Consider the following 144,179-nt stretch of genomic DNA (forward strand, 5'->3'; position numbering starts at 1 on the left):
TTAACAGGGATGTAAACAAACATTTTTTGAGAAATAAGCTTTTTGTGCGTAAGGAAAAGCTCATGAAACACAGGACCAACATTTTACATGTTGCCTTTTATATTTGTGTTCAGTGTAGTTTAATCAACTGTGTTTGCTTGGGATGGGGGGGGGGGGGGGTTAGGGTTAGGCCCACGAGGATCTCTGAGCTAGTTCTGCTCTTTTTTTTACCTTCAAGTTTTAAAGTGAACTGAAGTCCCAATACTGATAAAGCCTTTTGCACAGCTGCAGCTCAACTGAAGTGTTGTTTTGTAACTGATTTGATAATAACTGTTTGTCTTCATAGTGTTTAAACTGACGAAGATGAAGTTCATCTGTCGAGGACCTTACATCCAGACCAACAGCATAGCCCGTCAGCAAAGACCCATTCCCCACGTAAAAGAGTGGTTGCCTCACCCTCTCTCAAGTCCAAAGTACCACGGCTCTCAACCCCAAGCGAAACCGCTCGCTTACCACACAGAACAACCGAGTCAGATCAGCCACCCCAGCCATGGAAAACCGAGGAAGAACCTGACGAGGGTCCTCAATCTATGAGATTTTGTCCAAGCAGACCTCCTGGACCTCAAGTAGATCCCTCAGCCATGTACTCACCGCTAGACCTATTCCACTTGGTTTTCACCAAAGCCACAGTCAGAACCCTCTGCGACAATACAAATAGAAAAGTGGCTAGAAACATTTGTAGAGGAAAAAAGTTTAAGTGGATAACTGTGAATGAATGAATGAGTTTTACAAATTCATTGGATTGGTCCTGTTTACTGCGCTGGTTAAGACCAGAGCCATCAGTGATTACTGGAAAACAAACTCCATCTTCTCGATTCCATTTCCAGCTACTGTGATGAACAGGGATAGATACAGAATCATAGCATGGAACATTCACATGAGGGATCCTGATGAGGACGCTATCAATGACAGTAAAAAGGGCACACCTGAATATGACAGGCTATTCCGACTCAAAGCATTAATGAATGACATCCGTCATGCTTGCCTGTCCTGTTTCCACCCACATAGAAACCTGGCTGTAGATGAACGGATGGTGGCATCAAAACTAAGAAATGGGTTGATTGAATATATCATGTCAAAGCTGACTAAATATGGCTTCAAGATTTTTGTGTTAGCTGACGCCAGCAATGGCTATACAGTGGACTATGCTGTGTATATTGGCAAGAACACATTCCCCGTTGGCTTTGGAATGTCTTACGATGCAGTGATGTCACTCGTAAGGCCCTCTATCCTTGGCTCAGGTCACCATGTGTACCTTGACAACTACTTCTCCAGCCCAAAACGATTCAAGGACTTATTTGACATGGAAATGGGAGCGTGTGGTACCTTGAGGAAAGGCAGATTGGGCTTCCCAAGATCAGAAGAAAATGCACTGACCAAGAAATCCCCAGGAGGATCTCTACGGTGGATAAGGGATGGCTCCCTGCTCTTTGTGAAGTGGAAGGATGCCCGGGAAGTATCGATGGGCTCCACCATTCATCAAGCGTATGGAGGGGAGACAATAAAAAGGAAACACAAGGGTAAGTCTCATGAGTCAATTCCAGTACCCACCCCGATTCTAGAATATAATAAAAACATTGTTGACTTATCTGACCAACTGATTACGTACTTCTCTGCCCAACGCAAAACAATTAAGTGGTACCGCACTTTGTTCTACCATTTTGTGGACATAGCGACTACTAACAGCTACATCATTCACAAGGATCTGTGCAAAGTGAACAAGATGCAGCCCATGACCCACAAAGAATTCACGCAAGTGCTCGTGGCCCAGCTTTGCCAGGTTTCCATTGAGTCTCGGTCCAAGCCGAAGAACATGAGACACACACCTGTCCCGATCAAGCGTGTGGCAGACAAAAGCAAGAGAAGCTCCGCAGGATGAAGGCGCTGCGAATTCGGCAAGAAATCAGGTCGGAGTGACAAGGACACTCCCTGGAAGTGCAATGAGTGTCGAGTGGCGCTCTCTGTCATTCCAGACAGAAATTGCTTTCATGATTGGCACAACCTTGAGGGAATGGCCCCAGTTGAGTATCAGTCTTCTGACTCTGAGTAAAGTTGCAAGGCTTGTGCAGCTACCCCTGGACTTATTCTGCAATTCAAAATGGATTCAATATATTTCTTCTCGCCCATCTAGAAACAATACCCCATAATGACAAAGTAAAAACATATTTTTGCTAATGTTTTGAAATGCAGTGTTCACACCCTTGAGTCTAAGAGCTTTGCACACCTGGATGTAAAATGTCCATTATTCTTTGCAAAATTCTTCAAGTTCTTCCAAAGTGGTTGTTGATCATTGCTAGACAACCATTTTCAAGTCTTGCCATAGTTTGTCAAGCAGATTTAAGTCAAACTGCAACTCGGCCACTCAGGAACATTCCCTGTCTTGGTAAGCAACTCTAGTGTATATTTGATTGTTGTCCTGCTGAAAGGTGAATTCATCTCCTAGTGTCTGGTGGAAAGTAGACTGAACCAGGTTTTCCTCTAGGATTTTACCTGTGCTTAGCTCCATTTCTTTTCTCTCTTATCCTTAACTCCACTGTCTTTATTGACTACATGACGCAGCCACAACTATGCATGACAATATGGGGAGTGGTACTCTGGATTTGTCCCAAACATAACTATATGTCCTGAATACAAAGTGTTAATTGGTTTGCCACATTTTTTGCAGTATTACTTTAGTGCCTTGTTGCAAACAGAATGCATGTTTTGGAATGTCTTTTCCCTACATGCTTCCTTCTTTTCACTCTGTCAATTAGGTTAATATTGTGGAGTAAGTACAATGTTGTTGATTTATTCTCCAATTTTCTCCTATCACAGCCATTAAACTCTGTAATTGTTTTAAAGTCACCATTGGTCTCAAAGTGAAATCCCTGTGCGGTTTCCTTCCTCTCCGGCAACTGTGTTCGGAAGGACGCCTGTATCTTTTTAGTTCCTGGGTGTATTGATACACCATCCAAAGTGTAATTAAGGGATATTCAATGTCTCCTTTTTAAAAAATGTACTCATCTACCAATAGGTGCCCTTTTTTGCGAGGCATTGTAAAACCTCCCTGGTCTTTGTGGCTGAATCTGTATTTGAAATTCACTGCTTGACTGAGGGACCTTACAGATAATTGTATGTGTGGGGTACAGAGATGAGGTAGTGTAGTTATTGTCCGTGCAATTTATTATGCACATCTTTACTCCTGAACATATTAAGGCTTGCCCTAACAAAGGGATTGAATACTTATTGACTCTGGTAATTTCAGCTTTTCATTTTTTAAAATTAATTTAGAAGAATGTCTACAAACATAATTCCACTTTGACATTAGGGGATATTGTGTGTAGGCCAGTGAGACAAAATCTCAATTGAATCCATTTTAAATTCAGGCTGTAACACAACAAAATGTGGAAGGGGTGTGAATACTTTCTGAAGGTACTGTATTGCCTATCTGTCACAGATCAGAAGTGCCGTTAGGCCTGTGCTTCATTGCAATATTTGTCTATTTCAAAGCTTTTTTGTAAGCGATTGTCAACATTTTTCTCATCTTCCACTTTGACATGATGAATAATCATTGTGTTTTTCCAAGATGGTGGTATCCGAGCAGAAGTTAGTCTGTACCTCTGCAATTTGAAATTGACACGGCAGCGGGTGTGAAGTCTGAACGAGTAGGAAAAAAGTTACAGATATATGGTTTTTGGAATGTGATATTTGTAAATAACTTGTTATTAAATCATGTGCTGCTTTTCTTCAACAATGTTGTGTTCTGGTATTCTAGTATGTTGTAAAATCCTGCGTGACTGTATGCCCTCACCTTCACACTATTGCCTTCTGTTAGATCACAATTGATCTGTGTCAGATTACATAGTCTGCCCTTTTTTCCCACTGATGTAATAACTACATTTACTGGTCAATGATGTGGAGTTGAAACATACTGTATATTGCAACCCTGTGGCTCATAATGTGGGGACGCTACTATGACCAACAATCTATTTTCAGCTGTGTCAAAGAATCGACCTCGAAAGAACCCAGGTTCTCACTTCATTTTACTGGGTCATTCTCGAAAAAAGAAGAGTAGTTACTACAAGAGCCAAAATGTACCTCTAAGATGAACCAACCGTGTATATTATTTGTCGAGTCTCTCTTTTCTACTGTGTAAAAATGTGTTTTTGTTTTCTTAAGGACAAACAGGAAAAATGCCAACTGCATTGGGTAAAATAAACCTAACAGACTGTCCCCACTTTGTTGTGTACCCCATGGCTGCTGCAAAGTTAGTAATGTAAAGTAACTTTGAAGTCAATTTATGTTTGGAATGAATACATTTATGACATCAAATACAACTGTTATGTAATATTCATAAAATCAACTAGGTTTAGAATTGATAAGGAAAGCGATCGTGTAATGCCCTCCTGTAGAGCCTATGTAATGGCAGGTCATTTAAGGGCTAGATCACAAAGGGAATCTTGTATATTCTTTCGCAAACACTGTTGTGATGTCAGGTAACCCCTTTTTTCAATAGCTTGAGGCAACTGCTGTATTGTGTCACATGTACAGACCGTTCAGTCAAAGCACATGGGGGGGACTAGGGGTGCAGGTGTGAGTCACTTTCAGACAGGTAATGAGGGAGATTGATTAGGCTGAACCGGGGTGCACAGGGCTATGGCCCGTTATGTGACCAGGTAAAATTGGGCGTCAGGGTAGTCGAGTGGTTAGAGCATTGGACGAGTAACCGGAAGGTTGCAAGTTCAAACCCCCGAGCTGACAAGGTACAAATCTGTCGTTCTGCCCCTGAACAATGCAGTTATCCCACTGTTCCTAGACCGTCATTGAAAATAGGAATTTGTTCTTAACTGACTTGCCTAAAGGTAAATAAAATACCCTTCTCAAATCGAAAAGTAATCTTTCCATAAAACGTTTTCCAAAGCAAACGCATGTGAAAATATATTTAGGTGAAAACTCAGAATCATTATTCACTACTCCATGTGCCACTTTGTTTTGAAATGACAGGGAGCCCTGTTATGAAACAAACGCCACATATTATCTAAAGCCAGAGACCCAACATCGCCAGACTTCTGGGAACACGGGCGAGGCAGACTAACTAGAGCAGACTGGGGTTTGGGGTTTAAGAAGTCTTTGGGCTTGTTTGACAGTGCAGGCGACTGCTGACTGACTGATCTACAATGAACCTTGTATCATAAATAACTACTCATTATTATACTAGGGGCGGCAGGTAGCCTAGTGGTTAGAGCGTTGGACTAGTAACCGAAGGTTGCAGGGTTGAATCCCAGAGCTGACAAGGTAAAAAAAATAGAAATCTGTTCCGCCCCTGAACAAGGCAGTTAACGCACTGTTCCTAGGCCGTCATTGCAAATAAGAAGTTGTTCTTAACTGACTTGCCTAGTTAAATTAAAAATAAAATACTGAACAAAAATATAAACACAACACTCAAAGATTTTGTTGAGTTACAGTTCATGTAAGGAAATCAGTCAATTGAAATCAATTAAATTAGGCCCTAATCTATGGATTTCACATGACTGGGCAGTGGAGCAAACATGGGAGGGCAGAAGCGATGTGTGAATGAGTTAATGAATTAATGAGCTTTTCCCCACAAAGGGCTTTATTACAGACAGAAATACACCTCAGGGGCCAGTTACCCCCTAGTAATTAGATAAACTTACCACAAAATCTATTTTGTTGAAATATCTCAAAAAGAGGAAAAGTTTTGTTGAGCAAGAGCAGTGGCAGCCAGGGAAAGTGTTGGGACAATAATTTGGTGACATCTTGTGGTGTTAATGTGAATTACAGGGGGGGGCAGTTACCCCCTAGTACCCGAAAGAACAAAGGTTTCATAATTAAGGCAATGTTAACTGACTGATATTAGAACCAAAACGTATAAGATCTCCTAAGCCTGTATTAACCTCAGACTTTATTTTTGGTGCCATTTATCCCTAAACTTTATTTTTTCCCCATTCATTTTTGGTTATGGCTAGAAGGGATCCAGCTTTTGTCAGAATATACGTTTCGTAGCAAGTTGAGGAGAACGTATGCAGCAGGTTAAGAGAATTAATGTGGCAGGTGAGGATAATTATGTTAGGGTCAACTAAAATGCTAAACAAAAAAATCTACTTTATATAAATATGACAAAAGCTGGGTCCTACCTAGACTTGACCTTCATTTTCCAATAAGAATGGCTAAATGAACCAGAGAGAACAAATTTCATGGTTTTCATACTACAAACTGGCAAGCTGGAAATTACCACCTTCCCACTTGGTTATGAATGCAGCATTACACTAGGATTCCTTTATTTTCTGCTAACCCTACCACCCCTCCCCTAATTGGTGTAAACTAATGGACAACAGCACTTAGGCTATGACCTGGACTTTGGTGCATATGAAGGATGTATGTCCTTCCTTCTGTAGAAAGTAGAGTACTACAGAATATGGAATTCAGCGCCCCCTATGAAACTACTTTATTCGGAGCAAATAATTGTACCTCAGCCACGATAAATTGTCAACCACAAGCAGAGCAGGCTATGCCCAAACAAAGCTTAATGTGTGGGTTTTAACAGGTTTACTTACTGATGTAACAAAATGTTTGGTTAAGCATCGGAGCGATTTTGTTGTGTAAAATACCTTGTGTTAGCCGAGTATTTTAAATATGAGGAAGCCAGGGGGAAGTAAGTAACCCTTGAACAATATAGACCTGTCCGAGCCAGAATGGCCCTGTAGCGTGAGGCAGCTTTATGTAGGCCTACAAGTACACCCCCTCCACAGGATGCTAGTCTGTCGCAGGACCTTACACTTTAATGCTGAGTGCCAAGCAGAGAGGCTTTAACCTATCGCGTGTGTCTTATACTTGTCTGAATGAAAAATGGATCCAGTACTACCTGGTGTTTGATCAGTCGGTTCTTAGTCAATGGGGCCTGGCTTTTTTTTTGTGTGTTCTTGTTTTGGATTTACTTACAAAAGAACCAGAGAGTGTTCATGTTGCTCGTCAACACACCTGTGAGCAGTACATCACCAACGGTTGTAGTACGATTTGAGGCTATTATAACTGTTCTAATCATTGGATAGATGTTGTTACATTTTATTATGTTACTTCCTTTCACTATTCATTGATGACTAATTGTTTGGTCTTTTTTACCTGTTTAAAATGTTATTTGGGTCCCATGCAGCCACTTATGAGAGATTCCCTTGTCTATTGATTGAACATGTTCTCTTCTCTATGATCAATAAATGAATCATTGAATTCAAGTTTCCTCTTTGGTCAATTTACTACACAAAAGTGTCTGCATAAAAACACTGGGCCCGGGATTCAATTTGAGAGCAGGTTATCGGCATTGCGATTTCTCAAGGCAATGTTCCTGCTTTCGTGGAGTTCCCATTCACCATGAATGCTGCATATGTCGGCTCTTATCGGGAATTTCCTTTAAAAGATGCAATGCCTGTAACCCGCCGTGGGCTTGAATCCCGGCTCTACACTTACTCATCAATAAACAACGCAGAAGCTGCCATCTCCTTCTGCGCTGCACAGTGCGCAATAGACCCCATGAGGGTGCCAAAGATCTGAGTTTTAGATGGGCATGTGGCTGCAACCTGAACCGTTTCTTCTTTTTAATCCACCCCCCAAAATATGGTTTATTCATCTCCAAGTATATCATAAAATCACATTCTTGACCTTTTGCAAGCTGTTCTTGTTCCAATTTTATGTTACATTAAAGATAAATGACCCAGATGTGCATTTGAAGTGATATGAATACCACATTTCTTGGCAGGAAATGTCATAGGACAGACTTCACATTTTATTATTTGATTTTTAAAACATGTTTTCGAAACTTTACATTAACATGCTCGGAACATCAGAATCTGACAGGCAAGGAATGGTTATAATCTAAATTAACTATGTAAATGAGTGATTTCGATTCTTATAATAGAAAGCAATCTTAATGTCTGATCAGACCAAGTAAAAAGCGCAATTGACTGGACATGCAGAGGACATGGTCCACTTGGAGCAGTGTGATTTATTCATAACCTTACTCTTCACCCAGGGGCCGATTCCGATTTAGGAAATTAGGCCTTTCTTACACATCTTTCAAACACATTCTCAGTAGTTGGTATTCAGACTTCCCTTATGAAGTTGTATAACAGGCTTTGCAGGCGTGGTTCCCTTGCTCGCACTGAATACATGTATTTCAACCGCTGAAAACCCTCCCACTTGCTGGCCAACAGATTTTCTCCTGGAGTTTTCATTCAATAGGGGTTTCAGCACGTTTATCTTAAGCCATCCCTTTAAATACGGTGTGCCTTTTTTAAATTTGAATTTTGCTGACAGACTCAATAGAATATATTGAGAGAACGGGTTCAGAATCTAAGAAATCCATCTAAATATATGCATATTCATATCTGTTTCAGCAGCAATTTGTAGATTTAAAAATACTCCGATCGTGTAGATTATTTAGGGCTAGGGAAGTATTTATTAATCATTAAACTGGTTTTGAGAGCCTTTGCACATGAAAAAAAAAAAGCGGTGGTTTGATGAATTCAGACAATTACCACGCGGTAATGTTGGAAGATTAGTGTACATCGACTTATAATAGGGAGAATCGTGTACAATAGTAGGCTGGCTACCTTCATTTATTGCCTGCACTAACTATGGAACTGTGTGAAGACACAGCCAAGTATTGCGCCATGCGTCCAGTTCAAACGGTTAGGGCTTGGTCTGCGTGCTGCGTGCCATAACGTTTTAATTATCCTACACTGCCTTCAAAAAGTATTAATACCCCTTGACTTATTCCACAATTTGTTGTTAGAGCCTGAATTCAAATTAAATAGATTTATTTTACACATGTTTTTAGAAATGTTTGCACACAGCAATAGAGAAATGTGTTCAGTTATCTACTTTGTGTTCCCTTATCTACTTTGTAGAAGCACCTTTGGCCGCGATTACAGCTGAGAGTCTTCCTGGCTAAGTCTCTAAGAGCTTTGCACACCTGGATTGTACAATATTTGCACATTCTTTTTAAAATACTTCAAAGCTCTGTCAAGTTGGTTGTTGATCGTTGTTAGACAACCATTTTCAGGTCTTTAAGTCAAAACTGTAACTCGGCCACTGTATATTTGGCCTTGGGAAATGTTTTGTCCTGCTGAAAGGGGAATGTCTCCCAGTGTCTGGTGGAAAGCCGACTGAACCAGGTTTTCCTCTAGGATTTTGCCTGTTCTTAGCTCCATTCCGTTTCTTTTTTTATCTTGGAGTCCTTAATGATTACAAGTAAATCAATATCAAATTACAGTCCCATTCTCATTTGCTTCTAACAGTACCAAACAATAGAACAGGTCATGGTAAAAAATAGTTTTAGTTACTTAGCTCCGTGGTCCTGGAATTCTCTCCTGAACATTTAAAAATTTGATGATCTAGTTTCGTTGGTGGAGTTTAAACACTTGATCGGTGTATATATCATAGAAGAGTATAATGGTCTTTAGGAAAGCTGTTTTTTTGTCAAGACTTTCGTGTTTTTTTGTAAAATGTTTTTGTTGTACTGTGTGTTTATAGTTTTGTTTAATGTTGTGTTAGTGTATGTAAGTTGTTTTGTCTGAAACATTGTTCCCCCTGCTGCTATTGGACCAGGTCTCTCTTGGAAAAGATATGTTATCTCAATGAGAAAAACTTGTATAAATAAAGGGAAAATAAAATAAAAAACAAGCATACCCATAACATGACACAGCTGCCACTATGCTTGAAAATATGGAGAGTGGTTCTCGATAATGTGTTCAATTGGATTTCCCCCAAACATAACACTTTGTATTCAGGACAAAGTTAATTGCTTTGCCACATTTTTTTTGCATTAATACTTAGGTGCCTTGGGGCAAACAGGATACATGTTTTGGAATATTTATATTCTGCGCAGGCTTCCTTCTTTTCACTGTCAATTAGGTTAGTATTGTGGAGTAACTACAATGTTGATCCATCCTCAGTGTTCTCCTATCACAGCCATTAAACTCTAACCGGTAACTGCTTTAAAGTCACCATTGGCCTCATGGTGAAATCCCTGAATGGTTTTCTTCCTCTCCGGCAACTGTGTTAGGAAGGATGTCTGTGTCTATGTAGCGATAGGGTGGTGTATTGATTCACCCTAAGTGTAATAAATAACTTCACCATGTTCAAAGCGATATTCAATGTCATTTTTTACATTTTATTTTTACTCATCTACCAGTAGGTAGATTTCTTCGTGAGGCATTGGAAAACCTCCCTGATCTTTGTGGTTGAATCCGTGTTCGAAATCCACTGCTTGACTGAGGGACTTTACAGATAATTGTATGTGTGGGGTACAGAGATGTGGTAGTCATTCAAAAAGCATTTTAAACACTTATTGCACACGAGTGAATCCATGCAACTCGTGACTTGTTAAGCACATTAGGCCTACCGATGGTCGATACTGATAGTGACTAATATTTGACATCATAGGAAACAGTCTGTAGCCCATAATTAAGACATTTGAGTGCCCATCCCTGCACCTTAACAGGCCATACATTTTAAATTCTGCATAATGGCACAGCATTTCTGAAACGTTACTGTGGTTAAGGTGATGTTATACTTGTTTGCTGCCATATGACTGGTTTCACATTTGTTTCCAGTTGATAAGGGAAAATATTTAAAAACTGTCATATATTTACAATTCCCTTTTCCAAACGGATTACTCATTTACCTAGCTCTTATCAATAGCTCGTACGAAGATGTACATTACAGTGCGTGGAAAATAGTGAGAGAAAAAATGAAGTAGATGCTTTTCCCACTTGGAACCAGTAGGTTTGCTCGATCATATTCATGGATTCCTCGTGTGTAAAAGTTGTGGAATTAATTCAAAAGGTCCGAATAAGGACACACCTCAATTGTTTCGATCTCCACCTGAAAAAAATAGCAGGTGAATAGCACTCTATTCTCATGCTTAAGTTCAAGGTCAGAATGTGCAGAGAGAGAGATCAGTGGGAATTAAAAATGGAATTACTTTCCATTCACATTCACTTAACTCTGGTCAGAACTGGGCCCTTATTGGTTCAGCTTAGACGGGTGCTGCTCAGTTGTATGAACTATTTGACACATGTACAACATGCATTTGAAGAGCATTTTATTAGATATCTTTTCAAATTGGGACATACAGCTGTGTTTAATAGAACTCAGGAGCATCTGGGCCATAGTTCGCCTGTGAAAAGAACTCACCACAGAGATGCAGGTGACCGCTGGTTTGCTATATTTACAACAACAAAAAAGCAAAACCTCAAGTGAGTGGTATGGTATGATACATAAGATGTCAAATGAAATACATTTTAGATGCATGTCAGAGCATTCTTCTGAAGCGATATTTATAGCAAATTAAAAAGGTATACATGGCAGAAAGCACTCCAATGGAACCAGCTCACATTCATCTGACTTGGAAAATCTCTTCTAGCATCCGACTCAAAGTGGCCAGAGGAGCGGGGCTATAGATAACGTGGTTTTAGTGTTGTCATGAAATGCCTATGTGTCTTGAAATTGACATTAGCATTGAATTATGATATTCATTCTGTATTTCTGCTTAACTTGAGGCAGAGAAGGTGCCAGAGCTGAGCACACACTCAATCAACTCACTTGTTAAAGTCTTGGTTCCTTGCACGCACGCACACAAGATGCTATTACTGTATTTAATTAAGGAAAGTTACACCCCAAAACTACCTTTCGGTATTTGTTTCATTAGTCCATTGTTGATATAGTACCAACATGAAACAAATACCAATATAGGTTGGGTGGAGTTTTACAATTTTTACACAGTAATAGCAAATAAATATCTACCCAATGGGCACTTATCTCACTGTAGGCATCGCTTCATGCATCTCCAGACACACCTAATTCATGTCCTATAATGCTGAACTTCATTTGAATAGCATATTTGTTGGACCAGGCCGTCATCAACCATCCAGCCTTTCAGTGCCTCTCGCAGCATTTTCATTTACAACCCCGTCAGCTGGCTTCTTTCGCCACACACCTGGGGCTCTATTCTATAGCATGACCGAAAAGTAAACGGCAATGTCCCTGCTTTAGCGGAGATTGAGCCGACGTGCGCAGCGCGAATGCAAATCGGAAATGACCTTTGCATTTCTATTGGGGAATCTACGGATTGAATGGAGCCCTTAAATACAGACATACAGTCTTTTAAAAGCAGAGTTAGGCATCACCCTATGTCCATACCTTGTTAAACATATGAGAACTTTCAAAAACACGACACAGATGCACAGACCTAACATTGCAGATACACTTTCGGGTCTATTCCAATCTTATCCATCTAGCCCCCCCCCCCCCCCCCCCCCGTAAAAATATATACAGTACCAGTCAAAAGTTTGGACACCTACTCGTTCCTGGGTTTTTCTTTATTTTTTACTATTTTCTACATTGTAGAATAATAGAGAAGACATCAAAACTATGAAATAACACATGGAATCATGTAGTAACCAAAATTGTTAAACAAATCAAATAAATATATTTTATTTGAGATTCTTCAAAGTAGCCACCATTAGCCTTGACGACAGCTTTGCACCCTCTTGGCATTCCGTCAACCAGCTTCACCTGGAAATGCCAAATCTTTCGACTGGTACGGAGTATATATATAAAGAAGCTTGAAGAGCATGAACAAAAAAAAAGACAATGCCATTTTTTCTTTTACATCTGTCAAGCTACAATGTAGACAGACTTCCACTGCCAGTCAAAACAGAACCTGTATGGAGTCCGTGCAGGAGGCAAGACTGAATATTAATTTGTAATAACAGGCTGAGAATGCAGACAAATACTTTTTACCTCTTTTTTTTTGTTGAACACACCACGCTATTAAAGAAGGCACACATTAACACATACAAATCAAAGTTTGGCTAGTATTCTTCCACAGTTGCCTTTATTTACACCAATATCCACAATGTTAATAGCAATATGGTAAACATAAGTACTGACTATTACAGTTATTAAGGGCTTGTCCATAAGGGGGCGCTATGTGCCCGTGAGTGATTTCTCGGGACCCTGCTTTAAGACACTTGAATAGCCTGAATGATTACGCCTCACCGTGGAACCAATTCTCACCAAGTGTTAAGGATGAAACAAACTCGTTTTTGAGGTTGCAATGCACTGCGCCCCTATACTCTTCTTCAACGACAGTCATATTGGGGGCAAATTCAATTCCTCTGGAGTTATCATAGCACTACCAGGTCAATGATTCTCCTAACTCATCAGGCCCCGAGGCAGCCACCTGTCACGGTGCAGCAGAGCCCCCCCCCCTCTCATTGTATTAGGTATCATGACAATGAAACCCCCCCCACCAGTGACAAACATAATGGCAAATCTGTGATGCATGTTGGGTCGATACTGACGCTCATGTCTCGTTCTGTAGCATCATTCCATTAACACAGAATGAATCACTTGAAGCATTATCAAAGGAGTAATTTCACAAGGTATGCTGTATGAAGTAAAGTACCTACCCTTACCTCAAGGGGTCCAGTTGACACTTAGCTGCACAACGGTAAGTTATTGCTAAATCCCACGCGCCGAGGGATGTAATACCGAACGTGTGTACTGAGTGGGGCCTCCATGTCGTAGAGGGTTAAGAAACGGCTAGGAGTTGAGTCTCACCACAGTTCGTGTAGCTGCTTCCTGGCGACGCCATGTGTGTATCTTCACGTGCAGTGCATATGCCTGTATACACACACATACAGTATACACATATTACAGGCAGGGTGTTCGTTCGTGTCGTGAGGTGCTCTCTTAGGTTGAGGGCTTGGGTCCAAGCTAGAACAGGCATTGTCCATAGCGTCGGTGGTCGACTTGCGATCTGTCCTTTACATTGAGTTCTGGGGCTCCTGTTAATGTATTCTTTGGCCTCACTGAAGGATATAGAACCGCCCCCCCCCCCCCCCCCCCCCCCTCAAAATAATACCACCACATTTTCTATATTCTGTGAATTCATCACCCTTCTGTGATCAAGGAGCATTGCAATAATACCAATATGGTACAAAGACATTCATCAGGTGTGGAGGCTATTCTCGGGCATCTCGCCAAAAGGTGTGTCAGTCCCAGTAGTTGCCCCCTTTGAGCTCCACTTTCCCTAACTCAGAGGAGCGCGGTTACATCGCCTGTCGTTTCGGAGCCTCTTAGGTCCGACTCCTTAGCGCTCAGTAGTTGTACTTGCCTTGCTCATTTACGGGCGAAGTGGCAGGCAGGAAGAGGGGCTTGGGGGGCACTTGGGGCTTGAGGGAGGCCGTGCGGCGTACGATGGCTGCGCGGTGAAGGTGGGGTGGTTCGCTGTAGCTGTGCTGCCGTGTCAGGCAGGCACTGGGGATGAGCGGCTGGTGGACCTCACAGCCGACCCCTCCCCCACCACCACCTGACGAGTTCATCCGGGTGAGCAGTTGGTGGGGAGGTGGCCCACCCCCGTCCTGTCTGAAGCTGTGTTGGCGCGGGACGGCCCCTCCGTTGCCCATCTTGATCATTAAGTGCCTCTGGGAGTGGTGACGAGTCACTGCGCTTCGCTCGGGGATGGACTGCTGCTGCAGTGGGGTGGCGCCGGCCGAGGAGGCGGCGGTGTCCGGGGGCACGTCCAGGCGGCGGGTCAGACTGTCCCTGGGCAGGGTGGAGGAGCTGTAGTACGTGGCTGACTCCGTCTCAGGGATCTGGGGCTGGGATCTGAAGCTGCTGTGGTTATGGCTGGAACTGGAGCTACCCGGTAGGGGGGCACACGGTGAGGTCAGCACAGTGATGCTGCGGCTGCCCGAGGCGCTGACCTCGTAGATGTGCTTGAGGAGCTCGTCCAGGGCCGCCACGTCCACCACCGTCTGCGGGCAGCAGGAGTGGGAGGCCGAAGCCCCCTGCGCACGCTCATCGTTGGGGATCTTCCTCTCCTCAGGCAGGTGCCCCAGGGCTTGGCCGTTGGTCAGGCTGTGAGAGAAGGGGAACACCTGCTGGGTGACGGACCTTGACGAACCCAGGCTGAAGCCAGTGCCAGGGGATGCCTTGGACTCCTTGGCGTTGTTGCAGTTCTGGTTTCTCTCCCACTGGTTCCGGAAGGCCTTCATGTTCTTGATGGGCAGCTCCGGGGTGGAGTCTGGGGTGGGCAGGCCCGAGAGGTTCTCCCCTTGGGAGAGGTTAAGGTCCGGGTCTCCCAGGGACATCCCGTGCCTCTCTGGAGTGTGCTCCTTCCCACTGGGAATGAAGGAGCTGTACATCTTGGGCGTGGACACGTCCAGCTTCTCCTCTTTGGGCTGGCCGTCCAGCAGGCCGTTTAGCTTGGCCAGGCTGCGCAACGAGAGGGCGGGGTGGATGGACGCCTCGGGGTCCTTGCCAAGCCGGTGGGCACGGCGGGCGTTGTGACTGCAGTAGCATGACACCAGGAAGCCGGAGAGGATGGCGCCGAGGAAGAAGGCCACCAGAACGCAGGCGATCAGGAGGGTGTAGTGGACGCTGGGGCTGGACTTCTCCATGTCAGGGAGCCTTCGGACACCTAAAGGAGAAAAAGCAAGAACAAAAGAAAGAAAAATACGTCATGACTTAGCCCGTACGAAAATAAAACCGTCCTTGTCAGGTCCTGTCATGACATCAAAAGGCTTTCACAGTCTCTCTCTCCCCCCCGCCACAGTGTGGCTGTAACAGCATGACTCATCCTAAATCAAGGGCTGGATTCAAATCCGTATCGCGGAAGATCTGCGTTAAAATGTGAAGGCAATTTCTATTGAGACGACACAGCATTACCGTGAATGCAGTGTCTGCAAAAACGGAAACATTGCTTTTAAAATTTAAAATCGAGCTACAACGCGCATCTTAGGCTATACTTCCGCAATACGGATTGAATCAAGCCCCCCAAGTCATTCATTCTTCCCTCCATCAAACACAGAGAGCTATCCTGCCAAGCACTCTGCTGCCACTGTCTCAGGAGGCCACAACAGAGAAGCCTCCAGACAGTCTACTCGTTCATCATAACAAACACCCAAATCAGACCAGACTCTAAACACAGAGCACACAAAGCTTAGGAGGACCCTGGGAGGAAAGCCATGTTTTTTCTCCCCCTCTGCAGAGTTGATTTGAGTTCATACTTCACTGCAGGTGCACCTGGCTCCTCGCACTGGCCAAGATCAACACTCCCAATATCCAGAAGCTTATCGGGGCTCGAACAGGCAGGCTGCAGCCACGGATTTGCAGCTCGGTTATGGGGAGGCTAAATGAGAATGGTGCCCGAGCCTATCCAGCAGAGCAGCAGCTGGGGTGGGGTTTAGCCCAGGAAAGATAATGGTGTCTGTGTCCTCTGGGGAGCTCCATTAAAATGTCATGAAGGTCTAACAGAGGGATCAGGAAGAGTGGATGAGCATGCTGGACCGGGGTAACTCGTGAAGGTCTAACAGAGGGATTAGGAAGAGTGGATGAGCATGCTGGACCGGGGTAACTCATGAAGGTCTAACAGAGGGATCAGGAAGAGTGGATGAGCATGCTGGTCCGGGGTAACTAAAAGAAAGCGTCGCTTGTCACTTCCTGGGATTTTTTAAAATATATATCACATTTTTCATTACAAAGACTACCATGTATATAGTTTCATAAGATGTGGATATCTTGGGAGTAATGGTTAAAGTGTGAAGTATGAAACAGCGCTTGGCCCCGTGGTCTTGCAATCAGAACAGATTTCTAGAACTAAAAGTTGGAGGTAGAAGAATACACAATAAGGACATCCTTTATGCAAAAGAATACCGAAACAGAACACACACATCCCGCCCACCACTAATAGCATCTCCCCCTGGTGAGTACCAACACTCTGACTTTCATCTCATCGTTGTCTCTTTTTTTCCCCTCCAAAAGTTAAAAATAGGACAGGGCGAGAGAGAGACAGATATGGTAATTAGACTCAACCAAAACGAATGTCTTTCTCTCGAAAGCCCTGTCGAGCAAAGCCCTTCCCGTGTGGTTCTCATATAGACTCTTATGTAGGTCACATATTTCCAGAAAGAGTGATGTTCTCAGAGGATTCCTCGCCTCTAATGGGAACCAAATGCATGATAAGCCTCGGATTTTAGCACCGGTTTGAGATCCCGTGCACAGGGCGATATGCTGGCACGGCCTGCCAACCAACTTTAGAGTAGCATTCAAGGGTTAAAACGTAGGGATCTGCTTAGAGAGTCATGGCTTCTGTTGTTGTCAAAACAGTTGTTGAATGTGTGAGGTATCTACCAACTCCAGTAAACAGTTATGACACGGAAAATTGATTGGCTTGGATATGCTCCAGCTATCATTTGACAACAAAGAAAAGTCAATATACTGTATAACAAACATCTTCCGTTTGTCATAAGAGTACAAATGACTTCAATTAGAAACCAAGCTATCGCACAATCAGACATTTTATGACAGGGGCAAGAACAGAGAAAGGAATATTCAGGGTCTGAGTACGCCGGTAGGTACAGGGACTCCAGCACTGGCATTAGATTCTACTCACAGGCCGATGCAGTGGCATTCGCGCGGCGTGAGACAAGGTTTGTTGATGTTGCCTTTGTTGCAGCACACACTGTCCATTGATAGTGTTGCTTAAAAGGTCACAAACTGCTGACCAACATTAGAAACCCTGTTACCTTTGGCCTAAGAGAGTGTGGCGCTCGCACACGCACACACACACAAACTGTTGTCTCTCGTTTCATTCAGCGACCAAATGGTCTTGGCCATTAGTCAAGTCTGATAGATACACAGTCCCAAGTAACCTGCACTTTATTGTGCCTTTCTACACCTGCACTGCTTGCTGTTTGGGGTTTTAGTCTGGGTTTCTGAATAGCACTTAGTGACATCTGCTGAGGGCTTTATAAATACATTTGATAACTTTCCATGACACTTCTGGCAATGTCAAGCACAGACCGGTTAATATATCAACCAATCAAAATGGGACTGTTTGATACTTCACAGCAGTGCTACTTCTGTTGGCAGGACAGCAATGCTACTGTACGTGAAGACAGATAATGAGATGTTGACGAAGCATTCATCTTGGCGTCATTTTGACACGATACGGCGCAGTGTAAGCATTATGGCCCGTGCTAATAAAAGGGTGTGATCGTGCCTCTTTATTTGGCTTCAATGAACAGGACATATGGATATCTGCTGGGAGTGTGAGGTATCCAGATTTCTCTGCTTAGTGCCAATGGAGGCTAGACCAGGCCTCAGGACTTGGCAGGATGTGCCTTTTGAAGGATTACGGAACTGCCGGTGAGCAAAACAAGCATCAGAAACTCTACCCTGCCTTGAGGTGATATTCTGAACAAACGTCCTCTGGTAGATATAGGCAACTGCCAAAATAATGGGTAAGAGGGATACAAAGTATATTGAAAGCAGGTGCTTCTACAAAAGTGTGATTTGTGAGTTAGTTAAGCAATCGACATCCCATCACGCTTAGGGTCATGTATAAAAATGCTGGGCAGTCCATTATTTTGTCTGTCATGGCTATGCCCCCATTGCATGACAATGCCCCCTCCATCTACAGGGTACGAGTGATCACTGAATGGTTTGATGAGCATAAAGACAAATGTAAACCATATGCCATGGCAGTCTCAGTCACCAGATCTCAACCCAATTGAACGCTTATAGGAGATTCTGGAGCGGCGCCCGAGACGACAACACACCAAATGATGGAATTTCTTGTGGAAGAAGGGGGTCGCATCCCTCCAATAGAGTTCCAGACACTGTAGAATCTATGTCAAGGTGCATTGAAGCAGATCTGGCTTCATGGTGGCCCAAAATTATATTCAGACACTTTGTTGGTGTCCCTTTCATTTTGGCAGTTACCTGCATATACATATTTTTGTAGGCCATTTTGTATAAATCCCAATCAAAAAAAAAAAAATGAACTGTGTGCATTTTGTTCTCGGTCATAAATGGTAATTTAACAGTAGAACAGATAAGAGATAATTCTGACAGATGAATATAACATTTAGCACTTAGTGGTGGAATTGGAGTGCCCAGTGAACGCTCCGGTAACTGAAATCCAGATAACACTCAGAATAGTACTATTTATGAGTGTGTATATGCACGTTACCTTAACACATGTAAGGCTTTTTGGGATTCGTGGTTGAGGGGAAAGGCATTATGACTAGAGCCCGCCAGGGAACAGAATCGGAGCTGTCAAACAGTTTGCATAATATAATATGTTTCCTAGTTGTACAACTAGAAAATGGTGCATTTTCACGTATCCAACTGAATGGGGGAGCATCTGGTATTTTCAGCAGATCTTTAAGTTCAGCAGAGCTCCACTTCAGGTTGCGGGGTAATGTATTTCTGCTTGAGTTTATAGTCACACATGTATGTTCTGAACCTGAGCACTCTTGAGCCAGGACAATGGGAATGTTAGGTTTAAGTAATAGGTGAAATGATGTATGCTGGAGAGGCTTGTGATTGGTTAAAATAATCCAACCGGCTTCGAAACCGGCTTATATATGGTAAAAAACGGCTTCGCTCAATTTCTGGTTGGTCACTGTGTGAGAGGTCTAACAGTTAATAAATCTTCTACGAACACTGATCAGTAAAGCCTTTTACTCAGAATTCTGAAAAGCTTTAGTCATTCATTGCCAATAAAACAAAATGTATTTATTACCATAACAACATAGTACAGGCTCCCGAGTGGCACAGCGGTCTACGGCACTGCATCTCAGTGCAAGAGACATCACTACAGTCCCCGGTTCGAATCCAGGCTGTATCACATCCGGCTGTGATTGGGAGTCCTATAGGGAGGCGCACAATTGGCCCAGCGTCGTCCTGGTTTGACCGTGGTAGGCCGTCATTGTAAATAAGAACTTGTTCTTAACTGACTTGCCTAGTTAAATAAAAGGTGAAAGGTCAGGCACACCTTTTCACCAGCCAAAGAAAGGAAAATATTTTCAGGTAAAATCTTCCCCACCCCATCATTAAAGTGAATTCACCACCAGTCCGGAGGTTCAAACTCTCTCTGCTTCCGACCATTAAATGTACAATACAAGTATGACACATTGCTGTTAGGCCTGTACAACGCCTTGCCTCTAGGATAGATGCCACTGGAATCATTGGCTTTCCCATATGCACACGTCGCTCGACGGGCAGTAAATTCATTATCTTGTTTTGCTCGTTTCAGGCGGAGCACCCTCGTCACCGCTGTAATGGATGCTGCCAAGCCTAACATGACAGCGCTTCCCTTCAGGATTGATGTTTCCTGCATGAATGTGCCTGGGAAATCACTGCGTCAACAAGTAAAGCCACTAGGCACCCCCAAGAGAAGCTGAATACATGAAAACCTGAGCATGATAACCGGCTCCAGTGACTCACTCTCAGGGTATAATAGAGGTTGGCGGTGTTCTCACTGGTGAGAGAAATGATATTCAGCCCGGTCTCAAAAGACCAATCTTCCCTTTGTCGGACTCAATCTGAACGTCAATACCAACTGACAATTCAATCGTTTCCCCAGCCTCTTCATTTATTTACACATAGGCGTTTCAATACGGCGTTACACCTACCACAGTATATGACTCTCTTTATGCCAAGGATTTCCACTAGGTGAAGACGTGCGTGTCGTGTACATTTGTTAATGATACGGCCCGGGCCGCGGCTCCGCGTGGTGCATACTGTTACAAGGTGATAAACCGCGGACGGCTATAGGAAATACGTTAAGCTGCCGTAAAAGTAATTAGGAGGTCGGCATACCAGGCGGACGTCCACATAACGCATGCAAATGAGACAATCTGATGTGATTTCTGCTCCGTCTCGGCCCCATAATTGCATACCTCCACCCGAGCTGACGACCCACCGCCGAGTTCCTAAAGTGTTTTTTAATGAGTTGAGGCACTTACAAATGGAGTGTCTCTGTGTTATCTTCCTTGTATTAAAAGGGAAGGTCTATAGCATCAGTTACTGCCAAATAAGTCATAAATTGCCGGTAATTATGATCATTTGCACAGCGTTCGCCCGCAAGACCTTTTTTCAAAAGGGGCTCTTGTTCCTTTTAAAAGACCTTGTAGAGCTTTCGGAACAAACCAAGGCCAATTTTTGGACCGGATTGTTCGAGCCAGCTGGCACAACACAGGTCTGTCCAATGTTCTACAGCCGCAGGACCAATCTCTTAGAACACTGCGGACCACTTAGGCTTTGTGGAGTAATCATAGATGGGCACAAGGCCACTGTCATTTACTATAGGAGCTGCAGTTCAATAACCAACTGCATTCCCTATGTCCTATTGATGCATCTCTAAATTATGTACAACGTATCCACTTTAGAACTAAAGTTAATATGTCAGATTTGGGCAGGATTTATGGACAAAGTTCATCCTAACTGGCTTACGGGTATATCAATAATCGTTGTATGTAAAGCCACGATAAAGATAATATATTCCAAGTGCAGTGGTAAGCTCTCATGTCATATTTCCATCCTCTGGTTTTAACCAGGATCAGTAAAGCACTGCCTTCATTAAATTGATTTGTTTCATAGGCATTCAGAAGTCACTCTGACCATTACCTGGCTAAACTTTGGCATGCTCCCTACGCCTAGTCCATCATTGGAGTCAGGACGTTTTCTGCATAGCCATCAAGACCGTTTCAAGGACTTTGGCATTGCCAGTGTTTCTGGAGGGTTTCAGTGATTGAAAACCACCTTCGCTGTGTTCCCGGTGCTCGTGGAGGGCCACCTTGAACCCTGTGTGCTGCTGCATGATGGGATTGACTGCTAATGAGGCGATACCGCCATGATTTTATACACAGATTGCACCTGGGGGCCAGTCAAAGTTCACTCAAAATAGCATTATTTTTTAAAAACAGACTCCAGTCAGAATTGGACTTCCCCAAATCGAGAAATCACTTCTCTGACAGACATTCACGCTTGGCTGAGCTACGCCAGGGCCAGGAGGTTAAAGCCCAACGTGCCTGTTGGCAGCCGAGGCTAGTCTCTCCATTAGCCTCTAATAGCGTCGTTCACTCCTTGGGTTAATCACAGTGAATGGCAAAGGCTGGGCTTCTATTACATCACAAGGGTCTTCTCTGGTGTGAGGCTCGCTCTGTGAATTACAATTACCATGCTCAAGTAATATTAGGCCTACCAGAGGGGTTTATTGACTTGAGCCATGCCGAGTTATGAATTGCGAGATTGAAAGTACATTATCTATCGGCTGCCCATGGAGATCCTCTTGGTTTAAAAAGTGTATCTGATCTTACTCCTCAGCCTCCAATTTCTAGAAGCAGCAACACGTGTTTAATCTTCTCTACAAGATGTGGAACTAGAGCAATGTTTGTAGCCCTGTGAAGGAGCGAACTGAACCTGTTCAAATCAAACAATACTTTGAATTTCAAGTCAAATAAAAAGCTATAATGGTCTCTAAGTCAAAAGGTTTAACAGACACGGAAAAGCTTGGGGTACTCTTTCATTTTCAAGTTGTCTAGTGAGAAGCCTTAAAGGGAAAATACACTTAAACTGTTTAAAAAAGGTTTGTTTCATTAGTCCCACTGTTGATACAGTCCCAAAAGGTTTTGCATGTCAGCAGTCAAGTTTTCAAGATTAGACATACAAGAAGCAAAGGGTCAAGCGTTCACATCGTCATGGTGTGAAACTACTAATTGCCAATAGTTATAGCAAACTCATTGCATGTAACTTAATTCAAAGTGTTTATGCTCAGTCATACTACAATAAAACGAATTGGAAAGCAACACAGGGAGAAAGAAAGGGCGAGAGACTGGGAGAAATGGAAACTGACCGTAGGCCGAGTCTGCCGCGGAGTTCTGGTTTCGTGTGGTCGCCAGCACATCTGCTGATGGGAGCAAAACAAAGCATTAACATGGAGAGAGAAAAGAGTGAATGACATACCGCTCACAAAGACATAAGAAAATAAACGGGGTTCTCCCGGCGGCGTGACGTGAAATACAAGTAGTAGGTTCCAAATTGTGACCCAGTTGTGGATTCAAGTGTCATAAAATCATTTTTAGATGTGCCATTTTCTCCCCTACCGTACTTTTCTCTTCATATTCTTGTACTTTTAGTCTGCCTTGTATAAACATGCAGTGTAGCATGTAGCATGTGTCTGCAGTATGTAGCCTTGTTGATAGAACTTCCGTGTGTATCTAAGAACATACTTCAAAAAAGATATATATTTGTAGGTATTTTCTTAAAACTGCATTGTTGGTTAAGGGCTTGTAAGTAAGCATTTCACTATAAGGTCTACTACACCTGTTGAATTCGGCGCATGTGACAAATACAATTTGATTTGATACTGTACCACTTCAATGTTAGCTGGCAGATTGACAGGTAGCAAATTCAATTGCCACATCATCAATTAAATCCATAACAAAAGGGGAGGAGGTATTTGATATAACACCATGGAAGCCTGTGAAACCCATTCTTCCATGAAGGAATAGACCCTCTTCTTACAGGGCTAATGTTTAGGTGATTGGCCTGTTGCCATGGGGACGTTGATGATAGCTCACCGTGGCAGTTTTCAGGGTACAGTGAGTGGTCTCCCTCGATGTCCTGGTCAAAGCCAGCCCTGGGGAGAGAGAGAGAGAGAGAAAGAGAGAGAGAGAGAGAGAGAGAGTAAAAATGGAGGCTCAGCACCTGTTTTCCTGTTTGCTGCCACCTATCCAACTGTAATTGGGACCCGTGTCATTCACTCCAGGCTGGAAGCCCATTTAGCGCCATCCTGACACAGAGAACTTGCCCGACCTGCCAGTCGTGGAGGAGAGAAGAATTTCTGTAGCCCGTACACTGTGTCAGAGAGACATCCTGCATATGCCTATGACTTCACCATCCACAGACAAGGTGGGTGAATCAGGAGAATGGCACGAACGGAGAGAACATCCATTTTTGCTGTCCAATTAGAAGCCAGCGCCACGACTGATAAAGGTCAGATGACAATAACTCTTCCTATCAGGTGACAGGGGGAGCAGATGTCGCCGGGCCTCATTTGGCAAGGACAGCCTGCATCAGTCAGGAGAAAAAAGGCAGCTATGACTAAAGCCAAGGTCATAATCCAGACCCTATTCAAACAAAATATGTAGCCAGACACAGTGTCTTGCCTGTGCATATTCCAGCACACTTTTGAGGGATGTGAAACACACGAGTGCGGGTTTGAACTATTAAGCGCTGTATTTGGGGCCACTCTCTCCCCTCCTGCCCACGGAGTGTTCATTCTCATTAGGATTTTTCAATCAGTGCATGCCGCTTGCACTGATAGCCATCGATAGATTTAGCGTGCTTGTGAATGAGAGAAAAGGTCCACACACAACCAGATACATTTAGAGTGGCTGGAAGCTAATGGAATGTGCGGTTTGAAGGCAGCACACAAGTGTCCATTATGGGAAGGGGAATGAATAGGATTAGGTTGGATCCTACTTCTGACACCAACGGGCGCACATTCTCATTCACCCTCCAGCCCTTTCCATCTCGGAGCTGCGGAGTCCTTGCATTGTGTTCATTTGTTTGTTTTTGCTTTTCCCCCTCCTCTCTCGCTCTCGTTCACTCGCTCTCTATGTATCCATTCTCAAAAGAAGTGTGGGATGCGTGAGCGAGAGAGCGCTATTCATTTCCCTCGCTGACACTTTAAAGCTCTATTTGCTTGTAATGAAGGAGGGCAAAGGACTAGGAGACATACATATGAATAGATGCAAATTCTCAGAAAAAAGACTGACAACGCATACATGCAAAAAACGACCTACCAGAGATGCATACAGACACAGTGATAAGTAGATATAAGTAGATATTTACAGTGGTGTAAAGTACTTAAGTAAAAATACTTTCAAGTACGACTTAAGTAGTTTTTTTGGTATCTGTACTTGATTATTTTTATTTTTTTTATTTTACTTCACTACATTCCTAAAGAAAATAATGTACTTTTTACTCCATACATTTTCCCTGACAGCCAAAAGCACTCGCTCAATTTTGAATGCTTAGCAGGACAGGAAAATGGTCCAATTCATGCGCTCATCAACAGAACATCCCTGGTCATCCATACTTTGGTCAATTACATTTACTTTTGATACTTAAGTACATTTAAAACCAAATACTTTTACTCAAGTACTGTTTTACTGGTTGACTTTCACTTTTACTCAAGTTATTTTCTATCAACGCATATCTTTACTTTTACTCAAGTATGACAATTGGGTACTTTTTCCACCACTGGATATTAATAGAAATGTTTGCCAATAAAACATAGAAAACCGTCACAGGTAGGGACACCCACTCACAACCAAATACAGAGGATTCAGTGTTGGAGTTGGCCTCAATAGAAGTTTAAGTTTAGGAGAACAAGCAACATATTTTAAACCGTGGCGGGCCAGGCTGCAGAGTTCCTTCAGGCCCGACTTCCACTCCATTTAGTTTTTCCCCGGGTTGCCTCACTTGGGAGCTCTTTGGAGCGTTTTGCAAAGACGGCCTGGTCTGCCAAAGCAGCTGTCACATTCACCTCTGGATCAACCCAATTAGTCTCCAGGGAAACCACTGACTCGCTGCCACGACAACAAGGCCCATCTGCTGCTCATCTTAGGGAAGTGGCGGAACCACAGTGTCCTGGATGAGGTGTTTCCAGAACCCTGAAAACTTTCCTCGTCCCACTGAACTCCAACTCTCTATCCAAAATTGTGACCGATACTTTTGAGTGGAACTTCATGGAACTTGCAATAGTCTCAAGTTTGATGAAACCTCATCTTAAACCGCCAATTCCTGTGCTGCTGGAATGAGGAATGTCACGAAACGTTTTCCCACAAATCCCAATATTAGATTACAGTGTGTGGTATTGAATTCATGTTGGTGCACTACGACATTTAAGAAGCTAAATGACCTTTTTTCAGCATCTAAAAGGTTCAATCTAGGCTTTTACTGCGGACTCAACATGACAAAATGCGCTAAACCGCCAACCCTGGAAGTGCCATGTCGAAACTCAATTCTTCAGCAGTCAAACCAGGCAGAGTGCTTTCCGCTCTTCTACTCGGTCCCACACATCTAAAATCTTCACTTTTTACTGACCAAGTAACAAACAAAAAAAAAAAGAAAAATCTACACTGGGATATTTAAGGGGATCGTCTCATATCAGCGAAACAAAGTGTTTGCAATTTGTTTGATTTAGTTGAAATCGGGTGCGATGGCACTAGGTCAGGACAGAAACCAGGATCACTGCTAGGGAATGGGTGGTGTTGTGGAACAAGGTTAACTGGTGGCATGGCCAAGTGAATCACCATAATCGCCCTTTTACACAGCAGCTTTTCCGATGGCACTGGAGATCAACGATTATGAGTCACAGTGTCAAATGACCCCTCTTCGGTTCATGAGAACTGATCGATGGCAACCCATCAGTTGTTCAGTCATTTCTTATGTTCCAGATAATTAGAGAGACTATTTTCATTTTCAGGAGGTCCGGGGTGAAAACATGTTTTATTCCTGACGATTGCAGTATCTGTCAGCTCATAAATAAATCAATGAACTCAAGCCATTGTGGCTCAAGCGGTTGAGCGTTCCTTTCACTTAAAGTGCATTGCACAAGTGGAAACTGGCCCAAGGCCAGCAGATATAATGAAACAAATGAATGCATATTAGCATACGGTGCACCAGAGTGTATAACTTGCTGGTATAAAGAAACTGACTAGCGCAAGAAAATGCATCTTTGAAGAGCGGCCCTTATCTGCAGTACAATGATGTCACTCACTCAATACATTCTTCTTTAATATGACTTCCACAGGGTTTGAGATTTATTTCCCTCATATCTTCTACTCTCTAATCTCCTCTCCTTTTATGGGGCCCAATACCGATGATAGATATACGATCACACTCTCAAACCTTTATTACCTTTCAGATTGACGGCTTTCAGCCCGACAGGAAGGAAAGTGACACTTACTTGAACCCTGGCGCCATGTTGGCACAGCTCCCAGTCCGGAGCCAGATGCAGTACGGGTCGCGGGACGACAGACAACTCCTAGAAAAATGACGAGGCAAGAGGCGGTTAAAATCCCTGTATGATATCGCTCCTTGGCGTGCAGGCGATGGGCGCCCGACTGTGTCTACTTTGACACAGTGACACGCCACACACACACACACATTTGAGCCAAGGATACTGCTGCGGTCTAGTGGAGCATATTCGGTTGGGGCTATTCCCCAGCTGGTGCTCTGCAGAGCGAGACTGGCTGGCCTGCGTGTGAACTCGGGAGAGGTGATTGTGTCTGACAGTGTCAGTGTGTGTTTTAGCTCTTTCTCCAAGATGACAAGTATGCCCGTGACAGACCTTAGAGGACAGGTGTGTGCATCGGTTTCTAAATATTTGTGTGTGCGTGTCATTACGGGCCGCCTGGAGGGTTGAAGCCAGTCATCTTAGTGACAGGTGTCCTCAGTCTCTCTCCCCCAGCCGTGGTGACACACTGACAGCCAGGGCCACGGGGACTGAGGGGGAGCTCTCGGGGAGGAAGAAGGGAGAGGGGAGGGTCTGTCATTCACTTGCCTATGGGAGGAGGAGAGAGGGTTGTCTTCTTTGGGTCTCTCACTTGTCACTCAGTTCTCTGTTTCCATGAACCCCTGCCTCCCTCACATCCCGCCAGTAGGAGATGATGCACACGGCATCATTGTGGGCTGACCTACTGTGTTTGTGTGCATGCACGTGCAAGTGTGTGTGTGTGACAGACTACAAAGGAGGAAATTTGTTTTTTTTGTTGGGTGTTTAAATGTTGAATTATTCCAATGGGAGGATCAGTCAACTATACTGATATTCTTAATGTGGTATTCTGTGCTAATGATATCGCAAACATTTCCCCCAACATTTACAGGCTGTTCAAATATTGATTATGTGGGCAATTAAGCCGCACTTTTCAATGTTTTGGTTGTTTGCCAAAATATGCTCTCTGTGCCAAACACATTTGGGGAATTTGGTCATTTCCTCATGCTTTCCCTGTACTCTTCTTGCCCATTAATTGGCAAAATGACTAGGACAAATATAAATATTTGTTTATACTGAAATCACTTGACCACAAATTGACATCTAACGAGCTTGGTATCCAGAGACTAAGTATTTGTTATAACACAGAGCACACCATTTTGAGCAGTGTAAAAGCAGTACTAAATCCTAGCAATACTGCATATCCTCCCCCTTTGCACTCTTGCACAATCATCTCTGCCTTGTTGTAACTCACTTTTTGCAGGCGCCGTGCTCGGTGCAGCGGCTGAGTGGTACTCTGATGACACAGCTGGTGAAGGCCACGAACAAGGCATGATGCTCCTTATCCAGCTCCATTCCCAGAATCCTCCTGTCCTCCTGCCCCTGAACGTTGCACCTGTGGCAAAATATGGTCACGTGACACGTGAGAACCCTTACAGCACAGCCATACTAATGGATTAGAGTTAGAACCACAGACACGTGACTCACAGTACTATTCATTAGTCACAGGTCGCTTTTAGCCTCCGGGGCTCCCATTTCTATCTCTGTAATAAATGTTCATTTAGTAAGTTTATATACCATTTGAACACCCAATATAGTGTGGAAAATGTGATTACTCTGCCTGTGAAGTACCTTAGTTAATATTTTGATCATTTGGTAGGGGTAATACCATTTTAATGTAGGTTACAAGCTTCAAAGGAATACTCCGCTCAAAAACAATTTTTGGTATTTGTTTCATTAGTCCACTGGTATAGTCCCAAAAACTGTTGCATGTCAGAAATCAAGTTTTCAAGAAATAGGACTTTCACCGTTTTGCATCCTATTATGCTTTTTACGTCATTATGATGCCGTGGTCAGTATTTATACCGTATTCCTTTAAATCAGGTATAGACTAATTCATTTGGAGACGTTCCCGGCTGAAATTAGACACGGGTGCTTATATAACAGTCAGGTTTTCATTCCATTACCGAGTTTTGCTTTTACTAAACCCGTTATAGACTGACTTATATAGGTTCTGTACTGACTTAGAGGGGTTATAGACATCAATGTCCTCCAAGAGTTGGGAGCCAAAGGAGGCGTTAGGATGAGTGCTGGACAACACCTTCAGGACCCTGCCATCCTCAGAGCCCAGAAAGACTACAGTGCGGTCCTTAGACGGCCCGGCAGAGGTGTCCACCGCAATCTGAGTCAGCTTGTACCTGGAGAAGGGAAAAACACAGTTAGCGCTGATTGTACAAGTTACCGGCAACGGTAACTAGTCAGCCATAATGTGTCAGTCATTCAGAACAAGTGCACCGCCATGACTGGCATGGAGATACGGATCAACATAGGGTTATAAATTATTTTGAATTTTTATTTATTTAACTTGGCAAGTCAGTTAAGAACAAATTCTTATGTACAATGTCGGCCTACCCGGGCCAAAACCAGCCAACGCTGGGCCAATTGTGCGCCGCTCTATGGGACTCCCAATCACGGCCGGTTGTGATAGAGGCTGGATTCGACCCAGGGCGTCTGTAGTGACGCCTCCAGCACTGAGATGCAGTGCTTTAGACCGCTGGGCCACTCGGGAGACTTTCAGTTGGATATGGTTTTTCAACCCTTTGTGCTTTCCTGATTTTAACCCACGTGATTCTGTCATTTTCTGTGCACCAAAAGATGGAGTGGAGAGCACACTCAAATGGGGTAGACAGAAGTGCTAGACTGCAGCTGCGTTGAAATTTCACTTCTGCTTTAGGCTACTTTCTGGGTGAAATTTGGCACTTTCCCGAATGGTTACTGTTGGTTGCCTAGCAGGATAACAGCTGTCAAGGAAGGTTTTGTAAATGAACCATGATTGCTTCCAGAATGTGCAGGTTCTTATCTTTGTGTGTTTGCACGTGCATATCTAACGCCAGTCATCTCAACTGGCTGCTGAAGACTGCATAGGCTCTGTATGTCATTTTCAGTTTATTAACATCAACTATGCTATAAAATATGTTATTTCCTCGGGTTCATGAACGCAACACACTCGATGAGAATATCTTATGATTTAAACCCCATTTTATCTCCAATATTTCCATGACTTCACTAGGACTTCGGGACATTTCACCAGGATGTTTCGTCTCTAGATTTGGGAGCAGTGTGAGATAACACGTTCCCCATGCACCCCTGACTTTTGTTGTCATTTACCAGAGTATCACATCAGCTTCCTGCAGTGAGAAGCAGCAGGCGGGTCACCCAGGGGGTACGGCAGGCAGACACAAACAGCTCATATCACCTCTGCACCGCCAGTAAATGTCAAACTTTGTGGATGAAGCCACAGTCTCCGGTCAAATACACTAGCAGTAGGCTGAGGCAATTTCTGGGTTTTGTTCCTGAGCGAGAACTTCAATTATCTGGTTTGAGTAAAGTGTCATTCATTGACTAATTAGATTTATGGTTGCACTGAAATACTGATATATGTTCAATTTGATCAAATGTTATATTACATTGCATTATTGTATATTTGTCTATGTTTCCATCTGTCCACACAAAGAGAAGTGGTTATATTGCTTGGTACTGCCCTACTGTACCTGCTGGTGGTGCGGGTGAAGCAGGGCCGGTCGTTGACGGAGGGCACCGCCTCGTCCATCAGCGGGTAAGACTTGATGAATGTCAGCGTGTCGTCGGGGAAGTTGATGGATGACTTGTAGGCCGAGGCCGGGCCATCCCCGGCACAGGAACCAGGCCTAAAGCAGAGAATAGAGAAATTACATTTGGCAAGTCTTATTTAAACAAAATCACAGGTGTGTACTGTGCTAGCTGGTCCCAGATCTGTTGGTGCTGTATAGCCAACTCATAGGTTTGTTGTCATGCCTGGTCATATGTATTCTAGTGCCCCTTTAGGACAGTTTCATACCTGGGCTTAGGCACCTGTTCCTCCGGTACCGGGGTCCAGGCTGAGTCACTGGTCTTCTGCTCCTTAAACTTCCCATTGAAGGCCTTCTCTATGTCGTCCATGTAGAAGGCACACACTGCTGAGCCAGGGATACTGACGAGGGAGACAGACGCAAAGAGTGTGTTCAAAAAAATAAATAAAAAAGAGCCTTGCGGGATTGAGCTGTGGAAAAGGTTCGTTGAAACATGGTTGGCTGGTCAAACAAGGTGAAAAAAAAGCGACATGATTCGTATCTGGTGAGTACAGCTCTGTGTATAATTAAAAATCAATATCAAGATGTTTCTGTGGTAAAACTAAAATGGTCCTGGGCTGCGAGGAAGGAGGTCCAGTGTGAGTGAATTTATCACGCTGTTTTTCCAGTTTTAGTGGTGTTGCATATTTTTGCAGTGGAATACCCATTTCAGATAGAAGATGTGGTATTTTCTCTAAAATATACTGTATAAGGCAATGTTTATATGGCCCCCTTTCGAACAGCCCCTTATTTACTACTTTCTTGCATGTATCTCTTTTATACATAGTGGGTAACTGGCAAATTGTGAAGGGTGGCGGGGTGTAGTTAAACCATGGGGGTAGGGCTGGGCTATACATTAAGAGGCAGAGAGGCAAAGTTCAAGTCACGCGTCCTCCCGAAACATGACTCGCCAAGCCACGCTGCATCTTAACGCCTGGAAGCTTGCCGCACCAATGTGCCGGAGGAAACACTGTTCAACTGAAGTCAGCTTGCAGGCACGATGAGCCAAGGAAAGCGCCCCTGCCAAACCCTTGCTGGGCCAAAGGTGCGCCACCATACGGGACTCCCGGTCACGGCCTGCTGTGACACAGCTTGGGATCGAACCCCAGGCTTGTAGTGACGCCTCAACACTGCGATGCAGTGCCTCAGGCCGCTGCGCCACTCTGGGAGAACTTAACCTTTTTAGCTCTCAGCTCCCAACATGTGAAACAGAGTAGACCCTACGAAAACGAGAGTATCAATGAACATGATTGTGGAAAACGTATGAGCCGTTTGTCGTGTGCGGCATAGCAGCATTTTAGCCACATACTGTCATGTGCTAGCTTTCTAGTCTGCGTTTTATAAATGTGCAAATTTATAAATGTGCAATGAGCATAAAGAGACACGTTTATATAAGGAATTGGAAACTCGTTCTCCTTCTGTGAAATAATAAGCCTCTTCTTATCCAGGTAGGCCACTTGATTTCAAGTCTTACAGTGAACAGGCTACGTCATTCAAACAGCTGGACAGGAGGGTGCGTTCAATTGTTCAATTGTTCTACCTTGTTAGCAAGCAAATAGATCCAAGTTGGCTAGATTTGAAATGTAAAGATTAGCTGGCTACTCGCTAGCATGTGGGCTTGTGCTTGAGAGATTGTTTACGAGACCTGTGTTCATTTTCTATAATGCCTGCTACAAGAAGTTCGTCACTATGAGTGGACGTGCATATTTCTGGTAAAATTTGTAACAAAAAAAGGTATTTTCTAGGACTAATTGCAAGCCAGATCAGTGATTATTGCAAAGAAAAGCAAAATAATTCAATTGTTAATGGGTCTCATGCTTGTGGAAGGATTTTATTTAGCTTAGGTATACTTTCATAAGCCCTGAATTCATTAGATTATTCCTGACTGTTTGAAATGCTCTTTATTGACCTTTAATTGTGCAAGCCTATTTAGAGAAAACATTTTGTATATTGTGAATCGCCGTTAGGTTTGAAAAAAAGATAAACAATTATTTTTAGGCCATTTCGCCCAGCCGTACACGGGGGCTGTTTTTGCATTTCAAATTAGGGAGGTGTTGAACAATGGAAGTGTTAACGAATTTACCTTTAATAAAGCAGAGAACAAATCACACAGACCCGATACCTGTATGTTGGTTACATTACTTGATCTTTAGGTGGGTTTTATTTGTCCGTGTTTTTTTTTTTACCCCCCGACCCCTTTCAGATATACAAAATAGCAGGTAAAAGGGAGAATCCATAGTAAAATAGTAGGAATTATGTCTGTATGAAAGGGGTATAGGAAACGTATGGATATTGGCTTTGATGGACTAGTGCCCAGTCCTTTAGCATTCATTCACCACTACTTTCTTGATCGCTAGGCTAACCTGTTAGCTTGCGTAGTGAACACTCCCACCACTGCGGGGCGCTGGTTGATCTGCAGCACGTTGGTGAGTGACTGCAGCACGTCGAAGTAGAAGAAGGAGTCGCCGGGCACCGAGCAGTTGAGCCGCGCCTTCAGGAAGGAGGTCCAGTAGCGCTCCAGCACCCGAGGAGAGCCGCCGTTGTCGTTCTTACACACCCGCGCCACACGAGAGAACACCACCTTGGAGCCGAACCAGAAAATAATTAAATATCACAGAATAGTGCTTTATTATCCTTGGCGCTCTTCTCCTGACCCCCTGAGACATGGGACTTGAGAGGCTTGAAGCAGCCACAGTTCTAGCTGTCTGGGGTTAACAAGTGCCTTGCTGAAGGGCACACCGGTAGTAGCGGGTACTTGAGATTCTGTCACCAGCAGTTACCATTTCATTTTCAACTTGCCCTCACCTGGGAGCAACCCGCTGGTTACACCAGACTAACTCCCACAGATGGATGTCACATTTCCCATTCATGATAGCTCAGTGGATCTGGTCCAGAAGGCTACAGACCTGTCATTATAGTTAATCTCCTATGTCCGACCATAATGGTGGCTTTAATTTTTCACAATGAATCGATCACCCATCTCAGCTTGTCTTGATACATCTGATAAGGGAACATAGTACATTCTCACGTCTTGCTCTAATGGACAGAGCTGAAGAACACAGTCCATACATTAGAGTCGTGGCCAAAAGTTTTGAGAATGACACAAATATAAATTTTCAAAGTTTGCTGCTTCAGTGTCTTTAGATATTTTTGTCAGATGTTACTATGGAATACTGAAGTATAATTACAAGCATTTCATATGTGTCAAAGGCTTTTATTGACAATTACATGAAGTTGATGCAAAGAGTCAATATCTGCAGTGTTGACCCTTCTATTTCAAGACTTCTGCAATCCACCCTGGAATGCTGTCAATTAACTTCTGGGCCACATCCTGACTGTCAGCCCATTCTTGCATAATCCATGCTTGGAGTTTGTCAGAATGTGTGGGTTTATGTTTGTCCACCCGCCTCTTGAGGATTGACCACAAGTTCTCAATGGGATTAAGGTCTGGGGAGTTTCCTGGCCATGGACCCAAAATATCGATGTTTTGTTCCCTGAGCCACTTAGTTATCACTTTTGCCTTATGCTGGAAAAGGCATTGTTCGTCACCAAACTGTTCCTGGATGGTTGGGAAAAGTTGCTCTCGGAGGATGTGTTGGTACCATTCTTTATTCATGGCTGTGTTCTTAGGCAAAATTGTGAGTGAGCTCACTCCCTTGGTTGATAAGCAACCCCACACATGAATGGTCTCAGGATGCTTTACTGTTGGCATGACACAGGACTGATGGTAGCGCTCACCTTGTCTTCTCCGGACAAGCTTTTTTCCGGATGCCCCAAACAATCGTAATGGGGATTCAGAGACAATTACTTTACCCCAGTCCTCAGCAGTCCAATCCCTGTACCTTTTGCAGAATATCAGTCTGTCCCTGATGTTTTTCCTGGAGAGAAGTGGCTCCTTTGCTGCCCTTCTTGACACCAGGCCATCCTCCAAAAGTCTTCGCCTCACTGTGCGTGCAGATGCACTCACACCTGCCTGCTGCCATTCCTGAGGAAGCTCTGTACTGGTGGTGGCCCGATCCCGCAGCTGAATCAACTTTAGGAGACAGTCCTGGCGCTTGATGAACTTTCTTGGGCACCCTGAAGCCTTCTTCACAACAATTGAACCGCTCTCCCTGAAGTTCTTGATGATCCGATAAAAGGTTGATTTAGATGCAATCTTACTGGCAGCAATATCCTTGCCTGTGAAGCCCTTTTTGTGCAAAGCAATGATGACGGCACGTGTTTCCTTGCGGTAACCATGGCTGAGAGGAAGAACAAAGATTCCATGCACCGCCCTCCTTTTGAAGCTTCCAGTCTGTTATTCGAACTCAATCAGCATGACAGAGTGATCTCCAGCCTTGTCGTCGTCAACACTTACACCTGTGTTAATGAGAGAATCACTGACATGATGTCAGCTGGTCCTTGTGTGGCAGGGCTGAAATGCGCTGCAAATGTTTTTGCGGGGATTCAGTTAATTTGCATGGCAAAGAGGGACTTTGCAATTAATTGTAATTCATCTGATCACTCTTCATAACGTTCTGGAGTATATGCAAATTGCCATCATACAAACTGAGACAGCAGGCTTTGTGAAAATTAATATTTGCGTCATTCTCAGAACTTTTGGCCACGACTGTACATACATTTGTGGTTCTATCACTGACACCCTTTTACCTTGCCCAGGGTGGTGTACTCCACTGCAATCTCACTGAGGAAGAAGTAGACATAATTCCCATACTCGATCGCATGGTGGAAATGGGGCTCTGGGGAGGCAAGCAGACACAACAAGAGGGGAGAAGTGAGAGGTGAGATCGAATGAAAGTCATTATGGGGAGTCATCATTTTCTGGGGATTATCTGTATCTGCCGGAGATGGAGTCCTTGCTGTTCAGGCATTTGCGCCAACCCTGTACTAACACCAGATCCAACTAATTACATACCCAGCCATCACCTTCGTCTTGAGACGTCTTAAGAAACTCTCAATGCCATCTCTCCAGACATGTTATGGGTGTCAAGACATATCTCAAGACACTAATGTAAAATATTTAGTCTTTATATAGTCTTTATTTTGGAATGTTTAACATTTCAAATTCATGGAACATTCTACTGACAGTTGATATAAGACTCAAATGGTAGTTTTTTTTCAACTTGAGGAAAGCAAGCAAAGCATTTTAATATGTAATGTACGTTAGCCAAAATAATATTTACTCAATATGAAGAAATATGTTAGACATCTTGTTTTGGCACTACCAAATGTGATATTGTGCAGACTCTGGTTAGCGAGCTAACAACTGTCATTAGCTAGCAAGTATAGTTAAATCTCTAAATTCATGCATATCTCTTTTTTTCAGTTGCCCAATGGAGTCCATGGGGGAGCACAAAGAGGGGACGGGATCACGTCAAAGGTCTCAACCTCGATGATCATCACCACCGATCACCTTAAGATGTCTCAAGACAAAACTGACCTACTCTCCTTAACAGGGCGACTAATTCTGGTCTTTCCTGTGCAGTTTTATTAAACAGAGACTACATCAAAATGTTACATTAAATAACATCTCCCAAATAAATAGATTTTTCTTGTTTTATTGATCAGCCCTGCCAACCTCACGTGCTGCAGAGTAGACTGGACTTATAGTGACCTTCATGCATGGTTAGGCTGACGAGGTACGTTATGACGGATGCTTGCATCTGCTTTCTTGTTTTCACATGTGCTTTGGTAGTCATTGTGTAATGGACACGGCCCATGTCTCTTTTGTGAGGATACGAGGATGGAAGACATGTCAGCCACCCAACTAAATGAAGGTAAGCGGTCACCCAGCAAATACAAGTGAGAACACCGCATTGCAAAAAAAAAAGGACCAGGACACACGCAACGGTCACTTCTTCCCATGGGAACAGGAGTGCTTAACTGATTAATTCTATTTTCAGACTGGACATAGAAAAAGCTGGCGTCCTATCTGGTGTCAAACGGTAAGACCTCCTGGACGATGGGGCTTTACGCTTCAGGTGAGCTGTTCATAAATAAGGTACAAGAAAATAGCGGGGTACCTAATGATACCTAATTACATTTGATTTTCTTACAGATTAAGGAAGAGCATCTCTGAGATCCCCAAACAAGAGAAGACTATCTCTGGCTGTAAAGGCTTGAAGACAGGTGTTGTTTGGAGCTCTATGCCACCTTCAGCTACAGTTATTTTGTTGCTTCTAAAATTTTTATTTTTGGTCAATAAATCTTGATTACTTTGATTTGGTGTCCATCACAATTGGGGCTATGGATGTGCACGAAAGTCGTAGAGTGAGGGATTAGTATTTATAATGGAATTTAAAAAAATGAAAACAACAAATTATAAAAAATGTCTTGGTATTTCCAATACGTGTTTATAGAGACGTGTCGTCATTTGCTAAGACAGGTCTCAAGACATTGTGATGGCTGGGTATGTAAGGACTTGATGATGCAGTGGTGAGTTAAAATGGGTGTTCTGGTACTGGGCTGAAAAATCGACACACCCCCAACCAGGACAATGACAGACACGACATTCACGTGACCGACCTCGGAGCCACTTGGAGTCGTACTTGACGGTCCGCAGGACGGGGCTGTCGTCGCCAAGACTACGGTAGATGACAGCGTCGCTGGCCAGGAAGTCGGTCATGGTGGCAGAGTAGAAATCACCACCTAGAAAATAAAGTGAGTATAGTAAATATAGCAATTAATAAGATAGTATAAAAAAAAGCAAGTCATAGTAAGACAATACAATTAAAATGATTAAGCTTTATATAAAAGACAAGTCCATGTCATATCTATTTACCAATTCATATATGAAACACTTACATTTATGCTATAAGAATGCTCAGATTTTTTATGACTAATCGATTTAGCCATAAAACTAGGCTTCCGTCTTGACCTACCTAAAAGGCCTAACACTTAGGCTTTGGACAACATTTTATTGCTAATGGACTATGGGCAAAACATTGACATTTCAAACTCTAAATGTATCAATTCAGCCACTCACCAGCAAAGAGGCCAAGGTTGGATTGGCCCGACTCGAAGGGACAGCGCGCCTGACCCAACACCTCTTCGCCAACCTGCTCCAGGGTGGTCATCTGTGTGAGCGAGAAGAAACTTAGTTCTCTGTCGCCGTTATGGCCTAGGGCCTGGACTGAAACTAGCACTACACAAACCCCTTAACCCCAATACTTCCTTTGCAACATTAGTGGAATTGCTAGCACGGCTGTGGTTGCTCAGCCCCTTGCTGGCACGGCTGTGGTTGCTCAGCCCCTTGCTGGCACGGCTGTGGTTGCTCAGCCCCTTGCTGGCACGGCTGTGGTTGCTCAGCCCCTTGCTGGCACGGCTGTGGTTGCTCAGCCCCTTGCTGGCACGGCTGTTGTTGCTCAGCCCCTTGCTGGCACGGCTGTGGTTGCTCAGCCCCTTGCTGGCACGGCTGTGGTTGCTCAGCCCCTTGCTGGCACGGCTGTGGTTGCTCAGCCCCTTGCTGGCACGGCTGTGTTTGCTCAGCCCCTTGCTGGCACGGCTGTGTTTGCTCAGCCCCTTGCTGGCACGGCTGTGGTTGCTCAGCCCCTTGCTGGCACGGCTGTGGTTGCTCAGCCCCTTGCTGGCACGGCTGTGGTTGCTCAGCCCCTTGCTGGCACGGCTGTGGTTGCTCAGCCCCTTGCTGGCACGGCTGTGGTTGCTCAGCCCCTTGCTGGCACGGCTGTGGTTGCTCAGCCCCTTGCTAGCACGGCTGTGGTTGATCAGCCCCTTGCTAGCACGGCTGTGGTTGCTCAGCCCCTTGCTAGCACGGCTGTGGTTGCTCAGCCCCTTGCTAGCACGGCTGTGGTTGCTCAGCCCCTTGCTAGCACGGCTGTGGTTGCTCAGCCCCTTGCTAGCAAGGCTGTGGTTGCTCAGCCCCTTGCTAGCACGGCTGTGGTTGCTCAGCCCCTTGCTAGCACGACTGTGGTTGCTCAGCCCCTTGCTAGCACGACTGTGGTTGCTCAGCCCCTTGCTGGCACGACTGTGGTTGCTCAGCCCCTTGCTGGCACTCATAAATGATCTGGCTGCCCCTCCAGTCCCTCTGGGGACAGTCTCCTATTTGTGGCAAAGCAGGAGCAGGAGTGCGCGCACACACACACACACACACACACACACACACAGACACACACACAGTGCTAGGGAAAACAAAACAACATCTGTCTGATTGGCTTCACCTCACTGCCTTCAATGAGCTGTAATTACCTCTAGTTTCTAATGCTAAATGACAAGACAAGTCATCTTTCTTGGCTTTTCAACAATCTCACTATGTTATGTATGCCAGTTGTATTTTATAAAAATAAACAGATGAATTCTTACGGCCATATTGTAAAAAGTAGTGAAAAATTAAGCATGGCGCTGACTATTATTTTTTTAAAGTAATGAGTGATGAAAACTAAGTCAGTCTACATTGACATCATTTCGAAGTGCAAACCGACTGCCCAGGTAGCAATTATACCTTGTCAATGCAAGAGGACTGAACACACAAAAGGCTTAGCAAAAAAAAAAGGGGGTGAACGAAGACTCAAATTGTGGCATTGTGATAATGACTAGCTTCGTTGTCTCTGCATGCCCGCAAATCAGCAATCACAGCCTTCTAATTGGAGTGACATTAACAAACGTCAATCATGGCTCTCTAGAATCTAAAGGTTTGATGAAAGAAAGAAATGAACAGCACACATCCCCACCTAGACTCTCACTCACACACACCTTGTAGTTGCGGCAGGTGGGGTTGAAGGCATTGGTGCCGCAAGCAAACAGGGTCTCATCGTTCCGCGGTACCAGCACTTTGACATAGTTGTAGCACTCATCCTGGAAAAGAAAAACACAGGATAGATAGTTAAAATAGCACTCAGGCATTACTAGGTATCACAACAATTCACAAATACAATTATGGAGCCTTGAAACCATCCAATTATGTTATAGGGTGCACTTATGTTGCTAGGGAGAGTTTCTCTCCTGACCTCAAAGTAGACACACAAGGAACATGGTGATCGATACTCACACTGTTTCTACCCCTCACGGTACACTTGGCCACATCCTTGGACCTCCATGTGAGCTTCTGCAATACATGAAAGGGGTGGGGACTTAATATGACACCACACCCAGAGTTAAATAAAAGAGACCGGACGCAATCACAGAATGTGCTCGTGTGGCCATAGCCTGTCAGAGGCCTCTCTGTGACCTTTGGGGTCTGCCCGCCGAGAGCGTCGCTCGACTTCGCCGCCCCGTCAACAGCGGGGGATTCTGGAAAGCTGATATGAAAAGGGGCTTCTGGGTATAACTACTGGACCTCTGCCATATTGGGGTTACGCTCGAGGGTTCTCCACTGTGGTCTTTCATGTCAAACAGAGGGGGAGGTAGCTGGGGGAGCAGCCAAGCTGAGGGCCATTGTTTGCAGGCAAGTCCATTAGTGAGGGAAACTCACTAGGGGCCAGGCTGTGGTACTTCTACAAACAAATATTATTGATGTTGCAAATAAATTATGGGTACTTTGTGGTTAGAAGAGAAAAAGCAGATCAAACGTGTGCCGTAATAAACCACATGGCCATGTTATTTCCCCTTTAGTTTTTTACGTTGTATTCCATCTTGCATAGCCATGTGAGGTTTGATTGACTGTTTGATTCACGTAACTTACCAGCTGGGGGACGAAGTCGTCACCAGCTGTGGTCAGGTTAACTGCAAAGACATGGTCCCTGCGGGGTAAAGACTAAGATTTAGTGTCAGGGTGTGCTGTTACAGTCTCATAAATATAAGGCCAAACCAAGGGTCGGTTTCCCGGATTCTCCATTGAAAATGCTACAGTGTCCGGGAAACAGACCCGGGACTGGTTAGTCTGGTGACGTTTAATTGGTTGCGATTGTTAACATGTGGACCAGAACGGAGGCAGTGGATTGGCTGACTGACCTGGCAGCAATGTAGAGTATGTGATTGATCCTCAGCATCCTCTGGAAGTCCAGGCCTAGTCTGGCTGTGTCATTGTCCGACACCAGCCCCTGGAACCCTGGGCATAGGTAGGAGTCTACAAAGAGAGAAAATGATAATATAAAGAATGGCTGAATTATCCCATACATAAAGATTTTTCCAATTCATGACCCCAACTGCTATGGTATTTAAATCTTTAATAATGTAGTATTTGTTGGATTTTTCAGTTGCTAGTGGCAATAAACGGATATGACGTAGCTAAACTAAACCAGTCACTCTCTGGTCAGACTCTTTCCATTCTAGTCATGTCCTATTCTTTCTGTGGACTGGATCCAGGTTCAGGAGCCCTGCTTGTTTCTAAAGGTCAGACTGGAGGGAAGGTAATGAACAGAAACCTCTGCTAGTCCCCGCTCTCGCCATTTGTGTCCAGTCCAGTCCAGTCCTGAGTCTTGTTCATTAAGGCACGGAACATAACATTTTTTGAAAACATGAGCATTTCTTATTGGACAAATCCCTGTTTTTATTGTCCGTTTTCTTCCGTTTGGTGCCTAATGAACACAACCCTGCTGAAGGGTAGATGAAGGTTTGATAGATCCATAGTTTATTTGGCTCGGGATGAGTGAGCCAAGATAAAGTGTCTGCTACTCTAGTTCTGGCGCAAGTCATTTGCATAAATGGCAATTATTAAAGCACATACTGTAGCCGTAAGATTAAACTTCTGTCGAAAGGCTTTGTTTGGACAACACAACAGCAAATATGATGACGAGGCAGAAGTGTTCATTAAATGATAAGACTGTTGGCATTTCGTCGATGGCAAAGACGACGCCAACCCGCAACACGCGGGGTGAAGAGTCGAATATGCTCTAACACTAAACAAAATGCCCTTGAGAAGTCCACTCTCACTCCCAGTTTGTGTAGATAGGTCTGATGCTGTCATTTACACTGTCCAATATGTCAGGAGATATATCCGTAGTCAAATCGGTTTCAAGGTGCGTCAGGCTACTACATCCGGCAAATAAGAGCTGATCTCGGTCGGAAATGTTCAGCATTTCTCCTCAACGTTGATTTGTGCATACTGGAAGCGCACTACACTCCCTCTCGTTCTTTTTGCCCTCTCTCTTTCCGCGATTTGAAGCTGTTGACCGCGCAAACCAACTCCTTTCTAATGCCACTCTCCCAATGACAGCCCCTCAGCGACACTTTCTCCTTCGCCTCTCTTTATCCACCTTTCTCACACCAATAATGTATAGAACCTGTCCTGCTCATTAACTCCCATGTAAACCACACCTCCTGGAGCCGATAGACCCCACGTATAGTTAGAGAACTGTGGGAAAACTGTGCCCAACACCCACTCAAAATCCAATGATGGCCATTTTGAGTGCACATCTTTGGTTAATCTAATCTTGTGTTTAATTTGCACAAGACCATCCCTCCACACTCATCTCTCGTGCAGAACAACTCCACAGCCTGACTTCGGCTCATCAATGTATTAACAAGGTAGCATTAGGGCTCTGAGCCAGCCTTAGGCCATGCAAATAGGGTATCGGTTCCTTGCGTGCTGCTGGTGACAAATATCACAGCAATCTTCCTCCCCTAACTCTGGGGTAGATTTATATGTCACATCATATTAGTGCACTAACCACCAGTCCCGTGCTACTAAATTAATCCCCTTATATCACAGAGGAAAAATATGCAACATGGCACCACTTGCCCTTTTAAATCACTCTAAGCCAATCAGGGAGCTGGTGGGGCTACTCACGCTCCCATCCGACAACGTTGATTGGCTCCAGGTCCTTGGGGAAGGGCGTGGCCATGGCGGACAGTAGACAGGAAGTGAGTGCGAGGGCTGCCAGCAGGAGACGCCTCCTCATCCGTTTCGGAGGGACCATCTTGAATGAGGAGAAGGGGGTTGGGTAGCAGCAAAGACGGCTTCAGCAAGTCATGGTGTGGGGCTCCGATCCAAGGGAGCCCTGTCTGCGGAGGGAAATATGGACAGAGAAGAGAGGAATTAAGTTCAGTCAGACGAAAAGGGGCCATAGAACGCACACACACGATTTCACAGATCATGCAGCAGAGACGGACATGTCATGCAAAATCTGTAATTGCTCAACTTAAATCGATTTGATTTAAAGAACATTTACTCAGGAGCCGATGTCTATTAATTGAATGATACAATTTCAGGACAAGAGGCATTTTTGCTTGTATTATCTAAACAAAAAGCTACAGTTATGATTCATCATAGCCTGATGGCATCTAATGGCAACACAAATCTGCGAGCATAACAAAATGTATTCTTCATTACAATATTTGAAAGAAATGCACAACAATAAAAAAATCACAGGACAATTGTTTCACGTGATTGTCTCCATGTTCTGGTCTATCAACACATGACACCGGCAGCAGTCCAGAAACTCCTAAAACTAAACGTTAAACACTAATAATCACGAATACATTTTTTTTTTCTCTCTCCAAGGTCAGACTGACACCAGACAGTTTTGGTCAGAAATATTAATGACCGACTTCAGGCTGTCTGCTTTCGTCAAAACGATATCAATGAGGAACGAACGGTCCGAGCTGGAACCCAGATGGTCTTAACGGCTGCCAACTTCAACATCTGCCTCTTAGAGTACTAACATACAGCGCTAACACACACAGCCAGAGCGATGACAAGAGGGAGCCGCTGGCGGGAAAAGGTCATTCTGTCTGAGATACAATACAGATCAGTCCAATGGACCATAGAGACGTGTCGATCGACATTTTGAACGAGTCAATTAATATTGTTTCATTGAAGTTGTTTGACTCATTTTATAATGTCCCACATTAGCTCACAGGAAACGTTTCACATTGTAAACGGCTGCATCAAGTTGATAAACCAAGTGGATTGCACAGAGCAAGATCTAGATTTACTACATCATCATACATTACTAGGTTAACATTCTAAAATCCTGACCCTCTGGACTCGCTCTGACTCTCTCCACTGACTCGCTAAAGCAGGGTTTCCAACACTCGGTCCTCAGGAACCCAAGGGGGGCATGTTTATTGTTTTTGCCCAAGCACTACACAGCTGATTAAAAAATAATCAAGCCTTGATCATTTGAATCAGCCGTGTAACCAAAATGAGCACCCCTTGGGGTCTTGAGGACCGAGTTTGGGAAACGCTATGTTAGAGACAGGATGTTAGCTTGCCGCGCTAACTAACTGCCCTTCCAAAGTCAACAAACAGGAGCTCTCGCCATCAATATCAATTAGCCTACGCCATCCTAGTTTAGATTCCGTGCAGGTGCTGTGCTTAGCCGCGAGGTCAGCCAGTCATGCCCCCCCCTCTATAAATGATAAGGATTAGCATTAGCGTCTAGTCGTGTTTACGTTGTGGCTCGCGGTAGCCTCTACTCTAAAGGATTACACCCACTCAGACACGCACAACCTACTGCTCCTCTAAGATACATGAATGAGGCAACCTGTGTTGTCATTCAATCAATGTTTGGAGGAAATAACATTGGAAAGTCTGAGGTAATTTTTGTGATCATATTACACAAAGAGGGGAAGAGTTCAAAACTTCCCCCACTGACTAGCATAATCAGCACGACACATGAAAACGGGTAATGTTGTAACTGTACAGTATGGAAGGTTGGTTTCCAGAACAACATAATAGAACAAATGAAACAATGTATATTTTTTTCTGGGAAAACCAAGGTCATATTGTATGACTGTGCGCCAAGGCCCAGCTGCTTTCAGTCCACCTTCAGCTTAACTCACTAGTGAGTTGAGGAGCTAAAAGTGAGAACATGCATTCCCATCTTCTCCAATAGAGTGGTTGTTACGGCGCTGCTAAGAGCTCCCAGCTGGGAGACAACGACCCCGGAGACAAAAACTCACTCTAACTCTTCAACTTGTTCTCTATTGTGGTGGCGCCTGCCTGAGTTGTGGTAGTCACAACCGTGGGGGACATTTCCTGTCAAGAGGCAAAAGATCAAAAGTACTGTATGAAACCGCAACAGGAGGCGACTGAAGCCATCTTGGATTGATTTAAGAGGTTTGCCTCCGTTTGCTATGCTAAGTGTTGTAAATGTATAAAGACCAGTCACCAGACATGTAAAAATCCAATCAAATGTTTAGGTTTTGGTCCCATATTCTTAGCACGCAGTGACTACATCAACCTTGTGACTCTACAGACTCGTTGGATCCATTTGCAGTTTGTTTTGGTTGTGTTTTGGGTTGTTTTCTCAATAGTAACTGGCATCCTGGAGTCTGGAGTCTGTAGAATCACAAGCTTGATGTAGAATATGGGATCAAACTCGCAACTTTTGATTACTTTAACACACTAAGTCAATTTGTCCAAATATTTATGACAAATGGGGACACTAGATACATAAAGTGGTTTCATTCCTAAAACGGTAAAACAGGTATGTATGAAAATACCCTCAAATAAAATAGTGACATTCTGCACTGCCGCGAGTATAAATGTTGGAGTATAAAGTCACATTGTTAGCTTCACTGACTAAATACATGAGGGGAGTGTAACTTGAGGTTCTTCTGTTCAAGCAAGAAGACAGCTCACCTAAATGGAAAGGAGAACAACTGCAGGAATGAACTATTCTAGAAAGATGTTCAGGCTTTAAAAGAAGAGATCTAGCTCTCCCCCTAAAATTCCACCAGAGGCGTGGGTGTCAGTCACCGTACAGTTTAACTTCTCAACCCTCTCTCTGCGGTCACCGGCGCACGCCTGAGGTTTTGGAGCGATCGGGGAAAACCTCACTTCAGCTGAGACTGATTACGGTCCATGAAAATCACTCCACACGCGTCCGCCAGTTTCTACACCACAATTACCTAAACACATAATCTCTGTTATGTACTACATAGTTCCAAAACCTCCTCTGCACATTTGGTTTGTGTCAATGTGGATCCTCAGAGTGCCATTTATATCGAGAGACCAGTCCAACTTTTTCCTCACTCTTATTTTTTTTATTTATTTTGGACTGTACTCGGGCTCTGTGAGAAAACTACGGAATTGGGGAATATATAAAGGATCGTTTCCCACAGACTACACCGGTGCCATGGTTGAAAAGGGTTACAATGACCTACGGACAAACAAGAGAGTCTTCAATCTACAGACTACAACACGGGTCGCTGCCCTCATGTTTGTTATTAGATCTAGAGACTTAGAGTTAAGTGAATTGCTTAATAACCTCTCATTTGCGTCCCATGTTACTGCGAAGGCTGGGGGTTACCCCTGGTTTGAAGTCAAGGGCAAAAAATGTATAGTAGAGGAAGGCATCATCTTTACAACCCTACACGAAGGATTCACAGCATTTGTGAGTCTGTTAGAGAGCGGAAGAGACGAGTTTGAACTATGCATCCGGCAAAAATAAACTTGGTTCGGTACAGGCAGTCTTCCTATTTGACTTGCTTGCCACTGGCGGGTGTGTCATTTCATACTGCATTAGATGACTCCCTGCTAGGACAGCCAACATTCATTTCCCACGTACCTACTTAATCGCTATTCATTCCTCAGCTGCAGTTTTTCTAACGCTACAAACGCTCGAGAACAACCCACGTATCTAAGCTAGCGTAAACACAGTCCCCTCGGGACACGCAATGCTTTCTACACCTAGAGGGTCCACAACGAGGTTCTGTAAGTACAACACCAAGACTAACTCTTCACTGCTTGAGTGGACTTGGGGAAAAATGCATCTTGTAACACAATTTCTGGGAACTCTAGGTTGTAGTGAGTTGAGGGGGTGAAATGTTTTTACAATGCAGGAGCAATGGAAGGATAAAGGGGGGCTTTGCCAATATTGGCTTATAGACCTTGCGGAAAAGCTACATGCGTAAGGTAAATCTTACAGCCGATTTGTGGTGATCAGGGCTTAAGTATGTAATCTTAACTGGGAGAGGGACAGCTAGAGGGTACCGTAAACAGCATACCTGTCACTGGTTGGAAGGACCATCTTGAGGCTTAAAAGTAATCATTGGCTTTCAATTGGCTTAATATCATTGCTTTCTGTTCCTTTTTAAACCTCAAATATATATATATATTTTTTACATTAAATTACTTCACCAATCAGTGCGGATAGAGCAGCTTGCTATGAAGCGGGTAAGCTACAGCCTAGTTGTTTATATGTGTGATGGACACACAAGTGTACAGCTCCGGTTGCAAAAAAAAAATGCGGGTGAGGAGAGAGCGAGATAGGGTGGAGGAGGCTTAGCTAGCTAACACGCTTGTGTGTGCAGAGCGGCAACATCATTAAAAATAATTTTACCTTTTTGTAGTTAATAAATCCAATGTGAAACGTAATAACTATAGCATCCTTAACTAGCATTTAAAAAGTGTATCCATTTATCCATGCAGGTAGCATACACACACTAGCAAAGATTTCCGGCTGGCAGTTAACATGTTTTTTGGTGACAGAGGGTTTAGCATAGGCATTTCGTAGATGTTTTTTGTGGGACTATAAAAAATAAATGCCCGGAAGATAAAACATTTTTAACCGATTCCCATGCTTTTAAAATAACGGTTCTACTCCAGAACAGTATAGACCACTTTTGTTCCTCAAACAATTTAGTCATTTTCCGGTTTTCAGTTCTGTTCCAACCACTGATCAACATAAATGTTTTTTTCACGAAGTAATAGTTGGGATGAAGCGGAAATTCAAATCTCAGTGTCATGTGACAAGACAACGTAATCTTCTAATACCTACCGGTGGATTTCCCTTGCCTCTAGTTCCTTGTGGTGGGCAGTCCCTGTCCAAGGAAATCTTTCAACAGCCTAAAGGTTCCGTGAAAAGCGGTGGTTGGCCCCTAATGGTGCTGGTGGCCGCTAACATGGCTGAACTTTACGGAACCTTGGCAGACACCGTGGCTCACAGATGATCAGAGACAGGGTGTGTTGAAGGCAACAAAAAAAATGTGCCTTGGAACGGCCAGATCAACTGGCATAGAGCATGAATGAAGGGACAGGAAGGATAGCAATGGCATGACGATGTTAGCAACAAACTCTTACGGAGTATGTGGACTCTATGATGATCTACTACCATTTCATCATCAAATAGGAAATGGAGCTTGATGACACAGAACTAGTGCTGTACTTTCAACTTATATTTCCAGTATTTGCAGAGTCTGAAGAGGAGTTTAAGTCTGTTCCCAAAGATTTCAAGTAATCTTATCTCGTCCTGTATGTGCGGGCACGTCGAAACATTTCGCTAAATTAGCATAATGCCCTGTGAACAGTTGAGAATATTATCAGTGAAACAATCTGAGGCAAGCACTAACATATCACACTCAGGGCTGATCAAACACGCACACAGCAAATAAGAGCTGTATGTGTGTGTGGAGCTTGGCAACCATTCAAATACACTTTTACAACTGTACTGGGACCTGTAAACCCCAAGTGCACCAAAAAGCAAGTGTGGCATTGATATATTGACTGAAAGATCCAGGCATATAAAAATCAGGTTGAACATTTCTACACTGCATGGGTCCGTTTTACGATGGGTTGAACGAACCTGAGCCTGAAAATGAAACAAATCAAGTGCACATGCCCTCTGATGTCATCTAAATGCACATGCCCTCTGATGTCATCTAAATGCACATCGTCAGTTGCGTTACGAGTGGTCATTAAAATAACTGGTGGCATTGCATGCGTTTCTGCTTACGAGCACGATGTTTGGGCTCAGAGAAATCAATGTTGTCCGTAGCACACATCAATGGCTGCGTGTTCTATGTAAAACAAAACATATATTTTTTTCCACAGGATTACTGATTAGATGGTACTGGCCATTGCTCGTGTTGAACTTGAGTAACCTTTCTGAATGAAGCTTGATCAGTGGCCGTGTATGAATTGATGGAGTTGGCAGCTGTGTGCGTTACAGCTCAGTATTCAATTGTGTGTGTGTGTCTTGCACTGCTCTTTCCCCGGGCTCTGATGATCCATGGGACACGGCTAGCCCCTTTGCTATGCAAGTCAGCTGCCAATCTCTTCCTAGCCACTCGCCACCCACCCGGCAAAATCCAAGTATCGGCTTTGGCGGCAGAAACAAGATCCGTCACGGAACCCTGGCGCGACCTGGGAATATCCCAGTGGTCAGCGGCTTTGGTGGGCTGCGGCTCATTTTGTGCTCATTCCTCCATTTCCTCTCACAGCCCTCAGGGATCATTAGGAGGCCTTTTGAAGATGAGTGCCAGCGTTTTCCTCTGAGCATCACAGCGTCAGCTCTACCACGCACACCAGAAACCGCCAGGCCCAGACAGGATCGTTTTAGGATAATGTGAGGTCTGTGTCTTGTCTTGTGCGCCTGCTTTGTTTTTCTCCCTTGGTCTCCATTTCTTTGTTTTTCTCAACAGGGCTTTGTTTTTATTTTCTCACCGGGTCTATCGGTTTCTCCCATTCTCTCCCTGTCTCGCCCTGTTTTTCATAAACACTCAAAGCTCAAACAAACACTGAGTGATTGTAAATGCATATTTTCTCAGTTTCTCCCCTCTCAGCCATGCTTCTTGGTGTTTCTCACTTAACAACGGAAGGTTTTTGTGCTTGGCAACAGAGGTATTTGCCTGTTCTGTCACAAAGATGATAATAAATAGCCTTGTTTATCAAAAAATTGGAGACAGTACAAAGAAACCAAATCTAGTAAACATGAGATGAAAGAGGGAAGCACAGAAAATACATTGTTTCAAAAGACACATATTAACTTTTTGCCACAAATTAAAATAGAGAAACGGCCTGACCACTGATCTAACAGAATGATGAGAGCAGGGGGGGGGGGGGGGGGGGGTTATGAAGGAATCAAAGACCAGTCGTTGCTGAGTCTGGAGTTCTGTATTTCCACAAAGAGGCTTTGGAGAATCCTTTCCTCCAGGATAAAGTAGTAAAGCAGAAAGGTGAGGGTTTGGTACAAAGCTGAGCTCACCGCTTCCCGATATCCTCCTGACACAATAGATCGATCACTTTGTACGAGTGATTTTCCATTTTAAACGCAGCCTATGTAAATTCACAGGTTATGAATCAATGGGATCTATCTGTGCACTTTTGAAGCCCTCCATTTTGAATACAGCGCTAGGCACCGTAAAATGTCACAACCTCGTCTACTCGCTTCCTGACGCTTTACGCCACGGTGAAGTACTTAATCATTGTGCATGCTCTTACATTGTAATGGCACCTTAGACATTACAGGGTACCGTCTGGCATGTTATTAACCGAAACGCATGGCAAGACAAAGGCTGCTTATCACAAATGGTTTCTAGGAGAGAGGAAAACCAGGTCAAAATGCCTGTTCCTCAGCAAGATCATCCCTCTGGCTCAATAGGCCTAAAATGGATTTGGTGGAGATCAGCCTACAGATAACACAAATCTCTGTTCAGTTGTCTTGATATACAACAAAGAAATTCACTGTGTGTGAATGCTTGCTCTTAAGAGTCCTTCACAGAGAGAGGTGTATGCACAAAAAGCTTATTTCTCTCAAATGTTGTGCACAAATGTGTTTACATCCCTGTTAGTATTTCTCCTTTGCCAAGATAATCCATCCACCGGACAGGTGTGGCATATCAATAAGCTGATTAAACAGCACAATCATTACACAGGTGCACCTTGTGCTGGGGACAATAAAAGGCCACTAAAATGTGCAGTTTTGTGTCACAGCACAATACTACGATGTCTCAAGTTGAGGGAGCGTGCAATTAAAATGCTGACTTGCAGAAATGTCTACCAGAGTTGATGCCAGAGAATTGAATGTTAATTTATCTACCATAAGCAGAGAATTTGCCAGTACGTCCAACCCGCCTCACAACCGCAGACCACGTGTAACCACACCAGTCCAGGACCTCCACATCCAGCTTCTTCACCTGTGGGATCGTCTGAGACCAGCCACCTGGACAGCTGACTAAACTGAGTGTTTATATCTGTAATAAAGTCATTTTGCGGGGAAAAACTCTTGATTGCTCCCCAGTGGGTGGGCTTATGCCCTCCCAGGCCCACCCATGACTGCACCCCTGCCCAGTCATGTGAAATCCATAGATTAGGGTCCATTTCATTTATTTATATTGACCGATTTCCTTATATGTAACTCAGTAAAACCGTTGAAATTGTTGCATTTATATTTTTGTTCAGCATAGAGAGAGTGCCTTGAAACAAGGCACTGGACCGTGAGAGAAAAACTGGGATAAGCTTTCATCATGACAGCTAATCCAGCAGCCATCTTTCATTGCCTGGTGTCATGCTGAAGGACAAACACCAAAAGAGCCTTCTCTCCTAGAAAAGAGACACAGAGGGGAGAGAGAGAGGGAGGGATGGAGAGATGGATGAAATGAGGAAAGAAAGCAGTGCTTTGGAGAGAGACCACAGGAGAAAGAGCGAGAAAGTGTTAATCAACAGTGAGAGTACACTCCCAACCACACACACAAACACGTCCACACAGCTGTAGAGAGACGGGGGAGACAAACAGTCCTGTTTGTAGCGGGCGGCTTGCAGGCGTGGTGCTAAGCCTTGGCAGAGGGACCATTAAGTGTGAGCATGTGATAAATGCACTGGGCTCCACAGACCTGAAGTTCTCATTACTCTGTGTGCAGTAGAGAGCTGCAGAGCCATCGCTCATGAAGGATGGGGGATCCATTGGCTGTGTGAAGGTGTGTGTATATCGGCGTGCATGCGTATGGTGCGCGCGCGTGTCCATCTGTGTGCAACTTGACCAACACAACACTATTCATATCAATCAATGACTCCCATTCATATTCTCTCTCTGGCACGGAGGGCGTAGCCTTTTGGGCAATAGGGTACAGTGAGAGGGGAGGTGGAGTGGTAACATAAGCCCTGTGTTATCAAGCCCCTTAGAAACACACACTGTGGGCTTAACGTCGCATTCCTTTGCCCTCCGCAAACTCTATTTCTGCCCTTCTCGTCTCTCTTGGCCGTCATCTATGGAATTTCCCCAGGCGACTCCAAGGCCAGAACCACTTTGGGGACAGGGGGGGGGGGGGGGGGGGGGGGGGGTTGCATCAAACGAACAGCTAGCGGAAAGAAATAACCAATGTTGCCTGAAGGAAGGAGGTACGTTTATTTTAATTTGATATGTTTGATATGTCGAAAGCCTGTGCCGGTTGCCCTCAAGAGGGTCAAGTTAGAGGCATAACTCTAAAGTGTGTTCCATGCAAATGTAAGAACATACAGCTTTAAGAGAGCAGGGCTCAAGAAATGATCAAGTCACTATGATTCAGAGCTATCATTTTATGATTCTATTAACTTTGTTTGGGGAAGAGACAATTAATTCCACATTGGAAATAAAAGGGGGGGGGGGGGGGGGGTGTACTCTGTTTTCAAATCGCATCAAAGTCATTCTATTCGATTGTCAGTGAGAAAACAGGGGAAGGGCAAGAGGCTGTTATTAAACTGTTTGAAAGAGATTCTCAATTAAATCAAGGACGCTGAACAATAAGCGACGGTGGCTAAAGAAAAGAGGCGAAAGATGAACGTCAGATTAGACAGATGAAGGGGTTTAAAATAGGCCCTCACTCATCTTCAGGGAGAGATCAGAAGCAGGACTGGAGGGTCCCTCGTTCTCCCTCCTTTTTTTCCCACTTCCTCCCTTCTCTCTGCAATCTTTCTCCATCCCCACTCGCTCTCTCTTCCAATGCCCTTTCTTATGCTTCCCTATCTTCAATCATCACGCTTTCTTATTTGGATCTGTTGGACTCGAATCGTCGGTCTGGAACTCGAATCGTCGGTCTGGAACTCGAATCGTCGGTCTGGAACTCGAATCGTCGGTCTGGAACTCGAATCGTATTTCTATTGTTTCTCTCCCCATTGCCACTTTGCTTCCTCCCCGCTCACCTCGGCCTACCGCTTTGGTCCACTTCTTTGATCGCCCTGTACTCAGAACAGCATAACACCATGCATGTCGTACAATGTTATACGACCCTGGCTTCTGATCCCAGGACAGTTCCAAACACATTGATCCTCCTCCGAGCAGCCAGCTACTTACTGTACCAGTCTCATCTAGGCCATATGAACTTTGTCAACAAAGAATGACATTGTCTTTCTGTACGCAGCCAAGCTTCTACAACACTGTTGGTGATAGTAGAGCTATCACAAATAAAACGGATTGACCGTCCTCGCAGGTATAAACGCAAGCTCTCATTCTCTTGAAACAACCCGAATCTGCAACCTTCCCGAGAGTCCACGTCTGAGCCTTACACACACTTTCTCACAAACGGTATCTCTTTGTGTCCAGCAAGTGTGTGTTCGTGCGAGCCCATAGATTGCTCTATTTTCCTATTAAGTCTCCTTTCACGGTTTCTCGGCGTGTGTCTGTGAGCCCATAGGGACAGAAGCTGTGGCCCCCTTTCTTCTAAAAATAGGCCAGTCTTTAGTGTCCCTAATACTCGACTGGACCGGCTGACACAGCGATAATTGGGGGGTGTTGAAAGCAACAGTGAGACATGGGAGTGATTACCAAGCGAGAGGGCTTTGCATCACAGAAGTGCTTTTCTTTCTGGGCTCTGCTCCCTGGTGGGCATGCCACCTAACAACTAGCCCTGTGAGACTTTAGCAAGGTTTAGAGTGATTGGTGTTCATGGTGTGTGTGTGTGTCAGAGCAAGTGGATGTATGCATGTGTGTGTGAAGCAATTGGATACCCTCAGTTCCCTTCTGCGGCACTTTGAGAAAAAGGTCATGTCGCGCCCGTGGTGAGGACATCCCAGAGCTGGGTTTCTGCGGTCACTCTTTCCCTGGACAGCCGTCTGCTGGGGAATCGATACTTTGACCTCCAGTGCTGTTCTGTGTCAGCATAGAGGTGCATTATTGGACAGCTCCAGGTGCTAGAGTGTGAGAGCTAAGTGCCTGTTATCACCACCATTGCTGTCCCGAGATCTCATCTAGCCACATGCATCGAAAGCCATCTTTCCCCTTATCGCTATACAGTGCCTTTCCCTCTTTCACACCAAGTCATCCTCCTCTTTCTCCCATTTGCTCTTTTGCGTTCTCTCCGCTCTCCATGTCTTCATCCTCCCCCTTACACCCTCCCTCCACTCTTTCTCTTTGGATTTAAATGGAGTTTGACGTTTCTATGGCAACTTGAGTGTTAGACAGAGCTTATGTCTTCTAACCTTCAGCGGTGGCCTCTCCTCAATAGGTGGGCTGGTGTTTATTCAGAAATCCATAACGCGCCATTTTAAGAGCAGTAAGCGAAACCATGGTCTTTAAGAGCTGGTGTCAGTGTCCTTGGGCATTTCTTGCGAGCGGCAGCAGCGCCTTAGCCACTTATCAAGAAGGCAGGCACTTGTACTGCAGTAGAAAGACATCTTGAGAAATGATCCAAAGCACTCCGTTTACAATCTCCAGATGGAAACCTGGGCAAAAGGCTGGTCCTTTTCATACTGTCTCCTCATTTTCCATCTACCTGTGCTATTATATGGCCAGCATGAAACAAGTATGAATGAGGATTGATGTTGCAACTCCCCTTGGGTTATTGGGAAAAAAAACAACAAAAAAACATAAAAATGTAACTTAAAGCTATGCAGCAGTCTACACAGCGCTCTACACAGCAGTAGCGGCTTTGTGAGTATTTTGTCATTAAGCCCAATGGTTGGCCTGTCACCTGGGGATCGATGTGCTAAGACTCCGTGACCGTCTCCTCCTCTGAGGGATATAAGGAGGTGACAGTTCCCATGGTTTCCCCTGCCTGACTCAACGATCGCAGCCGGGGAGAGGAGGTAGGAACGTCGATTCGTGTCACATTTTTTGCCGTGAAGCTGACTCCGAACCCACCTTTCTTGCTGTAGCTACATTCTGAGGAGGCAACCCAACTGATTGGCTCAAACGCATTAAGGAAATAAATTCCAGAAATTCACTTTCAACAAGGCACACCTGTTAATTGAAATGCATTCCAGGTGACTACCTCATGAAGCTGGTTGAAAGAATGCCAAGAGTGTGCAAAGTTGTTATCAAGGCAAAGGGTGGCCGCTTTGAAGAACCTCAAATATATTTTGATTTGTTTAATACTTTTTTGGTTACTACATGATTCCATATGTGTTATTTCATAGTTTTGATGTCTTCACTATTATTCTACAATGTGGAAAATAGTAAAAATAAAGAAACACCCTGGAATGAGTTGGTGTGTCTTAACTTTTGACTGGTACTGTATATATGCAAAGAAATATGATTTTACTGACTTACAGTCCATGTAAAGAAATCAGTCAATTGAAATATATTAATGAATACCTAATCTATGGATTTCACATGACTGGGCAATGGAGCAGGCATGGGTGGGGCCTGGGAGAACATAGGCCCACCCACTTGGGAGCCAGGCCCAGCCAATCAGATCAGTTTCCTTCCACAAAAGGGCTTTATTACAGATAGAAATACTCCTCAGTTTCACCAGCTGTCCGGGTCGCTGGTCTCAGATGATCCCGCAGGTGAAGAAGCTGGCTGTGGAGGACCTGGGCTGGAGTGGTTACACGTGGTCTGCGGTTGTGAATGACATGATGACTCCTTGCTGTCCCCAGTCCACCTGGCCGTGCTGCTGCTCCAGTTTCAACTGTTCTGCCTTATTATTATTCGACCATGCTGGTCATTTATGAACATTTGAAGATCTTGGCCATGTTCTGTTATAATCTCCACCCGGCACAGCCAGAAGAGGACTGGCCACCCCACATAGCCTGGTTCCTCTCTAGGTTTCTTCCTAGGTTTTGGCCTTTCTAGGGAGTTTTTCCTAGCCACCGTGCTTCTACACCTGCATTGCTTGCTGTTTGGGGTTTTAGGCTGGGTTTCTGTACAGCACTTTGAGATATCAGCTGATGTACGAAGGGCTATATAAATACATTTGATTTGATTTGGTTGGATGTACTGCCAAAATCCCTAAAACGACATTAGTGGTGGCTTGTGGTAGAGAAATTGACATTCAATTTTCTGGCAACCGCTCTGGTGGACATTCCTGCAGTCAGCATGCCAATTGCACTCTCCCTCAAAACTTGGAGACATATGTGGCATTGTGTTGTGTGACAAAAAGAAAACTTTGGAGAGTGCATGTGAAAACCCCATAATCAAACAAACACAATATTCAGAAAGTAAAAAGTGGACATTCTATACAGGGTCAGAATAATGTCAACGTCCTCCCTTTCTGTTCAAGGTGTGCCCCATTATCAAATGATTTAAAAGTGACCCTATGTTGACCACTCAGCTGGGTGTGAGTGAGGAAAGACTACCCCTGCAATTACATTTGAGAATCATCTAGCATGCTTTTCCATTTAGTCAGAAACCGTAAGCCCAGCTGAAAATTCAGGTGAGCCAACATTCTATCCAAATACTGACTAAAAATGAATTGCTGTGGAATAATGACTGACAACTCGTCAACACTCTGGCCCAAAACTAACAGGGTTTCCTCACACCTGGGCTGAATGGTCTACCCGTACCTCTGACTGTTACCATGTCTATTTTCACCTTTACTCTCAGCAACCTTCCCTGCACAAAGCCAACCTCGGCACACCTGACAGTGCAGCAGTCCCATTCAATCCCACACAAAGGATTCTGCCAACATGGCTGATGGGAGTACAAGATCCGCGAGGAGACCCGTCTGTCCGAAACTAGAACCTCTCCACAGCCTGTTTGCTAACCTGTTTTCTCATGGCTCTCCTGTCCCTCTGCAGCACATGTACGTTGAGCAATAATGTTTGGAACATCGAGTCGCAATGAATAAATAAAAATCACAGTATCGAATCGCAATACATATCGTATCGGCCCCTAAGTATGGTGATAAAAACGTATTGTGAGGTCCCTGGCAATTCCCAGCCCTAGTGACAACATTGAGAGAGAGAGAGAGAGATCAGAGTAATATCGTTAGGGCCACACACAATTGACTTGGCTAACCATATGTCTCCGGAGCTTATACAAGTGCTGCCAATTTAGATATTGCACCAGTAACTGCATCAATGTTGTGATCGGCATTGCAATAGGGGGCTTACAATACTTTGGGACTTTGCTGATCAAGTAAAGTACATAACGAAATCAAAAATCACCGGGCTGAGAGATTCAATCACCCAAGACGCCCTCTCCCATGGTGCTATTGCTTTTACCTACTGCTCCCCTGAGCTCAATGAGAAATCTAACCGTCCTGCAATAGGAGGGAAACTCATTGATACTCACAGTCTTGAACCTGCGGAGACTGGCAGATGCAGCGTGCAATCAGTCACTGTCGTCGAAGTTCACAGGAAGTAGAAGAAACAATGGTTCAGAAAGAAGAGAGGGAGGTGGGGGTGGACCCCCGCAGAGTGGTCCTCAGCCAAGTCCTGTGATGACAAGAAGAACAACATTTATATCAGAAACGTGGACTTTTCTAAACACACAACAAAATGGCCCCGTCTCATTTTCGCTTCACCCCTCTGACCGTCCAATCCAGGGTTTGTGATTGTCGTTAGGGAGACAGAGTGGGAGAGAGAGGGCCTCCTAATGTAATCAGCATACAAACATTGACAAATCCATCTGTTTGGGGCGCAATGGAGGGCAAGAGTGGTTGACTCAACTTCAATGGTGACCTCAACATGGTCCCCTATTAGTGGGGAATGTCGGTCAGTGGCATTAGGTTTGACTGACGACATCCACGTAAACAGATCTCGATCATAAAATGACGACACAATCTGCCTGTCTGCAAATTTAACCATTCATTCCCAAAAAATATAAAAATAACTATCATTAGAATAGCATCCTTCCTTACCGTGCTATTAGATCACTATTAAAACAAAAACAATCATGTTAAAAGTAGCCTATTTCCTGGATTTGACCATTTTTACTGGAGGGAACGTTTTATTTTTGTTGAATAACCTTTACTAATCAGATTTGTTTGAAACGAAGCCTTGGTCCAATTATAATTTAACTTGACTAACGAGCGTGAGCTCCAGAGTTAAAACACACAGCGGCGCCCCACAGGAGACTGGCTGAGGCACTCTAATCTAATCTTACCAGAGAGGAACATGACCACTGAGGTGAGGCCATAGCGCAAACCTGCTACCGTGGCAACGGCAACCCAGAGAGACCACCTGGCCAATAGGAAGCTGAATAAGAGACGAATGGAAAGGCTCTAGGCCCTCAGGCCTCGTAATGGCCCTATTGTTATGATCCATCATCTGTCTGTATTACCCCGTCGCTGCCTTTTTATCTTGTCCTTTCTCCAACAAAACAATGTTTGAGGGTTTTATCCTGATATGCCGCTTCCCCCCCCCCATTTCACCCTCTGATGCCTTTCCCATTCTCAATCTGTCCGTCAGCTCGACTTCCTCCGAGTCAGGATTTGTAATACAGATCATTTTTAGATTCCACAACGAGCCCGGTTGTTGCCTTTCTGTTGATCTACAGTCTCTTTATCCATCACTCTTTTACCCAAAGTACAGCCCCTCTCTTCATTCCGCTGGCCCTTTCATTTTAGACAAATGCCTTTGTTTATATCGCTTATTCCACGACAATGGTGTTCACTGTGTGGTCTTTTTACACTGCCAATGTTTGATTTTATGTTGTACATCAAGTCACAAAATCCCTCCGTCATTAAATAAATAAATAAATAATCCATCACAACGGGAGTCGTTTGTACTGTATTTGACAAACCTCATTGACTGTTTGATGCATGCTTAAACAAGTTGTCTGTCAGGTTGTTTGACTACTGGATGAATTGTATGTTTGGCTGATACCAGGCAGCTATCTGGAGTTGGGGGGGGGGGGGGGACAATGAATTACTCCATTGATGCATTTTGGTGATTTATTGTGAGCGGTTTGACTTTGGGAGAAAATAATGGTATGTTAGGACAAAGATCAATGCAGCTTGCTTGGCCATATCTCTAGTCCTTCCAAAGACTGGACATACTACCGGTCCTGGAACGCTTGGGTAATGGAGCCATTTTTCAAGTTGATTCCAGTTTCCCTCTAGGCAAGGCAGTGAAAAATAAATCTACAATAAGGACACCGATCTGAGAGAATGATTGCGTAAAAGGGCGTGCCTGTGACAGCTACCTCTCATGGCCAGCATGTCTACAGGGAATCTATCTGGATTTAACCATGAGCTGAGACAAAGACCAATAAATAAAGGGAGAGGCAGAGAGAGCGAGGCAGAGAGAGCGAGGCAGAGAGATAGAGGCAGAGAATGAGAGCAGGCAGAAATGGGGTGATGCAGAGGTAAAGAAAATGGAAATATGAAAGAATGATGTAGAAGTGTGGTGGTGGTGGTGGGGGGGGGGGGGGGTGAATAAGGATGAATAAGTGGCAGAGAGAAAGACATCCGCAATAAAGAGAATAATTGACTGGGGAAAATGGTTATGAGAGACAGGAAAAGGAGAACAGGTGAAGAAAGGTTAAGCTCAAACAGGGCGGACAGACAAATCTACGTACAAGAAGATTCTGAGAAAGGAGGCTGCAGTCCCAAAAAGAGGTTTACAATTGGCTGATGCAGTTACAGGTGTGTGTATTTTATACTTCGCTACAAAGTCACTACAGAGAGTTCATCTGATTTCAGCTTTTTAAGCCCAAACTAACAGCAAAAAGAGAGCGTAGCCTGACAAACAGACGTCCACCCGGAGAGATGCTGTGGACACACTCTAGCTGACTAAGCTGAGCCATGTTTGATTTTTCATCAGCTATGAGTACGTAAGTTTATTTACTAAATAAGACTATCCAGATAATAACTTGTGCGATGACCGTGTCTTTGCTCAACTTTCTTTGCTCATCCATATTCAATTAAAGTTTTTCAAGTTTGAAATGATAGGGCTCAATGCGGAGTATACCCTTGACTTTTTAATGGAGTCTGTCAGACTTCCACTAACGCGAGCGCAAAGACAAATAAGTGCCCCAGAAACATTACTCTGAATTAGTCCAATGTTCAGAAATGATGTGGCTGGGTGTATGAGCACCTATTTTTTCCCCCGCTTGTTTTAGTTTCTAATTCCGTGGTGCCCATTTTCTCATTTATATTCGAGCCCATCTCCTCTTCAATCTGACTTAAACTACAGCTACACTTCTCTCAATGTGCCCCTCAAGAACAAAGATGGTTCCTCAAGAAGCTAGCAGACATGGTTGTGACCAATGATTAATGAGTTCTAACGAGTATCCCGGCCTGCCTTAACCAAGTCCATTTTCTCAATCTGTCCCCGTGGCAACACCGGGTCGTAATGAGGCTCATCCTCGTTAGGCCATGATTCATTGACTCCACTCCCCCTCACACCTAATGAAAACCTCTGCTTCCTTCCTCCTTCCTCCTCCTCTCTTTTCCTTTCCACTCAACTTCTCCCCTTTAAATGTCCATCCCTCTTTCTCAAACAGGCCCTCCTCGCCGGTCCTTCGGTTTGTATTAGGACTCCTGACTTTCTCCCCGTCTCAACCCGGTCTCACTTTCTCTCCAGCGTTCTATACCTTCACTCATTTATTCCCCTCTGTTCCGATTCGGTCTCGTCTTCTTTTTTCATCACTTCTCCTCCATGGCTGCCCAACAGCCTGACAGTTAGGTTGGAACCGTCACTTGTGACCAATTGGCGTGACCTCACTTCCTGTTCTGAAACGAGCACATCAATAAAATGACTCCCAACCAGTCAGGGGATTTCCAGTCTGTTCGGAGTCACAGAAGACATCAGTTCCAATGAACAGTGCTGAACATCCTTGTGGGATAACCGTAACGATTCCCGATTACTCACAAAACATGGCGAAGAGCGTTTCATCACAGGAGGAACGTTACTACTCCACACTACAGAGCACTAATGATACGATCCCCGCTGATATTTTGCGGATGGGACTCAGAGGGGAGAGAACGTCTATTGAAATGAGTTTGTGTGTATGCACCTTCGTGCATGTGCGAACGTGTCCGACGGAGATTACGCATTTCAGCCCCTCTGGAAGCCATTTGCTGGTTGCCCTTGGTAACAGGTAGTGAGAGACCTCTGCTTTAACAGGGTTTAATAAGAATCAATGTCATCACTGCAGAATAGGCGAAACGCCCTCCCCCCAGTCATACTTGAGGGAAACGGACACACCACACACACACACACACACACAGCAGAGCTTCACATGTTCCAGAAGCCCCTCTCCCCCACACACACTCTAGAGCCATCACAGCCACTCCCCTCAGAGCACTTCTACTACAACGACGTGGGGGTCAGCTGAAGGGAAGGAGCTGATTGGCTGAATCACTGCTGGGATTACAACCGTAGTAAAGTGGAGTGCAGCAAGGTCAAGGATAACCCTACAGACCCTTTGGGGGTGGTTTTGACGTTTTTACAATGGTGGGTGGGTTATTCAAGGGGTTAATTTAGTAACAGAGTGCCACAGGGGTTAATCCCAGGACCCCTCTGTTTTCCATGGGTTTGTCTGTCTGTGTTAACTCTGGGATATGCCATTTGGGACAACGCAGGAGACTACACACGGTAGCAACGAGACAAAGACGTCATGCGCTTTCACTGCCCACTATCGTCAGCTGGGTAATCAGAATGGCTTACTGCCTGATGACAAACAATGTCCGGGCGAACAGAGACACAATGGACATGGTCATAGACATACACAGGCAGGCAGGCAGACACTCAGAGTTCATCCATATCTCCGAATGTATAAACATAACGTTTTTTCTTCCAATGGAACAAACTTAAGGGAGGATGCATTCCAACAGTAAGGGCTTGAACAAGATGTCAAATCGGGACTGAGCAATTAACCCCAATTATGGGGCAAACTGTGATAAGGGGATGAACAAAGCAAGGTCTCATAAGCTCTTTTGTTGCCACATCTCTCCATAACTCTCATATACTGCAGTCCAAAAGAGGGGGGGGGGGGGGACAGTATTTTTGATGCAGGGAAATTGTCAAAATTAAAGGAGAGGAGGGAGGGTGGAGAGGGAGAGGCAGGAAAAGATGTGAAGAGAGGATAAACAAAGACGTCATAAGAAGGAAGAGGGGAGACGAGGAGAAGAGTGCGTGTAAGGAAAGGAGGAGAGAATAACGAGAGAGCGGTGGAAGAGTGCAGACAGAGATGAAGAAGAGTGGCAGAGAAGCAGAGATAGGGGAGAGGGAGAGAGAAAGAGGGAGAAAGAAGAGGGAGCGAGAGAGATAAAGAAACAGAGCAAGGGAGTAGCCAGGCAGAACTAATTGAAGACCCACTGGTGAGGTGGAGTGGGTGCCTCTGTGTTGCCTGGAGCGAAGGCTCAAGGCGGTTGTTGCCCAGGAACCCTCCCCCTCTCTCTCTACGGCTGTTGATGGAATTGGCTAATTGGATCAGACAGATTACAGATGTCTAAGGACGCAGGCTAACTGTTTGTGCGTAGGTGTGTGTGTGTCTTTATGAACGTGTCTCTATGGTTGCTTTTGTGACTTATGGAGAATTGTGTTTCTAATTCCCAGAGACCGGTTTCAGATGCAACCACTCACAAGAGGGCCATTTTATGTGTATCGTGCAATATTTGTGCATATTTGTACGTGGGTAGACGTGCATAACTAGTGTACCAAATATGCTTATGAGTATATAGCTCACACACATTCATGCGGGCTGGTCCACAACTTATATCCTATGAAAAACGTATTATGCCTAGAGTTTCACCGTACAGTTCATTGAACGCTCAAGTATAAACTCCATAGCGCATCACTTTAGGTCACCGGTAAACTTGTGTGCTCAACGTGAAGTTTTTTTTTTTTTCAACGGGAAGTAATAGCTTTACATTTCGATTGGGAAATGCAGAATGGTTGTGTTTTTGTAGTCTTATGATTATGATTAGGACCTACTGGCTTATTATGTCTGAGCGATGCTGTGTGTGGCTGCTGTCTTTCATTCGGCCCTATGCAGTGGTGTCGTGGAGTCTGGAGAAGTGGGTATATTAAAATTGCCAAAATGGCCTGCCCAGCGAAGGAAAGGCGGGCCTGAAGAATCCTGTGTTTTCCTATATATTTTTTACATTTGTTTTCCTATATATTTTTCAGTTTTGCCCTCTCAAAATCACACTTTTTTTTATTGTAGAAAAACAACAAAAAATGTGATGTTCTGTCCGGGGGGGGCGGGTGCTGAGGAGTATTTTGGTAATAATGTATCATCTTTGTTCAATCTGATTGGGTGGCTTGGGTCCCTGATGCAAACAGGGCATGACGACTGAATTGCGCATCACAAATAGCCTACTAACTAAGACCTTGGACTAAACCTTTTCAATGCCTTGTTTGCATACCCATTGTTGTCTTAGTTATAATATCTACCAGTAAATGCTAAGTTGAAATGTCTTTCCTACCTACCCTACCGATGTCATTCTTCTGTGAGCTGCGCCATGCCAAAACCAGTTGAGAGCTGTGCGCTCTTGCTGCCTGCAGATGATATTCCGCTGAAACTAGGCTGTGTGCGGCGCGCATGTGAATATATTTCAGGTGCTTTGAGATTGTGTAGGGTACTTTCTGCATGATTTCTCTATTGTACTACATAATTAATAAGTTGTATTCCTCCACTACACTAATTTGATATGTGTCCATGGGAATTAAGAAGTGAGTAAAAGCAGGGGCGCAACTTTGATTTTAGAAGTGGGGAGGACACACGCATGTGTGTCTACACACACACACACAGTCAAAAGTTGACACCTACTCATTCCAGGTTTTTTCTTTATTTTTACTATTTTCTACATTGTAGAATAATAGTGAAGACATCAAAACAATGAAATAACACAAATGGAATCATGTAGTAACCAAAAAAAAGTAACCAAAAAAAAAAGTGTTCAACAAATCAAAATATATTTTATATTTGAGATTCTTCAAAGTAGCCACCCTTTGTGCAAAGTTGTCATCAAGGCATTCTCTCAACCAGCTTCACCTGGAATGCTTTTCCAACAGTCTTGAAGGAGTTCCCACATATGCTGAGCACTTGTTGGCTGCTTTTCCTTCCTTCTCTGCAGTCCAACTCATCCCAAACCATCTCAATTGGGTTGAGGTCAGGCGATTGTGGAGGCCAGGTCATCTGACGCAGCACTCCATCACTCTCCTTCTTGGTCAAATAGCCCTTACACAGCCTGGAGGTGTGTTGAGTCATTGTCCTGTTGAAAAACAAATGATAGTCCCACTAAGCGCAAATCAGATGAGATGGTGTATTGCTGCAGAATGCTGTGGTAGCCATGCTGGTTAAGTGTGCCTTGAATTCTAAATAAATCACACCGTTCACATAGTGTCCTTTTTTCAACTCAACCCACTAAGCCCTAACACTAACAAATGCAAAATTACATTGTTATCATCAGCTCTGGGTACAATAGGCACCGATCTAAGATCAGCTTAAATTGTTCACATCCAAATATGAACAATTAAGTGATCACATGCAAAACTGACTTTAGATCAGTGTATGGATGACTAACTCCTACTCCCTATTGTTATTACGATGCTGTGAAAGATTTAGGTCTACTTACTGGTAAACGACTAAGCCTCTACAAGGCTTTAGTAAATCTCTGTATAAGACTATAGCAGAGATTATGGCCTCTAGTGAGTTAAAGGGGATGAGGGGAAACTATCACTGGGAGTTGAGTGCCTCAGAAAGCCTATATTTAATGTTGTTGTGATGTTTCTTAAAGGGATACAGAGATGTTTAGGCATGCAATTAGTCATGATGACTGACAATTAATCATGATACTTAATTTGTGAATGCGTTGTTACAAGGCACATTCATGTTCTGCATTAAAATACATAGCAAACAAATGAACATTTACATGCAGAAGTGCACCTGTCTACATTGTAAATATATAACCATAAAAATGACAACTGGTCTTGCACCTTTAAAGGAACGCCACACTTGGGAGAGATAAAAAAAAATAAAAAATCTGGCACAGACCATGACATATCTTCCACAGGTGATGACAGAGAACCTTAACGAAGGTTAGCCTGAAGCTCTAAATCAGAATGTCCTCTCTTGACACACATGTGCAGGCTCGAACACACACACACTTTGCCTCAATCCTCACTGCTACCAAAACAATTGTCACCAACACCACACAACTCACCCTCCTTTAGTTGGCTCCTCAGGAGTTTGAGGCATGTTCTAATTGGCTCCTGTGGTGTTCCTGGGACCGCTCTAATTGTCTGAGAGAGTAGTAGGTCTCCTCCTAGCAACCCCATTATAGAGATGCTGCCGACTGACAAAACTTGCCACTGCTGGTGACAAGGCTTGTTTGTCAGTGTCTGGAGGTTATAGGACAAAGAAGATAAAAAAACAATAACATCCACTTTACTTGACATCATGAGTAGTGTGTCTCAAAGACACTTTTCAGACCATGCCATGTTGACAGGGTCCACTTTATGGCTCGCTTTTTCAAGAGGGCTCTCTCCGCACTATGACAGATACGAGATTCAAACCAGAGCCCTCTGTGTGTGTGTGTGTGTGTGTGTGTGTCCGTTCACTGTAGGCCCACTGTGAATATTCACACCCACGCGTTGATATTTACCCAAACTCCTGCCGATGCATCCCATTACCCTTCTAAAATGCCCCTCGCCACCACCCGGCTGTCACCTGTATAAACACACAGCGTCAACGCAAAACACACACACTACATACACACGCACAAAAAGTCACACACACACACACACACACACACACACACAACAGCAACAAAAACCCATCCACATTATCTGTACATAGAGCTCAGGGCTACATCACAAAAACAGAGATGAACTGAGTCGCATTGGAATACTAATATCATATTACAATAGGTCATTTAAGACACTTTTATCCAAAAGTATCTGCTAAACGATGATAATATATATTTAGAACTATTCTTGTGACCCTTGCGGGAATCAAACTAAGCACCCTTGGCGCTAGCACCACACTCTAACCTACAGAGTCTTCTGATCCACAACAGTGCCACAAAAGATTCACAATAGATTTCAGTGGACAGCAGTTATATATTTTTTCCACAAACCCATCACTTAGGAGGTGTAGTGGATTCTGCAAAAGACGAAATGTACCGTTGTGACCACCTGAAGTTCCCAATCAGTTTTAATTGAACATTTATCCGAACCTCCATCATGGTGTAGGATAGACCGTACAACTGCTTTCTCCTGGTTTGAACGGGACATTTTGCCTAGATGTTGATTCTGGGGCCAACTTGAGGAGAAAGTCTTACATGGAAGTAAAATACAAGTAAAAACTCCCCTAAAGTATAGGTTCCTGTTCAAAACACGTTACCCCATAGCTCCCTCCCTAAAAACAACTCCGCAATCCCCGCTGTACTTCTCTCTGTCCAGACAAAGCAAAGATAGTGGTCGAAAACAATCTCAGGCAGTACATGTGTGTGTGTGTTGGCGGTGTGTGTAGAAACACAGATCGGTAGATATGTGGAAATAAACTCCTGCAGTCAACATTCCTCGGCTTGAGACAGTTAATCTCCCCATGGCACGTCTTCCATCTCTACAAATGTCATAAACAAGCAACGCTCTCGCTCTTCCCCCTCTCCTACTGGCCTCGGCTTCTTTTCCTCCTCCCCATCTGTCCGTCTTTGCCCTCCCACTCACCTTGACATCTCTATCCATTTCTCCGTTCCCTTCCTGCTGTTCCCTCCCTAGTCCACACCCACCTTTCCACGTAGACACACTCCATGCTCCCTGTAAACATGACTGAGCCAGAGACATAGACACCTAGAATCCTCTCCATCTACACTGGCTGCCTTGTGGTAGATATGGTTTGTCTTGTTTAGGCATTTAAGATGGGAGACCCTCACTTTCACAATCACTGATGGCTTACAGTACACGGGCTGAGGCCTAGTGTGTGCGTGTTTTTTTACTATGTGTATCTGTGGCCAAAAAATGCCAACAGGCTTGGCAAGTCTCTACAAGGCCCAGAGGTTCAAAGGTTACAGGATGACCGAGGATACCCTGGAATGTGGACCTAATTGCTCCTCTGCTGCTCAGTGGAACTGACTAATTTATGGTTGAGGTTAGGCAACCATAACCCTCCCAGGACTGACACTGAGAACCTGTTTGTGTGTGTCGGTGTGTGTGACAGACCATGAAATGTTATCTGCTGGTTGTCTTGGACCGACGAGCCTGGCACTATTTTGACATGGATAAAATGCTCCGAGATGAGCAGAAACTTGCCGGTGGGGATCTTTTTTTTACGCTGTCCACGAGGGGATGATTCAAAGTATACGATGACCGCACAACGTTCATGTGACAAGGATCACATCCTGCGTGGTCCAAACTCCGTGTCATCCATTGAGTAGTTCGTCACAACGTAGGAATAAAACAGGTGCCAAATGCTCCATTGTCATTGAACGACTAGTCGAGCGATCAAGTGTTGAGGAGGACAGCCACCAGTACTCTTTAAACATTTCGTCAAAGATATGTCTTTAACACAGCTCCCAGTCTTGTTTTACATTGAATAAGCCTCGAACGGCCGACCATCGAGCAGAGGCCACATTTGGTCTAAGCGCCATTACTTTGAGCTTTTTATAATGTCAGCTTTACTGCCTCTTATACACAATGCACACAGCTCAGCAGTGTTAAGTCCTACTAGCCCATATATAACCCTGTCTTAATACCACACAAATACTGTAATCATATGTTATAAATACTGTATATGCACGCAAGCATACACAGTAGACATACCCACACACATACGCACACAATCACAGATTCAAACACACACACACAAACAGACATTAACAAAATAATCCAATCTGCCCAGCTACAGTACATTCGGAAAGTACTCAGACCCCTTGACTTTTTCCACATTTTGTTACGTTACAACCTTATTCTAAAAATGATTCCATTGTTTTTTCTCTCATCAATCTACACACAATACCCCATAATGACAAAGCAAAAACAGGTTTTGAGACATTTTTGAAAAATTATACAAATTTAAAAAACACTGAAATATCACATTTACTTGAGTTTTCAGACCCTTTCCTCAGTACTTTGTTGGAGCCCCTTTGGCAGCGATTACAGCCTCAAATATTATTGGGTAATGACGCTACAAGTTGGGCGCACCTGTATTTGGGGAGTTCTTCTCATTCTTCTCTGCAGTTCCTCTCAAGTCATGTCAGGTTGGATGGGGAGTGTCACTGCACAGCTATTTTCAGGTCTCTCCAGAGATGTTCGATCGGGTTCGGGGCTTTGGCCGGGCCACTCAAGGACATTCAGAGACTTGTCCCGAAGCCACTCCTGCATTGTCTTGGCTGTGTGCTTAGGGTCGTTGTCCTGTTAGGTGAACCTTTGACCCAGACTGAGGTTCTGAGCGCTCTGGAGCAGGTTTTCATAAAGGATCTCTGTACTTTGCTCTGTTAATATTTTCCTCGATCCTGACTAGTCTCCCAGTCCCTTCCACTGAAGAACATCCCTACAGCATGATGCTGCCAACACCATGCTTCACTGTAGGGATGGTGCCAGGTTTCCTCTAGACGTGACACTTGGCATTCAGGCCAAAGAGTTCAATCTTGGTTTCATCAGACCAGAGAATCTTGATTCTCATGGTGTGAGAGTCCTTTAGGTGCCTTTTGGCAACCTCCAAGCAGGCTGTCATGTGCATTTTACTGAGTGGCTTCCATCTGGCCACTATACCATGAAGGCCTGATTGCTGGACTGCTGCATAAATGGGAGAACCTTCCAGAAGAGCAACCATCTCCACAGGGGAACTCTTGAGCTCTGTCAGAGTGACCATCGGATTCTTAGTCACCTCCCTGACCAAGGCCCTTTCCCCTCAATTGCTCAGTTTGGCCGGGCGGCCATCTCCAGGAACAGTTTTGGTGGTTCCAAACTTCTTCCATTTAAGAATGATGTAGGCCACTGTGTTCTTGGGGACCTTCAATGCTGCAGAAATGTCTTAGTACCCTTCCCTAGATCTGTGCCTTGACACAATCCTGTCTCTGAGCTTTATGGACAATTCCTTGGACCTCATGGCTTGGTTTTTGCTTTGACACGTACTGTCAACTATGGGACCTATCATAGACAGGTGTGCGCCTTTCCAAATCATGTCCAATCAATTGAATTTACCACAGATGGACTCCAATCAAGTTGTAGAAACATTTTAAGGATGATCAATGGAAACAGGATGCCCCTGATCTCAATTTTGAGTCTCATAGCAAAGGGTCTGAATACTTATGTAAATAAGGTATTTGTTAGACTTTTTTTTTTTTTTTTTACGGTTTTCCCTTGGTCATTGTGGGGTATTGTGTGTAGATTGATGAGGAGGAAAAAATTGTTTTATCCATTTTAGAACATAACATGAGGATAAAGGGGTCTGAATACATTCCGAATGCACTCTATTTGTCACACCAACATACACTACTAGTGTAAACCTTGTAAACGTTAAACACTAACACATTTCCACTATGTCTGTTATTGATATCTGAAAAGCAGGAATTCACACACTCACACCCGAAGGAAGCTATATCGTTCACGGAAGTAGTGCAATATACGGTGTCAATCTTTCAGAACCTGGAATTCACAGTCGCACCATCAAAAGGACTCGTGCAAGCTCTGGTGTTAGTCTGTGAAGATACTCACAAACACGCTCATGGACACACTCGCACATGCATGACCATGAGTGATCAGCGTAGGAGGGGTCAAGGCCAAATATGGTAGTCTTACAAGAGGTTTCAAAAATTGCAAGTATATGCAATTGTTGTTCATTCCTAAAAGAGGCAATGACATGCAGTGGGATTCATACAGTGCAGTGATAGTTATGATTACCGTCTATGTTTTTACCGTTTTTGTATACAGAGAAAGGGCATTCTAACCCTGGCCCTCATCCATCCATCCATTAACCCACCCACTCACCTGGCACGGCTACCATCTGATCTGGAATCTGCACTTGTCGCACATAAAAAAAAAGGGCCTGTCAGTAGTCTGTATGGTTGGCACATCTGTCCTAAAGATAAGGCTGAGCCCCGTAACGATGAATGGGGGTAAGACTGGCAACACGCCTCTATGGGATGGATCTGATAAGGGCTTCTCACTAAGGCCCTGATTTGGCTCCCTCTAGTCCAGGATTAGTCACAGGCGAGACAGCGTTAGAATAGTCTAGTGCGGAGTGATTCACCAACATTTCTGGTCTTTTTTGTGGTTATTAAACAACTAATTGACCGGCATCGGTTCAATTACTTGAAATACTTTGTTCTATTTATTCTTTTTTTGAGAGCCCAACGCGCCGTTTATCTAGAGAGAAATCAAGTCGAGAACTATGTATGGCGCTGGGCGGAAGGGAGTTGCAGTTTTCACTAAGCAAATATTCAACTAATATAGTTCAGCTCAGAAACGTTGTAAACAACTGCATTTACCATAATCCATTGCACCTGTTCTTTCAGGCTCGGACAAAGACGGATCCACTTTTTCACCTGCTACATTAGGTTAGACACACACAGACTGCACAAGAGAGGGAGGGATAGAGACAGTTGATGAAAGTATGCCTTATCTACTTTGAAGAACTAGTCAAATGATTTTGTCAGACAGCTCTCCATTACACTTAGGGAGGCTAGCTAAATAAGATGGCTAGCTAAATAAGATGGCTAAAGACAGTACAGTATGGGGAGTAGTGGCAGAGATAACGTCAGATGGTGGTCTGGATGCTACTGGCTGAGCAGAGAAGAGTTGACGAAGTAATGAAAAATGATAAAGTCAGCAAATAAAAACTAAGTCATATACAATTTTATAGTCACTTCCTATTTTTCTATTGATGTTTACCCAATGTGGACATGACAGACAGACAATGGAATATTTTCTATGTTATGGCAATTGAACATACACTATTTTTGTCTTTGGAATTTCCATTTAAACGCTCTAAACTTTAAATTTCATAATGCATTTCATGTTAACAAAAAATGATTAAAACCGAAAAAGTGCTAATTAAAAACAATTATATATATTATGTGTATATAACAGAAACCGAACAGACCTCAAAAAGCACTAATTGCTCAGCACTAGAATAGTCTGATCTGGACTGGAGTAAATCTCTTATTGAGATTAGACGGTTAGCTTGATTAGGCTTGGCGAGCGGCTCAAGATTAAATCAGACGGCGACTGGGTTTTTTTTAGGAGCGAGGGATGAGGAGGATATGTAAGGGCATGTGCACAAGTACATTCATGAACACACTCTCACATATGAAGACACACACACACACACACACACACAACCTCCTTTGGTGGGGAAACCTCTAGCAGGGAAATATTTCCTCTGTCTATCCACTCGATAACCTAGCCTGGTGTTTAACGACGTTCTCATTGTGTTCCCGTCAGGGGATCAATGTCCTGTACCTTGGCTTGAGTACTGTAGAGCAGTGGAGGCTGCTGAGGGGAGGACGGCTCTTAATACTGGCTGGAACAGAGCAAATGGAATGGTATCAAACACACAGAAACCTTAGGTGTGTTCAAATACCCATACTAACATTCTGTATACTACATACTTAAATTAGTATATACTATTAGTTCCTTTTAGAACACTGTAAACTAGCGGTAAAACTAGTGGTTGATGCTGTTGCTATGCAACCTCCTGCTAGCATTAAATTTAATCTGGAGTGCCAGAGTGCGCTCTGGGGGTTCATAAATTCAAGGGCATTGTCAGATTGTCCGTTCATAAATTCAGAGCGTTTCCCTAGTCTCGGCGCACACACTGGACGCTGTGGCCGAGAAGTAGGGTTGAGCTGAGCGTTCTGACCGTCACAACGGCAGTAAAGCACCCAAGCTAACTGGCTAGCTACTTCGAGACACAAATGAGAGAACACCTCACTCTGACTATTTTACTCGCCCTAGCAGAGCTGGTTAGACAGTTTTCATGTTATCCAGAGTGTTGGTAAATGTGCTGCTGGCAACAATTTAATTACGCTTTTTGCCAATGTTTACTGAGACTGGCCACATTCAACGTGTGTTGGGCGTTTGTAAATTCATCAGTTATTCTGTGCTCTGGCAGTCAGACGAGAGTGCTCTGAAATCAGTAGATAGCCAGTGAGAATTTACGAACACACCCGAACCACTATTCCACTTAGCTAAGCAATGAATAACCTAAATAATCAAGTCAATAAACGTTGGGTAATTAGATAGCATGAAGTAAATATACTGGCAAGTTTGATGTATTAGTAGCCACCTATCGTTACAGTAGGTAGCTAACATACCGGAACATACTGCTTTAATGATATGCTATGCGGTTCGTAAGGATAGTGTAGCTAACAAATTGTCAGCCAACATAACGTGTAACCTAACTTATTTGAAAAGTCATTACATTGGTCAACATTTTCATTTGTCATAATTAGTTAACGCAACGATTTTGTATCTGCTCTCGCCGGACTTTGGCTGCATATTTTCCGCCATTTTCTTAAAATCTGAAAACGTGAAGCCACGCCCATTTTCGGAAGAATTGCATTATGGGGACTAAAAGCACGGAAATAGTCCATTGCTTGTATACTTTGTATTTTGTCGAATGTAGTACGACATCCGGGAACTTTTGGCATACTAACTATATCTACACTATGACCAATAAACATAGTACAAACTCAATTTACCTCACAAATAGTACAGTTACTATGAGTATTCGAACACAGCTCTTGTGTTTGACCTATTTGACACCATTCCACTGATTCCGCTCCAGGCATTACCACGCGCCCATCCTCCCCAATTAAGTTGCCACCAACCTCCTGTGCTGTAAACAAGCCCTCGGGCACTACACACAGCCACCTTATTTACAATATATTTTTTTATTTTATTTAACTAGGCAAGTCAGTTAATAAGAAATTCTTATTTACAGTGACGGCCTACACCGGCCAAACCCGGATGGCGCGGGGCCAATTGTGTGCCGCCCTATGGGACTCCCAATCACAGCCGGATGTGATGCAGCCTGGATTCGAACCGGGGTGTCTGCAGTGACGCCTAAAGCACTGATATGCAGTGCCTCAGATCGCTGCACCACTCGGGAGCCTCAAAGACTGACGCTTCAAATGATTCCTACAGACACCACTCTCTGTGCAACAAAGTTCATTTGGAACTGTGATTTTGTATAGTTGGATAAGCCCAACTAAGTACAGTTTGCACATACAAAGTAGTTCACAGGTTCATTGATAACCAAATTTGAAATATCTGAATCCACTAATGAAGCTTGCGTGCATGGGCAAGTAAGTGTGCAAGTGTGTGTGTGTGTGCGCGCATGCAAGGGAGTATGTGTGTGGGTGTGCCTTCGTGTGGAGCATCCCTCCCGTCGCTCCCTGAAGACGAACGAGCCAAGAGGGTGGAAATGAGGTTGGAGACACCGTCCAAATCCCCGGAAATCTGATTGCGAGGGCTCGGAAAAGCAGCGGGAATAGGCCTTTTGGAAGGATATTTCCCGTCGCTTAATCTGCTCTCCATCTCCCCAATGTGGGATTAGGCAGGAATTCTGAGATCCGGGAGGAATAAGTAGCCAGACTCTCAGGGCTCACACGGCTGCCGTTTACCCAACCTGTCACCAGGTTTCTGTTTCAAATTGACCACACACACACACACACACACACACACACAGAGGAGTGCAAAGACAATTCCAAGCAATGAGCTTAGTTGTAGAATAGTTCTGTTAGTCCCTTGTGTTATTAATTGCTTTATTTCATTTTCTAATTGCCTTAGACCAGGGCTGTCAAACTCATTCCATGGTGGGCCTAGTGTCTGCTGGTTTTGAGGTTTTCCTTTCAATTAAGAAAACCAGGTCAGGGGAGTTCCTTACTAATCAGCGACATTAATTAAATCACTCAAGTACAAGGGAAGAGCAAAAACCCGCAGACACTCGGCCCTCTGTGGAATGAGTTTGACACAGGTGCTTTAGACAAAAAACAATCAGGGGTCTAGATACACAGACAGCATATTTGACAACCACAAACAGTTTAGAACACTTCTTGAACTTGAACTACAGTCAGCGAAATTGGACTGAACTGAGACTTTATCCAGAGAGAAGGGAACTAGTATGCCAATTAGCATTAGCGCCGGGGGTTTCGCAATACTGTACTTCAGGTAACAGACCTATTACGTGTTCTCTGGGCCTCGGTCAGTAGGGCAAAACGTTACAGAACATTCATATATTGTTGACCCTGCAGCTTTCCAAGTCTCTCTTGCAAAAGAGAGTTTATAAATTAAACGGTCCAAGTCATCTATCTATTGAACAAGTGAAAAGGACATTCAAAGAGAACATGTGAGTCATGACATAATTGCAGTATGATGCTCCATCTGACAGATTAGCCTTAGCTAGCAGGTTTGTGGCAGCCACCAAATAAATAGCCCCCCCCCCCCCCCCCCCCCTATAAACACAGCCATTTAATATTTGAGTTAGCCGGCCCTCGACAGCCATCAAAAAGTGCCCTCTAAATACAACCAAGTAAAAACCTTTCACATTTTCTCCGACGCCCTTGATAGTCGGTGAATTAGCATTTGTTCTTCCTTAAATGGCTTAAAGGGTTTGTGGGTAGCTGCAACCGCAAAAGCTGCTGAGCCACACCCCCTCCATTGAGAACCTGCTCCTTCTCCGCAAGACTTCCCTCGTGGGGACTATGTGAGTGCGGCCCCCTGGCAAGTGTGCCTGGAGTACATGCAAATGCCACCTTGACACACCATGCCAGACCCACAGGATGCTAAAATAAACTAATAGTACAGAAAGTGAAGTAGAGAGGATTTTTAACATACCTGTGAACCGAGACACCAGGGCCAGAGGAGAGTCCAGTCCAAGATTCATGGGGGAAAAAAGAAAAAAAAGAATATTCCAAATTAGTCAAGAGAAAGAATTCCCTGATACTTGTATAGACATTCACATGAAAACATACTGTTTATTCTTGTCCATCCATTGGTCACGTCGCTGGTTCAAAAACACACCGACACTGATCAGGGGGTAAACCACAACTGGCTAGGCTGCTCTTCAGAGACCACGTTTAGTGGAAATAATTGGGGCACAACGGATGCAGTGTAATGCATGGTATCTCCTGTGCACACTGAACTGACACTTATTACAGATACACAAAGCAACACCTCTGAGTTTGATCAGTAAAGTGTTAGAGACAGGACAGCTTCCTATTTCTAAACATGTAAAATACATTGGAAAAAGTTACAGGGTCAGATACGTTTTCGTGTCCTAATAGTTTAGGTTAAGATTGGGGGTAGGATTATCTGATCCTAGATCAGTGGTTATGGCAACATCTACAAAGTCAACCCATTCCTGACCCTGTCTCTTTAAATAACCCCCAATTAATGAAAAGGCTACTCAAATGGCTCCCATTACAGAGTACCACTGATCAATGTCCGCTATAATGACCCTCCAACAGAAAAGGCATTATGCTAATGAGACATGTCCAACCCTAATGGCGGCCCCAGCCCCAACGCTTGAAGTGTCAGACGAGTGACAAAAGAGACGCACACACGGACACACTCGTCCCTATAGGGAATGAGAACAGCCCCTGGACAAGCATGGCAGTTCCCACAATGGAGGGACCTAGCCACGCGAGCCAGAGTAAAACGAGAGAAGGAAAGACGAGCTGCAGGGAGAAAGGGAGGTCCTGCCAGTTGTAGGTTTAACAGGATGTCTGTAGAGATTTTGTGAAACATTCAGCGTTGGGTCACTTTGTCTGAGACCTAAAGACATATCTTTACCTCTAGGTAGGGTGACCACAGTCCAGCATTTTGGCCCTTTGTCCCGCAACCAAACAATCATGTACCGCATTTTATCCACCGATTCAAACACCACAAACTTAAAAAAATAAAATAAAAACATATTTCAGTCAGACATTCCAACCTTGCAGTCACGTTGCACTTATGAATAGATGTAGAATAGAAGGATGTGGTGCTGGTGATGTGGAACACATCTCCAATCGTTGTTGAGATCTGATATTCTGCGCGTACAGTAGGCCGATCGTCAACCAATCACATTTCTCATAACCTTTCGGGCTAAATTCCAGCTAAACTTGGAGGATAGTTACCTATAACTACTTACAAAAACTGTGCTTCTGACAAATATATACAAAAGTAAGTAAATAACAGTATTAGACTGAAAGAGAAGGTAATTTCATCAAACTTGTGAGGCTCTCCATGCTTATTAGTTGCAAATTCAATATTCACGACATGACCAAAAGTATGTGGACTGCTCATCAAACATCTCATTCCAAAATCATGGGCATTAATATGGAGTTGGTCCCCCCTTTGCTACAATAAACAGCCTCCACTCTTCTGTGGAAGGCTTTCCACTAGATGTTGGAACATTGCTACGGGAACTTGCTTCCATTTAGCCACAAGAGCATTAGTGAGGTCGGGCACGGATGTTGGGCGAGTAGTCCCAGCTCCCAGTCGGAGTACCAATTCATCCCCAAAACTGTTGCCACAAAGTTGGAAGCACAGAATCGTCTAGAATGTCATTGTATGCTGTAGCGTTCGGATTTTCCCTTCACTGGAACTAAGGGGCCTAGCGCCGAACAATGAAAAATAGTCCCAGACCATTATTCCTCCTCCACCAAACTTTACAGTTGGCACAATGCACAAGTAGTTATAGGTAACTGTCCTCCAAGTTTAGCTGGAATTGTCATCCTGTTGTCCTGTATTTGGGTATTTTAAATGTAGTCACCCTAACTCTAGGTCCCCAACTAACCATTTAGCTAACTGGGTAAAACAATTTCTATGGGTAAAACAACCATTTTCATAATTGGCTCTCACCTGCAGTCTTTAAACTTTCATACTTGTTTAATTTCTTTTTCTTCTCTGTGTGTGCATGTGAGAGAGAGAGAGAGAAAGTGGGGCATCCCCAGAATAAAATATTTTATATCTCTATGGGGGCTTCCTAAATTACCCTTATTCACCTTACATACACTTAGCCCTCACCCCTATTCCCTGATCTAAGCCCAAGGGCAGTGCCACACAGAACTCTATCGACTCCAGGGTTGCTCGTGGCAACTGGGTAACATCCCTCCCATTCCGCCTAGTGACATGCCACACCCAACAAAGCCAAGGGATAAGAAAAAAACCTAACACTTCAGAAGCTAGAAGTTAAAGGGAGATAAAAACTTTCTATAAGAAATCTCTCGCCTCCCTCCCTCCAGCCAATCTCGCATCCCTCCCTCCAGCCACAGTCTAGCATCCCTCCCTCCAGCCACAGTCTCGCATCCCCTCCCTCCAGCCACAGTCTCACATCCCCTCCCTCCCTCAGCCACAGTCTCCCTTCTGAATTATAAATCATGCACAGCATCCCCTCCCTCCAGCCACAGGCTCGCATCCCCTCCCTCCAGCCACAGGCTCGCATCCCCTCCCTCCAGCCACAGGCTCGCATCCCCTCCCTCCAGCCACAGTCTGGCATCCCCTCCCTCCAGCCACAGTCTGGCATCCCCTCCCTCCAGCCACAGTCTGGCATCCCCTCCCTCCAGCCACAGTCTGGCATCCCCTCCCTCCAGCCACAGTCTGGCATCCCCTCCCTCCAGCCACAGTCTGGCATCCCTCCCTCCAGCCACAGTCTAGCATCCCTCCCTCCAGCCACAGTCTAGCATCCCTCCCTCCAGCCACAGTAGCATCCCTCCCTCCAGCCACAGTCTAGCATCCCTCCCTCCAGCCACTGTCTCGCATCCCTCGCTACCACTGGCCTCCCTAAACAACCTCCCACCCAGATCTCCTCCGATCCAGAAACTTCTGAATTATAAATCATGCACTATATTCCCTCCCTCAAGTTTCTTTCAACCATCTTCTTTTGCTCTCCCCCTTCCTTTGTCTTTTCTTTGGTCTCTTTCAACGACTGAGCCTCCCTCCCACGCTGTAGCCAGCCACAACAAGCTCCAACTGTACCCCCTGGTCATTCCAAACTACTGCAGTGTTTCTCTCAGACCACTCTCTCCATGCAGCTTCTTTCAATCATCAAACACTACAAAAAAGTCTCGCCCACAGCTTTTTTTCTTCTTCTCAAGTCACTTTCAAATGGTCGAAATGAGTCTCCCTCTGGATATACACTGAGTGCACAAAACATTAGGAACGCCTGCTCATTCCATGACAGACTGACCAGGGGAACCCAAGTAAAAGATATGATCCCGTATTGATGTCACTTGTTAAACCCACTTCAAAATCAGTGTAGACGAAGGGGAGCAGACAGGTTAAAGAAGGATTGTGTGTGAGCCATTCAGTGTGTGAATGGACAAGACAAAGTATTGTAGGTGTTCCTAATGTTTTGTACAGTCAGTTGCCTAAACTGCAATATAATGTAATAAATAACATGTTATGCCAAGTCAACTAGCAATGCTAACAAACAAATACGGTGGCGGCGTCTCTATTCAGGCCATCAAAGAGCTGAAATTCTCCTCTCAGCGAGACTCGTCTTTCAGTCACACCAGGCTCTAATGAGTCACGAGAGAAGTCTTGATAATGGGAGATCAGCTGAGTGGCGAGCATGTTTAAACCAGCACGCTTACTTAAACCAGCACGTTTACTTAAACCAGCACGCTTACTTAAACCAGCACGTTTACTTAAACCAGCACGTTTACTTAAACCAGCACGCTTACTAATACCAGCACGCTTAATAAAACCAGCACGCTTACTTAAACCAGCACGCTTACTTAAACCAGCACGCTTACTTAAACCAGCACGCTTACTTAAACCAGTATGCTAGCAGTGGTCTAATAATACATCCGTTAACCAACTAACATTTAGTGTTGAAACAAGCATTTGCTTTCTTATTGTGTATCATGGGCTATACTGTATTTCGATATACTGTTTTTTGTCATAAATACTTACACTTAACATGCATTTTCTCTATCTGGTTTCTGATCTGACAAAAGTTTGACAGCAAAAGTTAGTTTGAAATGCAGGCAGTTGGCTAATTCAGGAGATTTTCGCTTTGAACTCGCGTTGCCGCTTGCTGTTGCTCTCCCACGAGGCCGTTAAGACCAAAATATTAAAACCATCGACTCGCTTGCATGTGCGTGCCTGTTTCAACGAGGCTGTTTCTGCACTCCTGCCTCTCTGAAGATAAACAGACACATTAAACATGCAATTAATAGTGAGGTGCTCATGTAACAACCCCTGTTTTTAAAAAAAAGGAGACGGAGAGAAGAGGGTTGGAATAAAAGACCTGCGCTCTACCCCGGCTGACACGGCTAATTTGAATATCAAAACATGATGTAAAACGGTCATTAAAAGTCAATTAGGAAGGGGGGCGGGGCGGGGGGCAGAGAAAGGAGTATGGAGGGCAGAGTGGGAGGCAGAGAGGCAAAGAAAGATCATATGACGACAAAGAGAGAAGAGAGGAACGGACGAAGAAAGAGCGAGAGAAGGGAGAGAGCGTGGGGGGAGAACAGTGAGGAAGAGAAAGGGAGCGATCGATGGACAGGGTGGCGACTGCAATCAACAGTGAGACTCATTACACAGGCCAGGGACTCAAATCAATACAATCACGAGTTCAAATGACAAAAACCTTTATCATCAAATCAACCCTAACCGACACACAGCCATGGGGCATTCTTCAGAACCTCAGTTCAGACTGTCACAGGATGGCGTGTGGGTCCACAGGGTGTCCTCTAAGTGGTCTCTCAACGCCACATTCAAATAGTCCCATTATGTAGTTGGCCCCCTGTGATCCAAAGCCAGTCGTCCCACGGCCACTGATCCAGTTTTACTTATTCATGCAGGCATAATGAGGGCTGAATCTGAATTCTCACACTGTGCGCGTGCAAGTTTGTGTGTCGGTCTGTGTGAGAGACAGAGGGAGAGAGAGTTTGAGTGAGTGTGTGTGTGTGTGTGTGTGTGTGAGACAGTGACAGAGAGAGAATGCAGGTGTGTGTGTGTGTGTGAGACAGTGACAGAGAGAGAGAGAATGCAGGTGTGTGTGTGTGTGTGTGTGTGTGTGTGTGTGTGTGTGTGAGACAGTGACAGAGAGAGAGAGAATGCAGGTGTGTGTGTGTGCGCGCGTCTACACAAGCATCCTGTATCTGTATTTATGAATGTTGGTCTGAATAGAGAAGCTTCATTATAGAGGGAAGAATGGATCAGAAACACACATCACGACAGAACCGGACACCGCCGTGCAGATTGTTGTTTTTTTAAACACCAGAGAGAAGCTTTTCCTGACAGGCAGGCAGGCGGCAATCACCCAAACATACACAGGCTCACTAGCATGCCTACATGTACACACAGAGTCCCGCGCACGTGCACGTGCACACACACACACACACACACACACACTTCCTAAGCTGCCCGCTTGGTGGTACATGCCAACAACAAAAAAATTATGTTAACCCCCAGCATTAATAATTGACAGACAGCTTGAGGGGACGTATATGAATAATACACAACAACAAAAAACGTCACAGTGCCTGGCAGTACTCGGGCCACATGAAAGGAATGCGCACGGCGCTTAACTAGCATTTTAGCGATGTAGTTTTGTGTTTGAAGTCACTGTCCCACAAGAGAGTGGCTCCACTTAAAACTCGGAAACACAGGGGATGCAGGCTTGGTCTTGACTCGAGTCCAGTCCATTGACAACAGGCGAGGGTGCTGTCAGTTTGTGCCCCACCCTACCATTTATTGGCCTTGAACTGACAGATTGGAGAACATTTTTTGTAAATGTCAAAGACAAAATGGGTAAATACATCCAGAAATACCCAACAGACAAGAGGCAGGACTATAACCGATCCAGAAAGTGTCCTTTTTAATGTTTTTACTGAGGAATGTGCAGCTAACACCCACTGTGAAAGCTGATAAAAGGCTGGTCGACGAAACAGGAGAAAAACCCTACAAACAGACGAGCAGCCGAGCAGTATGTTTGATGTTGACTATCTGTGTTTTGTTTGTTCTTTACCCTGGTCCTCAGGAACACTAGAGAGGGGGTTGCTGGGTATCTGGATGGCCATTATCTCGCCTAGCGGCTGGAGGGCAGATTAATTGGGGGTGGTTCCCACTCCCTATCCCCCTCACCGGTTTCCAAGGCTGTCCCTGGGAGCCTGCCCCTCCCCAGAAAATTATCGACACTCTTCACAATGATCCCCTATAAAGAAGAATAGAGGGTACTAATTCTGCTGAAGGATACGTTTAGGGTGCTTGGTAGGGAGCCTCAGCAGAAAGCTTTTGATGGCTCTCTCTCGTGCTCAAAGCACAGCCATTTCTGCCAGCATAGCACTCTCAGAGTTTTTATTTTTGAAGCTTTGTTTCTTAAGTGCTTTTTAAAAGTTTATGAAACAGCCCCTGTGAGGGAAGGCTAAATGCGCCTCTGCGTTGTCGCATCGTAGCGGGAGACTTTGGATTTTTATTTTTTTGTCACAGCTGCAGAGACCAGGCTGGGATGGACAGCCATATTTGGTTAGTTTCGTCTCGGTTTCACACGCAGAGACCGTTGGAGGAGGGACCAGGGAGGGAGGAAGTATCTGACCCAACGGCTAGGGGTTGTTATGGTTGGTTCTCAGACTCATTCCCAGAACAGTCCAGCAATTAAAACGTTATTATTTATTTCTTCCCCTGAGGCGACTGGGCTATAGCCTAGTTTTGTTGGGCACTGTGTGTGTGTGTGTGTGTGTGTGTGTATTCATGCGAGCGTAACCACACCAGACACTGTAACCACACTCATATCCTTCCCAAGCACACCACACACTTTCACCTGTCCTCAGTGCTCTGCAGTCCTACAGACAGTAGGCAAGAGCAAAGTCCTCTTGTTCCCACCATTCCATAAAACAAACAAACCGCACTTCCTGGTAGAGCTGGTTCTATAAACCGAAAATGGTCGACAACGACCAAACCGACCACTTACCGTGGACATTTTGCTGATATCATTCAGTACGATAAAATCCCCTAAAAAGGTTCCTACAAGAGAAGTGTGAAGTTTGCCAACATGGGTAATTGTTAAATGGGGCAACGGATAGCTACAACATTCAAAGTAGTAGGAGTTGAGGGTAATATATATATATATATTTTTAAATTAAATACTACGGTGCACATTAATATCATTAAACGTATCGTTATAATTCAGTCCATTTATCAGGATATGGATAAATGAATGAACCGTGACCAACAACGATGAATCTGTGGGCAGCACCTGTTTTCTCAGCTGCCACCTACCGTGTGTGTAATGCTATCACACATCCGAACCTTCCTCCCACCACCAATCACCAACCGCCCACCTCGGCATTACACCACAGACATGGGTCAGAAAGGAAAGACGGTAGACTTTCAGAGAGTTAGTAGACATGACACAATAGAATCAATCCACATCGGTGGTGATATGATCAGTGTGACAGCCAGGTATTATTTTGATTTCCAAAGACGACAGTATGTTCTATGGCTGGGTGATTTGAAAGGCCTGACACAATATGCATATCATCAGTTTTCAGCACGATACTGGCACATTTCTGCAGGGGTGACATGTGAACTAAAGCCACAAGTTCAATGGCTTCTAAATTAGAAGGTGTGGCACCTGGAGATTGTCCGAGGCACATTTATGTATTGATAACATATTTCATGGGCATTGATGTTGTCGTATAATGCTCTAACACATCATAGTCACTTTACTGTAAAGTACGGATTTTTGTCAATACCAGCCAGCCTTACAACAGTCCTCAGAGCAGGAGGGATCAGTCATGCCTTTTAGATCCTAATGATGAGTGAGATATTGACAGGAGGGAGCTGATCCTAGATCAACACTCGGAGATGCTTTTTGAAGACGCGTCCTAGTTTTTTTTATTCTCTAATCTCTACCATAGAGGAGACAAGCACAGTGTCTGGAATCCAGCTATGCAACCACAGTGACGCCTACCTCGGGATTCCTGCGCTGTATCGACTTATCAAGATCATATTACAGACCGTGTACCACGCTGGTTCTCTCTGACATCCTTGTTGAGATGTCTGATGTGATGCGTGGGACTGCAATGGAAGCGCATGGGAAGCTACTATCCATTCCATACATACAGTGAATGTGTACGTACATTCACATGTCAGTTTGTGTGAGGGATTGGTGACTTGGTTTAGACAAGATGTCGTCCTAACCGTAGGCTGATAAGACAGAATTAACAAAAGCACAATGAGAAGAAAAGATGTAGAAAACAAGACCGCAACCATCACACCTGTCATGATGGGCTGTCAGATGGGACTGGGAAAGGGAGGGAAAGGTAGAGCGAGAGAGAGAGCGAGAGAGCGAGAGAGCGAGAGAGGAGAACGACCAGAGAGGGAGAACGACCAGAAAGAGAGAGAGAGAGGGAGAACGACCAGAAAGAGAGAGAGAGAGGGAGAACGACCAGAAAGAGAGAGAGAGAGAGAGAGAGAGAACGACCAGAGAGAGAGAGAGAGGAGAATGACCAGAGAGAGAGAGAGAGGGAGAACGACGAGAGAGAGAGGGAGAACGACCAGAGAGAGAGAGAGAACGACCAGAGAGAGAGAGAGAACGACCAGAGAGAGAGAGAGAGAGGGAGAACGACCAGAGAGAGAGAGAGAGAGAGAGGGAGAACGACCAGAGAGAGAGAGAGAGAGAACGACCAGAGAGAGAGAGAGAGAGAGAGAGAGAACGACCAGAGAGAGAGAGAGAGAGAGAGGGAGAACGACCAGAGAGAGAGAGAGAGAGAGAGGGAGAACGACCAGAGAGAGAGAGAGAGAGAGAGAGGGAGAACGACCAGAGAGAGAGAGAGAGAGGGAGAACGACCAGAGAGAGAGAGAGAGAGGGAGAACGACCAGAGAGAGAGAGAGAGGGAGAACGACCAGAGAGAGAGAGAGAGGGAGAACGACCAGAGAGAGAGAGAGAGGGAGAACGACCAGAGAGAGAGAGAGGGAGAACGACCAGAGAGAGAGAGAGGGAGAACGACCAGAGAGAGAGAGAGAGGGAGAACGACCAGAGAGAGAGAGAGAGGGAGAACGACCAGAGAGAGAGAGAGAGGGAGAACGACCAGAGAGAGAGAGAGAGGGAGAACGACCAGAGAGAGAGAGGGAGAGAGAGAGAGAGGGAGAACGACCAGAGAGAGAGAGAGAGAGAGAGAGAGAGAGAGAGAGAGAGAGGGAGAACGACCAGAGAGAGAGGGAGAGAGGAGAACGACCAGAGAGAGAAGAACGACCAGAGAGAGAGAGAGGAGAACGACCAGAGAGAGAGAGCGAGTTAAGAATGAACCCAAAGATGAAGAGGAGCGAAAAAGGCCAAGGAAGAGGCATTATTGTCAGCAGAACCAACTTGGATGATAAACAGACATCAGGAGGGAAAGGAGGAAAGAAAGGAGAGCTAAAGAGGCCTCTTCGATGAGAGAAGGGGGATGAAGAAATGGAGAAGAATGAAAGAGCAGGGAAGAGCTACTCTCTGAAAAGAGGAAGTGAACAGGTGAAACGGGGAGGTGGGAGGGGAGTGGGGGTACAGGGACGATCTTTGGAGGTGACAAGGACAAACGGGCTCTTGCTGTGTTCTGCTCAACCCAGTAAATCACCAACACAGTGCCTGTCCAAAACGCCACCCCCTTCCTCTCTACCTTCCCTCTGTCCTTTCAGCTCCACTCGCAAAGGAGACAATCACACAGACAAACACACACACACACACACACACACACACAGAGACGTACACACACACAGAGACACACACAGAGACACACACAGAGGGAGCGAAGGTGGCCCTACTGTGAAGGAAGATGAAGATTTATGTGTCCCAGCCACACGCATAGCGAGTGAACAGCACAGGTTCCCTGATGCTGTAGAATAGGTGAGTGTGGGTGTTTAGTAACAATGTTCCACAGTTTAACCAAAGACAATACAGTATGAAGATGGGCAGAAACTGCCTCTCCAATAGAAATCCCTGATCATACTTTTGGTATTTATTATTAGGATCCCCATTAGCCGCTGCAAAAGCACACGTGCAGGCGATGTCGTTGGCTAGCTAAGCTCACGTGCAGGCGATGTCGTTGGCTAGCTAAGCTCACGTGCAGGCGATGTCGTTGGCTAGCTAAGCTCACGTGCAGGCGATGTCGTTGGCTAGCTAAGCTCACGGGCAGGCGATGTCGTTGGCTAGCTAAGCTCACGTGCAGGCGATGTCGTTGGCTAGCTAAGCTCACGTGCAGGCGATGTCGTTGGCTAGCTAAGCTCACGTGCAGGCGATGTCGTTGGCTAGCTAAGCTCACGTGCAGACAATGTCGTTGGCTAGCTAAGCTCACGTGCAGGCGATGTCGTTGGCTAGCTAAGCTCACGTGCAGGCGATGTCGTTGGCTAGCTAAGCTCACGTGCAGGCCGTAAAATCAAAAGGCAAAGTTTTTTTTTAATGAAAATGTCAACGTGTCGGTTTGTCACTTTCACGAGGTTGGTCGTAATAACATGCTCGACTATTTAAAGACGTCGTCTCCAATCTAGGTTGTGACTGTAGATTTCAAGATTAAATGAACAACTAAAAAGGAAACATTTTTCACTTCTCTCATTGACTTCTCAAACCCCCTGCCTGGTCGGTTTGGTCCGTTTCGCAAGCATTCCCAGGAGTCTCACGATGTTTAGAAACTCGGGTGGTTCAACACTGCGAACTGGGCGGCTAAAACTGCACAGTCAGACTGCGACTGCAGCAGAGCCAACAGGTCCCTACTGCGAAGGGATTTGGCCCGTGTCCGCGCGCGTCCGACCTACACACGCCTGTATGTGTGCAGGAATCCGTTGTTAAACGAAACACACACAGAGGCAATACACTTCCATTGTCCTTGAGACATGGGAATATTATATATGACCTCACAAATGGTAGCCAAGTGGATTGTGTACGCATGGAGAAGAAGAAAGGGAAGGTAGGAGACCCTCATTTCTGCCTTGAATGTCAATTAGCTTGAGGAATATCCCCAGGAAAGCTTGCTATCATTATTTGTATGTTAATTATTTCACTAATTGCATTCAACCTGCATCTGTCGAAGCTTTGTGCGCGGAGACACTGAGGAATGAACCCCAGAAGTGTTGGCCCTCAGGACACAGACAGATAAGGGATGTTTAGATATGAATTAACCAACGAGAGATGGCACAGTATCTCACATTTGTTTTGGTGCCATCGTGCCCTATCATATGGGACATACTGAGAGAAACTCCCCTGAAACTGCTTTTAATAAGCTCGGTCATTGTAAATGTCAATTGTTTCGTGTTAAAGACAATACAATTAAGTAAAATCCCTCATGAATTTGTCTCTCTCTCCTCTCTACACATGCCTGTGGGCACCTACAGTCTAAGGAGACAAAACACAACTGAAATGACTATGCCTCCCTACTGTACCTATTATTAACATTGACAACATTATAGCCAAAGGAGAACAACTAGACAACGAGCAATGTGGTCACTCACATTCCTGGAGGAAGGGGGGGTGAGTAAGAGTGGCCGGAACCCTGAGGGTCCACTTAAGCTAATTAATGGCTTTTGGGGGAGCTCTAAGCAGTCTTCCATTAGACAAATGAGCAGGAGGGAGCTTTCACATGGGGAGTAATGGCCACCCCACCGTAATCACTCTTTCATTCTAATCAGGATTTCTTTAATGAACAAGCAATCGCTTGTGCTCAGGAAACAGAATAGCTGTATTCAATTAAAAGAACTGATCTAAAAGCTATAGGGGGAGCAGGCCAATAGGGCTGAGATCAGGTAAGAGAGCAGGGCTATCCATGAACCCGCTTTTCTTGGAAATCTTGGAAGTCAAATTTGTCTTAGTCAACCGCTTGATGTTGTGTAATTTGCATATGCTAAATTGAGATGCTTTATCAAAAATCAGCCATTCGGCAGACCTATGATATTTCTTGTTTGGGCGTTGGGCAAGGTCAAGAGAGAGAACTGTATATGCACGAACCAAGGTTTGGACATCAGCCATTTTGTGCCATGATCCAAACATGCTAATCCAATCATGTTAACTGTGGAGTGTGAATATTGCATAGGCTTAGCCAGGGCACTTCTGGCATGTCTTAAATCATGAGACTCTTGGCACATCTTGGCAGATATGGCAGAGCACCAGGTGTCAGCGCAGAGATTCCCAGAGGATATTGTAGCTCCTATGGGTCACAAAACAAGGGTTACGCTATAAGTTACGCTGGTGACGTCAAATCAGTGCTTCGTCTCGTCTTAGTCATGCTCTACTTGATTGGAGGAGAACACTACCGGAACTAAATGTCAAATTGTCTGGGAAAAGCTTCCAAGAATAAGGATGGTGAGATGTCAAGGACTATAGGTTAGAGGTCATGGTGCATTGTTGCCATGTGAAGGTATTTCCCCTAACCAGGAAAACACGAGATGATGTCTGATGAGATGACGTCTGAGGAGTCCGATGAGACGGAGATTGGTTCAAGATCACATCATAATCCCAAAAATATAGTAAAAGCTTACAGGTTGAATAATGGAGTTTCGGTTTTTGGGAGTAAAAAAAAAAAGATTGCAACATGTGTAGTTTGATATCTGCGGTGCTTTTTCCTCCACTGTTAAAATGTCGTCCCAAAACTCCAAAGTAAAAACCCCCAAACGTTTAAAGTTCACAGGATCAAGAAGGTCTAGGCTATGTTCAGACTGGAGGGAAAATGCTAGCTGGTACTCTGTGGTGCTTGATACAGTATCTGGCACAGCACTGTGATATGTACTAGAGGAAGCTAAGAGCCATAGACTACACTATGCCATGGCACATTAAGAACTAGAATCGAATCGCTAAAGGACGCAAAAGGTACGTGACACAGGATTAAATGGGAGGCTTACTTGAGGGTGTAAAAGCCAGAAAATAGTGCTATATTTGGAGTCATTTAGTAGATATATAGGGTGTGGAGATTAATTTCTCAGCTGAGTCATCATATTACATGCGCTGCAAGTGGGGTTCCATCGCTCTGAGCCTTTGAGGAAATTGTTATTTGGGGTTTTTGCTAATAGATTTAAAAATTGTTGACGCTTCATATCAAGGGTTCTAGCTTGGAGGAATGGAGTACGCTTCTTAAAAATGGTTTGTAGGGGGATCAAAGACATGTTTGCTTTCTTTTTTTGGGCAAATTAAAGTAATAAGGTGTTCTATAGTGTAAGGTATAGCCGAAGATAACATTCTGGAACACAGTAAAACTGGTCAATGCTCTGGTAACATACCTTTGACCTTCATACATACCTCAGAAAACGTGTATCCCTCTCTAGCCCGCTTTCCACCAAACATGGCAGTCTCTAAGGGCTAAATCAGGACAAGTATACCCTCCACCCCATTGATCTGTGCCACCACAACTCTGCAGTGACAATTTAACTGAGGGGAAATACCTTCACATGGCAGTTCATCTGCCCTTCTGGGCTCAAGGAGGGGGGGGCTTATAGCACTTTACAGGGGGGGGGGGGGGGGGGGTTCTGATCTGGTTTAATCCACAGACGGATGTAGACCCTCCCTGACAACTGGACTGAGCAGCTCAAGCTTCTATCTCCCCCTTTACCAAGTACAGCCCTGCCCAGGGAGCCAGAACTGTCAGCTTAACCCCTTCTTCTACCATACCACCATTTAAAGACTTTTAGATCTTAACCCACCATGTGCTTTAAAAAGTTCTGAGCAAAAACATGGAGACTATGGGTGGTTGATTGCTTCCTCTGGTAAGACATATACTTTAACCAAATAGGAATGGTAAATTGATAAGGAAGTATGAGGCGGCACACCAGAAACAACTTGACTACTTGCAGTTAAACCCACGCAAGCTTTTAATAAGTGTAATGTCCTCTCTGACTCCTCAGACTGAGAATCCCCCAATTCTCCAAAGCCCCTTCTCACAGGTGAGGTCACATGACATGGTAAAAGTCTTGTTGCCATGGACGCCAGGCTCTCCCAGACTTGACCCTTTACCTCAATTACACTTCCAACCCATCTAAACAAGTCATTTGTTAGAGAAACAATAAATAATTATTTTTTGTTGCATTTTCACCAAACACTCCTTTCTGAGTCAGCCACAACTTACCAACTTGTCACTCAAAAGGATATATTTCAAAAGTCTACAAACCCCTGTACACAGAAGGATGCACGCAATGCACACAAAGACGAAAGAAAAGAGTTGTGGACTGACATTTGAAGAAACACAAGCAACAACCATAAGGTTAATGGTTTCTTCCATCTCCACTGAGTAATGGTCAAAATGGATGTCTAAGGGAGAAGGAGTATTAGACCCATCTTCCCCTGAATAAAGTTCAAAAGGCTTAGAAGTGTTTCTCCATTTCCTTGTGAGCATCAAGTCACCCCAACTATGCAGTGCATGCCTCTCCCTCTCATCCTCCCTTCCCCCCACTCACTCCATCTTCCCTAGACCCTGCTAAATCAGATTAGGGCAGAGTGGGTGGGACTAACGTGTCACCGCCCATGATTTTGATGGCTATGACTAGTCTGAAAATGTCAACAAAGCGCATCCACCCCCTTAACCCCCACTCCCTGCTTGTACATTACGGGAGCAATGTGCCGAACAGAAAGGGAGGAGATGAGCGACAGGAGGTCAAAGCATTTGAACTAACTGCCCATCCCTCGGGGAGAACGATGGCCCCCTCTCATTGAAGCCACGGAGGTTCAAGGCCTGCCGCGGTACTGCAGGCATTGTTAGCAGAAAACAGGATCCCCTATTATAGTGAATCGATCCTTGTCGATCTACATGTAAACAAATACACATTTTGAAGACAATCATGGTACCAATAATTGCGTCTAACAAACCAGATTTATGTCCTTGAATCAATTATTTAAAAATTGCACAAACTCTGCATGTTATGTCTCCATGAGACACCATCTTAAGCGACTTAAATTTGGCTGCAATGCGCTGTTGAGGTTTCACGTAGGAATGAATGGTTTCACGTGATCGATGGCTTTGTCCATTCATATATACAGTCATTGGTACCCCCAATCCCCACCTTCCCCTGTCAGTCTCTAAGCTGTGATAAAGGCATGTTCTTGATTATGTCTGTCCCTATAAAAATGCAACTGCTGCGCAAAAGCTAGCACTATAATGACCTATAGATATTGAATACATTAAGTGCCCTTTCAGGTATTCAATTTCATTAATACTTATACCTAAAATGTAAAATATCAAAAGTTTGTGAATGGAGGTACAGTAGAACATCAGACAATTTTGTTTTGTCCCGAGTTTTGGTTCAAATGATGTGGAGTATCTGAGGTAAATCTGAAATTCACTGAAGAAATCCTCGGACATCTTGAAATGAGCAGTCCATCCAAATCCCATTTGGAAAGTGATACACAGGGAGAAAGGAACATTTTGTGCTAATAACTGTAAAATAGGCAGCAACGATTGACAGTAATTGCTCCAGATGGTAATAGCTCCACAGCATAAAGCCACAATGCTTCAGCCCTTTCATCTGTGAGAGGAAATGAGGAAATGGAGCATTACCTGAGGAGCTGCTGGATAAGAGAACATCTATAAAATGCCACAAGTAATGGGTCTAAAAGACATCTAGTTAGGCATGTTAGATTCAAAGGAATCCGTTCAAAAGGATCCCTGTGACTTTGGTTCTTATGCTATTTCACAATTATCATCAAGTGTACAGCAATTAGGCCTACATTCTACAATTTGTACATTCAGAATAACCCGAATTCCGCCAAAAAAGGATTGCAGTTCTATTTGATTTCAGTCACTTTTTTGATTTGAATGAAATGTTCTATTCATCATTTGTCCATGTTAGAAGTAGTCAAAGTCACTTTTTGGACCTGAATGTCAAAACATTTAGGAGATAGAGGTGCTCAAAGTTGAGCCATTTTGCACACCCCAGTCTACCATGAGACATCCATGTCTCCCTCACAGGAAAAGAGAAACGGTTGAGTTGGACATCATTTAAAAGCCCCCAGACAGGATTGTCAAAAGTACTGTATTTAATAATTTATTTAAAAAAAAAAGTTTTGTAATAAAAATGTAATTGTTTAACCTTTAATGTAAATTATTTAAAAACATGTCAACTCTGATAATTTTTCATTTTTGCATATGTTGTAGCTTTTTGCCATTATTTGCCATAAACTGAGATGTTTGTGTTGTGCCCGCCATCGGTTGAGACAGAGCATGCTATTGAATACAGGATGGGTGTCATGTTTTGGCTGATAAATGTACTCGCTTTCAAATGGTAGCACAAAGATGGTTGGAGGTCCACACATCAGAGATTGTTGACGAACGGGAATAATCAGTTGTATTAAATGATACTGTCAAACTTAAAATAGGAAACCTATTGAAATCATAGAAATATAGATAATAGAATAGACATTCGATGGTGGGTGGACCAGCAGCCATTTTGTGGAAGTAACTAGAAGTGAAAATTTCAATTAAATTAAACTGTCTTTGAATGTACCAGCTAAATCGCAGTGGTCTGAAGGGATATGTTCATTCTATGAATTATATTTCTGATTGAAATGTCTCAACCAATGTACAACACCTCAGATTATGTCAAATATACAAAAATATGCAACATATGCAAAAACGTTTTTTTTTTTTTTAGTTTATGCGTTTAGATAATTGACGTTAAAAGGATAAAAAAATATAACTTTTTTTCAAGAAATGATTACAAAGTTTGACAACCCTGTTAAACGATCTCAAACTCAACGATGCATCTTTTCCAGTGATGAAGACATGGTCTCATGGTAGGGTGGGGTATGCTAAATAAGTCAACTCTGAGCAACTCTCTCGCATAAATGTTTTGGCATTCAGGTCCAAAAATTCCCTTTCTGACCCTTCTAACATGGGCAAATACCTTTGGAAAGTTTTTTTTAAATCTAAAATGGGTTCGGTCAAAAGATGATTGAAATGGAACGACCCGTAACAGATTTAGAACAGTTTACGGTTGCAATATGGGAATTGTTGCTTGACTTGATGTGACCACACACCGCACCTGAGAGGTACTTCACCTGGCTAATACGGTTCACATCAGTCGAAATCCCCCACAGCCTAAACGGCTAACGTGCAGAAAAATGTGATCTGAAATGTGATGCCCTAGATAAGCGGCCCTGCTCAACCAACAAATGTTGCTGGATGTGTTCCATGCGGTCACTCAAACAGGTCAGAGCCTTTCCCATGGGATCCTTGTGGCGCCCTGAGGCAACCTCGGAGACGCAGCACATCTTCAACCCAATAACAGGAGAAAGAGAGGCTTGTTGAGACAAGCATTTTTATCAAAACACACGTTATTGGGTGGCCGCATCAAACAAATTGGCCAGCTTCGCACTGGGACTCATTAATCTGGCTGTCACAGGACACATTTGTACAAAGAAACCCAGAGGCCTCTGGTCCACTAAGCCGCAAGTCTCCATTTGTAGGCCTATTCTTTAGGCATCTCCTCAGATTTCCATCACATTAGCGTTCTCTCTGTCATTCTCCATAACTTTAAAATGATCTGTTAGTAACACATAAAGAGGAGGACAAAGAATCACTCTTACCTCAGCTTCTGAATCATCCAACAAAGGCGGTGGGATTCGATGAGCCAAACCGGTACAGAGTGAACATCCAAACCAGGAGATTGAGTAGAAATCCAAATCAGAACAAGATTCTGAATGGTTCCGAGATGGAGGTGGTGTGGGCTGAATTCTTCCTTCCAACTGGCTGAGTACCTGTGGGGAACAAAAGTAAAGAAAAGAGAGCGAGCAAATTAGAGAGAGGGCTTGAGCATGCCAAGAGGCGACACATCCACATTAATCCTTATCCAAACTCATTAAGAGTTTTTCAGTAGCCCTGTTCGAGAGGAGTCAGATTCCTCCGAGGTTGTTTATATCAGAGAACAGTAGCGGTCAGCTTTACCATCGTCCTACTAAAAAGCCTGACTCCTTCAGGAACCACAGCCCAAATAAACACAGCTCAGAGGTGGGAAATTCTGCCACTGAATGGAGTCCCTGTCTTGTTTTATTTCCATCAGTTCAGCACTTCATTGATTGCGTAGGTCAGTTGCAAAGATGTAGGCGAAGGAGTTCCTATATTGAGAGTAGCTTCCCCAGGAGCACAGCTACACTATATATACACAAATGTATGTGGACACCCCGTCAAATTTCAGACACACCCATTGCTAAAATTGAGCACACCGCCATGCAATCTCCATAGACAAACATTGGCAGTAGAATGACCTTACTGAAGAGCTCAGTGACTTTCAATGCGGCACAGTCATAGGATGCCACCTTTCCAACAAGTCCGTTTGTCAAATTTCTGCCCTGCTAGAGCTGCCCGGTCAACAGTAAGTGCTGTTATTGTGAAGCTGAAATGTCTAGGAGCAACTACAGTTCGGCCTCAAAGTGGTAGGCAACATAAGCTCGCAGAACGGGACCGCCGAGTGAGTGCTGAAGCACGCAGCGTGTAAAAATAGTCTGTTCTCAGTTGCAACACTCACTACAAAGTTCCAAACTGCCCCTGGAAGCAACGTCAGCACAATAACTATTCGTTGGGAGCTTAATGAAATGGGTTTCCATGGCCGAGCAGCCCCACACTACAACACTGCCCCTTGCGCATGGTGAAGTGTTGTAAATCTCGCTGAAATTGGACTACGGAGCAGTGGAAACGCATTCTCTGGAGTGATGAATCACGCTTTACCATCTGGCAGTCCAACTGACAAATTTGGGTTTGGCGGATGCCAAGAGAATGCTACCTGCCCTAATGCATAGTGCCCACTGTAAAGTTTGGTGGAGGAGGAAAAATGGTCTGGGGCTGTTTTTCATGGTTTGGACTAGGCCCCCTAGTTCCAGTGAAGGGACATCTTAATGTTACAGCATACAATGACATTCTAGATGATTCTGTGCTTCAAACTTTGTGGCAACAGTTTGGGGAAGGCCCTTTCCTGTTTCAGCATGACAATGCCCCCATGCACAAAGCGAGGTCCATACAGAAATGGTTTGTCAAGATTGGTTTGGAAGAACTTGACTGGCGTGCACAGAGCCCTGACCTGAACCCCATCGGACACCTTTGGGATGAATTGGAATGCCGACTGTTAGCCAGGACTAATCGCCCAACATCAGTGCCCAACCTCACTAATGCTCTTGTGGCTGAATGGAAGCAAGTTCCAACATCTAGTGGAAAGGCTTCCCAGAAGAGTGGGGGCTGTTATAGCAGCAAAGGGGGGACCCAACTCCATAATAATGCCCATGATTTTGGAATGAGATGTTTGAAGAGCAGGCGTCCACATACTTTTGGTCATGTAATGTACATATCAGCCCAAAAATGCAGAACATGTCTCCATGTTCTGAAGAGAACGAGGGGAAATTGGGGCAATTAGCAGGTCTGTATCTTTTGGATCGGTTGCGTTTGTGCTGGAATCCAACCAACTAGTTGTCTTTCCTAAGTGAACCAGATCTGTTTTATACAGCATGGGCCTCTTTTTCCTCGCTAAACCGCCACTAGTTAACATAATATATACAGAAACAGAGGCCTCTTTCCATGTGCGGCCCGGGCCAAGTCTAACGCAGCTAACTGCCATCTGGATTCAGAGGGGGGCAGGAGCGTCCTCGTTTGAAGTTCCAGAGGCCTTTCAATGTGCCGTGGCGTTTGCCCTCTCCCTGACAGAAACACGCTGCCTTTCCCATCGACTTCCTGATTGTGTTTAGCACAGGCTTTCAGCACAGCTGCTCGGGATGATTTCCCCCCCCCCTCGCTCCCTTGAACACACTTACTGAGCGCAAGAGGAAATTATTCCCCAAGCAGGGCACCCCAGCCAGACTCGGATATCAGGCGGTTGGCCCCAACGCACGGCTGTTAAGAGTTGAAGCCAGCCAATATGTCATGGTCTGGGGGAGTTTGGTACAAAGAGGAAATGTTGGAAAGGACATTCTGAACACATTGGGTGGCACTGATAGTGTCATCAGTGTTCAGGGTGGACCCATGATTCAGATAACTGGCCCTTTTAGGGAGTCTATACGTCAGGCCTTATTAGCCCACAGGTTGGTATGTGATCTAAAATGGAAAGCTACTGGAAAGTTCTTTGTGGGGGCCGAAATGCATCCTCTGAAATTGGAAAACGCCACAGCCGGAGGAATCAAAGTGGTAGAGTACAGAGAGAGATTTAAAAAATAATACTGTATTTGTGCTGAGGAGGGTGAGGGCAGCTGAACATGTGGTCCCTGAATAGTTTATTTGGCAACCTGTGCCCCAAGACACAAACCAGAGCCTTTGGGCTTAGCTGAGATTTATCAAAACCCTGGCCTCGTGTTCTGTGCTAACAGTTGAGCTAACCTCAACCTCTAAAACTGGGGGAGGGTTGAGGTTAAGGGGAGACACAGAAAACCTTTAGCAGGAGAAATTAGCTATTGTCATGACTTTAAGAATCCTATTTCCACAAAGTCCTTGTTTTTCCCCTTTAATCTGTTCCTAGGTCAACTTAAATCCTTTTCCCCCAAAAAAACATTCCTCCTCTGTCATGGCTTGTTACTTTGTTAGGAGGGGGTTTTGTGTTTCCCTCCAAAAGTAGCTTGCCCGTCAACAAAGGACCTGTCATTGGGAATTAGCCTGGGGCAGGACGTTTCTAGTTTAACTGAATCTGGCACTTGTTCTGGGTCCTAAGTGTGTCCATTGTGGCTCAGATCAGCACAGAAAACAAGAAAATATGATTCTCGAAACCCGACCCCTCCTCCCTCGCTATACGATCAAAGCATGTTTTGCTGTAGGCTGACTGGGCAGGAGGTCAGCCAAGCGGGTCCGGCGTTTAAGAGCATTTCATATCTGGGTCGTGACCGAATTGCCTACTCATAACACTAGGACTAGTCAGATGTTTGCCAAAAAAAACGATTGCAACAATGAGTGGGATTTCAGTGTTAAAGAACAGAACAGTGAAGGATAAATTAGAGATTTCTGTGGACCAAGTTTGAAAGTATTTGACAAACCTTTTTAATTAAATACTTGAAGATTCGGATTGCTACAAAGCCAAATATAATGGCAAATTATTTAATGAACATTAAAATAAAGCTGGAATTGGGATTTCTTCCTACAATTAGTTGGCTATTTTCTCTGCTTCTCACGGGGTGAATCGTCAAAAGGTCCAAGTTACTAATAAAAGCTTTATTTTCTCAAGCTTACAGTATCTCACATTCTGTTCAGCAACCACTCCTATTCCAACACAAGTCACATGACGCCAAGTGGACTTAGGCTTAGAATGGGACAAATAGTGATGGGGGGAAAAAACGACACTCAAAACATAACACGGGACAAAAATATGAAAATACATCATGCTGGTTTAGACAACACCAGAAGCATCAGAGTCCATTGTGCATTTTAGTTCAGAGAGTGGGATCTCAAAAAAATTGGAACACCAGTAGGTGGCGAGACATGTCATACCAACCAAAGCTATTCTTTTCACTAGCACTTGCAGCTACGAAGTCCATAAACATCTTCCTAATTAAGGGAAACAACTTAAGGGAACACGTTAAAATCCTGAAAGAAACCGCCAAACACAACACTGCATTTAAACGTACTCGTCATTCAATAGAGCCGAGAGTACAGGGAGTAGGCCTACGTGTGACTATCAGAATTCCTGCTTCTCATACCCAACCCTGACCCAGTCTCCTGGTGCTTGATCCAAGATGATGAATAGCTAAGATGTCCCCGTTAGGGAATGAGCGATTAATCAAACAGATGCTGACCTTGGGGGGAGGGGGAGGGAGAAAGACAGGGTATCCAGGGGTGATTTCTGACATCACCTTGGCGAAAAGGAATAGTCGACCACCTGTGTCCCGACAAGACCCCGATGGTCTTAGTGTAGAGTGACATCAAAAAAGGCTTCAGACTTAGGAACCCAGACGACCAAAGAATGAGATGGCCTTAAATGCAACATTTGAAAGGATGTTCAAGATCCAATACGTCTTGCGTGTCCCATTCAAAATCAGAATGAACCCAAAGTGAGGAAAATTCCTGTTCATCTTGGGAGAAAAAAATAAAAATCGAACCTCAAACCCATTTTATTTGACAAAAATACAATATTAGCCACCAAACTAATATTCCAATTAGCCCTTTATATCTGACTGACGTGATAATAGGCTACTTCTGTTGGGGAAATGAGCTTTACACCTCTCGAACGAGATCGAATAGGTTAGAAAGTGTGAAATTTAAGTTCCAGAGGCCAGGAAAAGGTTGCAGTTGACCTCATCTCGGAATTTCATCATCAGCTACATGATACAATTTGCCGATGACCCCCTTGACATTTCAGAGAGCCACTGGTTGAACAGTAGCATTTCAAATTCAGAGGGGAGGGAGAGCAAGAGGGGGAAAAAAAGAGACTGTGAGAGAATGAGAGAAAGAATGATTCTGAAGGTAGACCGTTATTACATTTCTGTATTGGATATCTATTTGATCATCTACAGTACCAGTGAACATTTTGGACACACCTACTCATTCAAGGGTTTTTCTTTATTTGTACTATTTTCTACATTGTAGAGTAAGTGAACGGACGATCTTTGCATGTGTGGTTCCCACCGTAAAGTTGTCAGTGATTTATTTAGAATTCAAGGCACACTTAACCAGCATGGCTACCACAGCATTCTACAGCGATACGCCATCCCATCTGGTTTGCGCTTAGTGGGACTATCATTTGTTTTTTTAATAGGACAATGACTCAACACACCTCCAGGCTGTGTAACGGCTATTTGACCAAGAAGGAGAGTGATGGAGTGCTGCATCAGATGACCTGGCCTCCACAATCACCCGACCTCAACCCAACTGAGATGGTTTGGGATGAGTTGGACGGCAGAGTGAAGGAAAAGCAGCCAACAAGTGCTCAGCATGTGGGAACTTCTTCAAGACTGTTGGAAAAGCATTCCAGGTGAAACTGGTACTGTTCATATCTTTAGCATTATAGCGTCTAATCTTATTGCTCTCGCTGTTTTTATAATTGTCATTTACTGTATATCACTTCTCTTTGGCAACATCGGCCTCGTCATTCATGCTATTAAACGCAGATTGAATTTTAGAGAGAGAGAACGAAAGAGAAAGAGAGATGCCTTGCCTTGGCTATGCTGGACTGAAGGACAAAGCAACTTGTTTTCTACAGACGCTTTCTCCACCCCCATCCCAGAGGATTGTGAGATAATGAACAGCGTAGCCTTGCCTCATGTGAACTCAATCCAACTCCCTCATCACCAGCCCAATCTAACACCTGACTACAGACAGAGAGGCTCTTCAGCTTTTCAACATACCACAACCTCCTCTCGCCTAGACAAGAGTTTACCTAGGTATGCCCTGAGAGAGCGAGAGCGAGCGAAATAAGGAAAAAAACAAGCAAAGAGAGAGAGAAAAGCCTAGAGAGAACAGAGAAAGTAGAAAGAGGCAGAAAAGGAGAGAGACGTCAAAGAGACGTCAGGGCCTGACGATAAACCCACACAGTTGACTCATGGGCCAGACAAGCGCCTCTGGACAGAAATGGACCCATATTCCCAAATGTTGTCATGATACTAGAATTTTGACTTTGATACCAATATCAGGTTTAGTATCACAATACAATGTATACTCAATCCCAAACAATACCACAGCTAAAAAAAAAAAGACATATTAGCCAAAGTCACAGAATTGCACTTGACCAAGACAGAAACACAGCTACTGCTCTGTTCAATCATTAGGTCATCTTTTGAGTTCAATATCATCGAATTTGAACATTAAGTAACATTTTCTGAAATGTGCATATTTTTCATTATGGCGTCACAAACAAAGTGCGAGGGTAGTGAATTCAGCTGTTAGCTGGCAAAAAAAGCTAGCCTACAATTAAAGCTGGAATCTACAGGTATCGTCTTGCGATGCAAGTGTTCTGTGGACATTGTGTTGTGAACAGTAATGAACCGTTTCAACGTGCTGCGTTGCATTATTCAGGTGTGTTAACCTCTGTGCAGTATGAGGGGAGCTAACAATGCAGGCCCGACAGCTCGAGCAATGAATGAGTCAGTGGATCAGGCTATTTGCTCTTCTCGCTATAAAAAAAGGGGCTGCGCTGTTAGACTTGAACCTCTCCATCCCGCGAGGCACATTTGATAGAAGTACCGAACGTAACAAATATTCTGGTACCAAATGTGTTTTTCGTTTGTATCGGAAAAAGTACTGAAGTTTCAGTTTACCGCGCGGCACTAATAGGGACAGCTACAAACCAGGGGCACCGAGTGAGCTCCTACAGCTACAAACCAGGGGCACCGAGTGAGCTCCTACAGCTACAGAGTAACATATTCCATGAGCGTATCAGAACGTTTCGCACACCAAAAGGAGTTGCTATCAAATATTGCTTTGTATCGTCTAAACCACAGCGGGAGCCATAGAAGACCCTCTTCCGTGTTTTTGGAAACACTGTGGGACGTGGATAAAATCGCGACATTCCATTTGGGCCATGTACAGATCACTTGACCCCCCTCCTTGCTTCATGACCTAGCTGACCCAGCACGGTGCGGATGCCCTATGGTGGAAAAGGGATTTTTCTTGTGTGTGTGTGTGTGTGTGTGTGTGTGTGTGTGTGTGTGTGTGTGTGTGTGTGTGTGGTTGGCTAGTGTGTCAGAGCAGAGAAGCTCAATCAGACTGTCTTGACAACTTGCTCAGAAAGGAATCAAAGTGACTCTTCTCCATCAGTCAACAGAAGGCACAAAGTACGCTGTAATCTTTCCCCCAACATGTCAGATCAGAGGTCAGCTTTGTCCGTTTAGGCCATCTAAGCTCATATCTGGACAGTCTCTATCAAACTAACTTGGCCAATAACAGATTGTTTCTAGAAACCTGAGCTTTTTTGAAGTCACATCTGCCTCCATGGTTGTACCTCAATAGTCTAAAATGGCAGACTTGTTTTGTTTTTCAGATCAGTGCAGATGAAGGAATGGGACAAGAACAAGCCACTGTAGAGTATTGTCCATTCTGGTTCACTTTAGCCCAAACCAGACTCACTTCAGCCAGACAAACATGAGCCCAGACCCACGCCACGTGCTCCTGAGCGACCAGCCTCCACAGAGGTTTAGAGTAATAGAAAAACACAGCGGGTAACAGCATATAGCGGTTTGAGGCAGTCTTCCATAAGCTCTCCATCTCGGCTTACCCCATACTGTTTCCCATTTCTGGCACATCTTTCCAAGAAGCTAGTTAAAATAATTGAAGGGTGGGGGATTGGCGGAAAATCATTCTCCACTAATGGTGTGTTTCATACGATATTAGCTGCACGAGCACTACGAGAATCTGATTAGCTACTCCCGCTACTCTGACATTAGCATGCTAATCTAGGCCATAAAAGACACTGGCCCCGCCGAACATTGATTTTCATACTGGCAGGGAAATCAAAGCTCTGCTAAACCAATACAGCCATCTACCCCAATGACTCGGAAACAGCCAAGAGTGTATGGAAAGAGACAGACGTTAGCGCTAACTGTTAATTAAGAACATTACGCTCCGTGTATGGAAGGATGGAGCCATGATTTGGACCATCATTTTCATTAGAGTCCGGCAAAATAACCGGAGTGAACTTAGTACTACTTCTAAAACTAATGATTTATATTAAGTGTATTCTGTCGCAATTTATTAGGACTATTATTTTCCCGCAAGACATTTGAGTTGTCTTTTAACGTTTTGTCATATGTTTTACATTAAAACGTGACAACGGCCGATGGGCTAAACCCTACGTTGTAACTGCCATACCCACCTTGACACTTCAAAGAGCATTCACCGAACCAGTCAAGTCTTATTGTTCGATTGCCTGTTGCATTTCCCAAAGGTTAGTTCGTTTTTCTGGCCTTGTACTGCTCCTTGTGACGTGAGTAGTATTTCTCCTTGCTCAAATTATTTCCTGGATGCATCCTCCATACAATTTTAAAGACGAGACATTGTATTAAAAGGTGCCACACACAAAGACTTTGACCCTTTGGGTCATAGGGCAACATTTACATCTGCCAACTTCCTGGCATAGTAAAAGGGGAGAGTTTATTCTGAATATACTCTCTTAAGAACAAAAACAATGCGAATTCCTCACTCTGTCCTTCCTTCCTTATTTCACCCCAATCTCCCTTTCTCCTCAAAGCGCTCTTTCTCCCCCTTCTCTCGCTCTGTCAATCTCGCCCTCTATTTAATGTTTTCCCTTCTACTGATATGATCAACCCATTATTCACTGCAGTCAGGCCCAGAAGGGTGACATCACAGAGCCAGAGATAGATATTTAGGGAATACTGTGAAGTTAAAAACATTAGGTCAATCAGCAAATTACCATCATCAATTTGAGCATGCAAACACCATTAACAAACCGGTTGTGAATGTCTGAACCTGAGACCGACAAGCAACCTGCTTCCAGGTGAAATAATGGCAATGATGTTTACCATCGTTGAAATCCAGAGCTAGCAAAATCACTCTCCCTTTCTCCCTCTTACAGCTATGCGTCATCATCTCTCACAGAATGAGCCTCCCTTTGTCCATCAGCACACCACTGACGTTGACAAACTCTACATCTCTCTCTCTCTCTCTCTCTCCTTGGTTATTTCTCTTTGTCTTTTCCCAAACATGAACACAGGGGGAAATTGTTTAGGAGGGGGGGGGGGTGGTTTGAGGACAGGCAGTGCTTCAAACCCCCTTTGCAACCGCCCTGTACCCCCTGACCTTTGTCCCCCTTCACACACTCCCAGGTTTAAATATAGACCCTTTTTCCAAACCAAAGCCTGAACACCAGTCAGTCTCCTCTCTCCGCATATAACCCACACTGCCCAAACCACCAAGTCCTAAGAGACAAACCAGATGTTTGGTTCTGGTCCAGCCTGAGCTAGAGAGAGAGAAGAGGACATGGAACACTCCATCTGTCACCTGCTTCCTGTCTTCCTTCCAGTCGCCAGGCTTTCAACTGCCGTTCCATCTCTTACTGGTGACGCTATTATTTGCTAAAGATAGCTTGAAACTGGACCAGCGAATGAAACAGTCCTTGAGGTGATGTGCAACACATGCTGGTAAGGGTTGAGGAGATACTATAGGGGAGCAATGAATGAATATGAAACCCAATGAACAGCTCTGAAATCCAATATCTGGTTCCTTCCATTTTCTGCCTCATTTCATCTCTCAACCTGATTACAGAAATAATTTTCGAAAATGACTTCAGCCGGCAAATTAGCAGCACCAAATCATCAATTTCTCCCGTTGTCTAACCGCGCTACTGTAATTATTGTTCCATTAATTGCCATAGAGAGCCCTTGGAACAATTACAGAGACCAGATTTTTCACCCAGCTCCATGTGTTGCACAAAGCCAAGCAACGTTTTAAGTGCTTGGAAGAGACAGCTTGCAGCTGTACGTTTTGGAAAGCTCTTTCTTCTCCTTTTTTGGACTTCTCTCCAGCCTCATCGGACTGGGACAAAGTTAAAGATCTTGAGCGTCCGTGGCCTCTCAAGCCTTCTTCAGCGTGGCTCCTCCCCTCCCTCCCTTTCCCTCTCTTCCTCCCCCTCTCTCCCCCCTCTGTCAAACAGACCCATTTTGGCACACTTAGGAATTCTGCGGGATCTTTCTTCCCCAAACTCCCTTCACCCCACTTTGCTTCCTTATACTTTTACATTCCTGGGACGCTTGCGCTAAGGAATTTTGACTGTTGTGTTTGCCAGCACCTGCACTTCAACTTCAAGCAAGCAAACAAGCAATGTGGCAAGAAAAATAAAACAGGAGAAAGAAGGTGGGGGAAAGAAAGAGGGCTCGCAAGAAGAAAGAAGTTGACAACTCTGGCAGCCTACGTCTACAAATCTCAGCGGAAATGATTTTTAAAAGATGCACTATACAGAAATGGCTCCGCCATTTTCTGGTTAATACAATTTGAATAGTTAGTCTAATTTCAGTTTGTGACAAAACAAGAAAGTATAGTGTAGATAATCATTGTACCATCTAAACCACTGATATATTTTCCATAACCAAAAAGATTGTATTTTCAGCCGGTAAAGGGAAAGGGGGATACCTAGTCAGTTGTACAACTGAATACCTTCAACTGAAATGTTTCTTCCGTATTTAACCCAACCCCTCTGAATCAGAGGTGCGGGGGGGGGGCTGCCTTAATCGACATCCACGTCTTCGGCGCCCGGGGAACAGTGGGTTTAACCACAACAGTTTTTTACCTCGTCAGCTCGGGGATTCGATTACTGGCCCAAGTGTACAAAACCAAAAGTAAAATATGCAAAAGCAAAACTTAAGAACGGGATGCGTAGAAATAGCACACAGAACAGATCTACCGCTTCTTAGACTTGCTTTCAAAACAGATTGCGAGATCTATAACACACATCTCTATGTGAATTTGCTCAGGTCACCCAAAAAGTAACATATTGCAGCTTTAAGCGAGTACCAGCGTAGTGACAGGGCATGCACAGAACAAAAACACCCCTACAGAAAATGCGTTCCTCCAAGCAATGTCTTGTTTTATCGCCACGCCTTACCAAACAAGCTCATAAAACAGTCTCTGTGCTGCATATCGGCAGACACCATCAACCATTAACCTGATTTAGCGACACCCCAATCTCCCTGTGAAGCAGGCCAGCCGCAGAAAGGACTCTTCAGCCATTTTATATGCCAACATCTAATCAATGGAAGGAGGAAAGACATGCACTATCATTAAGTGAATGGGATAGCGATAAATTTGGCACAAGCAGCCCCAAGCCCCTTTGAACCTCATTCATAATGAAAAACTGGACACAGCTTCAAAAGTCTGACGGTTTCTAAAGGCGCTCAGCAAATAAGAGCTTGTATGGAGGGGATGTGTTGACAATTAAGTCATTTGGGGAGAGTGTGCTGGGTTCATGGATGGTGACATTAGGCCAAAGCTAGTTACTGAGCCGGAAACTGTGAAAGGAGTCTTTCCGATAGATTTGCTGACATTTTTTTAATCAGGAGCAGCAGGGAGGATCATGGGGAGTCTACACGAGCATGCTGGGATTACCGCTGAGCTACAATACGAGGCGTCAACCCCCCCCCCCCCCGACAATGACGACTGCTACAGCATTTCACAGATCCTTCATTTGCACAGGAGGCAATTGCTTTGTGGTTTTTATATACTCAGACATGACTGGGCATAAGAGACCCGTTGCTTCCGAATTGGGAAAACTAATCACCTCGCCTCAACATAGTCTCTTACCAAATACAGCCCTAAAAAAGCAAAACATCATAAAAGACCTGGTTTTATGTTGCTCCCACGTGATGCAGTAAAGATAGTGTTATGAAACTGTGTGGATAGAACCAACAACAGGGCAATAGGGGAGAGTGAAAAGATGAGGAAAATGTGGGAGAACGTTTGAAAAGCTGGAGGTACAAGAGAGAAGAAAAGATGAGAAGAGACGAGGAGAAAAGAGGTGAGGGGAAGAGAGGAGAGAGAAAAGTATATGGGTGAGAAGAGTAGGGCTGGGAAATACCAGGGAATTCACGATAAGCAACATGTATTGCAATTTGATACTGCAATTTGATGTTCCAAACGTTGCTCATTACATGTCTGCTGCAGAAAGCATGAGAAAATGTGTTCTGGTCAGTCATGGAAAACATGTTGGATCACTATTTAATAAGATGGCGAACAAGCTTTAGGATGAAAAATACCGCTGTTTTAGCGCAAGTACAGCCAACTAGCGCTAGCTAAAGCTTCCTAGCTATAAAAAAACTATGTATTTTACAAAATCGGTACTTGGAGTCAAAGTATCTTTATAATATTGTCCAAAATAATATTGCAATGTAAAGTGCCTTCATAACCTATTCGTACCTCTTGACTTATTCCAGATGTTGTTGTGTTACTGCCTGAATTCAAATTAGTTTTGTGCTATGGGGATGCTTTTCAGTGGCAGGGACTAGGAGACTGGTAAGACAGGGAACAATGAATGGAACCAAACAGGCCTTGATGAGAACCTGCTTCAGAGTGCAAACAAACTTAAGACTGTGGCAAAGATTTACATTCCAACAGGACAATGACCCCAACCAAACTGCCAAAGCAAAGCTGGAATGGCTTCAGAACAAGAATGTGAAAGTCCTTGAGCGGCCCAGCCAAAGCCCAGATATGAATCGCATCAAAAATCTGTGGAAAGACTTGAAGATTGCTGTTCACCACCGCTCCCCATCTAATTTAACAGAGCTTGAGAAAATCTGCAAAGAAATAGAGAAAAACTCCCCAAATCCAAATGAGCAAAGCTGATACCCAAGATACATTTGAAAACATTTCTAAAAACATGTTTTCATTATGGGGTTTTGTGTGTAGATGGATAAAAAATATTTAAATCAATTTTTAATTCAGGCTGTAACAAAATGTAGAATAAGTCAAGGGGTATGAATACTTTCTGAAGGCACTGTAACTATCTATTTTCCCCCCATCATTTGAGAAGAGAGGAAAGGAGACAGAGGAGAAAACATGAAGTAATAAGGAATGTGGCGCAGAGACTAGAGGCACCTGAGGGGGAAGGCAATTTCAGCGCTCATTACCTCTGGGGGCATTAGGCGCAACAGACCTTTGAGGACCTCTCCACCGGCGACACATAATTCAGCAGCCAACGTTTGGACAGAGACAGCCGGGGGGGGGGGGGGGGGATAATCACACCCTGGACAAAACTGACCATTTCCCAGGGTGCTTCAGCATCTGCAGGCCCATCAGTGAGCGGGACACAATCTTTGGGCAAAATAAAAAAAGCTACGAGGGCAGGGTCAATTGAAGCCATCACAGCTGGCAAGCAGAACCCAACCCGGCTGGTGAATGGAGAGATTAGTATTGACAAACAAAGGAAGTGGATCTTTTCCAGACCCTCTGGAGCTACAGAGTGGAGCAACAGACTAGACGTTAGACTGATACAAATATTAGGCCAAAAAGACACATGCACACAAAGCAACCACACATCAGGCAGAATGACAATCACACAGGCATATGTTCACTTGTTAGTGACCACACTGGCTACTCACCCAAACTACCCACGCCATGAATCAAATCCAACACAAGCATTGCTCTCTCTTTCACCCTCAAGAACACACACACACACCCATTCCCTCCCCCCTCAATCTCATCAGAAGCATCCTCAGCTTCCCACTGAGAACTTCCCACATCCTGCTCTTCTAATTCCCTCATCTCAAAACTGGCTAGAGACAGTTCCCCTGTCATGGTGCTACGGTTCTCCAACCATGACCTCACCATTCCCACTGTGTCACCCTCAGTCACAGCAGAGCGACGGGGAGACGGCAGTGCATCCCAGTGGTCGGGGAGACAGATGGTGTGTCAGAGAGCTAATGTCCACAAGTGTAGATGTCCCAACCAAAATAAAAAGACACTGCACTGTACAGACAATAGTGCCACTATTAAAACAGCGATGACATCCCAAGGTGATGTGCAGACTGTTGCACTCAGCACAGAGGGGTGGTTTCACATCCAAGCTGAGATAAACCTGTTGGGAGTTGTGTGCTGGAAATTCAAGCTGGCAGATACAACTGTGCATGTTAATGCTTTTATAACCACATGGACAAAACACTGTAGGGTTCCATGCTGATTAGGACTAGACTTTGTGTACGTGCAAACGCATTCAATGCAGTGCTGATGTTTTTCAAACTTTGTCGAAGCCATGTTTCAGCATAGACAGAATACGGCATGATCTGTGTGCTCAAGTCCAGCCACATACACAACCCGGTCCAACGATATGAAAACGTATGTCAACAGAAGCCCACTGAATAGATTTAAACATTATACACAAGCAGATGTGTCATAGTTCAAGAAAAAAAAAACGAACAATTCCCAGCGAGATAGATAGGTGTTGAAATTAATGAAGCCAACAGGCTAAAGATACGACTCTCACTAAGGGGGAAAGGCATCAACATAACACCGACTAAAGACAGCGCTCACGTTTGAGTTCTATTTTAAGTGAGGCAAAACAATGAGGCTCGTTTTCTTTTGTAAAAATAAATAAAAAAAATAAAATCGTTAAAAGAGATGTGGGCCGATGACACCGAGGCTTTTGTTGTGGCGCCAGCTAACGATGCCCTTTAGGTTGTGAACCCAAACTCGTTATTATCAGTTAGCCAATTAAGGCTGTCTCCAAAACCGAGAGCGCATACCAGAAAACTGGCTTCAGTTCAGATAGATCAGCTGTTTGTAACACGGATTCAGTGATCTACAAATCAACTGCCTGGTTGACACACACACACCCTTTTGGGCACCTGAGGTCTACTGTAATGGTGGGTAGAGAGAGGCCTAGAGAGAAAGACGTGTGTGGTAGGATGTGGCAGGGAGGGAGTGATCTTCCTAGAGCGAGGTCACCTATTCACAGCATCAGTGACTTCGTCAGTCATGAAACACGTGACACACGCCCACAGCGAATGCATATGCATGCAAAAAGTGAACGTGTGCTTACATTGACATACACACACAGTGCGAATTACCAGGGGGCAGGGGGTCTAAACCCCCCTTGAATGAAATATGACCCTCCCCTAAATGCAAGAAAAGTCAAACTTCTAAATAATGCAATTTACTGCAACAGCGGTAAAAAAATAAAAATAAAAATCTTATTCCAAATGAAACTAACACCCCCACATCAGTCAGTTTTTATATTTTTATTATTTCCATGTGGCTGCACCCATCATCCCGGTCCCGTATTTCAGTCCCTTTTCAGGTTTTTACAAAAAAGGTCAACGTGTCAGCAAGACGCGTCAATTAATTCGGGCTACGAGATACTCGCCGAATGTCACTGTGTTCTGTTAAACGGTGCCTCTTTTCATTTAACAAAAGGCGTGTGCACAGAGAGTACTGTTTGCATGCTTGAATTATTTGAGTGGACGAACTTGCACAGGTAACTTGTTTGTTGAAGGGATTTGTTTGACAATCAGATGAAAACATGACTGGTTGTGTTTATGCCACGTTTTTACAGTTTACCTTTACTATTAGGCCCAGATGGGATGGTCCCATTCAAAAATAGAGACCCCGAAATGTCACTGTATAAGTCGCACATACACATCAGTCTGCAGGCTCCAACAACATCCTGCTGAGGTGAGATATATGATGGCTAAACTGAGGTGAGATGATGGAAAAACGTGGGGTTGACACACGATAGCTCTCTTCTCCAGAGAGTGGGGCAGTGTGGTCGATTACAGTAGCCTGTCCTATACACTGTGTGCATTGAAGCCTTAAATATCTTATACAATTTTAACAGTGCATAAATGTTTCAGATAGCTCTGTCAATAGAGAACGTTTCTCTTGCACTTCAAGTTGCCAACTGCAGAATTCTGTGCGAGTGAGCATTCCGTTAACAGCCTGCTGCCTACTTCATTTTCACATAACTTCGTTGAGCTTGTAACAAGTCTTTCCATGTTACAATTGCATAAGATCTATATAGGCCTATTCCCAAATACAAAGAGGGAGGACTTGAAGCATTGGCATAATTGCACGATAACAAAAGACGGACAAAAGATTTGAGGAAAAGACAATGCGCAAGGCAATTAACCACCTGAAGAGAGCAAGCAACTTCGATTATATTGCCCTATATCTGCCAAAACGTGTGTCATACAATCTGTTATTGCGTAAAGGCTTTGTTTGAATAAAAGCATAAAACGAGCTAATTTAGACTGTTTTCGCAGGCAACTGCAGATGGCCAGACTGGATTTAAATCGCTAAATCCGGGTTTTGATTGTAAACCAGTACGGTGAGGGAAACGGATTAGGACAAAAGGCGAGTCCCGCGGCAGAGATTTCAGGGGAAATAACAGGCAATGACAACCGTGGGTTTAGCAGAAAATATTTCAATGATCGTCATGTAATATCATTTTTACAACGCCCCCTGTGTTGAAACATGATTTTTATTACAAAAATTAAGTGAAAAGATTATTCTAAATGGTATTCTATGATTAGATCATGACATTTGTTTTTTGTTGAAGAAACAGGTACACAATTTACACAGCCTGAACAAAGCATTTCGTAACTGATATGATAACTTTGAAAGCCTCAATATAATTAATGATTATTGGCTACAATACACACCAATTATATGTAGGATGATATGTCACTTCAAGTTGACGACTTTATAGGCTTGGCAACTTTACATCCCTGAAGCATTCGATATTTTTGTAAATAGTTTGTCATACACTGACAATCCTTAGAAGTTGTCCCCAGCGATATTCATTGATGACTTCATTGACGACCCCGCACCCTATAAAACTTGAATAGCTGGGCAAAGAATTGTACATACATTATAATCACAAACTACAAGAGAGTGACCATCAATCTGGAAAGTCATCAAGTGCCCTATAATAAAGATGTAGACTACTTGGAAAACACAAACCTAATAAAATAGGCTGTCATATAGCCTAAAATGAAAGGTTGCAAGCTACAAAAACCGGACACTAGAATAAATGCAATGTTTTTCTCATTCAAATGTTTGACACCTTGTGTGACAGTCTCACTTGGATTGATATGTCAGACGTGTCAAACCAGAGCGCCGTGGGTTGAAGGTTTTCAAAATTTTAGTTCGTAAATTCAGTTCAGTGGGTTTGCAAAGACAGAAAACACAGAACCCACAACATATGTTCTGCACGAGGACCGATCGTTCAAACATTTGAACCAAGCGAAATGTACAGAGGGAGCAGACACAGATTGTCAGCGACACACACCGCACAGGGGCGACAACACAGAATTTACCTTCTCACAAATTAATCCCGCAAAATATTTCCGAGAGAAATAATCCAAAATTCCAGCAAGTGTATCGACGAAGAGGGAACAGTCAGAAAATAATCACTATTTCACTCATAGAACGTCGTAATTCCCAGAACGCACGCTGTTGTGTTTGCATTCACTACATACACTAAAGCAGCGGAAGACCTTCCCAGACGCGCTGCTGTTGTCTCGCCCAGGACACACCCTCCTCGTTTGCATGAAAGAACCTTTACGACCAATTAGGGGGCGCAGCACGGTAGACGATGCAGGTGGCACCTCCCACCCCGTTCAAACCATGGTCCAGATTTTGGACTCCAGTCCAGACTGTAAGCATAAAAATATTCTGAGCTTTTTCCACCCCACTTTTCTTTTTAACACTTAATTAAAATGTCTAATTGTTGACGCACAAAAAAAGCAACGTTTGGTAAGAATTAAGTCAAATATTAAGGCAAACATGAAGCATCTTATTATAGATAAGTACTATAAATACTATGTACTATAAACTAAACTTAGCAAAAAAATAAACTTCCACTCACTGTCAACTGCGTTTATTTTCATCAAACTTAACGTGTAAATATTTGTATGAACATAACAAGATTCAACAACTGAGACATAAACTGAACAAGTTTCAGAGACGTGCGACTAACAGAAATGGAATAATGTGTCCCTGAACAAAGGGGGGTCAAAATAGCAACAGTCAGTATCTGGTGTGGCCACCAGCTGCATTAATAACTGCAGTGCATCTCGTCCTCATGGACTGCACCAGATTTGCCAGTTATTGCTGTGAGATGTTACCCCACTCTTCCACCAAGGCACCTGCAAGTTCCCAGACATTTCTGGGGGGAATGGCCCTAGCCCTCACCCTCCGATCCAACAGGTCCCAGACGTGCTCAATGGGATTGAGATCCGGAATCTTCCATGGCCATGGCAGAACACTGACATTCCTGTCTTGCAGGAAATCATGCACAGAACAAGCAGTATGGCTGGTGGCATTGTCATGCTGGAGGGTCATGTCAGGATGAGCCTGCAGGAAGGCTACCACATGAGGGAGGAGGATGTCTTCCCTGTAATGCACAGCGTTGAGATTGTCTGCAATGGCAACAAGCTCTGTCCGATGATGCTGTGACACACTGGCCCAGACCATGACGAACTCTCCACCTCCAAATCGATCCCGCTCCAGAGTACAGGCCTCGGTGTAACGCTCATTCCTCGATGATAAACGTGAATCTGACCATGGTGGGACAAAACTGCGACTCGTCAGTGAAGAGTACTTTTTGCCAGTCCTGTCTCGTCCAGCGATGGTGGGTTTGTGCCCATAGGCGACGTTGTTGGCGGTGATGTCTGGTGAGGACCTGCATTACAACAGGCCTACAAGCCCTCAGTCCAGTAACTTGGGCAGTTGTTGTTGCCATCCTGTACCTGTCCCGCAGGTGTGATGTTCAGATGTACCAATCCTGTGCAGGTGTTGTTACATTTGGTCTGCCACTGCGAGGACGATCAGCTGTCCATCATGTCTCCCTGTAGCGCTGTCTTAGGCGTCTCACAGTACCGAAATGGCAATTTATTGCCCTGCCCACATCTGCAGTCCTCATGCCTGCTTGCAGCATGCCTAAGGCACATTCACGCAGATGAGCAGGGACCCTGGGCATCTTTCTTTTGGTGTTTTTCAAAGTCAGTAGAAAGGCCTCTTTAGTGTCCTAGGTTTTCATAACGGTGACCTTAATTGCCTGCCGTCTGTAAGCTGTTAGTGTCTTAAGCATGGGAAACAGTGTTTAAACCCTTTACAATGAAGATCTGTGAAGTTATTTGGATTTTTACTAATTCTCTTTGAAAGACAAGGTCCTGAAATAGGGACGTTTCTTTTTTTTCTGAGTTTATGATATACCATATCATCTTATTTTGATATAAGTATAAGCATAGTCACAAGCAAGTAGGAATAACCAGCAACAATATTAGGGAAAAGAAAAATGCCTAGTTGTGCATTGCATAGAGTTTGCCATGGCTTTCTCACTTCTCTATGGATCAAATACAAATCCGGTCTACTTTGACCATAACGCGTTCTCTCCCTATATCAGTAATATATGTGAGACATTACACAGTCTCACTTGGAGGGTTCTGATCAAACACTTAGGCACTCACCTTGCGAACTAAGTCATTAAGTGGTATTATTCTACATTTTAAGCTATAGTCCAAACATTGCTTTGCCAGCAATCAAAGCATTTCGAGCACACCGCTCAACTCACATTTCAATCTCGGGGATCAATGTCCCAACATCCCCGGTGAATTTTCCTGCAACCGCCGTTTTCCATTTCACAACAACCTCTGGTGAAACAGCAAGAAATAGCCGCGTGCTGAACCCACTTTGTGTCATTCAAAGTCGGCCGTTTATTTTCAACAAAAGTTATTCATTCAAATTAGATGCCGTTTTATACAGGGTAATTAGGAGTAAAGACACAATGGGTTTATCCAGAGTGAGAAAAATACCTATTTTTTTATTTTTTATTAACATGAGCCACATTCTTTAAATTATAGGCCTATTTGTTATGAGAATTGTTGCATCATGGGAAATTGTTTTTTGTTGTCAAAGTCAAAGCTACTGTTACATGATTATACTGTAGCCTGATGTTTATTTTTCCTTCCTCTCGCCATGGTGCTGCCTATTCATAAAAAGGTCATGTTGTTATGTGGACACCGATGCAGTGTTTTGCATTGCTTTGTTAACCCAAGCATGTAGGATCGGCGTCCATTTCATCATTGAGTTATTCAGACTGATGGACAAGTTTGTGAGTGTAAACTCAACACAAGTGCCATTAAGGATGGAGAGCCATTTGCAGGCGGCAATAATGATATCAGTGACATGAGAGAAATTACTGTGTTTCGTCAAAGCCACCAGACCATAAACTATCAGCAGCAGCCGGAAAGGGGGAGCGACAGAGAAAGAGAGTAAATATCTGATGATCTGAATGCATTCTGAAAATGAAAAACTGAAACCCTGTAGTGTACATTTGTATTTACAATTGGCCCGTATTTTAACAATTAAAGCGCCATAATTGCAAAGTCTATTTAGAAAAGCACTATTTTATGAGGGAAGCTATTACCAGGGTTATAATTGCACAGTTACCTGGGGGAGCCGCTGGGCACTCCTAAAACAAAATCAGGACATTCTCATAAGCAGAAGAATACTAAATACATCCTCATATTATAATAAGCATTACAAATACATCCCACATATGTAGAGCACCCCAAGAGTGAATGATGCATCGAACATTGGTTACTGGTTAGTGTAACTGAGGTGGTTCGGTGAACTATGCTCATGTGATGATGAGTAACCTTGCTTGATGAGAAGGCTTGTGTTAGCTCCCTGGGCTAATGCCTTAGCTTTAGCTCAGCAGGCTAACACAGCCTTGTGGTGCATTGGCCTCATTAGACCATGTTTCTTATATCATTTATGTTGATTCAGTAAGTAAATTAAATGCCCTCAACATGCATAGACTGCATTCTGTTCTGCATCAAGTGATGCTCAAACTCAGAGCCATCTGCACAACAGTGCAGGCTACTCCAAGCCAACCATCTAAGCCAACAGAGCAAGAGACTATTCTGCCACTCCATGAATGACAGTACAGTAGGTCTCAAGGAAGGTGACAGCACCGATATACTCCAGCCAAACATGCTACAGGCGAGTTTCACGTTCACCACACACTGGGCACTAGAATCTAGCTGCACAAATAACATCCCCATTGCATTTAGCCAAACAGCTAAAGGGACTTGATCATCATGAGCCAAACAACTTGGTAACTTCCCTGTCTGTATCTTCTGGGATTGTTAAGTAGGAATAGATGGTGATTACTTGAAGACAGACTGAATTACGCTGAGTCTCTCCCTGAGCAGTGGGTCACTCAGTCAGCGCTTCTCTGGACCAAGAGCATCGGAGTTGACAGCATATCTGCCCCGCCCCCCTGCCATCCGACTGGCATCACTTGCCCTCTGAGGATCTTTCAAGGGGAAATTATCTGCCTCCTTATAGTTGTCCTAAAGATAGCGACCAATCACCAGTGTTCCTATCTAAATTCACAAGGGCGAAACCGCCAATAAATATAATGAATCAAGATACATGTACGTTTATTGATTAATAGATGACTACATGATCAACGTGGTTTGGAACAGATCAATGGTTTATGGTTTACGCAGTTGACTTTATTCCCAATGAATGACGTTACTAAGTGTTGAAGAACACAAGTTAAAGCACATAACAGCCAACTCTACGAACCTAGAGGAACTTCCATTTTCATCAACTGTCCTTGAGGTCCTGCTAAATTGAAATTAATGTTCTCAATTATGTGTTTATATGTTTATAAGAAAGCAATCACTAAATATTTAATGGGTCCCTTTGTTTGTCCTGTGGGAGGCGGGAGGAGGCCATGAACAGAAGGCAGGGAGAAGGTTCAAATTCATTTTTCGGGAGGGTCACACAATCCGAAGAAGAGAAGCGACACACAACTCCCAGATGGATTACAATGAAATTTAAATTGATTTGCCCCATGTCCCACCCAAAAAGGTAGTGGAGAGGAGTCAAGGGCGTAAACGTCATTTTTTTTTTTAGAAGGCACATCTACACACATCACATTTATGCGTTTAGACATACAAGTAGGGAATGCACGAGCAAACACACAGAAACACACACACAGTATCTATAGCCTGCATAGACTTCCGTGCATGACCGACTGTGGACATTACTTTGTTCAGTAACTGACCTCAACCCCTTATAGAACCACTTTAACCCAATACAGTCCTCATGTCTTCTCACTTGTAGGCTAAAATGTAAATAAGACACAGTCAGACACTAGAGAGAAGAAGGGAATTGGGCTCCCCAGAATAACAACATCAGACAGACCACAGGCGGAGGGTGACACGGTGTGAATTAAATCACGCTGGCCAACGGCCCCCTTGAGTCCCTTATCCACAAATCAGAGGGACAGGATCACCCCCCCCGTCACCCTAGCAGAGATGTCAGTGTGCTTGAGTGTCGTTAGCCGTCCTGAGCTAAATAAGGCTAACGAAGCTCTTCTTGAGCTGTTCTTGCCATAATATGGATCTTTTGATCTTTTCCAAATAGGGATTTGTTCTGTTTACCACCCCTTGTCAACTGATTCGCTCAAACGCAATAAGAAGGAAATCAATTCCACAAATTAAATTTTAACAAGGAACATTTGTTAATTGAAATGCATTCCAGGTGACTACCTCATGAAGCTAGTTGAGAGAATGCCAAGTGTTTGCAAAGCTGTCATCAAGGCAAAGGGTGGCTACTTTGAAGAATCTCAAATATAAAATATATGGACCATTTGTTTAACACTTTTTTGGTTACTACATGATTCCATATGTGTTATTTCATAGTTTTGATGTCTTCACTATTATTCTACAATGCGGAAAATAGTAAAAATAATAAACCTTAAATGAGTAGGCATGTCCAAACCTTTGACTGGTACTCTATATCATCAGGAGTGTTGTAGCCCAGAAATGGAACCATAAAGGTCTGAGCTGAACTAAAACTGTCTTTCAAGCCATGCCATTTGCCACATCCCAACTGTGAAAAACTTAACATATCACTTCAAAATGCATGGAACTGTTACAAAAAAGTGTCTTAGTGGACCCTTTTTCAACATTCACAGTGTGTGAGAACCCTTGGATGTGGATCAGTTGACTCTCCATCTAATGCTTTGAGACCTGCATGTAGTTACAAACATGGGTCCCTATATCCAGCCAAAAAGATACTTGCTCACATGCACACCATTTCTCTCTCACAGACATGGAATGCCATTACTCACATGCACAATGACACACACTTCCTTCTTCTTGCATGTATACGGCTGTCACGACTTCTGCCGAAGTTGGTTCCTCTCCTTGTTCGGGCGGCGTTCGTCGGTCGACGTCACCGGCTTTCTAGTCACCACCGATCCATGTTTCATTTTCGTTTTGTTTCGTCTTCATTATACACACCTGGTTTCCATTCCATAATCAATGTTCCTTATTTAACCCTCTGGCTTCCCTTTCTGTTTTGTGCGTGATTGTCGTTGTCATGTGGATTTGTTATTTTGTGCTCTGGACATTTGTGTTTTTCCTTGTTGGAACATTGCTTAAATTTTGTGTCAATTCTCTGATTATTACTCATACCTGTGTCCTGCGCCTGACTCCGCCTTATCCATTCACCTAATCGCTGACAGAATCGCGCACTGTAGAATGGAGTCAGCAGGTGCAGCCAGCCCTCCTCTCCCATTGGAGGAGCGTGTTCAGCAGCACGTGACTATCTTACAGAGTCTCGGTACAGCCGTGGATCGCATGCTGCAAACCATGGACCGATGGGAGAGAGGGGGCTTTCCGGTCAACCCATCAGCACCTCTCCAGCTCCCACAACAACCGACCCAGATGTCCACACTTCCTTCATCAGAATCCTGTGGGATTCGGCTCTCTCTCCCGGGTGAGTATGACAGAACGACTCTCGGGTGCCAGGGGTTCCTACTCCAGCTGGAGCTCTACCTGGCAGCTGTTCAGCCAGCCCCTTCGGGACGCGAGAGAGTGAGCATCCTCATCTCTTGTCTGACTGGTAAAGCACTGGAATGGGCCAGCACCATCTGGGGAAGGGAAATTGTTGGACAATTACGAGGATTTCACCCACCGTATCCAGGCGGTTTTCGATCATCCACCTGAAGGGACATGCTTATACCATCTAAGACAGGGGATGAGGAACGCTCAAGAGTTTGCGCTGGACTTTAGAACTCTGGCCGCCGGCGCGGGATGGAATGAGCGGGCCCTGATCAACCACTACATGTGTAGTTTACACGAGGACGTTCGTAGGGAGCCTTGATCAGCTGGTGGACCTATCCATCCGGCTGGATAACCTGTTGGCCTCCCGCGGACGTCCGGATCGGGGTCCGTCAGTTCCGTCCGAATCGGGGTCCGTCAGTGTGCCTACTCACCTGGATACCAGGTGAGTAGGCACACAACTCACCCAGAGCTCCCTGTTGCACACATGTGGTTATATATAGAATTCCCAGCATAAGGCGCTAGTAAATTCAGGCGCAGCTGGGAACTTTATTCCTTTGCACTTAGATTAGGGATCCCTATTGTTCCTGTTGATGTTCTCTTCCCTGTACATGCCTTAGATAGTCGTCCTTTGGGGTCGGGGCTAATTAGGGAGGTCACAGCTCCACTCTGTATGATAACGCAGGAGGGTCATGAGGAGAGAATTAGTCTCTTCCTGATCGACTCTCCTGCGTTTCCTGTTGTGTTGGGCCATCCCTGGTTGGCCACTCATGACCCCACTATTTTGTGGCAACAGAGGGCTCTCAAGGGATGGTCCCGTCAGTGCTCAGGGAGGTGTGTAGGTGTTTCCTTAGGTGCCACTATGGTGGAGAGTCCAAACAAGGTCTCCACCATGCACATTCCCCCCGAATATGCCGATCAGGCACTCTGTAAAAAGAAGGCAACTCAATTACCACCCCATTGACGGGGGGATTGTGCGATAAATCTCCTGGTAGACGCTGCACTTCCCAGGAGTCACGTATATCCTCTGTCACAGGAGGAGACGGCGGCTATGGAAACATATGTCACCAAATCTCTGGGAGAGACATACATTCGGCCTTCCACTTCACCTGTCTCCTCGAGTTTCTTTTTTTGTGAAGAAGAAGGATGGAGGTTTACGCCCATGTATTGACTACCGGTGAGACTGCAGTGGTCAGCTGGGGTGGACAGGGCTTTTAGTCACCTGAAGGCTCTGTTTACCTCGGCTCCCGTGCTGGCTCATCCTGATCCCTCCTTAGCCTTCATAGTTGAGGTGGACGCATCTGAGGCTGGGATGGGGGCTGTGCTGTCTCAGCGCTCAGGTACGCCACTAAAACTCTGCCCCAGCTCTTTCTTTTCAAAGAAGCTCAGCCCGGCGGAGCGAAACTATGATGTGGGGGACCGGGAGCTGTTGGCTGTTGTCGGGGCTCTGAAGGCGTAGCGACATTGGCTTGAGGGGGCTAGACACCCTTTCCTCATTTGGACTGACCACCGCAATCTGGAGTACATTCGGGCAGCGAGGAGACTGAACCATCGCCAGGCGAGGTGGGCCATGTTTTTCACCCGCTTTGTTTTCACCCTATCCTACAGACCAGGTTCCCAGAACGTTAAGGCAGACGCACTGTCCCGGATGTATGACACAGAGGAGAGGTCCGCTGATCCCACTCCCATAATTCCAGCTTCTTGCCTGGTGGCACCGGTGGTATGGGAGGTTGATGCGGACATAGAGCGGGTGTTACGTGTGGAGCCCACTCCCACACAGTGTCCAGTTGGGCGTCTCTATGTTCCGTTTGATGTCCGCGATCGGTTGATCTGTTGGGCCCACACGTCACCCTCCTCTGGTCATCCTGGCATCGGTCGGACAGTGCGCTGTCTTGCTGGGAAGCACTGGTGGCCCACGTTAGCTAAGGATGTGAGGGTTTATGTTTCCTCCTGCTCGGTGTGCGCACAGTGCACGGCACCTAGACACCTGTCCAGAGGGAAATTACAACCCCTTCCCGTTCCACTGGCTCTCGACCCCAAACCTGCCCCTTCGCCTGCCCTATCGGAAGCTGGGTCCGCGGTTTGTGGGGCCATTTAAAGTCATGAGGAGACTAAATGAGGTTTGTTATTGGTTACAACTCCCCCGTGATTACCGTATAAACCCCTCGTTCCATGTGTCTCTCCTCAGGCCGGTGGTGGCTGGTCCACTCCAGCAGTCTGAGGTGCGGGAGGTTCCTCCGCCCCCTCTGGACATCGAGGGGGCCCCGGCGTATACTGTGCGAGCCATCATGGACTCACGGCGTCGGGAGAATTGCCTTCAGTGCTTCGTGGAGTGGGAGGGGTACGGTCCGGAGGAGAGATGCTGGGTGCCGGTGGAGGACATCCTGGATCCGTCCTTACTGCAGGAATTTCACCGTCTCCATCCGGATCGCCCTGCGTCTTGTCCTCTGGGTCGTCCCCGAGGCCGGTGTCGGCGCGCGGCTGGAGCTGCGCGTCAAGGGGGGGGTACTGTCATGACTTCCTCCGAAGTTGGTCCCTCTCCTTGTTTGCGCTGCGTTCGGCGGTCGACGACACCGGCTTTCTAGTCACCACCGATCCATGTTTCATTTTCGTTTTGTTTTGTCTTCATTATACACACCTGGTTTCCATTCCATAATCAAATGTTCCTTATTTATCCCTCTGGCTTCCCTTTCTGTTTTGTGTGTGATTGTCATTGTCATGTGGTTTCGTTATTTTGTGCTCTGGATATTTGTGTATTTCCTTGTTGGAAAATTGCTTCAATTTTGAGTAAATTCTCTGATTATTACTCATACCTGTGTCCTGCGCCTGACTCCGCCTTATCCATTCACCTAATCGTTGACAACGGCAATATGTATTCTAATGCACACTCTCCCTTTCACATACATATACAGAGCCCAGCTATTTCTCTCTCTGTCTCGCTCTCGCACTCACAAGCACATGCACGCACACACACACGCCCCCCCAAATCCTATTTTGTTTTAATATCTCACAGATGCTCATATGCAATAACCAACCCGCATTTCCCCCCAGGTTCTCCCTGTTCATATGCGAATAAGGCCCCTTTATTGCTTCTTTATTGTAATTCCAATCAGATTCCAGATCAGTTTCTCTATTTACTGACTTTCTCATAATCACTGCACTTGTACTGGGTGGGGGGGTCACCTTGAACCCAGAGCATGCCTCAAATGGAACAAACACTCAACCAAAAGGAAAGGTTTTCCGATGACATTTAAGGTGACGATAATTGGGGTTTGCCATCTGCATTTGGTGTGGAGGAGGTTGATGGGGTTTTATAACAACATTATGAAACACAGTACAGCTCAAAGCCCTCTGAAAGAGGGTCACCATGCAAGACTTGTATTGTAAGATTCTTAGCTGGGTCTCAGTGTTTCTCCTAAGAGGGCATGTCCCTCTCACTGCCAATATCATATGGGCTAAAGGCTATAGATGCATGCGTTTAACTCGGATTTTAGCATAAATCACGCATTGATGTCAATGGAAGATCTGTGCGACAACTCAAGTTACTCAGACAGATCTCCAGTTAGGATTGGGGCCTACGTGATTAGCACAGGAGATTGGTGGCACCTTAATTGGGGAGGAGGAGCTTGTGGTAATGTCTGGAACGGAGTAAGTGGAATGGTATCAAATACATCAAACACATGGTTTCTACTTGTGATTAGCTAAGGTCTAGGGAGGGGTGGCAACAGAGTGGGGGGTGGTCAGGAATGGGGTTAGGGCGGGGTGTTGTAAATGAGGCCAGGGTTGTTGTTACCGACCCTTAGTGTTGACCTAATCCTTCAATCCTTCAATCCACCACTGCCCCTGTGTCACGTCCTGACCATAGAGAGTCCTTATTTTCTATGGTGCAGTAGGTCAGGGCGTGACTGTGGGATTAGTCTAGTTTATTTATGTGGGTGTTCTAGTTTTCATGTTTCTATGTTGGTGATTTGCATAATTCCCAATTTAGAGGCTGCAGGTAATTGTTGTCTCTAATTGGGGATCATATTTAAGTAGTGTTCGTTCCCACCTGTGTTTGTGGGCTTTTGTATTTTGAGTAAGTGTATGTAGCAACTCTGTAGTCACGGTTCGTTTATTGTTTGTTGTTTTTGTTAAGTTTCCACTATTAATAAATGATGTGGAACTCAACATTCGCTGCGCCTTGGTCCGTTTCTACAAACGATCGTGACACCCTGACAGTACAGGAGAGGAAGCAAAATATAACCAATGCCTGGACATGTCTAAAATAATTAAGGGAGATTTGTATACTGAATCTGTTTGTGTGGCTGTGTGAAACGGTGTGACTGTGTGTATGAGACTGTGTGACTGTGTGTATGAGACTGTGTGACTGTGTGCGTGTCTGTTTTCCTGCCCTCCAAACCTCAACAGAGTGAAAACGAGGGGATTTGAAGGCATTCCCGATCTATGACCGTTAAGAATGGAGAGACATGCAACACCCCCACGAACTCAAACGCACTCGTGTGTGACGCGTTTCTATGTGAGAAAGGGCGGGAGAGAAGTAAAACTCTTCGGACCAAAGTAGTCCCCTTAGTATTCACACAGAGATGCGTCGCTCAAGGGATTCGCCACTTTCAGTGCATTTGATTTAAGTTCAAGAGGGCAAGCAACGGAGCTACCTCAGCATATTTTTTTTTTAGCTCGGGGTCAAACGTGCAGTATTACTTTCTATCTCCCACTATTAACCTATTTTCCTTTTGCACACTCTTTCAACATCATGTTGGATGTTACAGTATGTCACAATAATCCACCATACCTGTCCAGACCACAGCCAACCGCTTGACCAGTGACCACCCACTACCATTTTGAGGCTTCACAGGTGACCGGATGAGGCTTAACTGACCAAATCGTACTTAACTTCTCCAGAAAATTCCAGAAAACATCTTGCACAGAACCACCCTGGTTTTGGAGATAAATCATTGAAGCATATGGGTTTGGGGAACTTTATGCTAAAAGGGTCAGTCAGAGGTTACAAATGGGTCAGAGGTTACCAATGGGTCAGAGGTTACCAATGGGTCAGAGGTTACAAATGGGTCAAAGGTTACCAATGGGTCAGAGCTTACAAATGGGTCGGGGGACTAATGACCGAAGGTTTAAATAAGCCTCTGGTATCAGTAAGTAATCATTTCAAAACATTTACACTATGCTCTCTCGCTAACTACCATAATTCTGGGAGGATGGGAGTATTGACAATGGATTATAATCAGAGCCAAACACGCTGTATAGCTCTAAAGTGCCCTGTTTTTTAACAGCGTTTAGGATTAGAGTGATAGGCTATACCATTCACCCCCTCTCTTTATCTGCCCTATCTATCGTCCTCCTGGTCCCTTTTTCATTTACTTTTCATCCCTCATTCATTTCATCCCTTGATGTTTGTTTTTTTAAAGAGGGAGAGAGTAGCAGTGAGTGGGATTTATAGGTTAACCTCACCGAACTTCCAGTGGCTGACTGTGGATGTGACTGGCCTACTCCACAATGACACAGGACTCATGGGTCATTTACAGGAGCCACTGTAGGGAGCCAGATTGGACTGAATAAAGAAGGAAATAACTGAGGGTGGGAGAGAGAGAGAGAGAGAGAGAGAGAATCATTACAGAATACAGAAACCAGGAGAAATGGAGTTAATGACTACTGAACAGAGGGGACGTGTGAAGGTGATGAGAGAAGCATATAGCAGACATCAGAAAGAGTTTGGGGGAGTCGGTTAGGAACTGAACCCAAAGGGAGAAATTAGGTTTGGTAACATCAGCATATATTATCCATTAAGACTTACATGAGATTACAAACTTCACATGAGGCACAACCATAATCATAAGGGCTTCTTGGTGTGTTGCCATGTCAGCTACAGTAGCATGAGACACACACACACACACACACACACACGAGGACAGTTCGGGGAATATCACTAGTGGAAAGTCGTTTCAAAACAGTGTGACGCTGCCATAACAATACCATCACATAAGACCGGTGAAGCCGGGGAACTCACTCGATCCTAATTAGGGACGACATGTAATAAGGAGAATCATTATTTCAGCAGTAAGAAGAATGATAATTAGTCCTATTTTGCATTTCTGCTCTCAGAGTAATGAGGCCCCACATGGCTAGCTTCTATGATAACCAGACAGAGGGGGTGAACTTCAAACAGAGGAACTTTTCAAGGTGAGGCAGAATGGAAGGCTCAGGCCCTTTCTTCCTCTTCTTCTTACGGCCCACCAGCTATCCATATGGTGTGATGCGGAGACAGGATCAGTTGGGTGGACACACTGAAGGGCGTATCACTGAGGGGAATGTGTCTTTCTTCCTTTAATATTCTCCTCCATTTTTTACATACATTTTTACCGGGGATAGTGCAAATGTAACCCATTTCAAGGGGTAAATTGCAAGGGTCATTGTAGCAAATGGCTTAACTAGGGCTATGTTGCAATATCCACACATGCCACTTAGAATGTTACAATGTATTGGGCATGCATTAAAGAGGGTTGCCAGTTGATGTACGATGACTCCTGGCAGCCATGTTGGAAGACCACCGCAATTATTTAGACAACAACAGCTGAGTGGCTACCCCAAGCTGCATGATAGCAGTTCCTAAAACTAGTTGATTCATCACCACAGTATATTTCTGTGCTGTATTTGGTTGCTCTAACAAGGCAGGAAAGACAACTGTATATTTTTACAGATTATCCGCAATCATGAAACCCCAAGGAGATAAGACTCAAGAACTGTCATAAAAGGGAAGACACCTTTTTGAGCGTCAAGACCTGAACCCAGACAGCTGTCAGTACAATGTCTGCTCCGTCAAGACCTGAACCCAGACAGCTGTCAGTACAATGTCTGCTCCGTCAAGACCTGAACCCAGACAGCTGTCAGTACAATGTCTGCTCCGTCAAGACCTGAACCCAGACAGCTTTCAGTTCAGGGTCTGCTCCGTCAAGACCTGAACCCAGACAGCTTTCAGTTCAGGGTCTGCTCCGTCAAGACCTGAACCCAGACAGCTTTCAGTTCAGGGTCTGCTCCGTCAAGACCTGAACCCAGACAGCTGTCAGTACAAGGTCTGCTCCGTCAAGACCTGAACCCAGACAGCTTTCAGTTCAGGGTCTGCTCCGTCAAGACCTGAACCCAGACAGCTTTCAGTTCAGGGTCTGCTCCGATCATTTCATCACTGGTAAGTCTAATTGATGTTGAGTTTAGTTTGGCTGTTATGCTAACCAGGTGTCAACAACAAGACTAAGTTCGCCAACATTAGCTAGCTAGAAAGCTTGTGGCCAACATTATTCAGATAGATAGCTTGTGGCCAACATTAGCCAGCTAGATAGCTTGTAGTCTAGCTATCAGCATGTGTAGCTTGAGTTTCAAGTTTTGGGAAGCAATTTTTTTCACCATATAAATAAATGCACCTTTATATCAAAGGATTGCATACATCTATCATCACATTTGCAGACTAATGTAAGCCTACTATTCCTAATGTGATGAGTAGATTGGATAGTCAATTTAGGCTATTAGTGAGCGCAAATTGGCTTAGGCCTATAGGCTACAGTGGAAAGAAAAAGTATGTGAACCCTTTGCAATTACCTGGATTTCTGCATAAATTGGTCATAAAATTTGATCTGATCTTCATCTAAGTCACAACAATAGACAGACACGGTGTGCTTAAACTAATAACACACAAGTTATTGTATTTTTCTATATTGAATGCATCATTTAAACATTCACAGTCTAGGTTCGAAAAGTATGTGAACCCCTAGGCTAATGACCTCTCCAAAAGCTAATTGGAGTCAGGAGTCGGCTAACCTGGAGTCCAATCAATGAGACAAGACTGGAGACGGTTAGAGCTGCCCTGCCCTATAAAAAAACACTCACAAAATTTGAGTTTGCTATTCACAAGAAGCATTCTTGAACTAAAGAGATGTCCTAAGATTAGGAATTGTTTACTTGCACAAAGCTGGAAAGGGCTACAAAAGTATCTCTAAAAGCCTTGATGTTCATCAGTCCACGGTAAGACAAATTGTCTATAAATGGAAAAAGTTCAGCACTGTTGCTTCTGTTGGAGAGTCCACGATAGGTAAAACACTTAACAAGAAAGGTGTTCATGGGAGGACACCACAGAAGAAGCCACTGCTGTCCAAAAAAAAACCATTGCTGTAAGTCTGAAGTTTGCAAAAGAGCACCTGGATGTTCCACAGCGCTACCGGCAAAATATTCTGAGGACAGACTAAACTAAAGTTGAGTTGTTTGGAAGTAACACACAACATAATGTGTGGAGAAAAAAAGGCACAGCACACCAACATCAAAACCTCATCCCAACTGTAAAGTATGGTGGAGGGTGAATCATGGTTTGGGGCTGCTTTGCTGCCTCAGGGCCTGGACAGCTTGCTTGACAGAAAAATGAATTCCCAAGTTTATCAAGACATTTTGCAGGAGAATGTAAGGCTATCTGTCCGCCAAATGAAGCTCAACAGAAGTTGAGTGATGCAACAGGACAACAACTTAAAACACAGAAGTAAATCAACAACAGAATGGCTTCAACAGAAGAAAATACACCTTCTGGAGTGGCCCAGTCAGAGTCCTGACCTCAACCCGATTGAGACGATGTGGCAAGATCTCAATAGACCAGTTCACACCAGACATCCCAAGAATATTGCTGAACTGAAACAGTTTTGTAAAGAGGAATGGTCCAAAATTTCTCCTGGCTGTTGTGCAGGTCTGATCCGCATGACATTTTATGACCAATTTATGTATAAATCCAGGTAATTCCAAAGGTTCACATACTTTCATAGTTTCTTTCTTTCGCATGGGAAAAATGTGGTCTTTGATAAAAATTTCATGCCATTCTACTACACTTACATGATGGGAGACATTAGCAGACTCTTTTTTTAATAGGGTGGTAGCCTAGGCCTACTGTGACACTGACAGATCAATAAAAACGACCTTGTCGTGAATGCAACCATTTAATCTAGGCCTATGAATTGGGTTCATGGCTAGAAGGGATCCAGCTTTTGTTAAATTAACCTCAAGTTTTTTAGTTTTTTTTGCATTTTAGCTAACCTTAACCCTTTTCCTAACCTCAACCTAATTATCCTAACCGGCTACGTTAATACAGTTTGGACACCTACTTATTCAAGGTTTATTTGTATTTTTTTTAAACTATTTTCTACATTGTAGAATAATAGTGAAAACGTCAAAACTATGAAATATCACATATAGAAAGAATCATGTAGTAACCCAAAAAGTGTTAAACAAATCAAAATATATTTGAGATTCTTCAGAGTAGCCACCCTTTGCCTTGATGACAGCTTTGCACACTCTTGGCATTTTAATTAACAGGTGTGCCTTGTTAAAAGTTAATTTGTGGAATGCATTTCCTTCTTAATGTTGTGACATAGAAAATTTCAAGAACTTTGAAAGTTTCTTCAAGTGCAGTCGCAAAAACCATCAAGCACTATGATGAAACTGGCTCTCATGAGGACCGCCACAGAAAAGGAAGACCCAGAGTTAAGCTCTGCTGCAGAGGATAAGTTCATTAGAGTTACCAGTCTCAGATTGCAGCCAAAATAAATGCTTCACAGAGTTCAAGTAACAGACACATCTTAACATCAACTGTTTAGAGGAAACTGCGAGAATCAGGCCTTCATGGTCGAATTGCTGCAAAGAAGCCATTACTAAAGGACACCAATAAGAAGAAGAGACTTGCTTGGGCCAAGAAACACGAGCAATGGACATTAGACCGGTGGAAATCTCTCCTTTGGTCTGATGAATCCAAATTTGAGATTTTTGGTTCCAACCGCCGTGTCTTTGTGAGACGCAGAATAGGTGAACGGATGATCTCCGCATGTGTGGTTCCCACCGTGAAGCATGGAGGAGGAGGTGTGATGGTGTGTGGTGGGGGGGGGGTTTGCTGTTGACACTGTTGGTGATTTATTTAGAATCCAAGGCACACTTAATCAGCATGGCTACCACAGCATTCTGCAACGATACGCCATCCCATCTGGTTTGCGCTTAGGGTGTGTAAGTGCTATTTTACCAAGAGGGAGATGGATGGTGCTGCATCAGATGACCTGGCTTCCACAATCACCTGACCTCAACTTAATTGAGATATTTTGGGATGAGTTGGACCACAGAGTGAAGGAAAAGCAGCCAGCAAGTGCTCAGCATATGTGGGTATCTCCGCCATCTCCACCGACGGAGAGGGAAGCCTTGCGACTGGCTCTTAGGAAACTTTGCAGTATTTCGTTTTTTTATGTATTCTGTTTTATATTATTAGCTCAGGAAATGTTTTGTGTCATTACATACAGCCGGGAAGAACTATTGGATATCAGAGCGGCGGTAACTTACCAGAACTACCAGCATTACGACCAGGAATATGACTTCCCCGAAACAGATCCTTTGTTCACTCTCCCCAGGGCAATTGAACTGATTCCAGAGGCCGACCCAAAACATAGCCGGCGGGGAGAGGCACTTGGAGCGGCTTGCTAGTACGACTTAGGAGGCGCACACACACACCACCCACCACTTCCGAGTATATTACTCTCTAATGTTCAGTCTTTGGAGAACAAATATGACGAACTCAGGGCAAGGATTTCTTTCCAGAAACACATCAGGGCCTGTGACATACTTTGTTTCACGGAAACATGGCTCTCTCGGGATATTCTGTAGAAATCAGTCCAGCCAGAGGGATTCTCAGTTCATCGAGCAGACCGTAATAAATATCTTTCCGGGAAGCAGAAGGGCAAAGTTGTGTGTTTCATGATTAACTACTCATGGTGTAATTGTAGTAACATACAGGAACTCAAGTCCTTTTGTTCACCCAACCTAGAATACCTCACAATGATATGACGACCGTATTATCTCCCAAGAGAATTCTCCTCGGTCATAGCCACAGCCATTGATATCCCCCCCTCAAGCCGATACCACAACGACCTTCAAATAATTCCACCAGACTTTATGCAAACTGGAAACCACATATCCTGAGGCTGTATTTATTGTTGCTGTGGATTTTAACAAGAAAATTTGAGGACTATGCTGCCGAAATTCTGTCAACATATCGACTGTTGTACTCGCGCAAGTAAAACACTAGACCACTGCAATTCAAACTTCCGGGATGCTTACAAGGCCCTCCCCCACACACCTTTAGGCAAATCTGACCATGACTACATTTTAAGCTCCTAAGGACTAAGCTGCTAAGGACTATTCAACGATGGTCTGACCAATCGGAATCCACATTTCAGGATTGTATTGATCACGTGGACTGGGATATGTTCTGGATAGCTTGCAAAAATAATTTTGATAAATACACTGAAATGGTGAATGAGTTTATCAGGAAGTGTATAGGAGAGCAGTGTATAGGAGATGTCGTACCTACTGTGACCTTTAACCTACCCTAACCAGAAACCGTGGATAGATGGCTGCATTTGCGCAAAACTGAAAGCACGAACCACCGCATTTAACCATGTCAAGGTGACTGGGAATAAGGCAGAATATAAACAGTGTAGTTATTCACTCCGCAAGGCAATCAAACAGGCAAAAAATCAGTATAGAGATGGTGGAGTCGCAATTCAACGGGTCAGACACGAGTTATATGTGGCACGGACTACAAAAGGAAAACCAGCCACATCGCCGACACCGACGTCTTGCTTCCGGACAAGCTAAACACCTTCTTCACCTGCTTTGAGGATGACACAGTGCAACCAACACGGCCCATTACCAAGGACTGTGGGCTCTCCTTCTCCGTGGCCGACGTGAGTAAAAAATCTAAACGTGTTAATCCTCTGAAAGGCTGCCAGCCCAGACGGCATCCCTAGCCGCATCCTCAGAGAATGCGCAGACCAGCTGGCTGATGTGTTTATGGGCATATTCAATCACTCCCTATCCCAGTCGCTGTCCTCACATGCTTCATGGTGGCCACCATTGTTCCTGAACCCAAGAAAGCAAAGGTAACTAGACTAAATGACTATCGCTCCGTAGCGCTCACCTCTGTCATCATGAAGTGCTTTGAGAGACTAGTCAAGGATCATATCACCTCTACCTTACCTGCCACCCTAGACCCACTTCAATTTGCTTACTGCCCCAATAGATCCACAAACAATGCAATTGCCATCACTCTGCAAACATGCTCAGCCTACTCCTGTACTCCCTGTTCACCCATGACTGCTTGGTCAAGCAGGCCTCCAACTCAATCATCAAGTTTGCAGATGACACAACAGTAGTAGGCTTGATTAACAACAATGACGAGGCATCCTACAGGGAGGAGGTGAGGGCTCTGGGAGTGTGGTGCCAGGAAAATAACATCTCACTCGATGTCAACAAAACAAAGGAGATGATCGTGGATTTCAGGAAACAGCGGAAAGCTTCAAGTCCCTTGGCATACACATCACTGACAGACTGAAATGGACCACCCACACAGATAGTGTGGTGAAGAAGGTGCAACCGAGCCTCTTCAACCTCAGGAGGCTGAAGCAATTTGGCTTGGCACCTAAAACCTTCACAAACTTTTACAGATACACAATTGAGAGCATCCTGTCGGGCTGTATCACCGCCTGGTACAGCAACTATCCGCCCTCCAGGACACCTACAGCACCCGATGTCCCAGGAAAGTAAAAAAGATCATCAAGGACATCAATCACCGGATCCACTGCCTGTTCTCCCCATTATCATCCAGAAGGCGAGGTCAGTACAGGTGCATCAAAGCTGGGACTGAGAGACTGCAAAACAGCTTTTATCTCAAAGCCATCATGGTGTTAAAAAGCCACCACTAGCACATTAGAGGCTGCTGCCTATAGACATAGACTAGAAATCACTGGCCACTCTAAGTATTGGAACACTAGTCACTTTGATAATGTTCACATACGAGAGGAGTAATGCAAGATATGTATTTACTGTATTCTATATTATTCTACCGTATCTTAGTCACTTTAATAATGTTTACACATCTGGCATTACTCATCTCATATGTATATACTGTATTCTATATTATTCTACTGTATCTTATTCCATGCCGCCCTGACATCGCTCGCCCATACATGTATATATTCTTAATTCCATTCCTTACTTAAATTTGTGTGTATTGGGTATATGTTGTGAAATTGCTAGATATTACTTGTTAGATATTACTGCACTATCGAAGCTATAAGCACAAGCATTTCGCTACACCTGCAATAACATCTGCTAAACACGTGTATGTGACCAACAAAATTAGATTTGATTTGAACCTCAAGACTGTTGGAAAAGCATTCCTCGTGAAGCTGGTTGAGAGAATGCCAAGAGTGTGCAAAGCTGTCATCAAGGCAAAGGGGGGCTACTTTGAAGAATCTCAAATATATTTGTTTAACACTTTTTTTCAGTTACTACATGATTCCATATGTGTTATTTCATAGATTTGATGTCTTCGCTATTATTCTACAATGTATAAATAAAGAAAAACCCTTGAATGAGTGGGTGTGTCCAAACTTTTGACTGGTACTGTAGGTCCACATAATCCATGGTATACAATGATGTACCCTTATTCTTTTGCAACATTTATTGGGACCTCTTCATCTGCAGACAGGGTTCCACAGGTCTCTGAAACCCTGTCTGCAGAGAAAAAAGAAACAGGCTGCATTATACTAAAATTAGACAGCACTGAATATTATGTTGCTACAGTGCCTTGCGAAAGTATTCGGCCCCCTTGAACTTTGCGACCTTTTGCCACATTTCAGGCTTCAAACATAAAGATATAAAACTGTATTTTTTGTGAAGAATCAACAACAAGTGGAACGACATTTATTGGATATTTCAAACTTTTTTAACAAATCAAAAACTGAAAGATTGGGCGTGCAAAATTATTCAGCCCCTTTACTTTCAGTGCAGCAAACTCTCTCCAGAAGTTCAGTGAGGATCTCTGAATGATCCAATGTTGACCTAAATGACTAATGATGATAAATACAATCCACCTGTGTGTAATCAAGTCTCCGTATAAATGCACCTGCACTGTGATAGTCTCAGAGGTCCGTTAAAAGCGCAGAGAGCATCATGAAGAACAAGGAACACACCAGGCAGGTCCGAGATATTGTTTTGAAGAAGTTTAAAGCCGGATTTGGATACAAAAAGATTTCCCAAGCTTTAAACATCCCAAGGAGCACTGTGCAAGCGATAATATTGAAATGGAAGGAGTATCAGACCACTGCAAATCTACCAAGACCTGGCCGTCCCTCTAAACTTTCAGCTCATACAAGGAGAAGACTGATCAGAGATGCAGCCAAGAGGCCCATGATCACTCTGGATGAACTACAGAGATCTACAGCTGAGGTGGGAGACTCTGTCCATAGGACAACAATCAGTTGTATATTGCACAAATCTGGCCTTTATGGAAGAGTGGCAAGAAGAAAGCCATTTCTTAAAGATATCCATAAAAAGTGTTGTTTAAAGTTTGCCACAAGCCACCTGGGAGACACACCAAACATGTGGAAGAAGGTGCTCTGGTCAGATGAAACCAAAATTGAACTTTTTGGCAACAATGCAAAACGTTATGTTTGGCGTAAAAGCAACACAGCTGAACACACCATCCCCACTGTCAAACATGGTGGTGGCAGCATCATGGTTTGGTCCTGCTTTTCTTCAGCAGGGACAGGGAAGACGGTTACAATTGATGGGAAGATGGATGGAGCCAAATACAGGACCATTCTGGAAGAAAACCTGATGGAGTCTGCAAAAGACCTGAGACTGGGACGGAGATTTGTCTTCCAACAAGACAATGATCCAAAACATAAAGCAAAATCTACAATGGAATGGTTCAAAAATAAACATATCCAGGTGTTAGAATGGCCAGGTCAAAGTCCAGACCTGAATCCAATCGAGAATCTGTGGAAAGAACTGAAAACTGCTGTTCACAAATGCTCTCCATCCAACCTCACTGAGCTCGAGCTGTTTTGCAAGGAGGAATGGGAAAAAATGTCAGTCTCTCGATGTGCAAAACTGATAGAGACATACCCCAAGCGACTTACAGCTGTAATCGCAGCAAAAGGTGGCGCTACAAAGTATTAACTTAAGGGGGCTGAATAATTTTGCACGCCCAATTTTTCAGTTTTTGATTTGTTAAAAAAGTTTGAAATATCCAATAAATGTCGTTCCACTTCATGATTGTGTCCCACTTGTTGTTGATTCTTCACAAAAAAATACAGTTTTATATCTTTATGTTTGAAGCCTGAAATGTGGCAAAAGGTCGCAAAGTTCAAGGGGGCCGAATACTTTCGCAAGGCACTGTAACTCTACAGCTGGTTAGCATTGGGCTATTAACCATAAACTCTATAAAATGGTGGAAGGTTTTTGCCGGCTCCCTCCCTCCCACTGCCTTGGGGGTTTAAAAAAGAAATAAAAAAATCTGTGGGACCACGCTAACCCAACATACCACTGAATTCACATAGCGTGGATTATTCATGTTCCACAAACACTGGCATGACACGCCTCACACATTGAGAGCACGTCTTGTTTGGGTGCGTATGCTAGGGAAGTTGACAATGACAAGCCAAGACTCAGTGATGGAAAAAGTACCCAATTGTCATAATTGAGTTAAAGTAAAGATACCTTAATATAAAAAAGTGAAAGTCACCCAGTAAAATGTTACTTGAGTAAAAGTCTAAAAGTATTTGGTTTTAAACACACTTAAGTATAAAAAGTACATGTAATTGCTAAAATATACTTAAGTATCAAAAGGAAAAGTCAAAGTATGAAGAATTTCAAATTCCTTATATTAACTAAACCAGATGGTACAATTGTTTTTTTGTTTTTTTTACAGATAACCAGGGGCACACTCCAACACTCAGACATCATTTACAAATGAAGCATTTGTATTCAATGTGTCCGCCAGATCGGAGATAGTAGGGATGACCAGGGATGGTATCTAGATAGATGCGTAAATTGGACCATTTTCTGTACTGCTAAGCATGAAAAATGGGTGTCAGGGAAAATGTATGGAGTAAAAATTAAATTATTTTCTTTAGGAATGTAGTAAAGTAAAAGTTGTCACAATACAAATATTAAAGTGAAGTACCGATACCCAAATAAACAACTTAAGTAGTACTTTACTTTTACTTAAGTACTTTACACCACTGCGAAGAGTGGGGGAGGGATATAGTGCCCAAGCAATGCCCTTGGGGGTAAATACACCATCATCATCATCTAATGATAATGATATGAGACATTTGTTTATACACATTGTAATACTGTTTTTTTCTCTCCCTTTTCTCTATCTTAATATGTGTAACTTGTCTCAGAGCCTCTCAACCATATGCAAATGTTTCCTCTCAACTGTGTAGGGATCTTTCTCTTTCACCAGTTCATACTTCAAGCCTTACATTTGTGTCTTTCCAGACAATTGTATTGGTCAGGCATTTCTCTCTCACACACACACACACACACACACACACACACACACACACACACACACACACACACACACACACACACACACACACACCTGAGTGCACACACGAGTGCACACACACACTTCATACTGTTTCATCTTTCTCTCCCCCTAATTCAGAAATGTTCTCAAACACCTTTTTATGCTCCACTCTGCAGTTTGTTTGTGACCTTCCAACGCCCTCTTTTCTTCACTTCAAGTGGTTGGTTTCTACAGCTGTGCTCAGAGCCACACTATTAGAGGGGTGTCTGATCTTGAGCTACGTTCACTGAAACTAGAGGAGCTAAAAACCCAAATGGAAATTCACATGTATCTCCATTATTGTCCCTCATGTCCATTGCTTCCGTGTTTATAGCAGAAAGGATGTGAGGTGGACACGGGGTGGGACTTCCGTTGCAAAACTCACTCAATACTGCACCTCAAGTCTTCGCAAGGAATGTTATGGCGTGTCTCAATTTTCAGGTAGCACAAAAGTATGTGGAATGCCGGAGCATATTACAAGTAGCTGCCCCTTTGTGATGGAAAACAACACTGCATTACTCTCCGAACCTTATTTCTCTGCGGAGTATAAATCAGCCTTTAGACGGGTGTCTGATGATCTGATCTTGAGCTATATTTACTGAAACTAAGGTTGAAAAATACTTAAATGGAAATTCACATTTATCAAGATTATTGTCCCTCATCATAAAATGATTAAAAAGGGTTGGTATAAGGGAGGGAAATTCAGAGCAATGTCAATGTCATAAAATATAATTGTAATATTTTAGCAGATGCTCTTATCCAGAACAACTTACAGGAGGATTTAGGATTTAGTACCTTGCTCAAGCGCACATCGAATGATTTTTCACCTAATCGGCTCGGGAATTCGACCCAACGCTCTCAACCACTAGGCTACCTGCACCTCGAGATAAGCAAATGTCCACAAGGTCTTTACTGTCTATCAATGATGAAACCCTTGTTAAAAAAAACACATGATATAATGTGAAAACATGTTTTTGGAACACTTGTGTAGTTTCATGTTATCACATGTTGCTTCACATGTTATCACATTGACTTCACATAAGATCACATGAAACATGTGTTTTTTGGAACACTTCACGTGTTCACATGAAATTCATGTTTTTTTCTGTAAAGGAAGACCCCTGATTTTCACAAATGTCTGACCTATCACATTCATTTCAAGACATGTTGTACTTAGTTTTGTTTTTTTTTACTGCAAGAAGCCCTCAATCAAGTGACATTTCATAATTCATTAAAAAAACAGTTAGAATGCAATATCCCTTTAAAAAAAAAGTAGAATTTTGTTTACAAGTGCTCACATACTTTCCATGTGTGAAATGTGCAGAGACACAATGGACTTTGAAAAGGAGGGTGTTGATTTTGAGAAATGCTCTCTCATCCCTCTGTGTGACTCATGGAAAAGTATTCTGTTACCAAGTATTTGTGGTGAATGAGACGGACAAAACCGTCCTTCTTTCAGAATTAAGATCATGGGCGCCTCAGTCAGAACGTCATCACAGTGCTTCTCTTTGGCAGCTGAAATACTCCACACAGTCTGAGCAAGTAAAAAAAAAGTAGAACACCAGAACTCGATGACACAGTATGAAGACAGTATTAAGGGAAAGGAGCAACACATTTTATGGGTTTATAATGGGAACGTGTAGTACACAGTCATTCCCGAATGTACAGAATCATGTACAGAACTAAATAATCACGGACAGAACTAAATAACTAAGAACACACAATACTTTTTCGCCAAGGAGTCATCCACAGGCGTAGATACAATGTGAAGACCACACTTTGAGCAGACAGACAATATGTCTTTGCCTTTGGCGTGTGTCCCATCTTGTTCATCTATCTCTATTCATTCAGTGCAACTCAGTTTTTTTTCCCCATTCTCTCTCTCGTTTTTTTTCTCTCTCTCCCTCGAAAGCTCATTAAAATTCAAAATGATTTTTTTTTCTGAGTGTCATTGGCAATTATAGGACATGTCAAACATCATCTATCCGAAGAACAACAAAATTAGACAGCGAAAGGGAATGTAATAAGTGCACTAAGAAACAATACGCTCTCCCTCCCTTTCTCTTTCTACAACTTTCTCTCCTTCCCCCTACCCCCTATTTACCCCTTACTCTCTGCCCTGCAGCATCACCCTATAAGCTATTGCCCCAGGCAGTCTGGTAAATGATAATGAATTATGAAATACAGACATGGAACCAGAGGGTACAAAACTGTGTTCATGGAATGAGGGAGGAAGGGAAAGGGGGGAAGGGATGGAGAGAGAAGGGAAGATGAAGGGGTAATTACTGTGATGTCGCCTCATCCCCACGAGGCAAGGGGATAGTGGTTGATAGAGTGTTGTATGGGACAAATGTAGAAATGTTTTTGGGAAAAATCATTTGAAACATAAAATGTCATTAAGTAACTGTATTTATTGGTTCTCATAATTTTGCTGGAAGTTTTAGAGTTGATTTCCTGCAGTTCTACACATTTTGCCATGAGGCTTAGAAAACATTTTACAGTTTTAAAGCAAGTTTGCTGCAATTCTACACATTTTGGCAGTGGCGGAGAGAAGATTTAGCAATTTTACAATTCATTTCATGCAATTCTACTAATTTGGTTGTGAGGTGGAGATAAAAATGTGTAGTTTTACAGATAATTTCCTGCAATTATACACATTTTGCAGGTTAGAGAGAAATGGTTGGAGGGAAATGTTTAAAAATGTTTTAATATGATATCTGAGTGAGAGTGAGTAACAAAATCAATGGGGCCCCCCGGTCCTTAATTCGACCATGATTACTACAATTTTAGATAACTGGCTAGACTAACTTACCAATCTAAAAATATTTAGCTGACATGGGTTAATTGATTGACTGCCAGTAACTAGGGAAAAACTGCTGATGCACAACAAATATTCAAAATTGCCGCCAGTTGCCATCCCTGTAGTAGACTGTGGACTTGTCACGATCGTTATAATAACTGGACCAAAGCGCAGCGAGCTCTGTGTTCCACATCTTTTTATTACTATGTGAAACTCACAGCAAAACAAAACAAAAAATCTCACATGAAACGTGAACCTAACAATGGTGCTAACAGGCAACTATACATAGTCAAGATCCCACAAAACACAAAAGGGAAATGGCTGCCTAAATATGATCCCAAATCAGAGACAACGATAAACAGCTGCCTCTGATTGGGAACCATACCAGGCCAACATAGAAATATAAATCACCTAGATGACCCACCCTAGTCACACCCCGACCTAACCAACATAGAGCATAAAAAGCTCTCTATGGTCAGGGCGTGACAGGACTCCACAAGGGATTTCCTGTATTACCACCTGTAAACACTAACACCAGCTGGAATTGTCCTTTACAAGGTTCCATAAATAATCTATTAACAGTCAATTTTCTACCCGTTAACTTTAATGAGAGTTGAAGAGATAGCGAGAGGCTAGTAATATGAATGGTGTTGTTCGTCTGCACAAGGGCACTCTGTTTGGTCTTTCTTAATATGGCATTGATTGTATCGACTCCCTTGTACAATATGACAGGGTGTAAAGGAGGGAGAGCTGAGCTCCTCAAAGGGTGGTAAAGAAAGGCGGACATTTTGGATGTAGACCAACTCAGTGGCTCTCACAAAGGTCCTGTGAAATACTTGCAATGGTGTGGTGAGTGACTTTGACTAAGACCTAAAAACATGCGTAAGCGCCCAGACCTAATGCCTACTTAGGCTTTAGCCTTGTGGGATAACACAGTCTAACACAGAGACCTAGGTTCAAACATCCAGCTGGTCATATATTTTACAACCCAAAGAGGAAGAGAGAGATCTGGTTTCAAACATCCAGCTCGTCATATGTTTAAAACCCAAGGGGAACCCAGAGATCTGGGTTCAAACATCCAGCTGGTCATATATTTACAACCCAAATGGGAACACAGAGATCTGGGTTCAAACATCCAGCTGGTCATATATTTACAACCCAAATGGGAACACAGATATTTCAGGTGGGACACAATGATAAATTGCAATTATCTGAAATAATGGTGATTCTATGACACCGATATAGTGGAGGCCTACCATAATATATTCATCAAACAGACATATACATCTTACAAAACATTGTAAGCCTCACATCGTTACATCACCTTCCATAACCAAAAGCCCATCTTACTTCTTTAGAACTCCCCCTGGGGTAGTTGTAAGATGGGTGGTTACGTTTATACCTGATACACTATCTAATGCGTTCTGACTTCTAGTCAAAGAGACACACTGTATCCTCTGAGACTTCTCTGGTTGTGCTCCATTGCCCCCACTGAGGGAGAGCTCTCACAGCAAGTGCAAGAGCTCCAGAAATGAGAATTTACCAGGGAGCTCAAGCACCTTGGTGGTGCTCATCCAATTGGAGAGAAATCAAATTACTTCAATAACTCCTGCAATTTGTTTGAAACTCGGATGCTTTGAAAAGTTACCAACATAAAAGAGAATACTACTGTGCTCATTAAAAAAAATACAAAAACACAGAGCATAATTTTGTCTCTCAACTTGTTTACTTTTTAATTACAGATTCATTTAGGAGGTAGAGGTAATAAAGTTTAATCTACTTTGATGTATTTTTCTGAATTATTTTTCTGATCTTGTTTGCTTTTACGGTTGATATGTTAAATGTGCAACCAGAGGGAAAACAATTCTAGATCACCTGTACTCCACACACTGAGACACGTACACAGCTCTCCCTCGCCCACCATTCGGTAAATCCGACCACAACTCTTTCCTCCCGATTCCTCCTTACAAGCGAAAATTAAAGCAGAAAGCACCAGTGACTCGGTCTATAAATAAGTGGTCAGATGAAGCAGATGCTACTACAGGACTGTTTTGCTATCACAGACTGGAACATGTTCCAGGATTCCTCCGATGGCATTAAGGAGTACACCACATCAGTCACTGGCTTTATCAATAAGTGAATCGAGGACGCCGTCCCCACAGTGACTGTATGTACATACCCCAACCAGAAGCCATGGATTACAGGCATCAAGCTAAAGGGTAGAGCTGACACCTTCAAGGTGCGGGACTCTAACCCGGAAGCTTACACGAAATCCTGCTATGCCCTGCGACGAACCATCAAACAGGCAAAGCGTCATTACAGGGCTAAGATTGAATCATACTATACCAGCCACGACACTCTTCTTGTGTGGCAGGGCTTGCAAACTATTACAGACTACAAAGGGAAGCACAGCCGTGAGCTGCCCAATGACACGAGCCTACCAGACAAGCTAAATCCTTTCTATGCTCGCTTCGAGGCAAGCAACACTGAGGCATGCATGAGAGCATCAGCTGTTCCGGATGACTGTGTGATCATACTCTCCATAGCCGACATGTGTAAGACCTTTAAACAGGGTAACATACACAAGGCAACGGGGCCAGATGGATTACCAGGATGTGTGCTACGGGCATGTGCTGACCAACTGGCAGATGTCTTCACTGACTTTTTCAACATGTCCCTGATTGAGTCTGTAATACCAACATGTTTCAAGCAGACCACCATAGTCCCTGGGCACAAGAACACAAAGGCAACCTGCCTAAATTACTACAGACCCGTAGCACTCACGTCTGTAGCCATGAAGTGATTTGAAAGGCTGGTAATGGCTCACATCAACACCATTATCCCAGAAACCCTAGACCCACTCCAATTTGCATACCTCCCAAACAGATCAACAAATGATGCAATCTCTATTGCACTCCACAATGCCCTTTCCCACCTGGACAAAAGGAACACTTATGTGAGAATGCTATTCATTGACTACAGCTCAGCTTTCAACACCATAGTACCCTCAAAGCTCATCGCTAAGGTAAGGATCCTGGGACTAAACACCTCCCTCTGCAACTGGATCCTGGACTTCCTGACCGGCCGCCCCCAGGTGGTGAGGGTAGGTAGCAACACATCTGCCACGCTGATCCTCCCCAGGGGTGCATGCTCAGCTCACTCCCTGTTCACCCACGACTGCATGGCCAGGCACGACTCCAACACCATCATTAAGTTTGCCGACGACACAACAGTGGTAGGCCTGATCACCGACAATGACGAGACAGCCTATAGGGAGGAGGTCAGAGACCTGGTGCCAGAATAACAACCTCTCCCTCAACGTAACCAAGACTAAGGAGATGATTGTGGACTACAGGAAAAGGAGGACCGAGCACGTCCCCATTCTCATCGATGGGGCTGTAGTGGAGCAGGTTGAGAGGTTCAGTTTCCTTGGTGTCCACATCAACAACAAGCTAGAATGGTCCAAACACACCAAGACAGTCGTGAAGAGGGCACAACAAAGCCTATTCCCCCTCAGGAAACTAAAAAGATTTGGCATGGGTCCTGAGATCCTCAAAAGGTTCTACAGTTGCAAAATCGAGAGCATCCTGGTTGCATCACTGCCTGGTACGGCAATTGCTCGGCCTTCGACCGCAAGGCACTACAGAGGGTAGTGCGTATGGCCCAGTACATCACTGGGGCTAAGCTGCCTGCCATCCAGGACCTCTACACCAGGCGGTGTCAGAGGAAGGCCCTAAACATTGTCAAAGACCCCAGCCACCCCAGTCATAGACTGTTCTCTCTACTACCACATGGCAAGTGGTACCGGAGTGCCAAGTCTAGGACAAAAAGGCTTCTCAACAGTTTTTGCCCCAAGCCATAAGACTCCTGAACAGGTAATCAAATGGCTACCCAGACTATTTGCATTGTGTGCCCCTCCAACCCCTCTTTTACGCTGCTGCTGCTCTCTGTTTATCATACATGCATAGTCACTTTAACTATACATTCATGTACATAGTACCTCAATTGGCCCGACCAACCAGTGCTCCCATACATTGTCTAACCGGGCTATCTGCATTGTGTCCCGCCACCCACCAACCCCTCTTTTACGCACTGCTACTCTCTGTTTATCATATATGCATAGTCACTTTAACCAAATCTACATGTACATACTACCTCAATCAGCCTGACTAACCGGTGTCTGTATGTAGCCTCGCTACTTTTATTGCCTCGCTACTGTATATAGCCTCGCTACTGTTATTTTTCACTGTCTTTTTACTGTTGTTTTATTTCTTTACTTACCTATTGTTCACCTAATACCTTTTTTTGCATGATTGGTTAGAGCCTGTAAGTAAGCATTTCACTGTAAGGTCTACTACACCTGTTGTATTCGGCGCACGTGACAAATGAACTTTGATTAGATTTGATTAGGTGCACCATATTCCCTAATGTTGTATTTAGTTGAACAAAAAGTTCGTAGGAGTGACATTCGTAGGTGAGTTAACAGGGATAAATACAATATTTTATCCAGTCAGTTGGTTTATGTATCCAGTGAACCTGGTATGTGAAACCTAATTGGCATCACATCCATTTTGCCATATATCATTAATTCCTGAAAGTCTTATTGTGTGTGTGTGTGTGTGTGTGTTTATTCAGACCCCTTCACTTTTCCCACATTTTGTTAAATTACAGCCTTATTCTAAAGTGGATTCAATTGTTTTTCCCCCATCATAAATCTACACACGATACCCCATAATGACAAAGCAAAAACAGGTTATGAGACATTTTTGCACATTTATTCAAAATAAAAAACGGGTCGATAGTTCGTTGGCCAAACTGTTCGGACGCTACAGACGTTTTCCTGAGATTTTCGGGACGTCTCATGGTCTGACCAACACCTGGCTCAGCCAACTTTCACCGCAGATGCAAAAGTGCGACATCGGCAGATGCGGTGGTTTGAAATGTGTCCAATGCAGGAAAAAGATATCCCCAGCTTAAACTGACGTATTTTGAAGGGGATTTGTTTTATTATCAATCAAATGGATTTATAAAGCCCGTTTTACATTAGAAGATGTCACAAAGTGCTATACTGGAATCCAGACCAAAAACCCAAACAGCAAGCAATGCAGATGTAGAAACATTACGTTACTTGGATTGAGGCAGGGGTGCGTCAATCAACTCTTAGGGGGTTAAAAACATTGGTGAAATGTCAGAAGTAGCTACCTAATATGTACAAATAGGTTGTTATAATCTGGCAGACAAAATTCCATAGACTAACTGGCAGGTACAGAGCAACGAGTCAAAAGGACCTGTGAATACAAGGAATACACAAAATCAGACACGGCAAACCCCATCGGCTTACAGTCTATTTTGTAAAAAGACAATTCCACATACCAAAGACAAACAGAGACAACATTCCATCTGAATATGCATCTAATAAATGTTTCAATATTCATCTGTTAAATGGAAACACTATATTTAATTTTTTTATGTTATTTCTTTTTTTTAAACGACACTATGTATTTTTTGACTCAACAGGGTTTGGTATCGGCCTAGCTCGCTGATGTAGGAGAGGTTTCAAACTAACTCTAAATGACTTGAGCTAGCTCTCTAACCATCTTGGATAACTGCAGGGTGAAACGTTTCAGTTATTTACAGTTACTTTGCAACCACACTGATGTTTGCTAGCAAACGTAACACTGCCTCCGAAACTGATGTGGCTCCGATGATAATGTTTGTAACGTGGCTCCGTTAGAATGTTTGTAACGAATGCTCTTTCCAAGAGTATTTATAACTCACCAGGGCCATTTTCCTATTCTCCCATTTCCTAAATACTTAGTCTACAAAAGAAAATTCTATCACACCTCCTCCCAATTCTGTGAAGTGGGAACACGTCCAGCTACTCGTCAAAGGCGACTTTTCCCATTCTCTATGGATGATTGGAGTTGAACAACGTGAAGCTTGTGGTTTCTGATAGCACTGCAGATCGGACCGCCGCTTCTCCTTTAATTAAGCTCAGCACTCCGTCCCTTTTCCCAGGACGTTCCTGCCTTGACATCAAATGAGCAGGAAAATTAAAACCCTGCATCAGATGACAGCATCCAAAGAGAACCCGGTCGTCTCTCTTTCTCTCTCGTTCTCATTCCCTCTCTCTTTCTCCTTCTCTTAAAATATAGCTAGCCGTGAAGGTTAATTAAAACCGATGGAAGACTTGGAGAGGTGTGAAGCTTCCATGCCGACGAGGGACAGGGAGGGGCTTTCTGGATTTTCCTCTGCTCTTGGTAAAATAAGAGTCTGTTTTTATTTAAACAAGCGTATCAGATACTAAAATGTCCTCTTTCTCTGCATGTCTATCCACATAGACATGGGTGTTGTTGTTGGAACATTGATTGGATGTCTGGAGTGGACCGTGTTGTCTTACCTTATCAGGGTGTACCTCCAACCTTATCGGGATGTGCCTTTCTAGCACCAGTAGCCAACGTAGGTCTGATTTGTACAGCCATAGAAGAAAGGCTCTAGCCTACGGTGCATAGAGGGCTGCAAGGCCCATTGGTGAAGTAAAAGCAGAAAGAATCATTCAGTGGATCTCATGTAATCATCAATAACATCCAGGTGATCCGGGGAAACGGTCCTGAGCGACAACGTGTCACTTGTGGTCCTCCAAGACGTGTAAAGGCAACATGAGTCATGTCTCCTATCGTAACCCATGTATGACACGTGTGGCTTTCCTCTGTATTTGTTACTCAGACACTTATCAGATCATATAAGAACTATTTTGTATTTCCCTTAGCAAGGATTCAAGGCAGTCAGAGCTCGCCACCGTTTGTGACGTGTTTAACTTCAGTAGCAGGCCGCTATAGAGGGCCAGAGCCATGGAGAACCATGGCACGTTATCTTTAAGGTTAATAAACAAAACGGGTGTCATGTGTGAGGCCTCTTGGGGAGGTGTGTGGAGGGGGTGCTGGACCTTGTCTGCTGACTGATATTTATTCAAGACTTATTGACAGAAGTTGTGGGGGACTGTCACACACGGACGAGCCATGTCCTACCATATAGTGTGGGGTGCTAAGAGGCATCTTAAAAACCGAACATGTCCATAACAGAGCAGGACGTTACTTTCTAGGTGTTCACAAGTTTGCACCTATACTTGCAATAACTGGGGACATGGGCTGGGGATCCTGAGGTGAGATGGAAGGCGTGAATGAGGAGTCTTTGGAGTAGACTATTGGATATGCCAACTGCCAGAATAGCTAGTAAAGTTTTTCAATGGGATCTATCATGGGGGGAGCCTGGGCATCCGAAATGTCTAACCTTTTTCAAAAGTCTGAATGTGAAAATATGTACAAAAAAACAAATTAAGGGAAACATATATAAAAAAAACTCTTGATTCAATATGAAAAAGAAAATGGGTGGAGGAGATTAATCATAAACCCAAACTGAGAACCTTTTGTTTGATTAAGGGTGAAATCGTGTGTGAGAGATATATTATGTACAACCTACCTAGAAGCAAGTGATCATTATCTGCACATGTAAGATCAGGGATATTGGCTCTGTGTATTGAAACAGGTAAGATCAGGGATATTGCCTCTTCGTATTGAAACAGGTAAGATCAGGGATATTGCCTCTGCGTATTGAAACAGGTAAGATCAGGGATATTGCCTCTGCGTATTGAAACAGGTAAGATCAGGGATATTGCCTCTGCGTATTGAAACAGGTAAGATCAGGGATATTGTCTCTGTGTATTGAAACAGGTAAGATCAGGGATATTGTCTCTGCGTATGGAAACAGGTAAGATCAGGGATATTGTCTCTGTGTATTGAAACAGGTAAGATCAGGGATATTGTCTCTGCGTATTGAAACAGGTAAGATCAGGGATATTGTCTCTGTGTATTGAAACAGGTAAGATCAGGGATATTGTCTCTGCGTATTGAAACAGGTAAGATCAGGGATATTGTCTCTGTGTATTGAAACAGGTAAGATCAGGGATATTGTCTCTGTGTATTGAAACAGGTAAGATCAGGGATATTGTCTCTGCGTATTTAAACAGGTAAGATCAGGGATATTGTCTCTGTGTATTGAAAAAGGTAAGATCAGGGATATTGTCTCCGTATATTGAAACAGGTAAGATCAGGGATATTGTCTCTGTGTATTGAAACAGGACGGTATTGTGGTGAAATGGAAGAGGAAAGCCTATGTAACTATTGTGACCTCGAAGAAATAGAGAAAGAAACTCATTTTATCCTCTATTGCCCTTTCTACCACGATATACGCTTGCTCTTATTCCAGAAAGCACACCAGATATACCCTGGTATTATGTGGCTGAGCGATGAGGAGAAACTGAAATGTTTTTTTGTCCATTGTGTATTTCCGTTTGCAACTTGTCTCCTATATGAATCTTCTCTTTGTGCAAGACTGGGTTCAAATGTCTGCTGTTACATTTTTCTGTATTTGTTTATCTGTATATATATATATTTTTTTTAAAGTATTTTATTTCATCTTTATTTAACCAGGTAGGCCAGTTGAGAACAAGTTCTCATTTACAACTGCGACCTGGCCAAGATAGAGCAAAGCAGTGCGACACAAACAACACAGAGTTACACATGGAATAAACAAACATACAGTCAATAACACAATAGAAAAGTCCATATACAGTGTGTGCAAATGTAGTAAGATTAGGGAGGTAAGGCAATAAATAGGCTTTCGGGGCGAAATAATTAAAATTGAGCAATTAAACACTGGAGTGATAGATGTGCAGAAGATGAATGTGCAAGTAGAGATACTGGGGTGCAAAGGAAATAGGAAGCCGATTCTAGATTTAATTTTGGATTGGAGTTGCTTATGTGAGTCAGGAAGGAGAGTATACAGTTTTACCAGACACCTAGGTATTTGTAGTAGTCCACATATTCTAAGTCAGAACCGTAATGTATGTATTTGTGTATGTCTGTATGTGTATATATACAGTATGTATGTATGTATGTATGTATGTATGTATGTATGTATGTATGTATGTATGTATGTATGTACAGTACCAGCCAACAGTTTGGACACCTACTCATTCAAGGGTTTTTCTTTATTTTTACTATTTTCTACATTGTAGAATAATAGTGACGACATCAACACTGTGAAATAACACATATTGAATCATGTAGTAACCAAAAAAGTGTTAAACAAATCAAAGTATATTTTTTATTTGAGATTCTTCAAAGTAGCAACCTGGAACACTTTTCCAACAGCCTTGAAGGGGTTCCCACATATGTTGCTTTTTCTTCACTCTGTGGTCCAACTCAACCCAATCCATCTCAATTGGGTTGAGGTCGGGTGATTGTGGAGCCCACAGCACTCCATCACTCTCCTTCTTGGTCAAATAGCCCTTACACCGTCTGGAGGTGTGTTGGGTCATTGTCCTGTTGAAAAACAAATGATAGTTCCATTAAACGCAAACCAGATGGAATGGCGCATTGCTGCAGAATGCTGTGGTAGCCATGCTGGTTAAGTGTGCCTTGAATTCTAAATAAATGACTGACAGTGTCACCAGCACATGCAGAGAACATCCGTTCACCTATTCTGCGTCTCACAAAGACACAGCGGTCTCAAATTTGGA

The 144,179-nt window shown here is 44.0% G+C and overlaps 1 protein-coding gene across 4 annotated transcripts; it reads right to left on the reverse strand.

The window, feature by feature from the left end:
* Positions 1-12,897: 12,897 nt before the first annotated feature.
* Positions 12,898-114,753, reverse strand: LOC110496267 (semaphorin-6D). Of its 4 annotated transcripts, none has more exons than XM_036952840.1 (20): positions 114,638-114,753; positions 91,674-91,844; positions 56,595-56,737; positions 42,230-42,444; positions 40,453-40,567; positions 40,184-40,241; positions 39,551-39,607; positions 39,256-39,357; positions 37,532-37,622; positions 37,072-37,194; positions 35,197-35,285; positions 32,910-33,127; positions 30,777-30,908; positions 30,451-30,606; positions 28,924-29,097; positions 28,155-28,295; positions 26,873-26,950; positions 23,475-23,533; positions 22,748-22,801; positions 12,898-15,523 (listed from the first exon to the last, which is right to left on the reverse strand). In XM_036952840.1, the coding sequence occupies exons 4-20, from the start codon at positions 42,357-42,359 to the stop codon at positions 14,199-14,201; spliced, it is 3,102 nt and encodes a 1,033-aa protein (XP_036808735.1). In that variant the 5' UTR covers positions 42,360-42,444; positions 56,595-56,737; positions 91,674-91,844; positions 114,638-114,753; the 3' UTR covers positions 12,898-14,198. The 4 variants fall into 4 exon arrangements, with proteins under 4 accessions (XP_036808735.1, XP_036808734.1, XP_036808736.1 ...); XM_036952839.1 differs by lacking the exon at positions 114,638-114,753 and adding an exon at positions 108,801-109,005 and having other exon boundaries at positions 42,230-42,440; XM_036952841.1 differs by lacking the exon at positions 114,638-114,753 and adding an exon at positions 108,801-109,005 and having other exon boundaries at positions 22,748-22,798.
* Between the last annotated feature and the right edge of the window lie 29,426 nt (positions 114,754-144,179).

Source organism: Oncorhynchus mykiss, chromosome 18 (genome assembly GCF_013265735.2).
Source record: "Oncorhynchus mykiss isolate Arlee chromosome 18, USDA_OmykA_1.1, whole genome shotgun sequence".
NCBI lineage: Eukaryota > Metazoa > Chordata > Actinopteri > Salmoniformes > Salmonidae > Oncorhynchus > Oncorhynchus mykiss.

Coding starts and splice junctions, on each gene's coding strand:
- LOC110496267 (XM_036952840.1), bottom strand. CDS start 42,359: ATGGTCCCTCCGAAACGGATGAGGAGGCGTCTCCTGCTGGCAGCCCTC. Junction 40,568..42,229: donor CAACGTTGTCGGATGGGAGC/GTGAGTAGCCCC, acceptor CTCTCTTTGTAG/ACTCCTACCTATGCCCAGGG. Junction 33,128..35,196: donor AGTACACCACCCTGGGCAAG/GTAAAAGGGTGT, acceptor TTCGGCTCCAAG/GTGGTGTTCTCTCGTGTGGC.